Source organism: Anomaloglossus baeobatrachus, chromosome 8, assembly GCF_048569485.1.
Source record: "Anomaloglossus baeobatrachus isolate aAnoBae1 chromosome 8, aAnoBae1.hap1, whole genome shotgun sequence".
Lineage (NCBI taxonomy): Eukaryota > Metazoa > Chordata > Amphibia > Anura > Aromobatidae > Anomaloglossus > Anomaloglossus baeobatrachus.
In genome coordinates, this window is record NC_134360.1 from 155,332,665 (window position 1) to 155,454,560 (window position 121,896).

At 45.5% G+C, this 121,896-nt stretch overlaps 1 protein-coding gene across 1 annotated transcript; it reads right to left on the reverse strand.

Moving 5' to 3' along the window:
• Positions 1–51,645: 51,645 nt before the first annotated feature.
• FNDC7 (fibronectin type III domain containing 7) lies at positions 51,646–121,681 on the reverse strand. Its single transcript, XM_075322118.1, has 15 exons — positions 121,552–121,681; positions 109,232–109,843; positions 108,705–108,878; positions 75,470–75,508; positions 70,234–70,491; positions 69,899–70,153; positions 68,525–68,785; positions 67,939–68,205; positions 65,240–65,494; positions 60,872–61,129; positions 59,518–59,769; positions 59,157–59,411; positions 55,516–55,776; positions 53,073–53,102; positions 51,646–51,677 (listed from the first exon to the last, which is right to left on the reverse strand). Exons 1-15 carry the CDS (start codon positions 121,679–121,681, stop codon positions 51,646–51,648), a joined length of 3,339 nt encoding a protein of 1,112 aa, XP_075178233.1.
• Positions 121,682–121,896: the final 215 nt, after the last annotated feature.

Below are 121,896 nucleotides of genomic sequence, written 5' to 3' on the forward strand. Positions count from 1 at the left end.
AACAGGCTAATTAAGGTCTGAAACCTTGGTCAAAATTATCACACACATCTCTAAGACCCGCAACACACATCCGTGTAATTTGTACGTGTGCGGTACGTATTTGCACGTACCGGAGAGACGTACACACGGAGACCCATGTTATTCAATGGTAGATGGCACACACACGTAAAATCACACGGAACGTGTGACCGTGTGGTAAGTACGTGTGTGCGCTTTTCTACACGGACGACATGTCCGTTTTTGGCCGGCAGCACGCAGGCACGGACCCGCTTTAGTCTATGGGTCCGTGCCTGCACGTACCGCACACGGAGTATGTCTGTGTTCAGCACCTTTCGTGCGTGTCCGTTTTTACACTAGCGATCTTATTTTTTGGTTTTTTTAAATTAAAGTCAGTATACTTACCTTTTTTTTCTGCTGTTCTCAGTCATACTTACATTGGCGCTCGGTTTGTTTCTTCCCCCGGCTCATACCGCTCCCCGATCACCAGCGCGGCGAGGAACAGCTGTACAGAGAGTACGCGTCAACAATTACTTTGAATATGCCGGCCGCTCATTAATCAATCTCGTATTCCCTGCTTTCCCCACCCACAGACGCCTGTGATTGGTTGCAGTCAGACACGCCCCCACGCTGAGTGACAGCTGTCTCACTGCACCCAATCACAGCAGCCGGTGGGCGTGTCTATACTGTGCAGTAAAATAAATAAATAAATAATTAAAAAAAACAGCGTGCGGTCCCCCCCAATTTTAATACCAGCCAGATAAAGCCATGCGGCTGAAGGCTGGTATTCTCAGGATGGGGAGCCCCACGTTATGGGGAGCCCCCCAGCCTAACAATATCAGTCAGCAGCCGCCCAGAATTGCCGCATACATTATATGCGACAGTTCTGGGACTGTACCCGGCTCTTCCTGATTTGCCCTGGTGCGTTGGCAAATCGGGGTAATAAGGAGTTATTGGCAGCCCATAGCTGCCAATAAGTCCTAGATTAATCATGTCAGGCGTCTACCCGAGATGCCTTCCATGATTAATCTGTAAATTACAGTAAATAAACACACACACACAAAAAAATCCTTTATTAGAAAAAAAAACCTAACAAATTGCCTTGTTCACCAATTTAATAAGCCCGAAAAAGCCCTCCATGTCCAGCGTACTCCAGGATGGTCCAGCGTCGCATCCAGCTCTGCTGCATGAAGGTGACCGGAGCTGCAGAAGACACCGCCGCTCCTGTCACCTCCACGCAGCTAATGAAGGGAATAGCGCGATCAGCTGTATTCAGCGTTGGCCGCGAGTAACCTCAGTGACAGCTCAGCTGATCGCGCTATTCCCTTCATTAGCTGCGTGGAGGTGACAGGAGCGGCGGTGTCTTCTGCAGCTCCAGTGACCTTCATGCAGCAGAGCTGGATGTAACGCTGGACCATCCTGGAGTACGCCGGACATGGAGGGCTTTTTCGGGCTTATTAAATTGGTGAACAAGGCAATTTGTTAGTTTTTTTTTCTAATAAAGGATTTTTTCGGGTGTGTGTGTTTATTTACTGTAATTTACAGATAAATCATGGAAGGCATCTCGGGGAGACGCCTGACATGATTAATCTAGGACTTATTGGCAGCTATGGGCTTCCAATAACTCCTTATTACCCCGATTTGCCAACACACCAGGGCAAATCGGGAAGAGCCGGGTACAGTCCCAGAACTGTCGCATATAATGTATGCGGCAATTCTGGGCGGCTGCTGACTGATATTGTTAGGCTGGGGGGGCTCCCCATAACGTGGGGCTCCCCATCCTGAGAATACCAGCCTTCAGCCGTATGGCTTTATCTGGCTGGTATTAAAATTGGGGGGGACCGCACGCCGGTTTTTAAAATTATTTATTTATTTTACTGCAGAGTATAGACACGCCCACCGGTTGCTGTGATTGGGTGCAGTGAGACAGCTGTCACTCAGAGTGGGGGGCGTGTCTGACTGCAACCAATCACAGGTGTCTGTGGGCGGGGAAAGCAGGGAATACGAGATTGATTAATGAGCGGCCAGCATATTCAAAGTAATTGTTGCCGCGTATTCTCTGCACAGCTGTTCCTCGCCGCGCTGGTGATCGGGGAGCGGTAAGTATGAGAGAGGGCTGCGCACTTCAGTCACTCGGGGGATTAGCGGTCACTGGTGAATCCTTCACAGGTGACCGCTAATCAGTACGCGGCACACAGACAGAGCCGCGGCATGACAATGAAGTTGGGTGAAGTTCACCCGAGTTCATTCTCATCGCGCAACTCTGTCTGCTGTCAGCCGACATGTATCAACGACATTGTGCAACACACAAACGGACATTCCACACGGACATTCCACATATACATACACGGGCATTTTACACACAAACACGGACATTTTACACGTACACACGGCTCGCATACGCCATCACACGGATGCCATACGTACTGGAGAAACGCCCCAAAAAAACGGAACACGGACGCGAAAAACGGACCGTGTCACACGGACGTTTTTTTTGCGGAAGTGTGTTTTAGGCCTAAGGGTCTCAAAACTTTAGCATTGGTCCTTTTTGGAATTTTTCAAATGTAAAAGATGAAAACATTTTTTTTTGCCTAAACTACAAAGGAAATGTGTCATCTTTATGTTTATGCCTTTTAGAGATAATTTCATCTTCAACTTGCTTAACTATTCACAATAACATTCATTTTGACCAGGGGTGCAAAACTTTTGCATGCCACTGTAAGTATTGCAGCTTCATACTGTAGAGTCTCAGTATATTCCTTTTGATGCAGCTTCATGCTACAGAGTCTAGATGTATTCTTTGTGATGTATCTTTATAGTACCTAGTCTAAGTTTATTCCTTCTCATACTGCTTTCATACTGCAGAGTATCAGTGTATCCTATGATATATCTTTATACTACAGTATCAGCAAAGCTTTATACTGTAGTCTTCATGGGGTTCTCCCCATATTGATGACCTATCTATAGGCCACATTGAGGATCTACAGTGAGTCAAAGAACGACAGTTTTACGGTGGTGATGCTAAGGACATGTTGTAACTGTGTGGTCACTTTTACACCTGCTGTTTACCGGAAAAATATTTTTAAAGGTTGTTACCAATAAACTGGATTTTAATTCATCCTGAGGAACTGCGCTGGATTTTTCTTTCTTTGGATCTACAAGGCAGCCCTACCTTTATGTGCACAGGATCCTAGCAGGAATCGGTGAACAGCTGATCGGTGAGCTGAACTTTTTTTTTCCCCTTTATGTGATTATACAATTTATTTATCCATATTGACACATGCAGTTTCCCTTTCTATATTTTAGAGCCTGCCTTGCTCCACTACCTTTATATTGCTGACCTCTCCTGAGTATAGATCATCAATATCAGACCATGGATGTCTGACACTCGGCACTCCACTGATCAGCTGTGCTCTGTGCCGGCAGTGGACGAATGTTAGCAGCTGTGGATCTGAACAATACATCTCTGTCATCTTTCTACTGGTTGCATTCTGACACCGCACATCCACCCATATTCAAATGAATAGGAGTGGACCAGCAGTACCCAGTCTTGGCCACTACACCATTGAAAAATTGAAAAAGGTGTGTAGTTCTGCTCAACAACTACTAACAGCCTGTTGCCGCTGGCATTGAAAACAGCTGATAGGTGGGGATTCTGGTGGGTTGCACCTCCGCTGATATGATATTGATGACCTATCCTTAGTTTGGGTCATCAATAGTAAAGTAGTGGAGCAACCGTTTAACATGAGAAAATCCACATCAATTTCCCTTTGTCTTTCTCCCTTTAAGAGCTTACATCTTACACTGTCTTAGCTTGTCCTATCTTAATCTTATAGGGGTAGGCACACCATAACAACTTACAGTTAGGTCCAGAAATATTTGGACAGTGACACAAGTTTTGTTATTTTAGCTGTTTACAAAAACATGTTCAGAAATACAATTATATATATAATATGGGTTGAAAGTGCACACTCCCAGCTGCAATATGAGAGTTTTCACATCCAAATCGGAGAAAGGGTTTAGGAATCATAGCTCTGTAATGCATAGCCTCCTCTTTTTCAAGGGACCAAAAGTAATTGGACAAGGGACTCTAAGGGCTGCAATTAACTCTAAAGGCGTCTCCCTCGTTAACCTGTAATCAATGAAGTAGTTAAAAGGTCTGGGGTTGATTACAGGTGTGTGGTTTTGCATTTGGAAGCTGTTGCTGTGACCAGACAACATGCGGTCTAAGGAACTCTCAATTGAGGTGAAGCAGAACATCCGGAGGCTGAAAAAAAGAAAAAATCCATCAGAGAGATAGCAGACATGCTTGGAGTAGCAAAATCAACAGTCGGGTACATTCTGAGAATAAAGGAATTGACTGGTGAGCTTGGGAACTCAAAAAGGCCTGGGCGTCCACGGATGACAACAGTGGTGGATGATCACCGCATACTTTCTTTGGTGAAGAAGAACACGTTCACAACATCAACTGAAGTCCAGAACACTCTCAGTGAAGTAGGTGTATCTGTCTCTAAGTCAACAGTAAAGAGAAGACTCCATGAAAGTAAATACAAAGGCTTCACATCTAGATGCAAACCATTCATCAATTCCAAAAATAGACAGGCCAGAGTTAAATTTGCTGAAAAACACCTCATGAAGCCAGCTCAGTTCTGGAAAAGTATTCTATGGACAGATGAGACAAAGATCAACCTGTACCAGAATGATGGGAAGAAAAAAGTTTGGAGAAGAAAGGGAACGGCACATGATCCAAGGCACACCACATCCTCTGTAAAACATGGTGGAGGCAACGTGATGGCATGGGCATGCATGGCTTTCAATGGCACTGGGTCACTTGTGTTTATTGATGACATAACAGCAGACAAGAGTAGCCAGATGAATTCTGAAGTGTACCGGGATATACTTTCAGCCCAGATTCAGCCAAATGCCGCAAAGTTGATCGGACGGCGCTTCATAGTACAGATGGACAATGACCCCAAGCATACAGCCAAAGCTACCCAGGAGTTCATGAGTGCAAAAAAGTGGAACATTCTGCAATGGCCAAGTCAATCACCAGATCTTAACCCAATTGAGCATGCATTTCACTTGCTCAAATCCAGACTTAAGACGGAAAGACCCACAAACAAGCAAGACCTGAAGGCTGCGGCTGTAAAGGCCTGGCAAAGCATTAAGAAGGAGGAAACCCAGCGTTTGGTGATGTCCATGGGTTCCAGACTTAAGGCAGTGATTGCCTCCAAAGGATTCGCAACAAAATATTGAAAATAAAAATATTTTGTTTGGGTTTGGTTTATTTGTCCAATTACTTTTGACCTCCTAAAATGTGGAGTGTTTGTAAAGAAATGTGTACAATTCCTACAATTTCTATCAGATATTTTTGTTCAAACCTTCAAATTAAACGTTACAATCTGCACTTGAATTCTGTTGTAGAGATTTCATTTCAAATCTAATGTGGTGGCATGCAGAGCCCAACTCGCGAAAATTGTGTCACTGTCCAAATATTTCTGGACCTAACTGTATATCCCATTCCCAGGACAGTTGATATATTTCTGAATGATCAGGGTCCAACCACTAGTCCAAACTAATCCTAAAAAAGGGGCACTGATGTCCTCCATGAAAAAGGAGTAAAGGGTGCTTTACACGCTGCAACATCGCTAGCGATCTCGTTAGCGATGTAAAACGCCAGATCGCACATACAATTTGCTGAGATCGCACATGTGACCGGCGCTAAAAAAAAAAAAAAAATGACTTATGTGCAATCTCGGCAAATCTTATCTGCTATCTGGTGTGTCACATCGCTAACAAGATCGCTAGCAATGTCGTAGCGTGTAAAGCACCCTTAATTGTCACCTGTTTGACTGACAAGTTGTTATGATGGGTCAACCCTATTCATAAATATCTTTGAAACTAAAAAGAGAAAATTTAAATAAAGTATGTTTCAATAGATAAACTTTATTACCTCGTCCAGATGAAAACTAGAAAAGAAAAATACAGAATTTATTAGAAAAATGATCACTCACCCAAAGTAATGTTACAATGCTAAGAAATGGAACATGAACAGCAAAACTAGTAATAGTACTTTTCTCATTGTTATGATGTGCAAGCCTCGAGACCAATCAGCATCTGGCATCTGTCTCACTGCCTTCCGACATTTGAGCAGGATGTGAGCTCTGCGCTGACTTCCTGCTGAAACATCCAAAGGCGGGGCGAAGGCAGCCGGCACTGATTGGTCACATGAGCCCCGGGAACGCAGCTTAAGACATCGCTGGAACTGCAGCGGAACCGTAGGAGAGTTTAGGCTTATTTATTTTTACGAGGGTGAACAAGGGGAAGGAGAAGGGATTGTCCAGGTAGTGGACTGATGAAAAGGTAATGGTGGAGACTTCTGTGTGTTATAAAACATTTAATTGTCCTTTTGGCAATTTGGCAATTTGTACTTCTCTGTAGCAAAAGTACATTCTGCCCTGCTTGCCACATACTGTATCTCACCAATCTGAAAACATCAGATATGGAGAAACATTTTTTAATAATCAGGTATGATGATAGTTAATACCAAGTATTTTTCTTCATAATGGAACAAAAGGCACAATATGCAGCACTTTTTGTTAGTTGTAAAAACAGCCACATAGTTATTGAGATCATCTGTGTTGGATATGGTTTCCATTTTATTTTCCCTAACATGGAATAGAGTATAGGAGATCAAAAAACGCTGGTGTGAATGCAGCCTAATCCTCCATTTATTATATCATTGTGCTGGTTTTACAACTCTGTGTTACTTTTTAAAATGCTGTTCTCTTAGGCCACGTTCACATGTAGTGTGTGTTGAGTTTTTTACCTCAGTATTTGTAGCCAAAACCAAGAGTGGAACAATCAGAGGAAAACTATAATAGAAACACGGGCACCATTTCTGGATTTATTACCCATGCCTGGTTTTGTCTTACAAATAAAGAGGTAAAAAACTCACCAAATACTCAATGTGTGAATGTGGCCTTATGCGTCCAAGAGATTTTCTGCACCTCATTAATCAGGACGTAGGGGCAAATTTACCCTCTTCAGTACTCATAGTGTGAAGCCCCACAGGTGCGGTGTCGCGGTGCATTACCTTTAGGGACTCCACGTGATGGGATGGTCTGGTCACAGGTAGGGAACCTTCGTTTTGGGATTGTCGTGACGCCACTCTCAGAATTGCAGTCAGTGGAGACCGCTACTGCAGGTTAAGGGATGCCTGGGGCTGATGGTGGGTGCAGTCAGTTGTAATAGCCTCCTGAGAGTGAGGCAAGCCCCAGGGCCCTGGTTAGGTGTGTGGAACCACAGGTCGCAGAATGACTCAAACACAGTCCAAGAAGTCTTTTAACGTGTTTACTCACTGTTTGGTGGTCACTGTGAGATGCCCGGGTGACACTGCGATAACCAGGTGGAACCAGGAATTCCAGAAGGCCGTTCTGAGGGTAGCTGTCCACTCGCCCTCCTTGTACTCTTTTTGTTTGGGAGGATCCCTTACTTGATGTGTGGTAGGATTCCTCCAGGGAAGCTGTTTCTAAACCCCGCTCCCCTCTCTGGCCCGTCTGCCGGCAGCGTGACCTTGGTGGGATGGCTTCTGGCCCTGTTCCCTTATGGGCCTGGTGATTGCTGCTTGGCTCGGACTCTGTGTGGTGGTGGTGAGGGCATGAAGTACCCCCACCTGAAGGTTGAGCAGCTCTGGATGATTTGCTGCCTGCTCTGGGGACCTGTCTCCCCTTGCGTGCTGGAATACCAGGGATCTCCTTACTCAGCCACCCCTCTCTCTGGGTGTCTTTCAGGCCGACCCACAGGTACCCTTTCTCCTCCGTGTTCAGCTACTGCACTCCACAGGGCCTGGCTGAGCTGAGAGCCCCTCTGCTCCCTTCCACACTCCTGGACACTCTGCTTCTGACTGCTTGCTCCTCCTTCTCTTCCTGTCTGCCCTGCTTCCTAGCAACCAGCCTCTGAGCAAACCCCTTGATGGGAATTGAAAGTTAACCCCTTCTGGCTACCCAAGGATCCCTTCTAATGGTGTGCAAAACCTGGTCACTATGTGTTTGTGTGTGCACCTCATCCTGGCCTTTGGAGATTACCTGGAAGCACTGCCCCAGCACGGGTGCAATACTCTGTGGTGCCTGACCAGGTCAGGGGCACCACAATAGGTGTCCCTGATACTTTCATGGACTTGTTCTCTTTCAGAAAATACCCTTCCCCATTACTCACCTTCCCTGGGTTTATCACTGAGTCTCCACCATTGCTCCTGGCATTGACTGCAAAGCTGACGTCACATTGATAGTGCTGCAGTCAATAAGTGAGCTCAATGGTTCTATAAGAGCCATTCTGTCTACATTGTAGTGTGGCGCCCTGGACTAGCCAGGTAGCCACAGACAAAACACACACACACCCTCCACCCCCGAGACAGTTACATTACTCAGACAAAAACCCTTGTTGCCTCCCTCCAGGGTCTGATATCCACACCAGGTGGGGCGGAGCCAGGCGGTTGGCCCCACCCACCGAGGAGTTCACAGACCTGGAGGCGGGAAAAGTGGCAGTTGAGTCTAGGAGGTGAAAGTGAGAGGTCACGTACTGCGAGTGTCTGGGTTGGAGCCCAGGCACTGACAGCAAGGTTGGCAGATGGTGGTGGCCGTCTGCAGGAGTTGGTGGAACTCTGCAAAGCCGTAAGGACCGGGGCTGGGTGGTGGCCTACCGATACCGAACCAGGGAGCGGAGTGAAGCTAAGCACACCCAGGCAGGGCCATCGGACCCCGACCAGGCTTGGAGCCGCCGACAATAGTCAAATCCGAATGTGACAGGAACCCCAGGGGTTTCCTAACAACCAAGTCCCGATTGAAGGCAACCGTCCGCACCGTGAGGATATACAGCCACCACCACTGGCTAGAGATCCAAGGGTCAGTGCCTGCGGGCAAAACAGTCTCCTCCGGCACCTATACGCCGGGGAGCGGACTACCGTTGGGAAGCCAGCGGAGTCAACACAGTACACAAAGGTGCAGGGAAAGACAGCCACCTTCACTTGTCCGGGGAGAGACACTGCAGCCGGCTTCGGGACCCATCCATCCAGCCGTTTGGTTTACCGGAGACTTTGTGCATTTGTTGCTGAGTGAGTACACCAGTGCCGTCCGGCACCGCGCCGCGCTGTCCCTGCAACCCTGCACCTCACCAACCCTGCCTCCCCGTCACACCACCGGGCCCCGGGACGACCAACCCCTACCCTCGGAGGGGGAAAACAACATCCCAGCTGCTCCCTACCATCGCTCCCGGGATCCCCGTCACCAGCAGCGGTGGTGCCCATCTTCACCCCAACCCGTGGGTGGCATCACGGACTAAATCCCCAAACAAACCACCCCCCTTTTCACTCACGGGCGAGGAGCGCCGCTCGAGTCCCCGGATCCGGACCACCGCTCGAGCCACCGAGCAGCAGCGCCGGACCCGAGCGTTAGCGAGCGCAGCGCCCCGCCGCCCGCGACAGTAGGAGCTGCTGTGTTTAAGTATTGGCTGCTGTCACCTCTCTGCCTCCTTCGCCACCCAACGCTGAATTTCGGCTCAGTGCGAATGTGGCGCCCCTGACTCAGTCAGGCACCACTGAGTACTGCACCAATGCTGGGACAGTACTTCCAGGTAATCCTAAGGGCCAGAACGAGGTGTGTACGCACAGACACATAGCAACCAGCTAGCTTTCAAATCTTTTCAAGAGGTGGAGTGGAGGGGCTGGGAGCTAAAGTGCAGTGGTTGTCAGGAAGGGAGGAGAGCCAGTCTGGTAGTGAAGCGTGGCGGTCGCGAGGTGATACGCACGCGGCCACTAGTCAGACCCTGCGCTGTGTAGTGACAGTTGGCGGGGGAGAACGGTCACCTGGTAGTCAGAGTGAAGTGTCCGGGGAGACTAGGCACTTACGGGGACAGGTCCCTAGAGCAGACTCCAGTTTAACTATCTGCTAAACCTGCCAGTGAGGGAAACTACAAGTACCTCACCAACCACACAGAGTCCAAGCCTCAGCAGCAACGCAGGGACCCATAAGGAGACAGAGCTTGAAGCCATCTCACCTGGTCCACGCTGCCAGCAAACGGGCCAAACACAGGGGAGAAAAGGCAGTTGCGACTCCCTGGATAGACTCCCATGGTACTTCAAGTCAGGGGGTTATCCGAACACAGAAGTGCTAGGAAGGTGAGCTAACTGGTTACCCTCAGACTGGCCCAAAGGAGCCCCTGGTCCTACCTGGTTCATCACAGCAACGCCCGTGTTAGCTCAAAGAACATCAAAAGTGAGTAAAAAACAGTTAAAAGACTTTTGGACTCAGCCTGTGTTATTATGGACCCGCTTCTCTGCTCACCCGAGCCCCTGGGGCCTGCCTCACTCACGGGAGGCTACATCATCTGGCTGCAAACCCCACCAGCCCCACATGCTCGTAAAAACCTGCAGCGGCGGTCACTCACATCCCTGACCTCAAGCCGTGAGTGGCGTCACGACATATACAAAACTAACAGTACCTGTTGCCATATTGAAGAAACCCTGTGGCATCCCTGAAGAGGCTCAGCATCCCTGGGGTGACACACGCATGACTCCGGAGTTTGGGTCATGCACACTATGAAGCCGGGTGTACACATCCTGGCTTCAAACTGAAGTAGTGCGCATGACCCAAACTCCGGGGTCATGAGCACTGAGCCGAAATCCAGCGATGGTGGTGGAGAGGTGAGCGAGTTCATCCTGTGACGCTGCGTATTCATTAGCATGATAGCACGCCCACAGGGGTGTACTAACATGCTAATGAGGGGCGACTAACGCCTAGGGGACTAGTGGCCTCGCTCATTAGCATATGGTAAAAGATCTTTAGAAATACTTTTTCTAAAGATCTCTTTATCTATGCTAGTGTATACAGGGACAGTTAGGCAGGGATTAGCAATATACACCCAGAACTGCTCGTGGTCCTGGGTGCATATTGCACCTGACAGGTTCACTTTAAATATTTTGATCGGTAGAGAGTATAATATAATTTACATAATTTGTAAAAAAAAATAAAATTGAAAATTTGTTACTGTGAGATGCCTCAAATCTGTACAAACAATACACACTAAATATATTACATTGACCTGATGACATAGATATGATTAGTGATGAGCAAATAGCAACTATTCGGGTACGGATTATTCATATTGAACCCCAAAGTACTATTCCGGTATGCGCCACGAATAATGAACCTAATGTAAGTCAATGGGGAACCCAAGCATTTTTCTGAGAAATCTTCAAGAAAAATACTTGAGTTCTCCATTGAATTGGCATTAGGTTCGTTATTCATGATGAATACTGGAACAATACTTTGGGATTTGTTAAGATTATGAATAATCCAAACTCGAATATTTTAATATTCGCTCATCACTAGATATTATATGAAATAACTATCCTCAGAGACCTGAGATGTGGGTTTTGTTATATTGCTTAGGTATTTAAAAAGCAAAATCAATGGAACAGAGACCAAGTATAATAAAAACGGGCACCACTCCTGCATTTTTAACCCACTAGTGATTGTCTCTTAAAAATACTGATGGGAAATATTGATCGACAGGGACATGTGAATGTGGCCTTATAGAGATGACACACATAGAGCTGAAAATATACATAAAGAAGAACACATTCCGAATAATATTCAGATTAAAAAAAATGAGACATACTAAAAAACAAGATACAATTTATTGAGATCAGAACTATAATTACTTCAATGTTATTTATTTTATTTTTTAAAAAAGTAATTCCCTAAAATTATTGTACATTTTTCTTCAATTGCACATTCCATTAGTCCAGAACTGTAGAAATAAATATCTGGCTCTATATTATACTTAGTAATCCATTGCCTTGATTTTTCAATGTAAAAATAATGGAGATAAGTCCCTGTTCTACCATGTACATGAAATATCCATATTGATTTTAATTAATTGCTAAGTCCACTGAAAATAAGAAGTGATTCTGTAAGATTTAATCATTTAATTTCTTGATTCACCCTTATATAAACATTTATATTTCAATAAAATAACCCAAATATTCAATATAATTTCTAGTTAAAGAACTGGTATTGAACATCCCTTTAGTAAAGGTTAAAAAAAATCTGTAATATGAATAATAAACAATTTTTATATACTTCATCTTGAATATTGAAAATTAAAATAAAATTTCCAAATTTTGAAATCAACATACCTGAATTAAAGATGAAAATAGGACCAAAGTACATAGAGTCCACAAGTTAGTCATTTCATGTATTCTTCAAATATTGCTTGAACGTTCTCTAAGTGACACATCAGTAGTTGTTTTCAGACCGGAGGAATTCTTTTAGGAAAGTTTTGTGTTTATTGGTGGACATGGGCCAATCCGGAATGATAGGACACTGTAAGAAGATATCGGGTGGAGGACACCATCCCTCCCAATAATGAAAATCTATCTGACTTTTTTGTTTCTAGAGAAAGCAAAGTCATAAGAGGGGGTAGAATTGTCATTGTCCGCAGGGGTATTGTAAGGAGAGGAATATGAAAGATTAATAACTGTCATATACAAAGGGATATTGAAGAATAAGGAAGAAATTCACAAGTGCAGTACAAGAGGGCAGAGGTGAGAGAAGAGGAGCCGATTCCCAGCGGTGGCACATACTGAACAACAGGAAGTGAAATAAAAACTTTTTGTTTTGAGATGTTGACAGGGATCTAATTTTTACAGAGGAATGATGAGAATGACGCGGGTAATTTACAGCATGTGGGACATGATCTGATTTACTCAATTTGTCTTCGAGAAATGAATTTCATTATGCTATGACAATCGAAGTACATGAAATATATCGCTTCACACCTTTTTTGCTCAATTGATATGTTTAAGGATCTCTTTTCTTTTTTATGAAATGTAATGTGTTTCTTATTGTAACATAGGAAAACAGAGATGAGCAACATGTGCCCAGGAAACTCCACTTATTTTCTTCAAGCATATCTCTACACTACAGTCTACAAGAAAAGAAGACCTGGGCAAAGATACAAGATCATTTAATGTCATTATGTATTTTTAGAAACTGCAATGTGAATGTTTTTTAATTGTGGCATCTTACCATGCATTGATTGGTGTGATATTGTGGGCGATACTATTCAAACCTGGCTAGTTGCCTTTTGTATTTACTTGACAAACACCTGGCATAGGTCAAAATATTGTGTCCCTTGAATATGGCAAAATAAAAGAAATGATTGTAATATCTCCTGTTTGGATGATGTCTGCTACTTTTTGGATCAATATTTATAGCATTTCCAACTGGGTTCCTTGTTTCTCTGAGTCCCTCAAAGGGAAAGTGCTGGAAGCCAAATTTCTACAATGTTAACCATGATATTATTATCATCATTTCAGAATAGGAGATCTGTGTGTTGACCAGTTATGAATCCACACTTTACATACTGAATCAATAATACAGTGGGAAAAATAAGTATTTGCCAATTTTGCAAGTTTTCCCACCTACAAAGAATGGAGAAGTCTGTAATTTTTACCATAGGTACACTTCAACTGTGACAGACAGAATATAAAAATCCACAAAATCACATTGTATGATTCTTAAATAAGTAATTTGCATGAAATATATATTTGATCACCTACCAGCAAGAATTCTGGCTCTAACAGAGCTTTTAATTTAAGAAGCCTCACTACTCTGCACTCATTACCTGTAATAATTGCACCTGTTTGAATGCATCACCTGTATAAAAGACACCTGTCCACATACTGAATCAATCACACTCCAACCTCTCCACCATGGCCAAGACAAAGAGCTGTCTAAGCACACTGGGGACAAAACTGTAGACCTGCACAAGGGTGGGATAGGCTACAGGACAATAGGTAAGGAGCTTGGTGAGAAGGCAACAACTGTTGGGGCAGTTATTAGAAAATGGAAGAAACACAAGATTACTATCAATCTTACTCAGTCTGGGGCTCCATGCAGGATGTCGCCACGTGGGGCAAGGATGAGCCTGAGAAAGGTCAGGAATCAGCCAAGAACTACACGAGAGGACCCAGTCAATGATCTGAAGAGAGCTGGGACCACAGTCTCAAAGATTACCGTTAGTACCACACTACGCCATCAATGATTAAAATTCTGAAGGGCATGCAAGATCCCCCTTCTCACGCCAACACATGTTGAGGCCCATTATGAGTTCTTCAATGATCATCTGGATGATCCAGAGGAGATATAGGAGAAGGTCATGTGGTCAGATTACACCAAATTTGAACTTTTTGGTATCAACTTCACTTGCCGTGTTTGGTGGCAGAAGGATGAATGCAACCCCAAGTACACTGTGCCAATCGTGAAGCATGGGGGAGTAAGGGAACATCATACTTTGGTGTTATTTTTCTGCAAAGGAGACAGCATGATTGCACCATATTGAAGGCAGAATGGATGGTGTCATGTATCATGAAATTTTGGCCAACAACCTCCTTTGCTCAGAAAGAGCAATGAAGAAGGGTTGTGGCTGGGTCTTCCCATCTTGACCCGAAACACACAGCCAGGGCAACTGAGTGGCTCCGTAAGAACCATTTCAAGGTCCTGGAGTGGCCGAAGCCAGTCTTCAGACCTGAACTTGATAGAAAATCTTTGGAGGGCGCTGAAACTCAGTGTTAGGCTTCTTTCACACTTGCGTTGAACGGTATCCATTGCATTGCGTTGTGTGACGGATACAACGGATGTGTTGCATATAGTGGCACAACGGATGCAACGGATGGTGCAAAACAACGCAATCCGTTTTGGGTTTTGTACAGTTTTACCGTCGGCAGACTATTGTGAACAATCAGCTGATCGCTAACAGTAGTCGGCCGCTGGGTGATCAGCCAATCACTCACAGTAGCTGGCCGCCGGGCGATCAGCTGATCATTCACAGTACCCGGCCGCCGGGTGATCAGCTGATCGTTCGGTCGCCGACAATGTGTGCGGGGGGGCGGGAGCGGGAGGCGGAGTGCAAAGTGGGTGGAGCCGAGCGGGGCCATGGCTGAGGACGTCAGTGCCGCGGGGACTGCATCACTGGGGGACAGGTGAGTGAGTGTGAGAGTGTGTGCGATTGTGTGTGTGTGTGTATACATACGGAGTGAGGGAGGGGGCGGAGCCGATCGGGGAAGTGTCGGGCTCCCGGCACACGTAACCAGGGTTCCTTGGTTATCCGATGTGTACCCTGGTTACGGGTGCACGGAGCCAGAGAGAGCATGCGCAGTGAAATCCAAAGGATTCCGCTGCTCAAAAAAACGTTACATGCTGCGTTCCTTCCGCCTGACGCAGCGTCAAAATAACGACGCTGCATCGTCCGGCGGATGCAACGCTGACACTTGCGTTACAATGCGTCGTCCATACAAGTCTATGGAGAATAGCGCAGTGCGTTAACGGACTGCGCTATTCTCCATAGTGACGGACTCCACTGAACGCAAGTGTGAAAGTACCCTTACTCAGAGACAGAACTGAAACTTGAAAGATCTGAAGAAGATCTGTATGGAGGAGTGGGCCAAAATACCTGCTGCAGTGCATGTGAACTTGGTCAAGAACTACAGGAAACGTCTGACCTCTATAATTGCAGACAAAGGTTTCTGTATCCAATATTAAGTTCTGTTTTTCTATTGTATTAAATACTTATTTCATGCACTAAAATGCAAATTAATTATTTAATAATCATACAGTGTGATTTTCTGGATTTTTTTGTGCATTCTGTCTGTCACAGTTGAAGTGTATCTATGATAAAAATTACAGACCTCTCCATTCTTTGTAGGTGGGAGAACTTGTAATAACAGCAGTGTGTCAAATACTTATTTTCCCCACTGTATGTACTGTATGATACAATTAGAAATATATGTGCTATTCAGCTGTCTAGAAAGCTAAGTGATAAATCCAGGGACTGTCATGGACTAGAAATAAAAGTTAAAAAGCTTATAGGGGTTTCTACAATAATTATGAAAAATAATTAAAATAGTAAATTGTAAAAACAATACAACTTTGCAAGTTACTTGTTATTAAAAATTCTCACCTTTCTCAAGAGCATAGGGATTTTTTTGTCGTATTGTTTACTGGTCATTGCCTTTATCAGCCTATCAGTATTGGTCATTCTCTTAGTCAAGGAGCGCAGTGTTTACAAACTCTTTCCAGTACAGTTTATGAAGGGGATATAATAATTCTACATGTTTATGTGGCATCCAAGGGGCAGGGGTATCAATCCTTTATTCGTCGCCAGGCTGGTGAGGGTTAGGGGATGTCACAGGTGGCCCTGCCCGGTTTCGTACTCCGAGGTGTCCACAATAAAAGGGGCATTAGAGGTGGTTATTTGTCCTGACACCACCTGCGGTACACAGCCAGGGAATTAGCCGCCGCTGCTGTCGTTGTCCTCCAGGGTGGGTGGTAATAGCAGCCGGGATGGTATCGCTCCCCACAGGTGGAGTGGGCCCCGTGGAGGATGATGAGGGAGTAGTAGTAGTGGTGATGGCCGTTGGTGCCGAGGCGGCGACGCCGGTAATAAGAGTCTGAGTCAGCCGTTGCGGTTCCAGGTGTCTTTACTCACAGTTCTTTAAGTAACCCGGTCACTGCTGCAGTAGCACTGGTCACTGCTGTGATGGGTCCCATCGACCTCGGATAAGTTGGAAGAAGCCACCGGTGATTGGAAAATGTTCTTTGTAAGCGTTGTCCTTCCAGCAATCAGAGCCCGGGCTGAGCGTTCCGCTCCAAGCCTAGGGTCTGTTAAAGAAAAAGATGAAGAGAAGATGAAGGTGTCATGTCCCAGTACTGATGTCCCAGGTAGATCGACTGAAGATTGTGTGAGTTGCTCCTACTTCTTCCGCAAGTGGAACCTGCCCCCCCAGGTGGCTGGCTTTAGTGACCGGGGAAGTCCCATGCATCGTGATAGCCACCCCCCTATCTACCCTGAGCCATCCCCCCAGTGAGAACGCTCCTGAACTGTATGTAAAGTGTGAATGTGGAACACCGGTGATTAACCCCCTCCTTACCCGAAGCGAATATCGCACCTTAAATAAGGTGCAATACTCTGTGATGACTGGAGCTGCAGGGGTGCCACATGTACATGTCATGTAAAAAAATCTTACCAAGAAGAACTATTTCAGAACTTTTTCCAGCTTTAACCTCTCCATGACATATGGCATATAGTTACGTCATATGTCGTGCCCCTCCCTTTGATGAGGGTAAGAGGTGCACGCACGGCTAACCACTGCGATGGCGCAGTGGGACTTATATATCTTATGGACTCAGGTCTGTTCTGGACAATACGACTGAAGTACAAACTTGTGAAGAACAATATAAGTATGTGATATTTGTTCAAGTTGTTATACTCTGTTTCTGATGGGTGCCAAAAGAATCGTAATGACTGATTTTAACCCATTAGCGCACCTGGGGAATACCAAACTAGGAGCTGTAGAACAGAGGTGGATGGCTCATCTTTCCAAGTACCAATACCACATACAGTTTCGGTCAGGAAGGGAGAGCAGCAATGGTAATGTACTCTCCCGAGTTTCTGTAGGATTGCTGACCCAGAGTGTTGATGAAGAGCTAGACGACACTGAAACACTGAAAATCAGTCAATTGCCCCTATTCCAGAACTTGGCACATTCAAGTGGGGTGGCATCTGTGATGTTGTTGGTGTTGAAGAAGACTTTTGGCTGAATGGGGGAGAGTACAGGATGGCTGCCTGGACCTACAGAGAGTTAAAGAGTGGGTCTGGACCACAACCAGAAGAGAAAGCCTGTCTGACCAAGGGCCACAAGTTGCTGAGGCTCTGGGATAAGCTAAGTGATACCCAGGGGCTCCTGTGCTGGACTGTATACTTAAAGTCTGCGTTGCAGTACTGGCAACAAATTGTTATCCTCATGTCTTTGGGAGAGAGGCACCCAGTTCCCAGAGCGATAAGATGTACAAGCGGCTCCAATGGGTGGTATATTGACATGGTATGACATGGAGACAAGGTAGCCAAAGCTTGTCTGAAGTGCCGAAATTGCAGGCTGAGTAAGATCATCTAGCAACGGGCTCCTGTGCAGGCAATCCAGACATCTGCGCACCTAGAGATCTTGATTATTGACTATGTACAGATTGGGTATTCTGCCTCAGGATACTCGTACTATCTGGTTATGACAGACTATTTCACAAAATATGCAGTGACTGTGCCCACCAGAGACCAGACAGCAGAGCCAGCTGCTGAGGTGGTCTATAAACACTTTATAGCGGTGTATGGATGTCCACAGAGGATTCATTCAGAGAAGGGGATTAAAAATTTCAGGTCTGGTTGAGCGCTAATGAAAGGGCTGCCAGTCTTGTAAGGTGATTTGCTTTATTATTAATAGTAATAAAAAAGCTCCTGTTTTACACAACGCGTTTCAGCAAAATCTCTGTTGCTTTCCTCAGGTATAGTATACCTGAGGAAAGCAACAGAGATTTTGCTAAAACGTGTTGTGTAAAACAGGAGCTTTTTTATTACTATTAATAATAAAGCAAATCACCTTATAAGACTGGCAGCCTTTTCATTAGCGCTCAACCAGACCGGAAATTTTTAATCCACTATATGCACACTCCCAACAAGGGAATTCGGTTAGAGCTGCTTAGAGGAACAGGACCTGCCAAGTCTTAGGGGCACTTTGCACACTGCGACATCGCAGGTGCGATGTCGGTGGGGTCAAATTGAAAATGACGCACTTCCGGCATCGCATGCGACATCGCAGTGTGTAAAGGCTGGATGATACGATTAACGAGCGCAAAAGCGTCGTAATCGTATCATCGGTGCAGCGTCGGCGTAATCCATGATTACGCTGACGCGACGGTCCGATGTTGTTCCTCGCTCCTGCGGCTGCACACATCGCTGTGTGTGAAGTCGCAGGAGCGAGGAACGTCTCCTACCGGCCTCACTGCGGCTTCCGTAGGATATGCGGAAGGAAGGAGGTGGGCAGGATGTTGACATTCTGCTCATCTCCGCCCCTCCGCTCTGATTGGCCGCCTGCCGTGTGACGTCGCAGTGACGCCGCACGACCCGCCCCCTTAACAAGGAGGCGGGTCGCCGGCCACAGGGACGTCGCACGGCAGGTGAGTGTGTGTGTGAAGCTGGCGTAGCGATAACTTTCGCTACGCCAGCTATCACCACATATCGCTGCTGCGACGGGGGCGGGCACTATCGCACTCGGCATCGCAGCATCGGCCTGCGATGTCACAGTGTGCAAAGTGCCCCTTACTCGAATCATTTAGCTGAAGGACGGAGGATCGCACAGGTGCTCCAGGATCCAAGGTGCCGGTGAATCTCAGGATCCAGCAGCGATACCAAATCCGGATTCATTCAGCATAACAACGGTAACGTCAGCGGACACAGCCCCTTACTCCGAAGGAATTATCTATCTACCACCGGGATTGTGCGAGGGCGCACAACCTCATCAGGTGAGCAAACCCAATTTGTATTAATATAACTTTAGCCCACGGGTGCTTCTCATATGCGCTTCCTCTTCCTTTTCAGTGATCATTCAGAGAAGGGGGCATGCTTCCAGTGCACCCTGATGACTAAGCTGTACCAGCATCAAGCATTCCCGCATGACCCCATACCACCTCCAGGGGAACAGGGCATGCGGGCGGTTCAATCGCAGATTGCTCCAGATGTTGAAAACTGTAATGGATAGTCAAAAAGCTCAGTGGCCAGAATATGTATCCAAACTGATGTGGGCCTATAACAACAGGGTACCCAGTACCACTAGTTACTCACCACGTATGCTCATGTTCGGAAGAGGAAGCCGGGAGATTAAGGATCTCCACATGCCTGATCCAATGGAGCCCCTGCCGAGAAATACCACTGTATGGGCGGAAGAGCACTGCTGCCAGCTGAGAACAGTGCACAAGGTGTGGGGTAGCGCCTGAGACAAGTGGTACACCCCAACCTGAGATCTGTGCAGACGGATGAGTATACTCTGGGTGACTGGGTGATGGTCAAGGCCAAAAGGCCAACTGGGAAGTTGGATGGGCAGTGGGAGATGGTCCCATATGTGGTGAAAAGAAGGGTATACCCTGCCATCCCTGGCTATGAGGTGGAGCCAGTGGGGACTGAGGGACCCTCGAGGAACCTTCATCATAACATGTTGAGACACTGTACCTTTGAAGAGCCCAAGGCAGAGTACAATGGAAACCCCTTTAGTTTGAGGAATGGTGGGGTGTACCTGTCTCTGGACCAACAAAGATTTCAGCAGTGTTACGCTTGCCTCCCAGGAAGCAAGTTGCATAGCGGGCATCCCCTCCCCAATGAATGTACCCGAAGTCCCTGATCCTATGACTCTACGTAAGATGTCCAGGTCCAATGCTGGTGTACCTCAACATTGCTATGCACAAAATGAATTTGTATGGGGAGGTTTGCCAAGGATGTCAACCTCTAGTGCAGTGGCATGTGAGATGGTGAAACAGCCCCCATTGTTCATGGTCTGAGACATGTACCTGGTTTAAGATGCGGATGGCAAGCTCCTGTGTATCAGATCAGCATCCTTTTTTATATTTACAGTACATATTTGTGTTGCATAAGTTTTTAAATTGTACTTATTGTATGTAAGTTTACCACCTGTTTGCTGTCAGTAATGACGTGATAATGTTTTATAAGGGACTAAAATGTCATTATTCAGGCACAAGAGGCTGCTGTTTCCCAGCACACATGCAAGACTGCAAGAGATAGCTTGAGACAGGGGTGGAGCTACAAGCTGGGATAAACTGTACATCACAGGAAGTAAAGCGGCGGCCATCTTGGGAGCAGTTGTTAATTGGCAGTTACTGAACAAAGTGAGAGAGGACGTGCAGGATAGAGTCAATAATATCTGCGCATAGAAGTTCCTCACCTTTACCAGAGCCATGACAGAGGGGAGCTGACAATGTCTGTATCCAAACCCTTACCAGATGGGAGAATATTCCTGAGAGGAAGTCGTCGAGAGTCAAGCCACAATTACCAGCAGTATCACTCATCTGTTGGAGAGGCCTCTTATCCTTCTGCGTACTTCAGTCATATTGTCCTGAACAGACCTGGGACGATAAGATATCTAAAGCGTGCACTCACTTCACAGCAGTTTGGCACCAAAATACTTGACAGGCCGTAGTTATAAGTACATGCTATTTGCTCAAGTTTTTACACTCCGTTTCTGGCTAAGCAGCAGTTGCATACAATAATTTGTTTGGTAATTCCAGGTGAATCTGAAGAAGGACCTTCCATCAATGTTCACTGTACTTATATTAGGGCAGGATGGTATTTAGTTGAGTATTAGAATGAATATAGTAAGTTTGTAAACCGTTGTGCTGTACCGCAGGTGGCTTGTATAACACACCCATCCAATTAGTGGTTGGATTATCCAGGCACACCTGTAGGTAACGCATAGTGAACATACTGTAGTTGACACATATTTTAGGTCGCCTCACTGTACAGCACAATGGTCTCAGCCTCTTTGCTGAGTGTTAGTGGATTTTCCCCTGAGGATTTTCCCCTATTCTGGTTACATTCATACACAAATTGAAATAAAGTACTTTTGTTGGTTGATTTTGTGTTAAGCCGTTTATTTCCCATTGGTGACTGTATCCTAAAGAGCTTACACAGGATCGCTCGAAGAGCTCACATCTTTCCCTGCACATGACAGCTGATGTGATTATTCAATCTCTGACGGCAGGGTTTAATACTCGCCTGCTGGGGAGTGAGTCATTGCCCACTCCTATTGGCACGCGTATGATGTCATGACATGACAGCTGGTGGTCAGCTGATGACCCCTAAGTTTGTCAAGGCAAACTTCCTGTGAGCTGGCGTTCATAGGAAGTCATCATACCTGCAGTACAGAGTAGTGCTGAAGCACCGCTCTGTATAGCAGAAGTGATTGGAGAATCGCAGCTTCAAATTCTCTAGTAAATACAATAAAAATTTTAAAAAAAAAAAGTTTTAAAAAATATGAAAAAAGACACCCACAAGTGTTCAAATCACCCCCCTTTTGCCATATTGAAAATAAAAAAATAAAAAAAATACACATATTTGGTATTGCTGGGCTAGAAAAGTTCTGATCTTTGTAAATATAAACTAAATAAATCTGATCAGTAAACAGCGTAATGAAAAAAATTAAAAAAGCCAGAATTATGTTTTTTAGATCACCGCAAAATTGCAATAAAATGTAATAAGAAGTGATAAAAACATTGTATATACTTTGTATATCAGTAAAAATGTCCGCTCAGGGCACAAAATATAAGCCATTACTTAGGCCCAGATCCTCAAAAATTAGAATGTTACAGGTCTCGGAAAATGGCAACAAGGTGACTTTTCTTTTTTGGGGACAAATTTGTAAATTTTCTTTCACCAATTAAATAATAGAAAAAAAAATTTGCACTCCGCAGCCGCCCAGCATTGTTCGATCCATTAGCTGCGACAATCCCAGAACTTTACCTGGCTCATACCGATTTCCCTAGTGCGATGCAAGTCAGGGTAATCAGGGGTTAATAACAATTCACAACTGCCAATAAACTGTAGATTATAAATGTGAGGTTTCTATGAGATCCCCCCATTACTAATCTGTAAGTGCAAAGAAATAAACACAAACACGGAATAAATCCTTCATTTGAAATAAAATACAAAAAAACACTCTCACTCCTTTATTAATCCCAAAACACCCAGGTATGATGTAATCTCCATGAGGTCACTCAGTTCAATGAGATCACCTGAAGTCAGGTTACCTGCGATCACAGGTGGAGAACCATGGAAACCTCCAGCTGTGACTGCAAACAAACTGAATGAAGTCACAACTCATCGCTGCGACTCATTCTCTGCCTGAAACTCACAGCGGGCTGTCATATTCTATGCTCGTGCACTGTCACTTAGATGTAGCAGAGCTGGAATCGTTGTGGGACCTCGTGTGGATTATGTTAGACCTTTGTATTTTGTAGGTTCAGAAAGAGATTAAAGAAAGTGTTTTTTATTTTATGTCAAATAAAGTATTTTTTGGGGTATTTCTGTTTATTTCTTTTCACTTAAAGATTAGTAACGGGGGGATCTCATAGACGCCTCCCATTTCTAATATAGGGCTTAGTGGCAACTGTGAGCTGTTATTAATCACTTATTACCCTGATTTCCACTGTACTAGGGAAATCGGTATGAGCTGGGTAAAGTGCCAGGATTGTCGCATCTAATACAACAATCCTGGGTGCCTGCAGGCTGATATTTTTAAGCTGGGGGAGCCAATAAGCATCGGTCTCCACAGCCTGAGAATATCAGCTCCTAGCTTTTGGCTTTATCATGGCTGGGTATCAAAATTCGGGGGGACCGCACACCTGTTTTTTTAAATTATATATTTAAATAATTTAAAAAAAAAAAACAAAGCCGCATGTGGTTCTTCTTATTTTGATACACAGCCAAGATAAGCGCATGGCTGGGGGCTGCAGCCTGTAGACGTTTGCTTTATCTATGCTGGGTATTATAATATAAGGTGCCCTAGGCCAATTACAGCAATAGAGACACACACACAGCGTCACTGATTGAAAGCAGTCACAAGGTGTCATACAGGGTGGGGGCGCCCCACCTCTGACTCCAACTATTCAGAGACACGGGGACTGCCGTTGGGTGAGGGAAGGAGTGCATATGTGTGAAGGATAATGAGTGGCCCCGGAAGTAGCCATAGAGTCACACTGCGACTGGTAAGTATACTGCGCCTGGTCCAATCCCCCTATTCTACCACTATTTTTAAGCTCCCGATTCAGGTTCCCATACAGTTATATGGGGATCGGCGTCTGGCCAGAAATCCGGAATCAATTCTAGGCACGAACCGTGGGGAAGGGGGGGGGTGTAACCCGGTTGGACCCGCCGATCCCAGGTATCTGTAAGTCTGCCCATCACTAAACATAACATATTAATTAAGCAAGACAATATGTGCAACTTATAGATAATAATAGCTATATTGAGAGATCGTTAAAAGGGCTTTCCCATGAACAAAGTTAATTTTAAAGTTAATTTTAATCAATAGATCTTAGAATAATCATTTCCACAATTGCATGTGTTTAATCCTAGAACGCATACCTGGGGCCTTGCAGGCCTGCTAGGTCATTTGTTTTCTATGGTAGATTGAATTGCTTGCGCGTTCTAGGGTTAAAATAAATGTTCCTGTGCTGAGATAATCTCTATATATGTGCCCCAGCCATGTACTATGTAATGATCGTGACTGACCGCACAGGGACATGGTCTGATCATACCACAGTTCCTGGGCCGGGGAAGGAAGCAAAAGAAAGTATACAGATAGCACAGCATGGAATAATATCTGATCCTTTTTGTGAGGTAAAGCATTTCCCTGCCTGTTGCTATGATTTACCTCAAAGAAAGACTAGTTTGTGATCCAGTGCTGTAATATCTGTGTCCTTTCTTTTGCATCCTCCCTGGCCCAGGAGCTTTGTTATGATCAGACCATGTGCCTGGACACATTACATAGCAGGGGCACATATATAAGATTATCTCAGCACAGGAACATTTTTTTTTTTAAAAAAAACATCCAATTGTGGAAATTATTATTCCAAGATCTATTGATAAGAATGAACTTTGTTCATGGGACAACCCCGTTAGGCTTGGGGTCTGTCCATGTGGGAGGTTGCTGTTGTGATGCCCCTGCAGTAACCAGGTGTCACAAAAATAAGGTAACAACAAGGTAACAGCTCGGGTCCAACATGACTGTGCCAGTCATCACACACACACTGCACATCAAACTTAGATAATGGTATAATGCCTCAAGCATATGGAAAAATATTGGAATATACAATGAAAAATGCTACTTGCTAATTTGAACATGTGAATAATGAATTGCATACCTGCTATGAATATTAGGAAAAAGGAGATATTTAGCAATCGCATTGATCAATGTAACTGAGCCCCAAGGCCTCGTCAAGGCATATCTCTATATTGGGGTCCCTAGCTCTGTGACCCTAACTGTGTGTCATCTCATTGCAATTAAAAACTGCTATGGGTGGAGAGGGGTAACTAAGGACTTTCTTATATAGGAGATGGAAAAAACATGGCCGAAAGGGGCGGAGCTGTGTTCACATTCAGAAAAAACCCCACATATAACTGAATAGGATAACTGAAGTGAGCACTAATATATATATATGAGTGCAAGCCAAAAATACATACTATATATAAGAATAAGGCTGCACATCAAACTTAGATAATGGTATAATGCCTCAAGCATATGGAAAAATATTGGAATATACAATGAAAAATGCTACTTGCTAATTTGAACATGTGAATAATGAATTGCATACCTGCTATGAATATTAGGAAAAAGGAGATATTTAGCAATCGCATTGATCAATGTAACTGAGCCCCAAGGCCTCGTCAAGGCATATCTCTATATTGGGGTCCCTAGCTCTGTGACCCTAACTGTGTGTCATCTCATTGCAATTAAAAACTGCTATGGGTGGAGAGGGGTAACTAAGGACTTTCTTATATAGGAGATGGAAAAAACATGGCCGAAAGGGGCGGAGCTGTGTTCACATTCAGAAAAAAACCCACATATAACTGAATAGGATAACTGAAGTGAGCACTAATATATATATATGAGTGCAAGCCAAAAATACATACTATATATAAGAATAAGGCTGCACATCAAACTTAGATAATGGTATAATGCCTCAAGCATATGGAAAAATATTGGAATATACAATGAAAAATGCTACTTGCTAATTTGAACATGTGAATAATGAATTGCATACCTGCTATGAATATTAGGAAAAAGGAGATATTTAGCAATCGCATTGATCAATGTAACTGAGCCCCAAGGCCTCGTCAAGGCATATCTCTATATTGGGGTCCCTAGCTCTGTGACCCTAACTGTGTGTCATCTCATTGCAATTAAAAACTGCTATGGGTGGAGAGGGGTAACTAAGGACTTTCTTATATAGGAGATGGAAAAAACATGGCCGAAAGGGGCGGAGCTGTGTTCACATTCAGAAAAAAAACCACATATAACTGAATAGGATAACTGAAGTGAGCACTAATATATATATATGAGTGCAAGCCAAAAATACATACTATATATAAGAATAAGGCTGCACATCAAACTTAGATAATGGTATAATGCCTCAAGCATATGGAAAAATATTGGAATATACAATGAAAAATATTGGAATATACAATGAAAAATGCTACTTGCTAATTTGAACATGTGAATAATGAATTGCATACCTGCTATGAATATTAGGAAAAAGGAGATATTTAGCAATCGCATTGATCAATGTAACTGAGCCCCAAGGCCTCGTCAAGGCATATCTCTATATTGGGGTCCCTAGCTCTGTGACCCTAACTGTGTGTCATCTCATTGCAATTAAAAACTGCTAAGTCCTTAGTTACCCCTCTCCACCCATAGCAGTTTTTAATTGCAATGAGATGACACACAGTTAGGGTCACAGAGCTAGGGACCCCAATATAGAGATATGCCTTGACGAGGCCTTGGGGCTCAGTTACATTGATCAATGCGATTGCTAAATATCTCCTTTTTCCTAATATTCATAGCAGGTATGCAATTCATTATTCACATGTTCAAATTAGCAAGTAGCATTTTTCATTGTATATTCCAATATTTTTCCATATGCTTGAGGCATTATACCATTATCTAAGTTTGATGTGCAGCCTTATTCTTATATATAGTATGTATTTTTGGCTTGCACTCATATATATATATTAGTGCTCACTTCAGTTATCCTATTCAGTTATATGTGGTTTTTTTTCTGAATGTGAACACAGCTCCGCCCCTTTCGGCCATGTTTTTTCCATCTCCTATATAAGAAAGTCCTTAGTTACCCCTCTCCACCCATAGCAGTTTTTAATTGCAATGAGATGACACACAGTTAGGGTCACAGAGCTAGGGACCCCAATATAGAGATATGCCTTGACGAGGCCTTGGGGCTCAGTTACATTGATCAATGCGATTGCTAAATATCTCCTTTTTCCTAATATTCATAGCAGGTATGCAATTCATTATTCACATGTTCAAATTAGCAAGTAGCATTTTTCATTGTATATTCCAATATTTTTCCATATGCTTGAGGCATTATACCATTATCTAAGTTTGATGTGCAGCCTTATTCTTATATATAGTATGTATTTTTGGCTTGCACTCATATATATATATTAGTGCTCACTTCAGTTATCCTATTCAGTTATATGTGGGTTTTTTTCTGAATGTGAACACAGCTCCGCCCCTTTCGGCCATGTTTTTTCCATCTCCTATATAAGAAAGTCCTTAGTTACCCCTCTCCACCCATAGCAGTTTTTAATTGCAATGAGATGACACACAGTTAGGGTCACAGAGCTAGGGACCCCAATATAGAGATATGCCTTGACGAGGCCTTGGGGCTCAGTTACATTGATCAATGCGATTGCTAAATATCTCCTTTTTCCTAATATTCATAGCAGGTATGCAATTCATTATTCACATGTTCAAATTAGCAAGTAGCATTTTTCATTGTATATTCCAATATTTTTCCATATGCTTGAGGCATTATACCATTATCTAAGTTTGATGTGCAGCCTTATTCTTATATATAGTATGTATTTTTGGCTTGCACTCATATATATATATTAGTGCTCACTTCAGTTATCCTATTCAATCACACACACACTAACTAGCACACCAGGAAATTTACACTCACAACCAGGGCGGGAGACCCCCCCTTAGAGCTAGGTGACAGGGCTGGGTACTGTGAGCTAAAAGGCAGCCACCTGGGAAGGGAGGGACCAGACCTGGGGGAGGAGAGATTGACCTGGGAAGTGTGGGTAGACAGCGGGAGGAGTTAGTGAGTGAGAGAGTCAGAGAAAGGAAGTGAAAGAGGAAGGAGTTGAGGAGAGAAGTGTGCGGTAGTAAAAGAGACAGGTGTCAAGACAGACAAAGGAATCTTGAAAGCAGCAAAGACTCTGCAAAGACCTGAGTAGAAAGAAAAGCCACTCAGAGGAGGAAAGTAGATGGAGAGCGAGAGAGCAAGCTTCAAGGACAGAGGGATCATGTGGGGTGGACATCCAGGGCTCACAGTACTTTGCACACACGGGGTGCAGATCCCAGAACAGACCAGGACTTCAAGCCATCTGTTAACTCTGCCAGGCGGGTGGGTTTCTAGGACTCATTTGCCACCACTAACGTCCAAGGCATCAGCAGCAAAGGGAGGAGCGGGGGGGGCGGGTCCCGGACATGGAGGAGTGAGGACGCTCGTTGCTGGAGCTCCTGAGCCCAAAGCATTATACCCTCTCCTCCTCTGACCGCATGGAAGAGCAATGTCCTCAAAGAAACATCCACCCACAGCACCCAACCCAGCACCTGGCAGAAGACTCTCTGGGGGCCTGACAAGATTCCTCTCCTCTCCTGCAGCGGCTCCCCCCAGCGCGGGCAGAAGCAAGATGGCGGCGGCTGGAGCAGGGAGCACGGTGGAGGGGAAGTTCCCGCAGACGGCGCGGCTGCAGCACCAGATAAGTGAGAGGGAGAAGAGGGAGGAAGCTGTGAGAGACACTGCCGCTCACAGAGGGAGCCCAGCCACGGTTACACTGGTGGGGCCCCCACAGAGAGAAGGTGGGGAGCAGACCCCGGGGGGCACCCTTGTACTGGAGCTGCCGGCTGTTTCCAGGCCTTCTAGTACCCCCAGCCTTGGGGAAAGTGACTCTGGGAGCCTAGATGCCCCCCTGATGCCCCCCTCCGATATGCAGGACATTCGGGCCCTGGGGGAGCTCATCCTAGCCCTCCCAAGTAAAAAGGATCTGGAGGAGGTGGTCTCAATAATTGAGCAGGCCCAGCTGTCAGCGCTGACCTCAGTGAGGGAGGAGATGGGGGTCCTGGAGGACAGGATCACAGCCACTGAGCAAGCCCAGGGATCACTGGAGGGCAGGTTGGAGCGTCTGGAGAAGGGCTGTGAATCCTCTAACCTACGCATCAGAGATATGGCCCTGCTTCTGGATTACCAGGAGAACAGAAGCAGGAGAAATAATGTTCGGCTGAGGGGCATACCTGAGAACTGGCCGCCAGATCTCCTGCGATCTAACGCCCTGGCTATCTTTAATGCAGTCACAGGTAGACCTCTGGATGCAACCTACCTCTTTGACAGGATCCATAGGGTGGCTCGCCCGAATACCAAGGCACCCTCCAATAGGAGAGATGTTTTATGCCGTCTCCGCTATTATGGGGATAAGGAGCGGATCCTTCAAGAGGCATGGGCACACGGCCCAGTGGAGATGGACAGGGCATTCGTGTCACTGTTCCCAGATGTCTCCAGCCGCACCTTATACATGAGGAGACTACTACACCCACTCTTACTTCCGGGTTAAGGAGGTGGGCGCTTCCTATCGCTGGGATCACCCCTTCCATCTTATCGTCCGCAAAGGAGCTGCTGTCTATAGGCTGAAAAGACCGTCAGATATCCCGGGACTGTTCGCATTCCTGGGGATCACTGAGATGTCGGTCCCGGACTGGCTCACTTGGGATCCCTTGACCCCTGTGATGCGGAGAGAGAAGAGGAGAGAGGGTGGTCCTTCTACCTCGGCAGATGAGCGGGGATGATCCCGTCTGATTTCTGAGACTTTCAGTATCTCTTTATTGCTGAATGTTGACATGTGCATAATGTTTACCTTGCAGGTGCTTTTAGGGTTAAAGTTTAAGGTCGTTGCTTTTCCATATGTAATAACTTCTGTACTGTGTGCGGTAGGAGGGGGGGGAATTTTACCTAGCCCCAGACGAGTTGTTGGGTAGTAAAGCCCGGCCTTTCCAAAGCTGGGCTTGGACACTGGCCCCTCCGTGGTTCCGTACTCGTCCCCGATTTTCTATTTACCCAGTGGACCGCTGGCTGGTCCTAAGGTCTGCGAGCTTCATGTGAGCTTTCTATACCCTGTGTGTGCTTATTTCCCCTATTTCTCCTTTTCTTCTTTCTCTTTTGTGTCACTGTTCGTGCCTGCTCCCAGGCTTTTTACTTGTCTCTGAATTTCCCCTCAGTATGGCAGACACTCTCCTCTCTTACCACCCTCCTTCTCACCACTCCCCCCTCTCACCACCCCCTCCCCAACCTCCGTTCACTCTCTTTTCCTCCTAAAGTTTCAACTCCTCTCTCCCTCTCCTCCCTCTCCCCCCCTCTGGTTTTTTTTTCTCCTTTTTTTCTTCTTTGTTTCTCCCAGGGGTCAAGGCCAATCCATAATGAAGAAAACGTGTTCCGCGCTGCGTATCGGGTCACTAAATGTGAGGGGATTGCACGGTCCCGGGAAGCGCTCAATCCTTTTGAACCTTCTGTGGAAGAGCCGTATACAGGTTGCCTTCCTGCAGGAGACCCACTACAGCCTGGGGAAACCATACAAGCTGTCGGACACAAGGTACTCGGGTGGTGTTTCATTCTCCCTCTCCCGACCCCAGATCCAGGGAACCAGTATACTAATAGCAGGTTCACTACAGTGGGAGACATTGGAGTCAAAGTCTGAGGGGGAGGGGAGACTTTTACTGGTGAAGGGGCACATTGCTTCTCAAGTATACACATTTGCGGACATCTACTTGCCAAATACTGGACAATACTCAACGCTCTTACGTTTCCTTGAAATAATAGATGACACTTTAGTGATCGGGGGGGACTTCAATTTCACCTTAGACCCTAATATTGACAACTCCAGAGGAGCTTCATGCCTGCCACAGCGGACACTATGACGCATTAAGCGGGGGTTGCTTGAATTCCACTTGATAGATACTTGGAGGCTACTTCACCCTTCAGACAAGGACTATTCATTCTACTCTGCAGTTCATGACAGTTATTCTCACCTTGACCACTTTTTCGTTCGCCACAAGGATCTTCATGGTCTGCTAGCGGCGACAATTGAAATTATTTAATTCTCTGACCATGTGTTGATTATGGTCTCGCTCGTCCTTGACTACCCCGTCGACAGACGGTGTCAATGGACTTTGAACAACTCTTTGCTAAATGATCCGACAGTAATGGGAGAGATCCAATCGGCTCTGATGGAATACTTTGGGAAAATACGTCTGGAGAGGTGTCACCTAACATGGTTTGGGAGGCCCATAAGTGCGTCGCGCGGGGGCTCTTTATCAAGCATGGTTCACGGTTGAAAAAGGAGCAGGTGGCGGAGGTGGCTGCTCTTCTTTCTGAAATTCACCAACTAGAGATTCTTCACAAGGGGTCCTGTGACCTTGGGTCCAGATCTCGCCTGATCAAAACGAGGGAAGAACTACGCACCCTATTGACTCATAAGGCAAAGAGTGCCATGGTTAAATGCAGGAGACATTTTTATGAGTTTGGGAATAAGAGCAGCAGAACCTTGGCCAGAGCGCTACGAATACAAAGAACGCGGGGATATGTTGAGCGGGTACGGTCCCCGGGTGGGAGGCTAGCTACACTGCCCAGTGATATCGCTGCGGCCTTTGGAAACTTCTACGCCTCTCTTTACTCTATCGATGGTGTGAGATCCGATCAGGCCCAAGCAGACTTTCGCCTGTGGATCCGAAAGTATATCCGTAATTTGGGTATGAATAGGCTCCGCGCAGAGGACGCAGCTGGCCTGGAGAGACCCATCACAGAGCCAGAATTACTTGCGGCTATTAAAAACTCCCCGACGGGAAAGGCCCCGGGCCCTGATGGTTTCCCCCTAGCCTACTATAAAAAGATGGGATCAATACTATACACCCCCTTTCTTCAGGCCTTCAACAACATAGCAGTTTGTGGGCTGTCCCCCATTCCTAGAGACACTTTGTCGGCCAACATAGTTGTCATTCCTAAAGAGGGCAAAGACCTCACTCAGTGTGCTAGCTACCGCCCCATCTCCCTGTTGAATACGGATTTGAAACTTTTTGCAAAATTCCTGGGGGACAGATTTTCTCCTCTGATGGGAGGGCTCATCCATCCAGATCAGGTCGGATTCCTGGGGGGAGAGAAGCCAGGGACAATACGACCAAAGCCTTAAACCTGATCCATAAAGCCTGCCTTGAGAAGCTGCCGATGATGCTTCTTTCCACGGACACCAAAAAGGCCTTTGATCGTTTCAATTGGCATTTCATGACAGAGGCCTTGAGGGCAGTTGGGCTGGGCAGATCTATGCTGAGATGGATTGGCTCCCTCTACAGCAACCCCACTGCAGCGGTCAGGGTGAATGGCCTTCTCTCCTACAAGTTCCTGATAACTAATGGGACTAGGCAGGGGTGTCCCCTCTCTCCCTGATATTTGTTTTGACCCTGGAGCCCTTATTGTGTTATATTAGAAGAAATCGTGACATCGCTGGTCCTCAGATCAAGGCAAATTAATTCAAAATTGCGGCCTACGCAGACGATCTGTTATTTTTTCTTACTAATTCCCAGGTCTCTCTGCCCAACCTGCTTCGGGAATTTGAGATTTACTCTGGCTTGTCCAATTTTAGAATAAACATGACCAAGTCTGAGGCCCTGAATGTGAACCTGTCCCCGGGCACAGTTGCCTCACTCCAATCATCTTTTAGCTTCAAATGGGCCACTAGATTTCTTGGGTACCTGGGGGTTCAGTTGGCGGCGGATATTAATTCGCTCTTCAAGCTGAACTTCCTCCCCCTCCTTGGGACCATCAGGGAGGACTGTACGAGATGGGCTAAAGGCTGGTTCACCTGGTTTGGAAGATGTGACATATTTAAAATTAATGTCCTCCCTCGCATCCTTTACCTCCTCCAGGCCCTCCCAATACGGATTCCCAGCTCCTTTTTTAAGGAATTGGCTGCTCTGCAAACCAAGTTCATCTGGGATAACAAGCCAGCTCGAAACCCTCGCTCCTTACTGAGCAGACCCAAGAGGGGGGGGGGATGGGAATCCCAGACCTGAAGGTTTACTACTGGGCCTCGCACATGGTCAGAGTTATTGACTGGTGTCACCATTCCAGGGTGAAGCCCTGGGTGGCCCTGGAGCAGAGTTTCTCTGAGGTCAGTCTTTCTGCAGCTCCTTGGATATTGAGCCTTCTCCCCACTAACCTGAGATATCACCCTACAATTGGCGCCACCCTGGAGTGCTGCTCTCTGAGACAGGTCCGTAGATTGTTACTCCCAGTGCCCTCTCCGCTCTCGCCCATAATTGGCTCCCCAGATTTTTGTCCAAGTCTGTCAGACCCAGTCTTTTGTCGTTGGATAGAGGAGGGGCGCTTCCGGGCGTGTCACTTAGAGACAGTTGGGGGCTTGCCTTCGCTCAGGGCACTTACAGAATGTGAGACACCGAGACAGTTGGGAATTTGGAGGTCTATGCAACTCAGACATTACATTAGCTCTCTCCCTGACTACTCACTCTACACGGCCCGTCCCACGGAGTTTGAAAAGCTATGCATTCGGGAAGGGGTGCTACGACACTTTCTTTCCCTGGTATATGGGATGTTAGTAGACCCTAGCGACCTCACCCCCCCCCATATATCTTGTACACTGGGAACGCGACCTGGGACTTTCCCTGACAGCTACGCAAAGGACTAAAATCTTGTCGCTCGCACACAAGACCTCAATAAGTTCCAGACTTCAGGAGTGCAATTATAAACTCCTGGCGAGGTGGTATAGGGTCCCATCCAGATTACACAAGATGTTCCCGGGAGTAGACCCCCCAATGTTGGAGATGTGGGACGGATGAGGGGGACTTTGTGCACATATTCTGGTCATGTCCAGCTCTCCGAGGGTTCTGGGACGTAGTGGGGGAGGTGGTCAAACACGTGACTGGAACGACGCAGACTTTGGGTCCGGAGCTGTTCTTGCTTTAATTGACTGAGACATCGGTCTCTTCATACAAACATTCGCTTCTGCACTTTCTGGTGATGGCGGCTAGGTCGTGCATCCCCTTGAAGTGGAAGTCGGACGCTCCCCCCACTCTGTCCCTCTGGGCCTCCAGGGTCAATGACCTTTTACAGATGGAGGAACTGACCTCCTCGTTGTATGACCGGTACGAGCGCTTCTGCGGGACCTGGCTCCCCTGGTTGGAATTTAAGCTTTCTAATGTATACGACCTCCTTTTATGCGATGCGTAGGAGGCGCAAACACTCCTTTGTTGCTGGCCTTTCCCCCCTGGTAAACTTTCCCCCCTTTTTTTTTTCTTTCTCTTTTTTCTTCTTTCCTTTCCCTTCTCTTCCCCCACCTCTCCCCTGCCCTGCCTTGTCCTTTCCCCCTTCTACCCTTCTCCTACATCCCCTTCTTCCCAATTTGTGTGAACCTTCCCCTGCTGAGAGGTGTTCGATTGTTCTTTAGGCTCTTTTGCCTTTCCTTACGACACTTTTCTCCCTTGTTCCTGTTAAAAATTTGAAAAGGATCGGACCCGTTCGACGATTTGTGGGGTTTGCTCAGATGCTCATAATTTTGTACTGAAATGTATACTACCAAACTCCCCTCAAATGTTGTTTATTTTTTCAGCTGACTGCTGTATGGCTTGTAAGGGTCTGTTGCATAAATAAAGAATTAAAAAAAAAACACAAAAATGGAGGACCGGGACATATTCCCTTAAACAGTCCAAGCTGCCTGCGGCAGGACCCAGACACTAGGAGGACCTCCAAGTACTCCACACCAGGGAGGACCCACATACACCAGAGTGCAAAGGTGGAGAGTGGCACCAGGTTGGCGAGCACAGCCATCAGGATCCAGTACGTCCCCAGGGCGTGAAGCCAGTAAGTAAAGACAATCAAACTGCATTCTCTGTACCGCCCCAGCAGCGGTTGAACTGTTCGGATCTGGATGTCACTGCTCGTGGCTCGAGGGTCTCCGGACCCGGGGACTCAGGGTCACACTTAAATGAAGAAGGAGGGGTATTTACAGGGGAGAAAAATAGTTTGTGCGGTAATAGGGAGTACTGCCGCTGCCGTTGGGAGTAACCGGGGTGATGGAGTGGGGCAGCTAGATGACGATACCCTCCAGGGGCAGGGAAAAGGCCCCGGGACCCCGGATGGTGGTGTGGAGTGCAGGTGGAGCGCAGGCTCGCTGGTTGCAGGGGTTAATCAGGTACTCACTCAGCAAGAAAGCAGACGCTGATGCGACGCCCCTGGACTATCAGGTTGTCACAGGGTACTGCACACTCTTGTCCCTTAGTGCAGTATTCAAATCTCTCATGGTTCTGGGTCCCCATCTTACAGTTCTGCCTCCAACAGCAAATCAAATCCTAGGAACACCCTGCACCACACCCACCAGACACACCAGTGGGCGGCTTAAGCGGAATACGGTCGCCCATCTAGGGGTCAGGATGGGAGGGTCAGGAGAGTGTCAGTGAAGTGAAGTGGAGTGAAGTGGAGGAGAGTGAAGTGGAGGAAGCAGGGAGCTGTCTAGGTTGCAGACGGTGGTCTGGACCTAGAGGAGTCGGACCCCCAGTCGCAGGGGATTGAGGCAAAGTGCCTGGACCTGTTGTGTGAACGGTCGCCAGCCTTGTGCTATCACCAGTCCGGGACCGAAGGCACTGCAGGGTACACAGACCCTAGGTCGGGTAGAAGCTTCAGGCAACCCAGCAATTAACCTGCGGACAGAGGAGCCTTTTTGGACTGTTCCCACTAGCTCCAGAATCGGGCAATAGCACAACGAGGGGGATAGGGCCTTCCATATACGCAGCCCACTGAAATCCCAAGCATGAGCCCTGAGAGCAGGCTCCCACACTTAGCAACAGTGGGCAGCGGGGCCCGGCAAGTTCCAGACTACCGGGCCACTACAGTGAATCTAAACTTTGTGCCAGGAGGCAGGTCACGAATCACCATACAGCACTGCAAGGGATGGAACTTGGACGAGTTGCCCCTGAGAGGCAGCGGCACCTAGAGACTTGGTTTACCCAGTTGTCAGCGTCTGCTTATTGGCTGAGTGAGTACATGAGTGATCTCCCCGTCATGGCACCCAGTATCATCTTCCAGAGCCCCGGGGCATACCCCTACCCGTGGAGGGTAACAACACCTTGCTGCCCCATTCCATCATCCCGGGTACTCCCAACAATGGCAGCGGCGGTACTCCTAATTACCGCACACCATGGGTAGCGTCACGAACTATCATCTCCCTGTAAATATCTCCTTTTACTTTAGAATGTGGCCCCAAGCCCCCAGGTTTGGAGACCCTCGAGCCACGAACGGACATTGCCCGCAGATCTGAGCGGTTCGATCAGCTGCTGGGGCGGCACACTGACAACGTAGTAAACCAAGTCTCTGGATGCCCCTGCCCTCTTGGGGAGCTTTCCGGGCCCCGCTCCCTGCTAAGAGTAGCAGAAGAGCTTGCTCTCAGGAGCTCACGCTTGGGATTTCAGTGAGCTGCTTTGCTTGGAAAGCCCTATCCCCCTTGTTGTGCTAGTGCCCCCGATCTCTGAGCTTCATGGGAACAGTCCATATAGGTTCTGTCATCCGCAGGTTAATTGCCGGGTTGCTTGAAGCTTCTCCCCGACCTAGGGTCCATGAACCCTGACGTGCCTTCGGTCCCAGCCTGGCTATTGAACTGCGGCTGCTGGCTATCCTCCAAGACTAGCCAAGCACCCAGTCCCAATCTCCCGCGACCGGGTCTCCGACTCCTCCTGGTCCAGACCACTGTTTGCGATCTAGTCTGCTTTTTCCCTGGGAGCTCCAACTCCCAGCTTCCTCGAGCTCCTCACTGCTCGAGGACTACCACTGTTCTGACTTGTCACCTCACACCTCCCTGCCTGACCCCTAGGTGAACGTCCTTATTCCAGCTTAGCAGCCCACTGGTGTGCCTGACAGGGTTTGGTGCGAGGTGTAACTAGGATTTGTGGATGCTGGTGGAGGCAGTACCGCAAGGTGGGGACCCAGAACCATAGGGGGTTGAGCCCTGCACAGGGAGAGAAAGATTGTGCAGAACCCTGTGATGACCTGACTAGTCCAGGGCGTCACATTAACCCTTCACCTACCCCTGGGGAAAAGCCCTGCTCGCGTACGGCTCCAACATCCACTCTGCCCCCAGCCATCATCCCCAGTGGGAACCCACAGTGGCGGCCCTACTATTCCTGGCCATAAACCGAGTGTGGCAGAGTGGCATATTCGGACTTTATTTTTATTTTCATTTAAAACTGGTCAAAGGTGCCCCCGGATCCGAAACCCCTCGAGCCACGAACCGTTCGGATCCGAGCAGCCCGGCTGCCCCGGGACGCGACACTGTAAGCTGGAGTCTGGTGAAGGGTAGATCATTGTGGGACTCATTAGTGGACTGGAGGCCAGGATCAGATTTTTCCCATCGTAATGACAGTCAAAACGCTGGTGACCCAGGGGCATGACAAGGGGCCTGAAGTCTGATGTGTAAATTATTATGTGGTTTCACAGGGCCAATCTCTAAGTGAGTAGTTTGGCTCCTTCTCTGTGCAATGCTTGGAAGGTTGATGGGAGCAGAAGGTAACCTAACACATTAGAGCTTGTGAGTCTATAGAGGCCAGCCGTTGAGGAGGGCGGTTTACAGGGTGAATGTTGCGGGCGGGGGCCGCTGCCGCTTCTTTGGGCCCGCTCGGATCTGGGGTTCGCTGCTGCGGCTCGAGTGGTGACCGGACCCGGGCTCGCACGGCCGTCCATCCTCACAACCGTCGTAAAGGGGGATATTTACAGGGGATTTGTTGTGTCGGTGATGCCACCCGTGGGTTGCGGTGAGGGATGGTGACACCGCCGCTGCCTGGTTATGGGGCGCCCGGGGCTGATGGAGCGGGGCAGCAAGATGGGATGGTGTAGTCCCGGGGCCCGCGGTCTGAACACGGGAGTGACGGCTGCTTGAGGTGGCGCGCCGGGTTGGACCGGGGATCAATGGTGTACTCACAGTTCAGTAATTTCACACAAGTCCAGTGGTAAATCAAGTTGCCAGTGACTAGCTGCCGTTGGAGGGTGTATTCGGGTCCCACATCCGAGGTAGTGAACAGGTGTCCCTTTCTCCTGCACGCTATGTTTATCTATCCTGTTGGACGACTTTGCATGGAACGGAGAAGTCCACTCCCGGTTCTGTGTGTATTTGGGAGCTGTGGCCCACGAAATCTGACCCTTGGGAACTCTGTGGGTTCTGACGGACACCCTATCCCTCAGCGTTGGGCTTCCGTTTCGCTCTCTGGGCTTCGGGAGAAAAAAGCCTGAAACCTCGTCCTCTGCTGGTTAATTAACAAGGGGGCATGCAATCTTCCTCGTCCTAGGGTCCAGGCACCCCATCTGTGCACGGCCTCCGGACCGGAGTCCCGCTGTCGGCACCGGCGGGCTACGAACCTGCCCCGGTCCACTTAAGGTTTCCAGCGACCGGATCTCTGTTGCCTGTGGCACTGTTCACTGTCTGCCACCTAGCCGGGTAGTCCAGGGGCCCCTACACCTGACTCCGCTGTCAGACTAGAACTCCACTCAACTCTTCTATGTTTGACTGTTGTCAAAACTGTTCTCCAAACTTGACTTGACTGTCATGTTCCTGCCCCTGACACCTCAGGACCCCTAGCTGGGCGTTCTCATCTGCCTGATCCCACCCACTGGTGTGTCCTAATGATCATGAGTGGGTGGCTAGGCTTTAATGGCTGTGTGTTGTACCTGGGTGTGGGTTTTGGTGGTAACAAGGAGGGTGAACAACTTTTGTGACTACGTGGTTTTGCCAGGGCGTCACATGAATTTAGAGTACTAAGGTACATTTATCACAAACGTGTAAGCCCATCTGCCATTGACAAGCAAGGTTGTATATATTTGATTGTATGCTATTGTCGCGGGCGGGGAGGAGGGTGTCAGCACACTACGCTCGCCCCCTTCTGCTCGGGTCTGGCGGCCGCTGCTCAGTGGTGGCTCGAGCCGTAGGCCGGATCCCGGGGGTTTCTCGAGCGGCACTCCTCGCCCGTGAGTGAAAGGGGTTTGTTGGGTGCGGGGATTGTTATAGTTCGTGACGCCACCCACGGTTGTGGTGATTTCACCACCGCTGCTCAATGCGGGGGTCCCGGGGATGGTGAGGCGGAGCAGCCAGGTGTTGTGTTGCCCCTCCGTGGGCAGGGGTTGGTGATCCCAGGGCCCGGTGATGGTTTGTGAGGTGCGGGGCCTGGTGGGCGCAGGGACGCGGGGGCAGCGCTGTGCCTTGCGGCACTGTGGTACTCACTCAGCCTGAGACACGGACACAGTTTGTACGGTAAACCAAACGGCTGGTAGGACGGTCCCACAGACGGCTGCACCTGCACTCCCGGTAGGTGACGGTGATGTCCCTCTTCCTTGCACCTATGGTTGACTTGTGGTAGCGGTGGATTCCCTCCGGTTACCCGCTCCCCGACTACAATCTGGGCCGGAGGAGCTCTACACTTTGCCCGCAGGCGCTGGCCCTGAGAAACTGGTGCCTTGGCGGTGGCGGTGTCTCTCTGCTTCAGGTTGAGCTGTTGCCTTCAATCGGGACTTGTTTGCTGGGGGATCTACGTCCCCTTCACTGACGGATTCGGCAAATTTGGCGACTCCTAGCCTTGCCGGGGTCCGAGAGGCCCCTGCCCTGGTGCTGACTGTCCTTCGGAACACTGCTCCAGACCACCGGGCACACAGCCAACGGGGTCCTTCCAGGAACTTCCAAACGGTCCCACTCCAGACAGTCACCGCCGTCGCTGACCTTGCTGTTCTGGCCCTACACAAAGCTGGACCCTTCAGGCTTTCCTTCCTTCTTGTCACCTCACTTGCTTTCCTCCTTTACCACTTTTCTACTTTCACTACTTGGTTACTCCTTTCTAGCCCTCAGCTAGACTTCACTCTTGCCCTGCCTGGGCTACTCTGCCTGGTCCTTCCTGCCTCCAGAGCTGTGATCTCCTTGGTGGGCGGAGCCAACCGCCTGGCCCACCCCCTGGTGTGAATCATCAGCCTCTGGAGGAAGGCAACAAGGATTTGTAGTTTAGCTGTGATGTGCCTACCTGGAGTGTGGGGTGTGGTGGTGTTGTGACCTGTGACCCCTGGCTTGCCCAGGGCGTCACATTCCCCCTTAGCAAAATGCAGACCGTCCGCGGGCTGCCGTCCTACACCGGTTTTATTTTTCTGAAAAAGATAACATTTGGAAAATCAACATATATACATTTTTAATAACTCTTCCCAAGACGGGAGGCACATTTCTTTAACGTTGCAACGGTTTACGGTTACGGTTTCCGCTCTCTCCCACCCAAGCAACCTGGCCCTGATGCTGCCCCTAAAACCCAGGCAGCACCCCTTGACCCACAGTCCAGCACAAGTTACCCGAGCGGGATCTGTCCTTCCCCTCCAGAGGGTATCCACCGGTTCCTTTGGTGGCTGGGTTCCTTTGCTCTGCTGAGGGCCCTCCCTCCAACCTGCCTCTCCGGAGGCGGCATTGCGGAAAACGGTAACGGTAACCAACATATTTACAAGCCACTAACGTCTGTGGTTGCCCTGCAAGTTCACGGGCTTGTCCATGGATAGTTCCCATGCATTTTTAAACGGTCCCCACGGGGACAACGGTGCCGGCTCCGGCCGGTTCAATCACTAAGCAAATCAGGTAACTGTTCGGTAATTATCATTTTCATCATTTTTCAAACTTTCAACAAACTTTTCCAACAACAAACAGGTGGTCCCCACGGGGACGGTGCAACGGGCATCCGCTGCCCTACTCCGGTCCTTCTGCTGCTTCATCCGAGGGAGGGGGTGCAGAGCTCACCCTGCTCTCGTTGCTGCCCCTGAGCTTCACATCCAGGGCAAACCACCCCCTCTCTCCGCAGTGCCGGGTATACCGCACCATGTCTCCCGGTATGAGGTTACGGCCAGGATGCTCCTCGGGCAGATGGGCATTCACATCCCGCCGGGCCACAAACACTTCGGCCTCCAGGCCCGGTTCATATATAAACCCGTAGCCCCGGCGGACATCAAACCGCCTCACCTGCCCTTCATACAACTGGCCCCGGACACGGAAGGTCGCTTGCCGAAGATTTTCTTTTTCCCGAATGGCTCGGGCCACCAGCTCAGCTTTCCTTCTCTCCCTCTCCGCGATCTCCAGGCCCAGCTTTGTCGGCTCCCTATCCCAGTATGGCGCTGCTGCCAGCGCCGGCGCATGGGTCGGGCCCCGCGGGACATCCAGAACGTTACCCACTGTCAGGAAGGTGGGCGGCGTATCCCGCGGTGTCATGGCCTTGGGCGCTGCCTTGCAGCAACAACCCGGCGCCACCTCAGCCGAGGTGTGGGGGATGGGCACAGGGGCTTTCCGCAGCTGGGCCTTCGGCTCGGAGCGGGTCATCGGCTCCGGCTTGGGAAACTGCTCGGGGACTGTCTCTGGCACAATCTTCGGGGCCTTCCATGGCAACACCTCCGGTTTGCTACGGGCTCCGGCTACAGGTCGGTCCGCTGGGGCGGACGGGCTGGGTATCGCTACCGGTTGCGGTGGTAGCGGGCCTAGTGGCGGGGTCACGGCCCCCGAGACGGGTGGCGAGGGAGGCAACGGGGGGAGAGGGCTTGGACCGGGTCCCTCAGCCGCAGCGACCGGTCCCTCCGGGACATAGGGGCGTGGGTCACTCACCCTCCCTTCCTCCGCTTCCTCCTCGCGTCTCCGCACGGTGGCTATAACGTCCGCCATGTCGGTCTCCCACTCCTCCAAGAGGAGCTGCATCTTGACCTGCAGCCTTAGGTGGAGCTGCGCGGTCCGGATTTCCACCCACGCTGCGGTTCCCGGCGCGGGGGCCACGGTGTTTCGGGACGGCATCCACATGGTGACTTTCTCTTTTCTTTCCAGGAACGGTATGCTTGCAGGGTCCTGGCGTCCCTGCTTTTATAGCCGCAGCTACATGCAGCCAGCCGCCATCGCGTCCCCCTTAGCTTTTTCCGGCCACTCCTCTCTCGGGGCGGGGTCCTGGCCTTCGCGCCTCTACTGCTCGAGAAGATGCTCGAGCGGGAACTTTTCGCGCCAAAGATGGCGGCTTCTGCAATTTTTCTGCCGGATACCTCCGGCGGTAACAAGGCGCACCTCTACCAGACGGCAGAGCGGTAAGATCCTGTTCGTGACGCCAAGTTGTCGCGGGCGGGGAGGAGGGTGTCAGCACACTACGCTCGCCCCCTTCTGCTCGGGTCCGGCGGCCGCTGCTCAGTGGTGGCTCGAGCCGTAGGCCGGATCCCGGGGGTTTCTCGAGCGGCACTCCTCGCCCGTGAGTGAAAGGGGTTTGTTGGGTGCGGGGATTGTTATAGTTCGTGACGCCACCCACGGTTGTGGTGATTTCACCACCGCTGCTCAATGCGGGGGTCCCGGGGATGGTGAGGCGGAGCAGCCAGGTGTTGTGTTGCCCCTCCGTGGGCAGGGGTTGGTGATCCCGGGGCCCGGTGATGGTTTGTGAGGTGCGGGGCCTGGTGGGCGCAGGGACGCGGGGGGCAGCGCTGTGCCTTGCGGCACTGTAGTACTCACTCAGCCTGAGACACGGACACAGTTTGTACGGTAAACCAAACGGCTGGTAGGACGGTCCCACAGACGGCTGCACCTGCACTCCCGGTAGGTGACGGTGATGTCCCTCTTCCTTGCACCTATGGTTGACTTGTGGTAGCGGTGGATTCCCTCCGGTTACCCGCTCCCCGACTACAATCTGGGCCGGAGGAGCTCTACACTTTGCCCGCAGGCGCTGGCCCTGAGAAACTGGTGCCTTGGCGGTGGCGGTGTCTCTCTGCTTCAGGTTGAGCTGTTGCCTTCAATCGGGACTTGGTTGCTGGGGGATCTACGTCCCCTTCACTGACGGATTCGGCAAATTTGGCGACTCCTAGCCTTGCCGGGGTCCGAGAGGCCCCTGCCCTGGTGCTGACTGTCCTTCGGAACACTGCTCCAGACCACCGGGCACACAGCCAACGGGGTCCTTCCAGGAACTTCCAAACGGTCCCACTCCAGACAGTCACCGCCGTCGCTGACCTTGCTGTTCTGGCCCTACACAAAGCTGGACCCTTCAGGCTTTCCTTCCTTCTTGTCACCTCACTTGCTTTCCTCCTTTACCACTTTTCTACTTTCACTACTTGGTTACTCCTTTCTAGCCCTCAGCTAGACTTCACTCTTGCCCTGCCTGGGCTACTCTGCCTGGTCCTTCCTGCCTCCAGAGCTGTGATCTCCTTGGTGGGCGGAGCCAACCGCCTGGCCCAGCCCCTGGTGTGAATCATCAGCCTCTGGAGGAAGGCAACAAGGATTTATGGTTTAGCTGTGATGTGCCTACCTGGAGTGTGGGGTGTGGTGGTGTTGTGACCTGTGACCCCTGGCTTGCCCAGGGCGTCACACTATAGCACCACAGTCATCGCGGCCTGCATTTGTACATTTATTTCATATTGCTAGGATGTGCTTTTTTGTTTATTTTTTATGTACATTATTTCAGTACTGCTTCAGTAAAGTGATGCTTTTATCTATGCCGCCCTTTAATAGTGAGAGGATATCAGAATACAGTTGGGAAATAACTGAGGCTTGTGTTATGTTGGAAATGACCCCAGGTGCTTCCTGTAGTTCGAGCATACATAGAATCGTGTCATTGTTTAGAAGCGTTATAGATAAAAAAATGATTGCTTTTGTGTCGTGTATATATATAACGTCAAACTTCCCAGAAATGTCCCTTCCTTTAGAAAACAAATGTAAAGGGAGCAGTAAAACTAAAGCACCTGAAATAAGATATTCCACATCTCCTTCCCTATTACTTTGTATAATATCTGGAATTTGGTTAAAAATACCCAACGTTCAATATAAGGACAAAGGCAACACAAATGTGACATCACGCAACTAGATTTATTTCTACAAGATACAAAACATTTCTAGACATTTCCAATACAACTCTGAACTGACACGACGAGATGTTCTTTGGATCTTCATGGTTTGCGGAGGATGAATTAGGTATAAATGTGCATTAACAACATATTAAAACAAGCGCCTGGTAATAAAGCAGAGGGGGTGCAGGCCAAGTGATACAGATGAGAATCAGTGTCCTGGCTGTAGGAGGTGCTGAGGCTGTAGTCATCTCCAAGTTTAAAGAACCTTAGAGGGAACCTGTCCTTAGTAAGCCACCAAAAATGCATTGTTTGTATGTTAAATTAATTTTGTTTTTTGCATTTTTAATATTTTTTTTTATAATTTTCAATAATGATTTATCTACAGTGAGTATAAAAAGTTGACACACTCTTGTTAAAATGACAGATTCTTATTAAAATCATATCAAGAAGAATAATTTCAAAACTTTTTCCACTTTTACTTTCACCCATAATTTGTAAAATTTTATTAAAAATAAACTAAAATGATTTCAGGTTGAAAAATATAAACTATAAAACTAAAATAATGTGGTTACATATATATTTGCACACCCTTAAACTAATGTTTTGTTGAAGTACCCTTTGAATTTAGGGCAGCATTCCTTTTTTTGGGTAGGAGTCAATCAGCATGGCACATGTAGGAATGGTAATCTTTGCCCACTCTTCCTTGCAGTAGCGCTCCATATCTGTCAGATTGCTGGGTCATCTCCTGTGTACACTGCCCCCTTCAGATCATTAGCAATTGTATTCAGGTCTGTTCTCTGACGTTATTTTCACTCTGGACACAAAGTCCAACACTAGACTTACGGGTGCTTTACACACTGCGACATCGCTAGTCATTCTTGCGATATGTGGTGATCGCTGCCGTAGCGAACATTATCGCTACGGCAGCATCACACGCACATACCTTGTCAACGACGTCGCTGTGACCGCCGAACAATCCCTCCCCCAAGGGGGGGGGTGCGTTCGGCATCATAGCGATGTCACTGCGGCGTCACTAAGCGATGTGTGCTGCCGCAGGAACGCAGAACAACATCGTACCTGCAGCAGCGATATTAAGGAAATGAACGACGTGTCAACGAGCAACGATTTTTCACGTTTTTGCGCTCGTTGATCGTCGCTCATTTCTGTCACACGCTGTGATGTCGCTAACGGTGTCGGATGTGCGTCACTAACGACGTGACCCCGACGATATATTGTTAACGATGTCGCAGTGTGTAAAGTACCCTTTATACTTTTTCATCATTTTCAGTAGTCATCTCATTTTCGAGAAAAGAAACCATTAGTAGGTATCCAGAGATGTAAAGAAACCAGAATTGCAGACATAAAACAGCTTTAATAGATCAAAGTAAATATATCCAGACAGACCGTAGCAGCGTTTCAGCGATGTCTTTTGACTGTGTCTTAATCAGGGTTGTCATCTCATTATCAGTAGAGGCAAGAGGATAATGAAAGGTAACAATTATACAGTATATAGATGACATTGATGATAAGTGATGGTCACAGCTCACCTCCCCCCTCCCTGCACAATGACCTCTGCACAGCTCATGTCTACATCTCTCCTACATAAGTCTGCTTATTGCTATGGTCCAAGCAGCTGATCTAAAGCATATTTCTAAATGCTGGTATATGCAGCTAAATTAAGATGAATGGCCCAGATATTCATGTATAGAAAATTAAATACAAATATTTATAGTCAAAAATCAGAAAAAAAGAATATGTATAATTATCTGAACCTAATTCGTAAAATATTATAGTTAATACATTCCTTTTAAGTCTATCTGCTAGAAACACAAGATGGATGAGGATCCAGATGCAGATTTTGCATTTCCTCCTTGATGGCTCCAGTTAGGAATATAGAAGCAGATAAAGACTCTTATGGCAGTAACTGTGTGGCATGTGTGACCAATGTTATCCAGCATTCATCTAGTGGAGTACCTCACATTGAATTTGGAACCATCTACAATGATATAAACATTATCTAGGCCAATATAATGTTGCACCAGTTTTTGTTGTGCCGTCTTTGCACATTTATCCATATTGTTGTGTATGTGTCTTTGTGTCGCTCTTTGTTCATAAGTTCTATAATGGAAATAGCATGACGATCTGAAAAGAACAAAAGAAAGTCAGTAAACTGATCACAATTATGGTGTTTATACAATAAAAGCATTAACAAGAATGCAGTGTCCTCCGCCATTTTAGGCTGCATTACAACTTTTTCATTCTACCATGCTTTTCTTTGCTTTGGTGGTACCATTGTCAATGGTTCTGATCTGGCATAAATCCTAAGTCATATGGTCAAGGCTCATTAAAGGGTCACTTTTGACTTTTAGGATTGCTACCTCCAATAGGTGGCACTAGAGTTTGTCTACTTCCTCACTGAAGAGACAATTTGCATATTTCCCAGAGGAGCACCACTGGCATGCTAGAATGGTGTGTCAGTCTCTGCAAGGAGAATAGCTTCCTATTTAGACACCTTCTTAGCCTCTCATACAGCCAGATCAGATCTCATACTTTGCACTGACGAGGGGCAATCACCCCAAAACACCATGTTTGCAAATTGAGATTCTGTTCCGGCATACAACCTAAGTCATATGACAAGGCTCATTAAAGGGTCACTTTTGACTTTTATGATTGCTATCTTCAATAGGTGGCACTAGAGTTTGTCTCCTTTCTCACTGAAGAGACAATTTGCACCAATGTCAATGATATTGTTAAAATGACCCAACCAATCTAGCCACAATATTAAACACTTGTGATGGTGCAAAACCAATTTACAGCACCTGGTTTGCTGCCAGACAGGAATCCTGGCTCCTCTTTTGATTAGCTGGCTTGGCATAATATTACCGCTGTGATGTAATGCACATGCCAAGCTGGCTAAATAATAGAAAAGGCACCAATGCTGGCAGATCAGAGGGGGTATCCAATGGCCTCAGAATACTGGTATGACCGCTGCATGGGGTCCTGCTCTTCAGATTGTACATCTTTATTAAACCCCCTTGCCTGAGTCAATTCTGTATACAGTGTGTCCACCCATATACTGTTCACAGCCATTAACTTGAGAATGGCGGCAGCTATAGGCATAGAAGTGGTGTCTAGGTATAGTAAAGTATCCATACGCTACACAATGAAACCACCTATAGCGCCATCTGGTGGAAAACAACAGAGTTAGCATTTTTTCTTAAAAACGGAACGAGATAGAGAAAAAAAGTGAATTTTAAAATTTTAGGTCATCATCAATTCAATACGAATTGACACCTTGCATACAGAAATGCTATGATATGAAACCCGTGACCCCCCCCCCCCCAAAACATTGAATGCTGGTCACGCATATGGCGCTCATTTAACTTGGTGCTCAAAGTGGCCACTGTCAGCTGCAATGCACATCTGGACTCTGGACAGCATACTGTATCTTGCTGCAAGTTGTGCAATATGGTAGGTGACACGTTTGCACAAGTATTTGTGATTTGTAGTCGTAGGTCCTGCAATGTTGGTGGAGGGGTCGCATACACCTGCTGTTTGATGTGACTTCACAGAAAGAAGTCCAATGGGGTAGGGTCAGGTGAGCGTGGAGGCCACTCCACGCAGCCACCATACCCAATGACTTGTAGGAAGGTCTCCATGAGGTATCACTTCACGTCCGCAGCCTTGTGAGTTTTACACATTCTAATCATAGCATTTCTGTATGCAAGGTGTCGATTCGTATTGCATTGATGATGCCCTACAACTTTGTAATTCACTTTTTTTCTCTATCTCGTTCCGTTTTCGAGATAAATATGCTAACTCCGTTTTTTTCCACCAGATGGCGCTATAGGTGATTTCATTGCGTAGTGCATGGCTTCTTTACTATACCTAGACACCACTTCTATTCCCATAGCTGCAGCTGTTCTCAAGTTAATGGCGGTGGACAGGATATGGGTGGACACACTGTATATAATCATCATCTATATATATAATTGCCCTATTCTGTCTCTCTGTCTGTCTGTCCAAGAAATGACATCATACGCTGAAACCGCCTAAACCACGCCCACACAGCTCCAACAGGCCGAACACCCCCCCACACACCCACCCCTCATTCCACCCTCACCCAATCAGCAGTGGCCCTGCATCACACCCCCCACACAACCACACCTTTCTCTACCCACACCCAATCAGCAGCGACGACCGCTCAATTAGGACATGCCCACTCGCCGAAATCCTGACAATGCCATGACGCAGCCGGCAGACAGGTACAAGAGACACCGCCATGGAAGCTACCTACATGCGACGCGACAGAGCACAGGTAGGGCGCTTTCACACTTACCACCCCTATCATCACTGCACACAACCCGGCACTACCGCTCCCATCATCATCACTGCACACACCCCTGCACTACCGCACTCATCATCACAGCACACACCCCAGCACTACTGCACCCATCATCACTGCACACAACCCGGCACTACCGCTCCCATCATCATCACCGCACACACCCCTGTACTACCGCACTCATCATCATCGCACACGCAAAGACACTACCGCCCCGATCACTGCACACACGCAGGCACTACCACCCCTATCATCACCGCACACACCGCACTACCACACCCATCATCACTGCGCTCATGCAGGCATTACCTCAGTGACATCCCCGCTGACAGTGCGACTCACTTCAGTTGCTGAGTGTAACTGACAGAGAGCGGCGGTGTTCTACTGCCGCTCCTGTCAGCTTCATGTAGCAGAGCTGAAAGCGTCATGGGACCTCTGTGGATTACGTCGGACTGGCAGGTGTATTTGGGGGTTTAATAAAGTGGTGAAAGAGGGTTTTTTTGTCTTTTATTCCAAATAAAGGATTTTTTCGGGTGTATGTGTTTATTTTTTTTAACTTACAGGTTAATCATGGAAGGTATCTCGGGGAGACGCCTTCTATGATTAACCTAGGACTTAGTGACAGCTATGGGCTGCCATTAACTCCTTATTACCCCAAATGCCACCGCACCAGGGCAATTCCGGATGAGCCGGGTAAAGTCCCAGGACTGTCGCATCTAATGTCGCATCTGCTGGCTGATATTTTTAGGCTGGGTGGCTCCCCATAACGTGAGGCTCCCTATCCTGAGAACACCAGCCTTCAGCCGTGTGGCTTTATCTTGGCTGGTATCAAAATTCAGAGGAACCGCACGCCGTTTTTTTTCCAATTAATTATTTAGACCCACCCACCGGTGGCTGTGATTGCTTGCAGTGAGACAGCTGTCACTCAGCGTGGGGGCGTATCTGACTGCAACCAATCATAGGCGCCGGTGGGCAGGGGAAGCAGGGAATACGAGATGGAATAATGAGCGGCCGGTATTTTCAAAAGCAGGAGAAGCCGCCAGAGCAGTGTGACAGCCGTGCAGCGCCTCGCCCGTAATCGGTGAGTATGGGAGAGGGCAGAGAGAGACCAGGAGTGATTTTAAATGATTTAGATAGTTCTGCTGGACATGCTGAGCATGCGCAGTAGAACGTGACGGAATCCGTCGGTGGATTCTGCCACTTAGTTCATTGCAGCAGAATCCACCCCATAGACAATCATTAGACACCAAAAACGGTAAAGGTGCGTTATTTTAACGACCCAAAAAACGCTGCATGCAGCGTTCCCTCCGCCCGATGCTGCGTCTAAATACCGACTCAGCGCTGTTCAGCGGATGCAACGCAGACACTTGCGTTAGGGTGCGTCGTCAATACAAGTCTATGGAGAATAGCGCAGTGCGTTAACGGACTTCGCTATTCTCCATAGCGATGGATTGCGCTGAACGCAAGTGTGAAAGCCCTAAGCCCCGACCCACAGGAGGCCCCAAAGCACAGCTCAGTGACCCAACTACGCCACAGAGACACAGAGGTACGGGGACTGAAGGAGACGCAGCTGCTGCATCGCAGGGCTTCCCCGCGCCACAGAGACACAGAGGATGGACGGGGACTGGAGGAGACGCAACTGCGGCATCGCAGGGCTTCCCTGCACCACAGAGACACAGAGGATGGACAGGGACCGGAGGAGACGCAACTGCGGCATCGCAGGGCTTCCCCGCGCCACAGAGACACAGAGGATGGACGGGGACCGGAGAAGATGCAGCTGCGGCATTGCAGGGCTTCCCCATGCCACAGAGACACATAGAGGAACGGGAATGTGAATGTTAAGGAACCGCTCATTACTATTCATGAGCTGCTCATTACTATTCATGAAGGGTTACTTAACATTCACTGCAGTGTTAATATTTAAGTAGCTATGTGCTTCCCCTGCATTCATCGGTGGTTAGTGGGAGAGCTGTGTCCCAGAGTGCCCATGAGCCAATCATTACTATTCATGGCCAGCGGGAAATGAAGACACACACACACACACATCACGACTCCCACACAGGCCAACACAAACACACACACACACCGGCACACACAAACCACCACGCACACACATCGCCGCGCACACACACACACACACACACACACACAACAACCCTGCTCATATCAAATGTGCCCCCCACACACACACAACCACCCACACATGGGCGCACACACACACAGCCGTACACAAACACCCCCGCACAAACACATCGCCCCAAAATCACACGCCCCCACTCACACACACATCACCCCACATATGCACCGCAACACACACACAACGCAATACACACACCGTGCAACACAAATACCGCTCTACACAGACACCCACATACCAGGATGGGGGCCATACAAGGGTGGAGACTATACCAGGATGGGACACAGACCAGGATGCTGCATACACAAGGATCCTGCCTATACCACGATGGGGCCACATACCAGCATCAACCCACATACCAGGATGGGGGCCATACAAGGATGGAGACTATACCCGGATGGGTATTTACATCTTCATGTTAAACATTCACAATTTTTAAACAATAAAATGTATCTTTGACAAAAAATATATTGTGTCTTCCTTCCATTATTAGTCAAAAATCATACATTAACTACACAATAAATTCTAGAATACCCGATACGTTAGAATCGGGCCACCATCTAGTGTGTAGATAAACACAAAGAAGAGTCAAGGTCTCTGCAGAAGAACAGAGCCAGAGTCGACAAGGGCAGATAACAGGTCTCACTGGGCATTGTAGGTCGAGCAATGTGGCCCCCAAATCATGAAGTATTTATGCCAGAGTTTTGTCATAAAACACCTTGAAAAGTTGCAAAATTGAAGCTTTTTGTGTTTACACACCACTTACAGCCAGCTCCACCAAAGCTAGTGGAGCAGGGGAGGAGTGAGGTCAGGATGGGATGTGACAAAGCCCACCTGACAAATTCATCAAAAGTGGTGGAGTACATTATGCCAGAAATGTTATTACAGCCCCTGATGGAAACTGGAGATTACATCCAGTTTTGGTCCAACATGTGCTCAGGGCTGGTCTCTGGTCTCACTTCTTGCTATGTTCTCTATTTTTCAATGCACACTGATAGTGTGCTCCCTTGCCAGCTCATCATTTCTCTTTAGACCCAGTGAAGGAGCGTGTCAGTGTGCATTCAAGGGAATATAGCATTACGAGCGCATACTGAGCATGTGTCGAAATTGAAGACCAGCACATGCCCAGGAACTCAGGGACTGGCCCAGCCCTTGAATAGATGTCACTGATGCTTTATTTCAGGGTGGTGACAGTAGTTGAGACAGTGACCGAACCACCAGCCCCCTCATGACATCCCATTCAGGAATCTCCAAGTGCATGCTGGGATACTCGAACAAAACCTCATCGGAAGTTAAAAATAAACAGGACGTTTGAGTAGAGAGGAGACGGTAAGGAATTTTGAACTAAGGAATATTAGAAAAGCAGTCAGATTATTAAATTAAATACATATAAATTTAGTATGAAATTCACCATTGGTTTCAGACATTCTCTTTAACTTTAGATCTGGAGGGTTGGTGTGGTGTGGTAGATTCAGAAAAAGTGTAATGACTACTACTAATTATAATGTAGTTGGCATGTGATTTACTTACCTATATGGAGAATGTCCATTATTTTATGTGATGCTTCTCTTTCCTCTATAGATCACTGATAAAAATCATGAAACATATAATTATTAAGTAATTATAAAATTATATGCACACAGTACTAACAGATGAAAGATTAGCCCACAGTGGTCAATTTTAAATTTTGTGTTCTCCTTCCCTTCTTCCAAGGGTCATAACTTTACTATTTTTATATCAACAAAAGTGGATATGGGATGTTTTTTGCAGGACGAATTGTATTCATTTTATCATATAATGTACTGAGACAAAAAAAAGTGCGATGAAACGGTGTAAAAACTAATTTCGCGTACATGATTTTCCATGTCAGTGTGGCTATAGCAATACTGAAAATATATCTTTTTTTTTTTACTTAAATTATGAAAAAAAATTATAACTTTATAATAAATAATGTTTGTCACCATTATATGAGACTCTTAACTTTTTATTTTTCTCTGAGTGGACTTGTCTTTTGAGTGTTGAGATGACATTTTTATTGGCACCAATTTGGGGTAAATGCCACCTTTTGATCGCTTAATACTCCATATTTTGGGTGCAACCATGTGACCAAAGAACTGCAATTCTGAAGTTATTTTTTTCATTATTATATGTACTGTATTAGATAAATCATTTTCTATGTTAACTGATCATACTTTTTGTGGACATGGCAATACAAAATGTGTTGACTTTATTTTTTTTTTTTTTTTTTACTTTTAAATGGAAAAATAAATATGATTTGAATGTTTGCTTGTTTTAACGTTACACTTTATTTTTTTTAGTTCCATAGAGGGCTTGAACCTGTGTCCGGGCTTCTCAAAGTATCAAGATGGCAGCTATGGGGGTCTTCAGCAAGCCCCAAACTGCCTGTGATCAAAAGGCGATGAACCACAGAACAGGGACAGTGTGACTTAAATACCATTGTCAGAGATTGACTGTGACATTATGGTAGTTAAACAACATTTTTAAGTGCTAACTCCATTCACTACTCTTAGAGGCAGGTGCTGGCTGTAATACGCAGCCAGCACCTGCCCAAAATAAAGCTGGCTCAGCAACTGAGCCTGCAAAGTCCACTCATATGTCACATGTCAGGAATTGATTAAATAAAGCATTTCAGGCTTCCTACAGTATGTTTACTTGTGCAGATTTTTGAAAAGCTGTTGAAATATGTGATACTGTGTAATGTCTATATTGTCTCAATATGTTGGTGCTCTATAAATAAAATTATTATTGTTTTTATTATTATTATTATTATTATTATTATTATTATTACAAACTTATTTCCCTGAATGTTTCTGACATCTAAGGATTGTAAAATTATAGACATTTTAAACTAAAAAAAAATCATATGTATGACATTGATTTCCAGCCATAGAAACTGATGCAGAATACATCTATTCAGCTGATGATAAATAACCTATAAGATTAAAATAAGGTGCCTTACCCATTCCAAGAGAGTTGCCCGAGCATGTGACTAAAATAAAAAATGAAAAAATAAATGCACATTTCTATTTAAATATGTCTAAAAATATTTAGTATATATATCTCCGCTGCCTTTTAGATAACATAGAATGTTTCCCATAACTAATCATTATTGTTAATGGGTGCAATGCACAAAGGAAACTGGCTCTCATATAGATATTTGTTACAGATCTAATAAGGGTATTTTGAATCTACAAAAACTATTTTCTATCCACTGGATAGGTGATAATAGGTAGATGGGTCGAGGTCCTCTGTTTCGACAGTGGCCAGGAGTAGTTGAATATAGTTGTACAATCGTCCTTCTGTTCCACTCACTGCCAGGGGAGCAGCCAGTAGAGGAACTCTCACCAATCTAATAACCATCACATATCCAGTAACGGATATTTCTGAAGACAGGAATGGCCCTTAGAGAAGTTGGATCCTGCAGAGCACTAAGGCCTTCTTCTGTAATAAATCGACATGTCTGATATTTCTGTTTTCTCTGAGATAAGCCGCCGGCAGAGATGTCTGGCAGCAGCTCTCTCGTAGCAAGCGCTCTGTGTATGTGTCACAATGAGGTTTTTGCAAACATCGGTAACTGTCATGGCAGCATCAGTATCTGTAGAGACAAAAGATTCTGGCACTCTGCCTGCTAACGTCTCTGATGTCTGTGATCAAAGCAGGCAAACTCGAGTGTCAACCCACAGACTTCTAGTTCATAGGCAGGCTAGCAAGAGTTAATCTCTGTCCTTTGATCACATGGTGTCAGAGAGCCAGTCACATTTGCTCCCCTCTTATATATGCTGGCTGGGCAACTCCATTAATGCCACCTGTAGCTAGTCTATACTGGTCTGGGGAGGTTGGAGGAACAAGACTTACTGGTAATTGTAGTACTTTATTGCTGTGAGCAGTTGGGGTGTTTACCCTTGTTGTCCTTTTGTTGCTATCTTCATGCTCTTACTGTTCTCCTTAGTCTCTTACTGTTTGTTCCTGGAAGTTTGCAGTTTGTCTGAGTTTTGTTTTTTCCCTGTCTGTCTTTTTCCTTGTTCCCATCACACACCTGCCCCTTCCTTCCCTGGGTGAAGGCGGTGAGCTGTTTAGCTCTGGTCAGGAGAATAGTAAGGCATGGGACTCAGGCATCTCCACCATTAGAACTAAACATGGGGTTAGGGATAGCCTAAGGCTCCCTAGCGTGAGGGACAGTATAGGAACCCCTTGTCCCTTGTTATCCTTCAGTCACATTGTGACAGTATGGGACAGTCGGCCAAGATAGCTGCTGGCTTAACGATTGGCCATTCTTTGACTGACAGTCATCTAAGGTGTATGTGTGACGCCCTAGCAGCAGTCGGACTGCTCGGCAGACACTTTGATGAAAAACAAAAAGGTTTTTTTACGGGGGAGAATATTTGTGACGCCACCTGCGGTGTGCGGTAATAAGGAATACCGCCGCTGCTGTATGGGAGTGCCGGGGCTGATGGTGTTGGGGCAGCCTGGTGGTGATTCCCTCCGCAGGTAGGGGCCCCGGGACTCAGGGTAGGGAATAGGTAGGAACAGCCTATATTGATATAGGGCCGGCAGGGCGCTGGGGAGCCAGGGTACTCACTCAGGTGTGATGACGCATTCAGTGGACACAGACTCTGAGGTAAACAAAGTCTCTTGGTACTGCTGCACTCGGTGACTGCACGTGCGGTGGTCCCTTTTAGTGATTCTGTGGTGGACTGGAGCCTTCCTCCATACACTGTATACTGTGTGTGTCCCTGGCCCCGTTGGCTTGAAACCTTCGGGTCCCGTCCCTCTTTTTAATTGGGACCTGCTCTTAGCAGCTGGCACGTGGGATTTTCTGTGACTGCTCTGTGTGGGAAGTCCTATCCCTCCGCTGTGCTGACGCCGCTAATCTCTGAGCCGTCAAGTACAGGCCACTGTCTGCGACCCAGCCAGGCTCTCCTCAGGGAGCTCTTAATCCCCAGGTCCTCTCTCTTTTTCAGTTACTACCAACTGTCTAACTGACTCCTCCCACCAGCCTGTCTGACTCATAGGTGGGCGGTTCCTTTCCCAGCTGGAACCACGCCCCTGGTGTGCCTGACAAGTGTAGTGTTTGGGTGACTAGGATTTGTGCTGTTAGTACAGAATCACTGTTGCGGACCCCGGAACCAAGGAGGGTGGGCCCTGCACCAAGGATAGAGAATAGTGCAGTTCCCTGTGACACCCTGGACTAGTCCAGGGGCGTCACATATGGGGGGGGCTTAAGTTACTTAGAGCATAATTTACATGTGCTGACTTCCATAACCAACCCTGTTTATAATATCAGTTGCTCGACAATAATAAACCATGGTTGTACCAGGTCCTTCACTATTTAAACAGACCATACTGGGATATTTCTGTGGCAGTGGAATGTTACTGAAATATATGCACATACTGTATATTACCAGAATATATTTTTTGAGGACAGAATAAAATGTGGTTGTTGTCATCGCTGACAGGGGAAACCACCACAGTGTATACATCTCCACAAGGTATTTCGGTGACGTCACAGTAACTGAAGCTGCTGTTTGGACTACAGGTAAAATTTCCTTTTGTTCCATAGATGTTGACTGTGTAGTTATCTGGAGCGGCTGATGCTCGCCAAGTAACCCGGATGCCAGTGTTAGACAGTCTATATAGCTTCACTCCTGATGGACAGCAAGCACCTGGGCAATACAAAGAGATTGGATTCCGGCAGTGACTCATCTGTCTTATCAAATACTAAAGCAATTAGATATTACACTGCCACGCAATAAACACATTATGTATTACATAGGAATAATGATTAAAGCCATTGCATCCAATCATTAGCTGGATAAAAAAATGTTTGTGATTTAGTGAAAAAAGACAAATAGTTTACACAAAGTTAAAGCCTAGTCATAGGATGGGTAATCATAACTTGTACATTGTGAGGTCTGACGGCTAAAACCCCAACAATCTCCAGAATGGGGCATTCTGTTAGTTTTTGGATTACATATTTATGGCCTTGACTGTGCAATAACATTGACATATTCAGGTTATTCTGTGAAATTAAAACAAAAATTATATAGTTTCATGTTTTCTTACTGTTTTTTTTAACAACAAAAAAAATGTATAGCTATATTGTGAGAACCATAATTATTTTTTCATTACGGATCTGTGTGAGGAATTGATTTTTGCCGGATGAACTGTGATTTTTATTGGACATTATGTTGTTTTGGTCATTATTTATTTCATAATTTTTTTTTTTTCAGAAGGCAAAGTGACCCAAATGCAGCAATTCTGGCATTGTTATTTTTGTTTATTTACAGAGGTTCCCATGTGGGATAAATACAATAATATTAATAACACAAATATTCAGCAATATTTTCACAGACAGATTATTATAGTTGCAGCAATACCAAATATGTTTTTTTATTGTTTATGTAACAAATAGGAAATGAGAAATTAGGCTTTTAAAGGGGTGGTGCACTACTCAGCATTAGTAGCATCAAATTATCATATTTTCAAATATCCTGTTGGGACTGAAAAAATGTGTAAATTGTTTTTACCTGTTTTTTTAAATATATAAAAAAATGTCCTTAAAGAGGTGGTTCACTACTCAGCATTAGTGGCCACATCCATGTAAAACTCATAGGGAAGACTTTTCTCAAATACTTTGTGAATTAAATTCTGCCTCTGAGCTGCGCTATTGCGGTCCGCTCATCCCATCATGTGATCCCCGGGGCTCCATAACCTCTGAGATCCGGTGATGTCACGTCAACTTCTAGTTGACCCGACATCACCGAGGCCGGCCCCAGTCTCCCTGAGTATAGACAAAAAGACTGAGGTGTGAACAGGTGCATAAGTGAACATGACACAAAATACAAAAAAAGACAGTTTGCACTCTGATAATGCTAAAGTATGGAAACCATGAATGTGTGAACCTGCATTACTGCTAAGGAAAATCTAAGAAAAATGAGATATTTAGCATATATAAATGGCCATTTGTATATCTGCCCAGTTCAGCATAGTGTAGGTACCCAGTTACGAGATATGCCATGAAGGGGCAACTGGGCAGATATACAAATGGCCATTTATATATGCTAAATATCTCATTTTTCTTAGATTTTCCTTAGCAGTAATGCAGGTCCATGTTCACACATTCATGGTTTCCATACTTTAGCATTATTAGAGTGCAAACTGTCTTCTTTTGTACCAGTCTTCCTGAGTGACTGGGTTGTAGCTGGAGTTTCACAGCCCAGCATCGTTCCTGCTTGCGGCGCTCTGCAGCGAAAGAGAGAGCTCTGCAAGATGCTGGGCTGTGATGAGCGGTGAAACACCGCTCACAGCCCAGTCACTCAGGAAGACTGGGGCCCGCCGCAGTGATGTGAAGTCAACGGGAAGATGACGTGACATCACCGGATCTCAGAGGTCACGGAGCCTGGAGGTCACGTGATGGAGATGAGCGGACCGCAATAGCGCCACTCAGAGGCAGTATTTACTTCACAAGGTATTTGACAAAAATGTTTTCCCTATGAGTTTTACATTGATGCGGCCACTAATGCTGTGTAGTGAACCATTTCTTTAAGGATATTTTTTATACATTTAAAATAACGGGGTAAAAACAATTTACACATTTTTTCAGTCCTAACAGGATATTTTAAAATATGATAATTTGATCAATAATAAAATAAATGATGTAAACACAGTAGTACTTCAGACTTCTATTGTCCAGTCAGCATTTTCCTATTATCCCCTCCAGAACTTAATAGTATTGCTAAGATTGTCGACTGCGGGACCTTCATGTGGCCTCCACCTGCCATGACAATCTATCCGCACCCTGTGATCACACTGTGGGTCAACAATAATGGTGACAATGTCTAAACGCTTAGATGCCATAATCGTTATAAGGTGCAGCATCTTTCGAAGTTTAAAGGGGAATTCTCCAAGATCCTATCCCAATATGTAGTAGGTGAACTAGGAATAATGTTAGGAAATACCTCCAATTAGAAATGCAGTTGTGATGCTACCACTAAGGAGCGCCGGAACACAGAGAGGATGCAATGCTCCTAAGTGCAGTTTAGCGCCAGCCCACTAGAGGTCACTAGCACTAGTGCAGGGATGTAACAGAGTGGTTGACAAGCCAAAGGTCAGTGCCTGGATGTCACGTCTGTACAGAGGAGCAAGCAAAGCAGGAGCCAGGTGAGAGCTGAGTGTCAGAAGCCAGGAGATCACATCAAGAGCCGAAAGGAATCAGAGCACAAACCGGGGTCAGAAGCCAAAGAGACAAGTAAGTATAGAGGAGGGAGCAGAGAGGGGATAACAAGCGGTGAGAGGGTAGGGATACAGGGATGTCAGACAAGAAGGGACGGACAGAGGTCAGGGGAACGAGTACTGGGTAGCGGGACAAGATCAGACTAAACTCACGGGAGCTAGGAAGCCCACACTGCAAAGCAGGAACTATTACTGGCGGCATTCAGAGAGAAACAACTCCAAGATAAACTAGCGTGACCCCCAAAACGAGGCAGAACAGAATAGGTTCCTCCCAAATGACCTAACCCTCGGAGTATACCAACAGCTGGAAAACAAACACATAAAGTGGCTATGCAGGGACTCATGACAGTAGTATAGTTCTCAGTTCTTCTGATATAGTCATGACTCTTACCTCATGTGCAGGATATTGCAGTTAAGTTATCCATGGTTACGACTACAAGCAACTAACTATCACTATATGAGTGGTCGTAACCATGGATACCTAAGCTTCAATGCCGTGCAATTAAGGGAAGAGACATGGCAATAATAGGAGAGCTATACTACATTTCTAATTGGAGGTATGTGTTAATATTATTACGCGTACCACATATTAGGATTGGATCTTGGAGATGGGAACACTCCTTTTACTGTCTATATTGGAGTTACTGCCGACTCTAGCACCAAGCTTGCCGTCAAAATGTCCTGGAAGCTAATGGACTCCATTATTAATAGGATCCATTGATAGTAATTGTGGCTGCCAAAGCAAAGTTTTACAAAACTACAAAGTTTTACAAACAAGTTTTACAAACGAAATCCAAATGTAGTGACTTACTGGATGAGTACCCATGATAAGTGCAGTGTGACCCAAGGCCTGTCTCACTCACTGCTTCCAGGGATACCGAGTAGCTTGTTCCACACGTAATACATCCCAGCAGGCAGTGCTCCTCCAGGGTATGGCACTTGGCCTGTCCTCTTGGTGATTCCAGCGCTGTGGTATATGTCTGTGCTCCTGTGGCTCGGGACCAGCTGACGTTGGTCACAGACTGGGTGACTTGGACAACACTAAGATTGGTTGGACAGCAGGGAGCTTCAAGACAAAGAGATGAACATTGTAAAGCACTGCGGATCATACACTGAAGCAAACATTGACACGCTCATAGTATAGAGTACACCTGCAGAGCGCAGTACATTACCTGTTTCCAAAGGCACGCTGTAGCTGGGCAGGCTTATACCCTCAGCTGTAGATGCCACAGCACTGACCATATACATTGCGCCACATGGAAGGCTTTCCAGAGTACAAGATGTGCCATCGCTGGTACAGTTCCATGACCTATTCTTCCCTCTGACAGTCACGGAGTACACGGCATTATAGTTAGTGGAATCCCAATGTATGCTATACGTGCTTGCATCAGCTGTGATATTTGTGATTTCAGGACTACATGGAGCTGGAAGTAGACAAGATGTTAGCCGGCATTTTATAATTATAACAGACCGTGCATTATTCCATGTGGAAAAAATGCAGCGTTTTACAATAACAGGAAAATGAATCAGTTTTCTAAAATCTCTTTCACACAATGCTTTTTATTCTATTTTTTTCAACCTATGGTGCATTTAAAAACAAAAAAAAAAACCACAGCATGTACATTTTTTCAGTGTTTTTACTGCAGTTTTTCCCAGTTGAGATAAAATGGCTTAAAGGGAATCTGCCACCAGGTTTTTGCTATTTAATCTGACAGCAGGATAATGTAGGGGCAAAGACTCTGATTCTAGTGATATGTTACTTACTGGGCTGCTTGTTTCAGTTTTGATAAAATGAATGTTTTCTGTTCTGCAGTTACACCAGTTCTCAAAAAGATCAGCTCTGCATGACCCCACCCACACCCCTGATTGGCAGACTTCTGGGTACACTGTGCATAAGCAGAAAGTTGCCAATCAGTGGCAGGGGTGGGGTTACACAGAACTCATGAATATTTAGATTTACATGGCAGTCCCCTGCTGATAAAATAGTAATTATGTCAAAACTGCACCAAGCAGCCCAGTAAGTGATAAATTGCTGTAATCAGGGTCTCTGCCCCTTTATTATGCTGCGCTTAGATTAGGTGGCAAAAACCTGTTGACAAATTCCAAGTAATTTAACACAGACAAATAAGTTAAAAACATAAAAAAGGAATTAAAAAGAGTGTATTTTACTCTGCGGATTTCTGGTCATAGCCTGCAAAAATGCATCGTAAACATTACTTGTGAATATAATATATATATATATATATTTATATATATATAATCATTGTTTTATTTAAACAGTATACGAAGCATGAAGATTAATTCATGACATTACATAGATGTCTACACACAAACTACCGTAATAGACTATAAATGTATGCCGCCATCTGTAGATATACTGTAAATGTAACATGAAAAGGGTTCTTATTCTAGAAACTTCTAACAATGACTAATGGAGGACTTATCTCTATAATGAAGACTTTATTGGCTAGAGCAGAGATCATCTAGGGAGGAGCACGTAATCTATATACTGTCACCTCTACATACCGGTCTTCATGTACTTTGATGAACATGAGGTGTTGCTGCCTCTATTCTCACTGTATGAATACACGGTGACATTGTACTGCCGATTACACTGCAGACCGGACAGTGCACACACTGTAGCTGTGTCGTTACAGAGGATCACATTGGTCCCATCATCAGCCTTGGTCTCGTACATTTCCGCACCTCGCACGGCAGACCAGACAATCTCCAGAGTATCACTCGACACATACGCTGTGCTGAAATCGCTTGGGCAGCAGGGTGCTGTAGACAAAACATGAACAATGAAACTCAATACATTACTGTTCAGAGGACACAGGCCTGGATAGAGGGCGACAGTATAAATGTCACGACATAAGTCATTTATGTTTAGTATAAAACTATATACTAAATTTGTTTAATTCTCAAATAAACTATAAGCAAATCTGCAAAACCTAAGGGTATTTAAACAGCAGACAAAATTTGCCCAGAGTTTCGCTAACCTTAGAATTTATAGCGGGCTTCTTTTGGAAGACATTTATACAACAATCGCTTTGCCAAAAATAAATTACCCATGCACAACTTATCAATGTATCAGAGCAAAGATAAATCCTCACATTAGCCAAAAAAATAAAGTAGAACATTTTTGTTAAATGATTAAGAATTGTAAGAAAAGTGACTATACTTTCTTACGTAAGGTCACACTACCTGGTGTCCTCGTTTTGCTCCTGCTGCCTCCTCTACTCAGATTTGTGTTCCTTTCCTCCTGCTTCCAAGATAGACCTCCACCGAGGCATGAGAGGTGCAGTTATAAGACTAAACCACTCCTCCCCTGCTTCTCCTATCACATGGCGCAGGAAAGGAAGGGATGGCATGGTTTAGACAAGTGGTCCCCAACCTCTTTTACCTTGAAAACCACATTCAGCTCTGACAAATAGTTGGGAGCCAAATTCAGAAGGACCCCTCCCATTTACGCCATATTAACACCAAGAACCCCACAGTCCTCATATGACAACCAAAGCATACCCTCAGAAAGTACATCGAAAACTTGTACCCCCTCTGATATAGGCAATATGGGTTCCCACTTTTCTCTCTTTCAGTATTCTTGTATCCAGCATATGTGTAAGGGGTGGGCAGACCCCTTACAAAGAGGTGCAGTGTTTCCCCCTGAAGATACCCCCGTTGGGGTAGACAAAGCTGTTGATGTTTTATGTTGATGTTTTATTGTAATTGCACTGTATAGCTGGGTTTCCCCTACACCGTCCAAAGAGGGGAGGTGCTGGCCCTAAGATGTTACTGAAAACATGTGGAGAGGGTGGCAGTACAGAGAAAAAGAAGAGTCGCCTATGCTGGGTCGATTTAATGTGTGAGACTGGGGGTGGAGCGTATACAAGAGCGGGAAAAGAAGGCCCGCCTCCACCTTCCCCAGCATCTCCACCGTCCCCGGCGCCATTACAGGAAGGTCTGCAAGAGATTGGATGGGAAGAGTGTCAGTACCGGAGACGTACACAGCAGAGACCGGTGCTGGCTGAGATTTCCCGGCCGAGAAACACGCTGGTGGTATCGCCAGAAGTCATGCCAGGACTGAGTGCTGACCCAGAGAAGGGGACACCGGCGGTGTTGGCAATTCATCAGAGTCTGGTCACACACCCGGTGATCGTCGTGGGCAGTCCACAGCCGTCCCGTTCAGCGACCCCGTCACCCCCGTCGGGGGGTTGAGGAGGCAAAACCCTAAACAGAGGCGCCAGAACCACCCGTCAACTACGAACCGTTCCGGAGGCTGCGCCGCTTGCCAGGTCAGTCCCTTTCCGATTATGTGAGGGCTCAGCGGGCCGAATGGCAGCGCGCTTATCATCCCGAGTGACCCGTAATGACCGGAGGTAATGGACATGTTCGTGTTGAATACCGGTGTTGTTAAAGAGCCGGAAAAGTTCCACAGTTTGCAACCATGTTTAAGTTACCGTGCCCGGAAGGAGCCTGATGCTGGACTGAGCCAGGGGCTCCCTCCGTGATGTTAAGGAAGACTTTATTGTTTGTCCTCCTGCCTACAAAGACCGGGAGCTCCCAGGAGGGACTCCGGGCGCAGAACTTGGGCGCTCAGTGGTTGACTTTGTTTATGAAGGTTTTAAAGTTTGCCTTGCTGCTAAATTGTGTTTTCAGGTTCGAGCCTTGCCGGGAGGCTTAGGCTTAAAGAGGGGAGGAATGTAAGGGGTGGGCAGACCCCTTACAAAGAGGTGCAGTGTTTCCCCCTGAAGATAACCCCGCTGGGGTAGACAAAGCTGTTGATGTTTTATGTTGATGTTTTATTGTAATTGCACTGTATAGCTGGGTTTCCCCTAGTGGCCGAGTGGGACGGCTGTCCCCATAGAAACTGTGCAGGAGGGAGGAGGAGCCGGCAGCTTAGGGGGAAAGAGTGTGTGTGTGTGTGTAAAAGTCAGTTGATTCCGGGAAGGGGGAGAAGGAACAGCCAGGGGCAGAGTGTGGAGCTGAGTGGGCAGAAAGAAAGAAAGAAAGAAGGGAAGAAGAGAAGAAGTGTCCTCAAGGGTGAAGCAGAGTTGGTGTGGGTCCAGTCTGTGTTAGCCGGAGTGGGAGCCTAGGTGAAGTGGAGTAGCCGGGCACATCCCCACTAGAGGAGACAACAAGGAAAGATTTCCCCGGACAGGAATTGTGACCGTGCGCTACAAAATCCGTGCATTGAGCTGTCTGTGAAACTCTGTGCAATAAAGATGTCGTTTGGTTTATCTGATCCCTGCTTGAAGAGTCTTCCTGCATCTGAAAGTATGCTCTTTTCCACCACACTCTGCCCCACAGAACAATCCCCTGTCCCAATAGTGACGGCGGAGCCGGGGGTTGGCCTGAAAGAAAAAGGGGCCACGACTACAAGCCCCGAGGCACCCCTAGCACCCCGTTACATATGCACCACACTATCTCACCGAGCTTCAATCACCCATCTAAAGGCCCAGTCACACACAACGACTTACCAGCGATCCCGAAAACGATGCGACCTGATAGGGATCGCAGGTAAGTCGCTGGGAGGTCGCACCTGAGATGTCACACAGTCAGATCTTACTAGCGATGCAGGAACGATACAGGTCGCAGTAGCGACCTGTATAACGATCTCAGCAGTCACTGTGACCCTGTCACACAGTGTCAAACACAGCGATGTGTCCTGCCCAGCAGGACGTCGCCTTTGAAGAAAATGACCTGGACCATTCAGCAACGACTAGAGATCTCACAGCAGGGGCCTGATCGCTGGTAAGTGTCACACATAACGAGATCGCTAACAGAATCACTACTGCGTCACAAAAAACGTGACTCAGCTGCGATCTCGCTAGCGATCTCGTTATGTGTGACAGTACCTTAACTGGCTGTACCTTCCCCTCCCCACCAGTATAAACTTATCCAGTTGTGCACTTCTGTCTGGGACTACTCACAAAAGTCACCATTTGAGGTCTTCTCTTCATACTTCTTTGCTAACCACATTGCTCATGCATCAAGCTGAAAGACAGTCGCAAGCCACACAACATAGGCCCATGAGCCACATGTGGCGCCCGAGATACAGGTTGGATATTCCTGTTTTAGACATAGCACTGAACTCCCCATGCCACTGTGAAGCCATCTTGGCAGCTAGAGGAACATAACACTGATCTCAGGAGAGAGCACCATGTAGGGGCACTATGCATGAGAAATGCATAGTCATTTTTTAAATCTAGGATAGACAGTCGCTTTAACTTTATCAAATTTGAAGACAAATCTAGTGCAATAACAGCAATTAATTTCAAGATTTGTGACTCCTTATAGACAATAGCCACTAAATAGGTGATAACACGTAATATCACGCTGGGACGACACCAATCACCGGAACTAAGGACTTGTGCCCCTTGTTCTTACCTGGTTGCAAGTCCAATGGCAGGAGAAGATGAATGAAGTGCAACAAGTTGCACATGTGCCCTTCTGCTCTATTCAAGAGAATGGCAATTACTAAGATAACCTAAAGCAGAGCGGTTCTTGGCTATCTACATATCTTAGTTTCTGGAGATAAGTGTTGGGATGGACCTAATCATCACAACAGTAGACATCTGTACCCCATTTTCTTCTGGCTGCAAGGTCATAGGAAGATTTGAAAGAAGCGGCAAATGACACATGCGCCCTGCTGCTCTACACAGTTCTATCATGAAGTTAGCAGAGCGCAGCATTCAACAGTCTTTGTTTAGTCAGCATCATAGGCTTAAATTTCATCACTATGGGACCCACTGTCTCCTGCTACTCTAACAGTTATAGCCTACCCACCAGATGGGTGGTTTCTTGCTTATACCGGAATACCCCTTCAATTATATTTTCCTTTCTAAACTGGGAATCATTTGACTTGATGTCTATGTTGTGACAATTACTTACCTGTGGTGTAATTAAGAAGCTCAACCAGAGGGCTTTGTCCGGCCTTATTATATGCAAAGACACTCATGAAGTAGATAAATCCACACTCAGCTGGGAAGTAGCATGGGGACTGGGTTGTGTTGCAGTGAACTTCAAAGCCATCATCACTTTTCATAAATACAACGTAATAGTCGGAGAGATTTCCACCAGACCACAAAACTGTGAGGTTGCCAGGGTGTTCTTCCACAAAAGATATTCCACTTGGTGCACAGGGAACTAAGTTGATCAGATACGATAATGAGATATTTGCAACAGAGACCAGCAATAAAATAAAGGTCAGTTTGGTTGCGTACAAATGGGCTGATTCATCAAAGATTTGATGGCAGTTTTGAAAATGTTTGCAACTTTTGGGGTTTTCATTGCAGTATAAATGAGCTCAACCAAAATGGTTGAAGCTGGAGAGCAGTCGGGGTGTAGCCATATCCACCCATCACATTCATCAATTGTTGGTGTTTTGTAGACCAGAAATGATACTCCTGCTCCTGAATGGAAAAACATTTCTGGTGCAGCACACAGCGATATAACACGATTCAGAAGAGGCACAAAATTAATTAAGCGGAAAGTGCCTCTTAATGAATTTGGCACCTTGTACTTCAGCAAAACTGGCAAGGCACAAGCGTGTGCAACGTCAGTCATGATGAATGTGATGCAATGTGTGTAGCGCCAAGGAAGACTGAGTATGAGGGAGATGTATAAAGATTGCTGCTTTAAACAACAGTCTTAAACTGATTTTCACAAGAGTAAGATGTGCCTCATAAAGGGAATCTGACAGCTGATTCAAGCTGCTCTAACCACGGGCAGCATGAATCTGACAGTGGCTTCATCATGTCATCCAGATAAAGTATACTTTACTCCTAAACACTGCAACTTTTCAGACAGAACATTCATTCATAAAAGCCGGCCAGGGACTATGCCGCTCAGGTGATTAGTCCAAGAGGTGGGTCCTGGGAGGTTTCACCCAACCTTCTCTCCTTGAGTGACAGATCTTTCCCTACATGTCTGTATAAGGGATGGCCTGTCATCTATGGGGAACAAGGTGGGGAGAAACCACCAGGTACTGGCATGTAGGACTAGCAGCATGGTCACAGCATTGCACTTCAGAGTGAAACATTCATGCTGTCTGTGGTTCGGGCAGTTTGAATCAGCTATCAGGTCTCCTTTAACAAATTGAGTACATTTTAGTCAGTTCTTATGAAAGACACAATTATATATACATGTATGATTTACTGTGTGTGGGCCTCACATCAAGGGAGTTGCGTTGCGATCCCAGTGTGTTCGTGGTATTAACAGAGTCAGAGTAAGTTCAAGGGGTGGTGACAGGAAGCTCCTATTAGCAGAACTGGAGTGGAAAATTTGTCATTATACTCTCAGCAGTACTGATCATAGAAGACCTCTTGGATTAACTAATTATTCATGATGCTATGTTTATTAATAATATCATGTTTTATTCACATTGATTGTATATATTTTTTTGTATTTATTTTTTTTTGGTATTTTTTGACATTCTTATTGCTGTCTTGCACTTTATTTATATTTTTATACCATTTACATGCACCTATATGGCATTCAGCATCTTTTACATATATTAAATCAGTTTGACCGTTCTTTAGAAATGGTGCCCACTTCCTGCACATGCGCACTGCTGTCTGTTCGGTCTGTTCCTCGCTGAAGAAAAACCAGTGGTGGTGCGTGCAGGTCTAATTGCTGTTACCAGGGAACTTTCCCTGACCCATCGCGTCACCTTGATGCCTAAAGTGATGTGCACAGACCGCAGGATGCAGCGCACATGCGCAAATAGCACTTTTACCATAACTACACTCACATGATGTCTAGCTATTTATAGCCATGTATACACAGTCTGTAAATGGCCCCTCGAGGAAGCCCAAGGCGAAATGTGTGTCAGGGCCGGTGGTATCTTATATCACAGTACAGGGCACCATGGGTGAGCAAGATCTTTTTGTAAATCTACAGCATGTCTAGATTTGTCATACTGTGGCTTCTGTGCTGCTTCATTGCAGTTTGTGCATTTTTTATATAAATTTCACACAGCAATTGTGCATATAGCCATTATGGATATAGTGCCTATATTCATATATAGTACCTTCCATGCACCATATTTGAGCTTAGTACATACTCATGATTAGCACATTTGGTGTGTGGCTAGCATTCTTAAAGGGTTAGAAACATTTTTTCACATGGTACATACATTTTTTCTTTATACTGGTAGTGTTATTTTTATTTATTTTTTTTTTTTTTACTACATCTACTACACACCAGTTCAGTACCTTTTCTTTGCTATTTATTAGTTCGTATTTAATCTTAATTAATCCTTTAAAAATTCATTGTTGATTTTTGTATATACCCCTTACCCTTACGATGTACTTTGGTATTTTTTGATCCATCATGCTGATCACTATGGTGAATATGGTGGATGCGTAAGTGCTTTTATACTTACCCCATGTAAGTTCTGAGAATAATTATAACAAAAGTTTGGCTTCAAGAGAAGACGTCTGTAAACTGCCTTATTTGTATTGAAAGTTTGTAGCAGTTCTGTGAACATTTGCATTTTGATGAATTCTCATAGGGGTAAAGTGACCAAATTGAATGTTTGGAGGTCTGATTTTTTTGTAATTACCTGTATTCTGGAAACAAATACATACCTGACATAAGATTCCAGGTCTTAGCAGAGGGAGTGGATCCAGCTTCATTGCTTGCTACTAATGACACTGTATAGTCTACGCCACAATGCAAAGAGGAGATTGTACATGGAGACACTGACATTGTGCAGTTAGGACCGGCCTCGGTAGTGGCCCCACTGGAAAGAAGCACTGTGTAGTTGGTTGTGGCATCAGCTCCGGGTACAGAGAATGTGGCTTCCAAAGACCCACTGTTGAATGTAATCTGAATATCAGATGGAGCGAGTGGACCTAACAAAAAATACCATAGAAACATAACCTTCAAATGCAAAATATATTATTAGCAAAGGTGCAGCTTGAAGCCTTACTTACGGTATAGGGCAGGCCATGGGAGGGCTAGCGTTTAGCAACTAAAGACATACCGAGCACAACTAATGTCTAGCAATGAGTTGGACGCATAGTATATCTTACTATAGAAAAATAATCAAATTATTGGCTAACACAGTACAAACAGATATTTTCCGGCACTCTTCAGAAGAGTAAATTAGGATGTGTAAGTTACCTACAGCAAAATGTCTGATTTCAAAAATGTCAATAAGATTGTGCTCACGTGTTATCTGGTTGTAGGTGATATCATCTCCTGGAATCCCGCTGGCATCCCACGCATGAACTTTGATAGTATATATAGTGCCAGGATCCAAAGAGGTGAAGTTGAGGGACAGAGCTGTGGAGTTTTGGTTCCATCTGCTGCCAGATCCGTCCGATCTCATCACAGAAACCGAGTACAATACAGCAGATGGCACTGGGAGCCAGCTCACACCGATCGACTCACTGCTCGAAGACTCCAAGGTGACAGATGGAGCCGCTAACACTGGATTATTGGAGAAACAGTGAGTAATGTCAAATATGGCTTATGTACACAACTGTCCAACAATCGTGGCTATGAAATCGCTAAGGAGGTACAGATTGTACACTATCACAGTAGTCACCCGGGTATTAAGGCAGTACAATGCTTTACTTATGCAGCGCAAATACTACAATATATGGGTTAGACTTCCTTAGCTATAGTATACTGTATTTTAAAGACAGGCTGTGACCTCTTCACTATATGGATCCCACGAAAAAAATACCCCTGCTTCCTGTAGCCCTACATAATGTCATAAGAATAATGCGGTATTGGTAATACATATAGTAACTTATACACAACTAGAATTTCAGGCTTTAAAGGGAAGCTATCATCAGAAAATAACATTGCTTAAAGCAACTTTTTGCTTTAAATGTACTTTTTAAATATTTTTGGATTTTTTGCAGATCACAATTTGTATTAAAAATAAAACAAAATAAATTTTGCAATTTTCACATTGTCCACTTGGGCTTTTTTAGACGTTCTGTGATTTAGTTTTTTTTGTTTGTTTGTTTTTCAGTAAAAGACATATGCATTAGCAACAATGATCAGACTCCAATGCCATCTTTTGCTATTTTAACTTGGCCACTCAGGATTTTTAGACTTTCATTTCCTGTTGTTTCAAGAAACAACACATGTACATTATACATATTGGTCAGACTTAGATCACATCTTTTGTATTGAAGCATCTAATGAGCATATTATAAGTCATTATGAAGGCAGAGGGAGACACCACTGATTGTCATTGTTGGATTCCTTGTTATCAGCTATGTATAGGGGTGATGCCTCTCATTGTAATCTTGGCTCTGGTGATAAGTAGACTGCTGAAAACGGCATAGTTGCATGTGATTACACAGCAGAGCTGAACTTTGTCTCATTTCAAACACATTTGCTGTACTCCCCCCCCCCCCCCCCCCACACTGACTGCCTGTGAGATGGAGGCTGAAGAACTATGCAGAAGTATTGATAATGCTGTGCTGTATTTGTTCTAATAACATACAGCTCTGCAGTGGGATCAGGAGAGTGACTGTCAGCTATTGTTACTAGCATTTTGTTACTATCCTCACAGTCATGAATTACCTGTAGTTGCCCACTTAGGAGGAGAAGGTTGACTCTTTCCAGCTAAGTTGATGGATCTCACAGTGATTTTGTAGGATGTAGCAGCTTGTAAACCAGTGACCGTTCCTGGGGAACTGCTGACAAATGACTCAAAGAACACCTGCCCAGCCTGAGTGATGACCTGGTAAGCAGTAGCTCCAGACACGTCTGCCCATTCCACTGTGATACTATTACTCAGCTTTGAATACGCTTGATCAATAATTGGGACGTCTGGAGCTGCATGAAAAGGGACCAAAAACAGGTATGAAGTCAATACGTAGAAGTGTGGTAAGAAGGAACACTGGACAGTCACTAACCTGTAAGCTGCAGAGTCTGAGCATGAGCGAGAGTATTGCCATCTTTGTCCATGGCTTCTACAATCACTGTATAATTAGTGTTAGGAAGCAAAGTGTTTACGGTTCCCATAATAGTTGAGGGATTGAATACCGCGAACGAAGACTGTGAAGCTGACATCAAAGGGGATGCGGTAATGCCATACGATGTGGCACCAGAAACCTTCGTCCATTTAACATATATACTTCTTGATGTGACATCGTATGTGGATATTGAAAAGTCTGCAAAACAAATGATGATGAAACAGACATGGTGAGGATGATGAAGGAGGTCCTAAGCAGAGAGGCAACGTTCTAGTTCCAGTAATGGCCAGGAAGGTTTGGGGCAGGATACCACGAGCTGAAAGGATCTCAAAAACCCAAGGGACAAGTGTCTTGTTTCTACTGTATACCTTGCAAAACTCCCCATTTTTGCATATCCACTAGTCAGTGACTGACTTGGCTCGCCTCCCAAAATTACTGTTTATACAATGTATCAATGGAAAGAAGGAGAATAAAAAGAAACATTTATAAAAGTTGCAATTTTTCCCCTGCAATAAAAATTGCAAAATAATTAGAGAACACACAAACTGCACACGGATGACACTCATGTGCTGCCCATGACTTTCACTAACCCATAGACTGGCATGGGTGATTTTGATATGTGACTCACATAAAAAACTGGACCAGTTTCCAAGACACAGACTTTTAAAGGGAATCTGTCACCAGGTTTTTGCTCCTGCATCTGAGAGCAGCATAATGTGGAGACAAAGACCATGATTCCAGCGATGTGTCACTTACTGAGATGTTTGCTGTCATTTTGATAAAATCAGTGTTTTCTCTGCTGCAGATCTAGCAGTTATACAGAGCTCATGAATATGATGGACAGCCTGACAGCTCGCCAGGCAGTCCTGTAATGATAATCTACTGCTGATTAAACAGTGATTTATCAAAATTACACTAAGCAGCCAGTAAGTGACATATCGCCTACTATCAGGATCTCTGCCCCTATGTTATGCTGCTCTTAGATTAGGAGGCAAACACCTGGTGACAGATTCCCTTTAAGCCTCGATTCATCAAAACAAATTCACCAGAATTCTGGCATAGATTGCTTTGAAAAGTCATAAAAGAATTGCGCAAACATTTTGTGACTTTTGGCATTTTGGGGCCAGATAGATAGATATAGATAGATAGATAAATAGATATAGATAGATAGATAAATAGAGATAGATAGATAATAGATAGATAGATACACAGATGATAGATAGACAGTTAGATTGATTGATTGATTTACCTGTGCCAACAGAAGCCATCTGAAAAATAAAAGAATATTAAACAATCAGTAGACCATAACCAGAGAATGCCAAGTCTATGGCAGTATCTTCAGCTCTTTACATCACGGCTGCATTAACAGTTAACTGCAATGGCGGACACTGATAGAAAGAGGCCCCTGTGCAAGAACAGTCTATGTGCCCTTTCCAGTCCAATAGTTCTGCTATGACAGAAGCCCCTTGCTGTTTTACTGTAGAAGTGGTAATGGGCACACTTACCGACACATTAGTGATGGGCAGTCCTGCTCTTTTTGGTGATCCGGTTTCCATGGCTCCATTCACCAAAAAGAGCCGGATCTTTCAGCTCGTTCTCGGCTCCTTATTAAATATGTGTTCACCCCAAGTGAACATATATTTAAGATTATAGTGACGCCGCCAAAGCCCCGCCCACCCGCGGCTAAACCCCGCCCGCTTACAAGCGGCCAATTCGATTGCTGAGTAGGCAGAGTTTAGCCACGGGTGGACGGGGTTTGACGGCGAAAAGAGCCGTTTAGATATTTTTAGTGGCTCACACTAGTGATCCGGCTCCTGTCAGTCACAGCAGGGAGCCGGAACTTTGTGTCGGATCGTTCACGACCGACACATCACTACGACACATGCTGCGCCAATAATATGTCTGCCATTGGTGAGCTGAGCTATAATTTTATGTATATTATGTATACTTCACCTTTACATCATACAAGCGAACATTAAAAAACTTAATTTGTACATTACAGAATATACAGCTAAGAGGATGTCTCACCTTCTATCTTCGGGAGTGCCCCGCACCTCAGCATCTCGGCTTCCTTCTTGCCAGGGGTGGTGCACTCCTGTTGATTGGCAGCCTGGAACAGCATGGCTGCATTGCTGGCCTGTATACTATGCTTCCCCAATCCCCCAAGCTGCAGCAGAACGTAGGGGCACTGATGATAGCAATCTGGCTAGCTTCAGAGCAGCGCTTTCAAGCTCTTTAAATAAGATTTATTTCCTAAAAGACAAGCTAATTCCAGAGGTATTTGACAAAACCCAAGGGTTACAAGGAGGTTTTTACAAACAGCGCCAACTGTCATGGCGGCATCAGGATCTGTGGAGACTACAGATTCTGGTACTCTGCCAGCTTACTTCTCTGATGTCTGTGATCAGCGCATACAGACTTGGTCATTGATCCACACACTTGTAGTTCATAGGTAGTCTAGCAGGAGTAAATCTCTGCTGGGCTGCTTGTTAGTCTCCTTTGATCACATGCTGTGGGGGAGCCAGTGACTTTCGCTACCCTCCTATATATGCTTGTTGGATGTTATACCCGGGTAACCGAATGATTAGGAAGTGGGTCCACTGATCCGATATACCAATCACTGAGGAGCGGACCTGAGTGGCTTCCAAGACTTCACCACAACTCCAGGAAGTGGAAGCAGTTAGAATGCTGGTAAGTAACCTCCAGGAGGCAGCCCCAGAGCATCCCAAATACTTCGGCAGCTAGCACCACAGAATAAAGACCAGGAGCCGGAGTTGACAAGGCAGACATTGGTGCAGACTGCTGCAGGGCGGTTCTGGAAGCCACTGGAGTACAGAAGGTGCAGACAGAGTCTGGAGGACACAGGATGACACAGGTGGGTACATAGACAATACAAGGCAGGAACAAAGACAAGGTCAAAGGACAGTACAGAGTGTGGGTACAATCACAGGGGCTTGACAATTAACACAGGCAGACTAGCTATGGGGACATGTTGAACAGACACCTCCCAATGGGGGAGGATGCCTTACAGTATATACACAGTACCAAAACGGGGGGTTGGGAAGCATTTCTGGGTTAAGTCATGCTGGCCCTTTAAGAAAAAGGGAGAGCAGCATGGCCATGCCCTAAGTGCACTCCTGAGAGCCTTACTACACATGCGCTGGTGTTGGGAGCCAGGAGAAGAACCATGAAATGTCGAGCAGGAGGAATGTCTGCACCCTTGACACACAGGGGGTAGGAACGCCGATGGAGGGATCGGGGAGAACCAGGGGACCAGACAGAGGCTGGGGGAGCAGTGGAGGTGAGCAGGGAAGAACGTCAGTGCTCCTCAGCTGGGAGCGCTGATGATGTGACACTGGACACTTCCTTTAATGCTAGATATAGCTTCTCTATACTGGTCTGGTGTGGTGTTGTGATCCAGACTTACTGGCGATTGTAGTACTTCATTGCTCTTAGCGGTTGTGTGTCAACCCTTTTTGTCCTTTTGTTGCTGCCTCACTTCTCTTGCTTTTCTCCTTAGTTTCTTACGTTTTTTTCCTCTAAGTTTTCAGTCTGTTTGAGTTTTTGTTATTCCCTGTCTGTCTTTATCTGTGTTGCCATCACACTACTGCCCTTTCCTTCCCTGGATAGAGGGGAACAATTTAGTTCTGGTCAGGAGAATAGTAAGACACGGGACTCTGGCATCTCCATTGTCAGGGGTAATCTGCAGGTTAGGGATAGCTTAGGGTCCCCTAGCGTGAAGGACAGTATAGGAGCCCTCTGTCCCTCACTAACCTACAGTCACATTGTGACACCCATACGGCAAGCATTCAACTATAGAATTAAAAATTCCTCCGTTCTTGAAAATACAGAGGATTTTTAATAAGTAAATTGTAAAGATGCTTGTTTTACCACTGTAAGAAAATTAGTCAACCCCTTTAATGGTAAAACTAAAATAATAGATGTTATTGTTATCTTTTTTTAAAATTCACCATTACCAGGCAAGATGGATTTTAGATAGATTTTTTTTATAGGCTTTTCACAATCATTCTTAGGATAGGTCATCAACATAGACCAGGGTCTAAATAGGGGGCCGAGCTGCAGTACTCAGGAACGGTCACTACACATTAAGTGGAGCTGTGATGTTGGGCTCACTTTACTGTGTACATCCTGCTGTCCCGAAGCGGAGACCTGCTGCTCGGTGGTGGTGCAGGGGTCTGAACGCCAGGGATCTGATACTGATGGCCTATCTCATAAGCCTGTAAAAGAAACTAGGATATAATGCTAAAATAGAAGAGGCAGCTTCACAAGTGGCTGGTCAGAGGTTTTGGGAAGTAGCTTGTCAAATATGTCTTTACTTTTTTTGCACCTGCCCAATCTTTCAGCAGAGTCTTGTTCTAAGGGATTGAGCTCATTCACTCATTGTCAGACACATTGGGGCCCATTTGATCTGAAATTTAATACAATTGAAATATTTTGATTCCTAATACATTTTTATCTCACTGCAAAACCAAATATGCTTGGATTAGGCTCCTTCTTATTATGTTTTTTTTTTCCTTTTAAACTAAAGTGATAATGATACTAGTGTGTATGTGTGTATTCTACATTGCGGTATCCTGATAGACATGCAACTGTGTGGCAGCAGTACTACTGCCAGGAATGGTAAATCTCGGCTGCCTGACCAAGATGTAGACAAGGTATTGAATAAATATTTCCGCTGCACAGTCACTTTCTGAATCTGCTCATTCATAAAAATAAGAAAGTTCCTATCTGGTGACAGAGCAGATAATGCAGATTTGGCTCAGTATTAGCAAATGACCTTTCGACCTTCCTACTGTAATTTGTAACAAACGAAGCCTTGATATCCACTAATACTTCCACTAATGGCAGCTTTTATCAGTGGAGGTCTAACATAGGGCACAGTATCTCTCCCCTCCACATATATATACAGTCATGGCCAAAACTATTGGCACACTTGAAATTTTTCCAGAAAATGAAGTATTTCTCCCAGAATATTACTTCAATTACACATGTTTTTGTTACACACATGTTTATTTCCTTTATGCTTATTGGAATAACAACAAAACAAAAGAGAAAAAAGGCAAATTGGACATGATTTTAAGAATGGGCTGGACAAAATTGTTGGCACCTTTCAAAATTGTAGGTAAACAACTTTGTTTCAAGCATTCAAACTCACCTGTGGCATTAACAGATTTGGGCAATATGAAAATCACATCTGAAAACACATAAAAAGGGAGAAGTTGATGCAATCTTTGCATTGCGTGTCTGTGTGTGCCATACTAATACACTGAGCATGGAGAATAGAATGAGGAGAAGAGAAATGTCTCAGGACTTGAGAATCAAAATTGTTGAAAAATATTAACAATCTCAAGGTTACAAGTCCATCTCTAGAGATCTTGAGATTCCTTTGTCAATGATGCGCAAACTACTCAAGAAGTGTACAACCCATGATACTATAACTAATCTCCCTGGACATGGACGACACAGAAAAATGGATAAGAGATTGAAATGTAGGATAGTCTGGATAATAGATAAGCAGCCCAAAGAAGTTCAAGCTGTCATGCAGGCTCAGGGTGCATCAGTGCAAAATATCCGGCAAAGTTGAATGAAATTAAACGCTATGGCAGGAGACAGAGGAAAACCCTACTGCTGACACAGAGACATAAAAAAGCTAGACCGCAGTTTGTCAAAATGTATGCAAGTCAGCCAAAATCCTTTTGGGAAAGCATCTTGTGAATAGATGAGACCAAGGTTGAGCTTTTTGGTAAAGCACATAATTCTACTGTTTACTGAAAATGGAATGAAGCCTACAAAGAAAAGAACACAGTACCTACAGTCAAGTATGGTGGAGGTGCAAAGATGTTTTGAGGTTGTTTTGCTGCTTCTGGCAATGGATGTCTTGACTGTGTGCAACGTGTTATGGCAGCAGGGGTGGGCATGTAACAGAATGGGTGACCATGCATTGGACCATGCAGCCCAGGTTGGAGTCGGAATCGGAAGATTATCAAAGGATTTTGTGTCTCAATGTAGTGCCCAGTGTCAGAAAGCTGGGTTTGTGTCCTAGGTCATGGGTCTTCCAGGACAATGACCCCAAACATACTACAAGAATCCCCCAGAAATGGCTGGAAATAAAGTGATGGAGAGTTCAGAAGTGGCCCACAATGAATTTGTATCTAAATCCCATTGAACACATGTGGTCTTAAGACACCTTCAAATATGAGAGATCTGGACCAGTTTGCAAAAGAAGTCCAAAATTCCAGGTGAGAGGTGTAAGAAGCTTGTTCATAGTTATAGGAAACGATTGATTGCATTCATTTATTCCAAAGGGTGTGCCATAATTTTGGCCGGTCCATTATTGAAGTTTTATAGGATATTATTTCCAATTTGCCTTTTTTTCCTGGGATTTTTGTGTTGTTTTAATGAACACAAAGTAAATAAACATGTGTAAAACAAAATGTGTAATTGCAATAATTTTATAGGAGAAATACTTGATTTTCGGGACCAATTTCAAGGGTGCCAACACTTTCAGCCATGACTGTAAGTATAAATTCTTAGAAGCAATTGTCTGCCCCTTATATTACATTGGCTAGAGACCATACAGTGTTTCTCATCTTTCCATTTCTTGGGAAGCATAGATACCTTTCTCTTAGGATAAGTGGAATTCCTGGCAACTCTTTCTCCACCTTTTTCATTCAGTAAATTTATCATTAATGAAATTCTGCCAACAAATGAGACACTTATAAGGATAGTATTGTGGACATGCTGATTCCTTGATTATAGTATATAAACAGGGTCTGTGACATGCACATGAACTCTATGTAAAGTGTTTAATAGACTCTATTAAAGGGGTTGTCCAAGATAGATAAAATGCTGCAAATAACCAGCAATAGTACTAAAGCAATTATATAATTCTTATTCACGCTCTGTTCTAACACTGTGTATACTGTTTATATTGGCTGAAGACATTACTATCCATATACCCCATGCATCATCTGCAAACAATAAATGGCAACAGTGTTAGGGCGGCGTTACACGGTAGGATATATATCGTGCGGAATTCGTGACGCACATCTGGCATTGTTAGAGATGTCGTAGCATGTGACAGCTCCGAACGACTGTTAACGAGCAAAAATACTCACCTTATCGTTGCTCGTTGACACGTCGTTCATTTTCATAATGTCGTTCCTCCTTCTGCATGCCAGTTGTTCGTCGTTCCTGTGGCAGCACACATCGCTGTGTGTGACACCCCAGGAACGACGAACACAGCTTATCTGCGTCCCGCCAGCAATGAGGAAGGAAGGAGGTGGGCGGGATGTTACGTCCCGCTTATCTCCGCCCCTCCGTTTCTATTGGGCGGCCGCTGTGTGACGTCGCTGTGACACTGAACGTCCCTCCCCCTTCAGGAAGAGGATGTTCGCCGCCCACAGCGACGTCATTAGGGAAGTAAGTATGTGTGACGGAGGTTTAATGACTTTGTGTGACACGGGCAATGAATTGCTCGTGACGCACAAACGACGGGGGCGGGTGCGATCGCTCATGCGATCACACGATAAATCGTCTCGTGTAACACCGCCCTTATACAATCCAAGAATTATAGTTCAGCTGTCAGTCTATGGCCAGTTTAACTGCTTGTAGACCACCCAACAACTTAAAATGTCAGGTTGGTCCATATATATCGCTGTAAAGAAATTTTAGAACATCATTGCAGAATCAGCAATTGCAGGGGCAAGGAGCCAGCTACAGAGTCAGACAGAATATCCACAAAAAAGGCAGAGGTGGTTATTTACAATCTCTGCCTTCCTAATTGTTGTATACCCAGCGCTGAACGGACACTGTGCATACAATATAAGAAGCACTAACAGCCCCACCTTCTCCCACCTAGTAATCATGTGATTGCTGGATACCTGGAGTAATCAGTAGTTGCTGGGTCTTAAAGCCAGATCATCTCAGCAATGTACTCAGGAGGCCAAATTTGGCCCATAACATTGGCTAAATTTCTACCCCAGTCATAAGGATTAGTAATAAAAGTGCATTTAAATATTGAAATGTCCCTAAAGGTCTTTGATGACTTTATGGCAGAAAAAATGTGCAAACTAAATGGAAAAAGAAAAGAAAAGCAGGAAAAAAAATAATCTATTTTAAAAGCCACCACCAATCTAAATCACTGTTTTTGGGTTGTCTCAAAAAGCTGACATGTCTGCTACATAAAAATATTTATTACAAAACACTGTAATATACAATATACAAAATTAGGCATATATCTCCTTTTTTTACAGTTTTCCCAATATCGTTAAAAAAATATGGAAATGACATAAAAATTACCGTAGGTCCCACAGGTCAAAGAAAAGAGACAACATTCTTTTTTAATATCCAAATGAGAAAATTATTTAGTCCTCTTAAAATTTCATGTAGAGAAAAAAAAAAAAAGTGTCATAAACAGGGAGAAATAGCCAGGAATTTATTATATATAAGATGGAATATCAACAAACCCGCAATGATTGCTAAAATTGTTCCTACTATTTAGGCTGGAGTCACACTTGCGAGTGTCTCGCGTGAGTGTCGCATCGCATCACCCGGCACAGCCGCACACTCTCCGGACAGGAGGCTCTCAGCTGCATAGAAATACATGCAGCCGACCCGCTCCTGTACAGAGAATGTGCAGCCGTGTCGGGTGATGCGATGCGACACTCACGCGAGACACTCGCAAGTGTGACTCCAGCCTTAGGAGCAATTGCAGGTACTGCGGGAAAGCGGCACTATACAGAGCTCAGTGACTGGTGGTGTGAACATGGCAACATCCCATCACATATTAATATGGAAAAATATTAATGAGTGTGGAAAAGTGTCTCCCTGTTCTAGAGAAATTTCAGTTGAATTGTCGGTACCAATGAAAAAACTAATGGCACATATACACTACCACAAGACCAACTTCTAATGTTATTCCTATACTTCTACCTATATTAGTATAAAGAATAATATGTAGATTTAAATGAAAGAAAATCACCAGATGAGAATCCCTACAACCAACAGACTTCACTCCTAATTTTGGTTTTCATGGCAACTTTATCTGTGACATGCGAAGAGCGACAAAATTTCGCTAAATGACAGCACAATACAATTGAAGGGGTCGAACTGCGAGCCCGAGGGTACTGCAACCACAACAAGCAAATTACTAAAAATTGTACCCAGTTGAATTTTTTGTGACCCTTGGGGTCACAATGTGACCCTGTCACTTCTATGGTGCGGCGATGTAACATGTACACACAGAAATCTTTTGGCTACGCGACTTGTGTAATGTCCAAAGTCGCCATGTAGGCCTCACTGCCATGACAGGTGGAGGAATAGGATACGTTCCACCTCCCTTATTGTTATTGTCTGCATGAGTACTTACAAGATTAATGGGGTCCAGTGATAATATGTAGCTAATTCTTTATGTTTTAACTGTCATGGTTCCACCTCCCCGTCCACATGGCTAGGGGGCGGAGCCTTCTCTCGGGCCTCACTTCCGGAGCTTGGATGCTTTAAATTCTGTCATCTCTGGTGTACCAGCAGCGGCTATAAGCTTAGCACTGCTTTGCCTGTGATTGCTGGTCCCTGTAAGTGTTTCCTGATCCTTCCCCTGTACTCTGTCTGTGTTCCGTCCCACCTCCTTCCTTCCCACAATAGACCCAGTCGTTCCCCCTTCTCCTACCTCCCCACTCGGTTGCTTCCTCTAGTACTGACCTCGGCCTGACCTCGACCACGCCTTTGCTTGTTCCTCCAGTCTTCTTTCTTACCGTACTGTGTATGACCTGGCCTGCCTGACCATCCCCTGCACGCCCCGTGGCCTCTGTATTCTGGCTGACTCTGCAGGGCAGTGCTCCAGCAAGCACACACTGTGTGTCCACCTCCATGCTGATTCAGCTCTGTGTAGTGTCTTTTCCTGCAGGGCTCCAGCTCCCCCTGGTGGTAGCCTGACATTATATATAGGGTTCGTTCACACAAGTACATAAAAAATAGGTGCCATTCTCATTCAGAAAAGTTTGACGTATGTATATCATTCCGTATGTCATGTGAGTATGTAATTTCTTTTCTCTCCAATGCTATCCATATGCAATTGTTTTTTTTCTCAGCCACTATTATTGTACAATCAGTTACAGGACCATTTACAGAGTTCTGTGCCACAGAATGGTATTAAATTTGTAAAAAGCGGACCCTTAGGCTATGTGCGCACGTTGCGTACAGTTCACCGCAGAAATTTCTGCAGCGATCTGAAGAGCACATGTGCGCTTTAAATCGCTGCAAAAATGTCCGTAGTGAAGCCGATTCCATGCGCTCTTCCTGCAGCTCCTCCCATAGACAGAGCAGGGGCTGCCAGCAAAGCGCACGGAAGAAGTGACATGTCACTTCTTTTTACGCAGCGCTTCGGCAGTAGCCGAAGCGCTGCGCTCTAAAACGCCACGTGCGCACGGCCCCTGCACAATCTCCATAGACTGTGCAGGGGACGCAGGACGCATGCAGTTACGCTGCGCTACAAAGCGCAGCGTAACTGCATGTATTTACGCAACGTGCGCACATAGCCTTAAGGTCTTTTACACAGTTCAATTATTGTGTAAAAAAAATCTTAGATCGAGCAATTATCGTTCAATATAAACACATGCAGCCATTGCATGATCATTGAGAATTAGCTCACTTATTTCTTATGCTTCCAAAGACGCAGGGCCATGTACTTGGGGTCATTGGTGATCCAAGCAGTCACCCCCCTCCCTCCAGTGATTAGCAGGTTATCCCCTATCTTATGAATAGGTGATAATCCTTTAAAGGGCTTTGACCCAATATTAAAAGTTAAGTATACAATATCTTTCACATAGAGGTTTTTATACATTTAATGTTTTCTAATTTCTACGTGGTTTGTACCATCATTGAAAATGATCAGATATATTAATCTTTATGACAAAGTTTAATGATATTAGCAAAATGGTACCATACAAAGGAAACATTGGCACTGATCTTAGAATGTAACTCAACACTGTACAACTTGAAAAGGCGAAAGAACAAGTCTTGGGTCTCACTTTGCCCAATGGACCTCTAGAGATCTCCTCTACATTATGAAATGACTGAGCAGAACATGGGTGTACGTGTAAGTAGGTTATCATAGTTACATAGTTGCATAGGTTGAAAAAAGACCTAGGTCCATCTAGTTCAACCTTCCTCCACCAATTATATATTTTGTCCCTAAGTTATTTATAACCAATCTGATCAATTTAGAAAAAAATATATTTTTGTTACTGATGGCCCCTCTCGGTAAAAGTTGACTTGGGAAAGCTGCAACTGTTCCATAGACAATGCATTTTTTTCTAGATAAAACAGATTGTTGTCAGTTAGGGCTCCTAGATTTATGTTTGATCCAAGAATCAGTTAGGAATTGTTAATATTTTACAAAGGATATTAAAATTGTCGAAAATCCACTTGTGACTTTTAGGATCGCTACTTCCAATAGGTGGCGCTGTGCTAGAGTTTGTCTCCTTTACTGGAGAGACAATTTGAATATTTCCCAGAGGGGCATTGCAGCTATAAGTCCCCTTACCTGGCAGCCAGACTGGCTTGCAAAGTCTCCTTAAGGAGAATAGTGTTCCCCCGTGGAATTTTAGGGGCATTGCAGCTATAAGTCCCCTTACCTGGCAGCCAGACTGGCTTGCAAAGTCTCCTTAAGGAGAATAGTGTTCCCCCGTGGTCCCCACATAGCTTTCTCATGAGCCAGATCAGACACCCCCATACTTTGCACTGACGAGGGGCAAGCACCCCGAAACACCGTGTCTGCAAATTGGGATTCTGATCTGGCTTATATATCCTGAGTCATATTGCAAAGGATTGTCGAAAATCCACTTGTGACTTTTAGGATCGCTACTTCCAATAGGTGGCGCTGTGCTAGAGTTTGTCTCCTTTACTGGAGAGACAATTTGAATATTTCCCAGAGGGGCATTGCAGCTATAAGTCCCCTTACCTGGCAGCCAGACTGGCTTGCAAAGTCTCCTTAAGGAGAATAGTGTTCCCCCGTGGAATTTTAGGGGCATTGCAGCTATAAGTCCCCTTACCTGGCAGCCAGACTGGCTTGCAAAGTCTCCTTAAGGAGAATAGTGTTCCCCCGTGGTCCCCACATAGCTTTCTCATGAGCCAGATCAGACACCCCCATACTTTGCACTGACGAGGGGCAAGCACCCCGAAACACCGTGTCTGCAAATTGGGATTCTGATCTGGCTTATATATCCTGAGTCATATTGCAAAGGATTGTCGAAAATCCACTTGTGACTTTTAGGATCGCTACTTCCAATAGGTGGCGCTGTGCTAGAGTTTGTCTCCTTTACTGGAGAGACAATTTGAATATTTCCCAGAGGGGCATTGCAGCTATAAGTCCCCTTACCTGGCAGCCAGACTGGCTTGCAAAGTCTCCTTAAGGAGAATAGTGTTCCCCCGTGGAATTTTAGGGGCATTGCAGCTATAAGTCCCCTTACCTGGCAGCCAGACTGGCTTGCAAAGTCTCCTTAAGGAGAATAGTGTTCCCCCGTGGTCCCCACATAGCTTTCTCATGAGCCAGATCAGACACCCCCATACTTTGCACTGACGAGGGGCAAGCACCCCGAAACACCGTGTCTGCAAATTGGGATTCTGATCTGGCTTATATATCCTGAGTCATATTGCAAAGGATTGTCGAAAATCCACTTGTGACTTTTAGGATCGCTACTTCCAATAGGTGGCGCTGTGCTAGAGTTTGTCTCCTTTACTGGAGAGACAATTTGAATATTTCCCAGAGGGGCATTGCAGCTATAAGTCCCCTTACCTGGCAGCCAGACTGGCTTGCAAAGTCTCCTTAAGGAGAATAGTGTTCCCCCGTGGAATTTTAGGGGCATTGCAGCTATAAGTCCCCTTACCTGGCAGCCAGACTGGCTTGCAAAGTCTCCTTAAGGAGAATAGTGTTCCCCCGTGGTCCCCACATAGCTTTCTCATGAGCCAGATCAGACACCCCCATACTTTGCACTGACGAGGGGCAAGCACCCCGAAACACCGTGTCTGCAAATTGGGATTCTGATCTGGCTTATATATCCTGAGTCATATTGCAAAGGATTGTCGAAAATCCACTTGTGACTTTTAGGATCGCTACTTCCAATAGGTGGCGCTGTGCTAGAGTTTGTCTCCTTTACTGGAGAGACAATTTGAATATTTCCCAGAGGGGCATTGCAGCTATAAGTCCCCTTACCTGGCAGCCAGACTGGCTTGCAAAGTCTCCTTAAGGAGAATAGTGTTCCCCCGTGGAATTTTAGGGGCATTGCAGCTATAAGTCCCCTTACCTGGCAGCCAGACTGGCTTGCAAAGTCTCCTTAAGGAGAATAGTGTTCCCCCGTGGTCCCCACATAGCTTTCTCATGAGCCAGATCAGACACCCCCATACTTTGCACTGACGAGGGGCAAGCACCCCGAAACACCGTGTCTGCAAATTGGGATTCTGATCTGGCTTATATATCCTGAGTCATATTGCAAAGGATTGTCGAAAATCCACTTGTGACTTTTAGGATCGCTACTTCCAATAGGTGGCGCTGTGCTAGAGTTTGTCTCCTTTACTGGAGAGACAATTTGAATATTTCCCAGAGGGGCATTGCAGCTATAAGTCCCCTTACCTGGCAGCCAGACTGGCTTGCAAAGTCTCCTTAAGGAGAATAGTGTTCCCCCGTGGAATTTTAGGGGCATTGCAGCTATAAGTCCCCTTACCTGGCAGCCAGACTGGCTTGCAAAGTCTCCTTAAGGAGAATAGTGTTCCCCCGTGGTCCCCACATAGCTTTCTCATGAGCCAGATCAGACACCCCCATACTTTGCACTGACGAGGGGCAAGCACCCCGAAACACCGTGTCTGCAAATTGGGATTCTGATCTGGCTTATATATCCTGAGTCATATTGCAAAGGATTGTCGAAAATCCACTTGTGACTTTTAGGATCGCTACTTCCAATAGGTGGCGCTGTGCTAGAGTTTGTCTCCTTTACTGGAGAGACAATTTGAATATTTCCCAGAGGGGCATTGCAGCTATAAGTCCCCTTACCTGGCAGCCAGACTGGCTTGCAAAGTCTCCTTAAGGAGAATAGTGTTCCCCCGTGGAATTTTAGGGGCATTGCAGCTATAAGTCCCCTTACCTGGCAGCCAGACTGGCTTGCAAAGTCTCCTTAAGGAGAATAGTGTTCCCCCGTGGTCCCCACATAGCTTTCTCATGAGCCAGATCAGACACCCCCATACTTTGCACTGACGAGGGGCAAGCACCCCGAAACACCGTGTCTGCAAATTGGGATTCTGATCTGGCTTATATATCCTGAGTCATATTGCAAAGGATTGTCGAAAATCCACTTGTGACTTTTAGGATCGCTACTTCCAATAGGTGGCGCTGTGCTAGAGTTTGTCTCCTTTACTGGAGAGACAATTTGAATATTTCCCAGAGGGGCATTGCAGCTATAAGTCCCCTTACCTGGCAGCCAGACTGGCTTGCAAAGTCTCCTTAAGGAGAATAGTGTTCCCCCGTGGAATTTTAGGGGCATTGCAGCTATAAGTCCCCTTACCTGGCAGCCAGACTGGCTTGCAAAGTCTCCTTAAGGAGAATAGTGTTCCCCCGTGGTCCCCACATAGCTTTCTCATGAGCCAGATCAGACACCCCCATACTTTGCACTGACGAGGGGCAAGCACCCCGAAACACCGTGTCTGCAAATTGGGATTCTGATCTGGCTTATATATCCTGAGTCATATTGCAAAGGATTGTCGAAAATCCACTTGTGACTTTTAGGATCGCTACTTCCAATAGGTGGCGCTGTGCTAGAGTTTGTCTCCTTTACTGGAGAGACAATTTGAATATTTCCCAGAGGGGCATTGCAGCTATAAGTCCCCTTACCTGGCAGCCAGACTGGCTTGCAAAGTCTCCTTAAGGAGAATAGTGTTCCCCCGTGGAATTTTAGGGGCATTGCAGCTATAAGTCCCCTTACCTGGCAGCCAGACTGGCTTGCAAAGTCTCCTTAAGGAGAATAGTGTTCCCCCGTGGTCCCCACATAGCTTTCTCATGAGCCAGATCAGACACCCCCATACTTTGCACTGACGAGGGGCAAGCACCCCGAAACACCGTGTCTGCAAATTGGGATTCTGATCTGGCTTATATATCCTGAGTCATATTGCAAAGGATTGTCGAAAATCCACTTGTGACTTTTAGGATCGCTACTTCCAATAGGTGGCGCTGTGCTAGAGTTTGTCTCCTTTACTGGAGAGACAATTTGAATATTTCCCAGAGGGGCATTGCAGCTATAAGTCCCCTTACCTGGCAGCCAGACTGGCTTGCAAAGTCTCCTTAAGGAGAATAGTGTTCCCCCGTGGAATTTTAGGGGCATTGCAGCTATAAGTCCCCTTACCTGGCAGCCAGACTGGCTTGCAAAGTCTCCTTAAGGAGAATAGTGTTCCCCCGTGGTCCCCACATAGCTTTCTCATGAGCCAGATCAGACACCCCCATACTTTGCACTGACGAGGGGCAAGCACCCCGAAACACCGTGTCTGCAAATTGGGATTCTGATCTGGCTTATATATCCTGAGTCATATTGCAAAGGATTGTCGAAAATCCACTTGTGACTTTTAGGATCGCTACTTCCAATAGGTGGCGCTGTGCTAGAGTTTGTCTCCTTTACTGGAGAGACAATTTGAATATTTCCCAGAGGGGCATTGCAGCTATAAGTCCCCTTACCTGGCAGCCAGACTGGCTTGCAAAGTCTCCTTAAGGAGAATAGTGTTCCCCCGTGGAATTTTAGGGGCATTGCAGCTATAAGTCCCCTTACCTGGCAGCCAGACTGGCTTGCAAAGTCTCCTTAAGGAGAATAGTGTTCCCCCGTGGTCCCCACATAGCTTTCTCATGAGCCAGATCAGACACCCCCATACTTTGCACTGACGAGGGGCAAGCACCCCGAAACACCGTGTCTGCAAATTGGGATTCTGATCTGGCTTATATATCCTGAGTCATATTGCAAAGGATTGTCGAAAATCCACTTGTGACTTTTAGGATCGCTACTTCCAATAGGTGGCGCTGTGCTAGAGTTTGTCTCCTTTACTGGAGAGACAATTTGAATATTTCCCAGAGGGGCATTGCAGCTATAAGTCCCCTTACCTGGCAGCCAGACTGGCTTGCAAAGTCTCCTTAAGGAGAATAGTGTTCCCCCGTGGAATTTTAGGGGCATTGCAGCTATAAGTCCCCTTACCTGGCAGCCAGACTGGCTTGCAAAGTCTCCTTAAGGAGAATAGTGTTCCCCCGTGGTCCCCACATAGCTTTCTCATGAGCCAGATCAGACACCCCCATACTTTGCACTGACGAGGGGCAAGCACCCCGAAACACCGTGTCTGCAAATTGGGATTCTGATCTGGCTTATATATCCTGAGTCATATTGCAAAGGATTGTCGAAAATCCACTTGTGACTTTTAGGATCGCTACTTCCAATAGGTGGCGCTGTGCTAGAGTTTGTCTCCTTTACTGGAGAGACAATTTGAATATTTCCCAGAGGGGCATTGCAGCTATAAGTCCCCTTACCTGGCAGCCAGACTGGCTTGCAAAGTCTCCTTAAGGAGAATAGTGTTCCCCCGTGGAATTTTAGGGGCATTGCAGCTATAAGTCCCCTTACCTGGCAGCCAGACTGGCTTGCAAAGTCTCCTTAAGGAGAATAGTGTTCCCCCGTGGTCCCCACATAGCTTTCTCATGAGCCAGATCAGACACCCCCATACTTTGCACTGACGAGGGGCAAGCACCCCGAAACACCGTGTCTGCAAATTGGGATTCTGATCTGGCTTATATATCCTGAGTCATATTGCAAAGGATTGTCGAAAATCCACTTGTGACTTTTAGGATCGCTACTTCCAATAGGTGGCGCTGTGCTAGAGTTTGTCTCCTTTACTGGAGAGACAATTTGAATATTTCCCAGAGGGGCATTGCAGCTATAAGTCCCCTTACCTGGCAGCCAGACTGGCTTGCAAAGTCTCCTTAAGGAGAATAGTGTTCCCCCGTGGAATTTTAGGGGCATTGCAGCTATAAGTCCCCTTACCTGGCAGCCAGACTGGCTTGCAAAGTCTCCTTAAGGAGAATAGTGTTCCCCCGTGGTCCCCACATAGCTTTCTCATGAGCCAGATCAGACACCCCCATACTTTGCACTGACGAGGGGCAAGCACCCCGAAACACCGTGTCTGCAAATTGGGATTCTGATCTGGCTTATATATCCTGAGTCATATTGCAAAGGATTGTCGAAAATCCACTTGTGACTTTTAGGATCGCTACTTCCAATAGGTGGCGCTGTGCTAGAGTTTGTCTCCTTTACTGGAGAGACAATTTGAATATTTCCCAGAGGGGCATTGCAGCTATAAGTCCCCTTACCTGGCAGCCAGACTGGCTTGCAAAGTCTCCTTAAGGAGAATAGTGTTCCCCCGTGGAATTTTAGGGGCATTGCAGCTATAAGTCCCCTTACCTGGCAGCCAGACTGGCTTGCAAAGTCTCCTTAAGGAGAATAGTGTTCCCCCGTGGTCCCCACATAGCTTTCTCATGAGCCAGATCAGACACCCCCATACTTTGCACTGACGAGGGGCAAGCACCCCGAAACACCGTGTCTGCAAATTGGGATTCTGATCTGGCTTATATATCCTGAGTCATATTGCAAAGGATTGTCGAAAATCCACTTGTGACTTTTAGGATCGCTACTTCCAATAGGTGGCGCTGTGCTAGAGTTTGTCTCCTTTACTGGAGAGACAATTTGAATATTTCCCAGAGGGGCATTGCAGCTATAAGTCCCCTTACCTGGCAGCCAGACTGGCTTGCAAAGTCTCCTTAAGGAGAATAGTGTTCCCCCGTGGAATTTTAGGGGCATTGCAGCTATAAGTCCCCTTACCTGGCAGCCAGACTGGCTTGCAAAGTCTCCTTAAGGAGAATAGTGTTCCCCCGTGGTCCCCACATAGCTTTCTCATGAGCCAGATCAGACACCCCCATACTTTGCACTGACGAGGGGCAAGCACCCCGAAACACCGTGTCTGCAAATTGGGATTCTGATCTGGCTTATATATCCTGAGTCATATTGCAAAGGATTGTCGAAAATCCACTTGTGACTTTTAGGATCGCTACTTCCAATAGGTGGCGCTGTGCTAGAGTTTGTCTCCTTTACTGGAGAGACAATTTGAATATTTCCCAGAGGGGCATTGCAGCTATAAGTCCCCTTACCTGGCAGCCAGACTGGCTTGCAAAGTCTCCTTAAGGAGAATAGTGTTCCCCCGTGGAATTTTAGGGGCATTGCAGCTATAAGTCCCCTTACCTGGCAGCCAGACTGGCTTGCAAAGTCTCCTTAAGGAGAATAGTGTTCCCCCGTGGTCCCCACATAGCTTTCTCATGAGCCAGATCAGACACCCCCATACTTTGCACTGACGAGGGGCAAGCACCCCGAAACACCGTGTCTGCAAATTGGGATTCTGATCTGGCTTATATATCCTGAGTCATATTGCAAAGGATTGTCGAAAATCCACTTGTGACTTTTAGGATCGCTACTTCCAATAGGTGGCGCTGTGCTAGAGTTTGTCTCCTTTACTGGAGACAATTTGAATATTTCCCAGAGGGGCATTGCAGCTATAAGTCCCCTTACCTGGCAGCCAGACTGGCTTGCAAAGTCTCCTTAAGGAGAATAGTGTTCCCCCGTGGAATTTTAGGGGCATTGCAGCTATAAGTCCCCTTACCTGGCAGCCAGACTGGCTTGCAAAGTCTCCTTAAGGAGAATAGTGTTCCCCCGTGGTCCCCACATAGCTTTCTCATGAGCCAGATCAGACACCCCCATACTTTGCACTGACGAGGGGCAAGCACCCCGAAACACCGTGTCTGCAAATTGGGATTCTGATCTGGCTTATATATCCTGAGTCATATTGCAAAGGATTGTCGAAAATCCACTTGTGACTTTTAGGATCGCTACTTCCAATAGGTGGCGCTGTGCTAGAGTTTGTCTCCTTTACTGGAGAGACAATTTGAATATTTCCCAGAGGGGCATTGCAGCTATAAGTCCCCTTACCTGGCAGCCAGACTGGCTTGCAAAGTCTCCTTAAGGAGAATAGTGTTCCCCCGTGGAATTTTAGGGGCATTGCAGCTATAAGTCCCCTTACCTGGCAGCCAGACTGGCTTGCAAAGTCTCCTTAAGGAGAATAGTGTTCCCCCGTGGTCCCCACATAGCTTTCTCATGAGCCAGATCAGACACCCCCATACTTTGCACTGACGAGGGGCAAGCACCCCGAAACACCGTGTCTGCAAATTGGGATTCTGATCTGGCTTATATATCCTGAGTCATATTGCAAAGGATTGTCGAAAATCCACTTGTGACTTTTAGGATCGCTACTTCCAATAGGTGGCGCTGTGCTAGAGTTTGTCTCCTTTACTGGAGAGACAATTTGAATATTTCCCAGAGGGGCATTGCAGCTATAAGTCCCCTTACCTGGCAGCCAGACTGGCTTGCAAAGTCTCCTTAAGGAGAATAGTGTTCCCCCGTGGAATTTTAGGGGCATTGCAGCTATAAGTCCCCTTACCTGGCAGCCAGACTGGCTTGCAAAGTCTCCTTAAGGAGAATAGTGTTCCCCCGTGGTCCCCACATAGCTTTCTCATGAGCCAGATCAGACACCCCCATACTTTGCACTGACGAGGGGCAAGCACCCCGAAACACCGTGTCTGCAAATTGGGATTCTGATCTGGCTTATATATCCTGAGTCATATTGCAAAGGATTGTCGAAAATCCACTTGTGACTTTTAGGATCGCTACTTCCAATAGGTGGCGCTGTGCTAGAGTTTGTCTCCTTTACTGGAGAGACAATTTGAATATTTCCCAGAGGGGCATTGCAGCTATAAGTCCCCTTACCTGGCAGCCAGACTGGCTTGCAAAGTCTCCTTAAGGAGAATAGTGTTCCCCCGTGGAATTTTAGGGGCATTGCAGCTATAAGTCCCCTTACCTGGCAGCCAGACTGGCTTGCAAAGTCTCCTTAAGGAGAATAGTGTTCCCCCGTGGTCCCCACATAGCTTTCTCATGAGCCAGATCAGACACCCCCATACTTTGCACTGACGAGGGGCAAGCACCCCGAAACACCGTGTCTGCAAATTGGGATTCTGATCTGGCTTATATATCCTGAGTCATATTGCAAAGGATTGTCGAAAATCCACTTGTGACTTTTAGGATCGCTACTTCCAATAGGTGGCGCTGTGCTAGAGTTTGTCTCCTTTACTGGAGAGACAATTTGAATATTTCCCAGAGGGGCATTGCAGCTATAAGTCCCCTTACCTGGCAGCCAGACTGGCTTGCAAAGTCTCCTTAAGGAGAATAGTGTTCCCCCGTGGAATTTTAGGGGCATTGCAGCTATAAGTCCCCTTACCTGGCAGCCAGACTGGCTTGCAAAGTCTCCTTAAGGAGAATAGTGTTCCCCCGTGGTCCCCACATAGCTTTCTCATGAGCCAGATCAGACACCCCCATACTTTGCACTGACGAGGGGCAAGCACCCCGAAACACCGTGTCTGCAAATTGGGATTCTGATCTGGCTTATATATCCTGAGTCATATTGCAAAGGATTGTCGAAAATCCACTTGTGACTTTTAGGATCGCTACTTCCAATAGGTGGCGCTGTGCTAGAGTTTGTCTCCTTTACTGGAGAGACAATTTGAATATTTCCCAGAGGGGCATTGCAGCTATAAGTCCCCTTACCTGGCAGCCAGACTGGCTTGCAAAGTCTCCTTAAGGAGAATAGTGTTCCCCCGTGGAATTTTAGGGGCATTGCAGCTATAAGTCCCCTTACCTGGCAGCCAGACTGGCTTGCAAAGTCTCCTTAAGGAGAATAGTGTTCCCCCGTGGTCCCCACATAGCTTTCTCATGAGCCAGATCAGACACCCCCATACTTTGCACTGACGAGGGGCAAGCACCCCGAAACACCGTGTCTGCAAATTGGGATTCTGATCTGGCTTATATATCCTGAGTCATATTGCAAAGGATTGTCGAAAATCCACTTGTGACTTTTAGGATCGCTACTTCCAATAGGTGGCGCTGTGCTAGAGTTTGTCTCCTTTACTGGAGAGACAATTTGAATATTTCCCAGAGGGGCATTGCAGCTATAAGTCCCCTTACCTGGCAGCCAGACTGGCTTGCAAAGTCTCCTTAAGGAGAATAGTGTTCCCCCGTGGAATTTTAGGGGCATTGCAGCTATAAGTCCCCTTACCTGGCAGCCAGACTGGCTCGCAAAGTCTCCTTAAGGAGAATAGTGTTCCCCCGTGGTCCCCACATAGCTTTCTCATGAGCCAGATCAGACACCCCCATACTTTGCACTGACGAGGGGCAAGCACCCCGAAACACCGTGTCTGCAAATTGGGATTCTGATCTGGCTTATATATCCTGAGTCATATTGCAAAGGATTGTCGAAAATCCACTTGTGACTTTTAGGATCGCTACTTCCAATAGGTGGCGCTGTGCTAGAGTTTGTCTCCTTTACTGGAGAGACAATTTGAATATTTCCCAGAGGGGCATTGCAGCTATAAGTCCCCTTACCTGGCAGCCAGACTGGCTTGCAAAGTCTCCTTAAGGAGAATAGTGTTCCCCCGTGGAATTTTAGGGGCATTGCAGCTATAAGTCCCCTTACCTGGCAGCCAGACTGGCTTGCAAAGTCTCCTTAAGGAGAATAGTGTTCCCCCGTGGTCCCCACATAGCTTTCTCATGAGCCAGATCAGACACCCCCATACTTTGCACTGACGAGGGGCAAGCACCCCGAAACACCGTGTCTGCAAATTGGGATTCTGATCTGGCTTATATATCCTGAGTCATATTGCAAAGGATTGTCGAAAATCCACTTGTGACTTTTAGGATCGCTACTTCCAATAGGTGGCGCTGTGCTAGAGTTTGTCTCCTTTACTGGAGAGACAATTTAAAATTATCCGGTGATTAATACTTTCAAATGATCAATATAATATGCAAGGTGCAACAGGTTGTACGAAAGGAAACAAAGAAAAGTTATAATACGGTGTCCAAAGTTAATAGTATAAGACCTTGTAATGTTTAAAGATATATTTTGTGAACAAACCACAATGCAAAAACATAGACTGAGGTTGGTTTATAAAATGTCATACAGTCATGCACTGTTTAAATATTTAATCCTCGCCTATAGATAGTTATTAGACAATTACTACATACTGCACAGATTATATATACAAGTGTATAAAGGTGGTTCACTAATCACTTCCTATGTATTAGGGGACAATTTTGCTGACTTTCAATGAACCTCTGCAATATTTTGAAGTAAATGAAATGTAAAATTAAATATTATGGCCGCACAAATATAAAAGGTATTACTTACTGCTGTAGATATAAGAAGCAGAAGATGAAGCAGGGGGAGATAAGGTGAGGGTCTGGTTACCATTTTCATCTATTCCCTCATATAACACGGCTCACAGCTGCTATAAAGAATGCTCTCCAAGTCTCAGATCCTGCTCTAAGGTTGTTGATAGAATGTGGGTGGAGGCAGAAAAGGTATATACTGTGGGATACTGTATCCTAAGGGGAACAAACCTCTTTTGAAGAGAAAATCAAGCTATTGTGTGAGCAAAAAACGAGACCGGTGCAAATGTCCACATTCAAGTGATCAACATCATGCACATAAAAGTCTTATATTGTAGTCAATTCAGAATGTACATACAGTAAAACCAATCCTTCCAACATTATTGATTTTTTTTGGTCATGATAATTTTTCATTATATTAGTTTTTGGGGGGGTTTTCTTTACAATTGTGAAGGAAACATTCTCACACAAATTGTTGGAAAGTGTTATCGATATTTGCATCAAAGTTGTTCTGTAATGTTGCATTGCAATGTTATGACATATATACAGTGCCCTGCATAAGTATTAACCCCCTTGGCATTTTCCACATCTGCTTCCTCACAAATTGTAATTTCACAGTTTTTTTGAGGGTTTGAGGGTTCATGTAAGGAACAGGTCTACAACTGTGAACATTTGTTTCTGTTTTTATTGCGAAGCAAGCAACAAATTGGACAAAATAGTTGAAAACATCAGTGTGCAAAACTATTCACCCCCCCAAAGTCAACTTGGATAAGTCTCTATGAGCCTTCCACCTCTTGCCACTGGCATTTTGGCCATTGCTCAAGACAAAACTACTCCAGTTCATTCAGGTTAGATGCCTTCCCATGGTGAACAGCAATCTTCAAGTCTGACCACAGATTCTCAATTGGTTTAAGGTCTGGGATGTGACTCAGCCACTCCAATAAATTTACACATTTCTCTTTAGACTACTCAAGTGCTGCTTTAGCAGTATGCTTTGGGGTATTGTCTTGTTGGAAGGTGAATCTCCGTCCCAGTCTCAAATTATTGACAGACTGAAACAGGTTTTGCTCAAGAATATCCCTGTATTACACACCATCCATCTTCCCCTTGACATGGACCATTTCCCCTGACCCTGTTGCCGAAACACATACCCACAGCATGATGCTGACATCACCACCATGCTTCACAGTGGGGATGGTGTTCTTGGGGAGATGGTCTGTGTTGGTTTGGCACCGTAGTGTTTACCTTGGTGGCAAAAAGTTCAATTTTGGTCTCATCTGACCACACCACCTTCCTCCATAGATTTAGAGTGTCTCCCTTATATCTTTTAGCAAAATCAAAACCAAAACGAGCCTTCCAATTATTGACTGTAAGTAAAGTTTTTTTCTGGCCACTCTTCCATAAAGGCCAGCTCTATGGCTTATTGTGGTTCTATGGGCAGATACTCCAGTCTCTGCTTGCGATCTCAGCAGCTCCTTCAGGGTTATCTTAGGTCTCTGTTCAGCCTCTCTGATTAATATCCTCCTTGCCCAGGTTGAGAGCTTTAGTAGGCAACCCTCGTTTGGCAGATTTGCTGTGGTTCCATGTTCTTTCTATGTGATGATAATGGATTGGATGGTGCTCTGGGGATGATCAAAGATTGCGATATTTTTTTAGAATCCAACCCTGACTTGTAATTATCAGCAAGTTTGTCTCTGACTTGTATGGACGAGATCTCCTTGGTCTTAGATTGCACACAGGTGGACTTTCTGTCACTAAGTATGTGACCTATGAAGGTAATTGCTTGCAAAAGGGGTGACTACATAAGCACATCGTCTAAAAACTGAAGAGACAAGAAAGGGGGGGGCACTAATGATGTCTTATCCAGCGGTATCGGACAAAAATTATTTTAGGTGCACTAACCTGGTACAGTTGTGTGAAGACTGCTATCAACACGTATTGTAATCGACTGCTGAAGAACCCATGGAAACAGCAATAGACGTGGGTGGAAGAAAACGGTTAATCCGCACTGCCAGAAGAAGATCACTGAAGATCAATGGAGATAAATGTATCTAATTTTATTGTTGTACACGTTTTAGCTTCATGCGAACCCTTCTTCAGGAACAAAATCAATAATGTACATTACACAATCCATAGGGCTAATCCCTTAAATAGAACGCTGACATTCAAAAAAAGGCGTCAGGGTGATCATCTTCTGGCAGCGCGGATTAACCCTTTTCTTCCACCCACTTCTATTACATAAGCACATGGCAATTTTTATTTATTTTATTCCATAAATATAAGTTTTACCTATATTTTTTTCACTTCACCTCCCACACTTAGACTATTAAGTGTTTGATCCATCACACACAAATGAGATTACAAAAACATTTAAACACAGGTTGTAATGTAACAAAACAGTTAAAAAGCCAAGGGGGTGAATACTTTCACAAGGCCCTGTATTTCTGCATGCATATCTCAAATTAACCCAGTCTGTAAATAGTTGTATCCTTTGATATAGTGGGAAAAATAAGTATCTTTTGTAGATTTTGCAACTTTTTCACCTACAAAGAATGGAAAGGTTTGCCATTTTTATCATAGGTACAATTCAACTGTGACAGACAGTATTAAAAAAAATCCAGAAGATCACATTATATGATTTTTAAATAATTAATTAGCATTTTATTGCATGATATTAGTATTTGATACAATAGAAAAAAACAGAACTTAATATGTGGCACAGAAACCTTTGTTTGCAATTACAGAGGTCAGACGTTTCCTGTAGTTCTTGACCAGGTTTGCACACACTGCAGCAGGGATTTTGGCCCACTCCTCCATACAGATCTTTCAGGTCTGTCACTGGCAAACATTGAGTTTCAGCTCTCTCCAGAGATTTTCTATTGGATTCAAGTCTGGAGATTGGTTAGGCCACTCAAGGACCTTGAATTGTTTCTTACAGAGCCACTCCTTAGTTGCCATTGCTGTATGTTTTGGGTCATTGTCATGTTGGAAGACATGACCAATCTTTAATGCTCTAACTGAGGGAAGTTGTTTTAACTATATTTTTTTATTCAAATTTTTCAATAACATATAACACTGGCATAAACTAATTCAGCATTGAAAATTCAATTAAAAAACATTACATTGTCCTGTTTGATCATCACAAATTCCATACCAATTTTTAGAATCAATAACCGTAACATGGCAAGGTAAAGCAAAGGAAGGCAGCGAACCCTTAACTCAACATAGTTATCATTCCCCCTATTTAACCCTTATGAACATGGTAATGACATAGAATAAAGAAGTCCCACTCAAAATCGGTCATTTCCTCCTCGCCCAACTTGATTCCTTTTAGTCACCTTTCGGCCTTTCCTCTCCCACCTCCAAGCCCTCCAATGTATCCTTCAATTTTTCGGTATAATACCAGACTGTGTCCTTGAAAGGTGACATAATCCTATCTCCTCCCAAGTACAATAGGCCAATATGAATTTCTTCCATTTGTTAAAGTGCTGTTGTATTCTATCCGCCCTCCTTTCTGCATCCAATCCTTCTATTTCAAGAAGATGCATGAGCTGACCCAAGATCTCTTCAATCGCGGGGACCCTAGACTCCAACCATTTATTAAGGATCGCTCTCTTGGCTGCCAGAAGTATCACATGTATAAGTCTGGGTGGGTTAGTCATCTTCCCTTTAATATCGTTCAACTCCTCCAAATGGTGAAAAAGAGCGAACTCAGGTGAGAGCCGAACATCAAGACCCCACACCTTTTGTATAAAACTTGTGATCTGTGACCATAATGTACTCAAATGGGGGCAGGACTACAACCCGTGAAGAAGGTCAGTTCCACTACTTTTACATTTAGGGCAAAACGTAAGCCTGTCTGGCTTTGTTGCTGATGGAGGGAGATTGAAACCATAAATTGCCTTATGCATAATTCTAAATTGGGTTTCTCGCCAATGCTCATTTAAAATTGATTTACGAAGAGCATTCCACCCTCCCCTAATTTTTACCCCCATAGATGGGTCCTCAAATTGTTTCTCCCAAGATTTAAAAAAACCTTCCGGGTGCTGTCCTATTAGTAGATCACGCATGGCTCCATAAAAAAAATAGATGATGAAGTTATTGAGTTCTTTACCAAACAATCAAAAGAGTTAAATACTACCTCCTGCGTCACATCATGCAACTAAGTCATAATACTATATCTCACTTGGTCATATTGGATTAGCTGGTTAGGCCCCAAACCATACTGCGTTATAATTTCGTCTCTACTCAACCATCTAGGTTATGAGGTGTGCAAGAGATGAGCAACAGTCCTTATACCCCTCGCCTTTCACTCTTCAAACAGCTTATTGCTTGTCCCTTGCACAAACTCTGGATTCTCCCATATAGGCAAGTATTTGGATATTTTATGGGGAAGTTTGTAATTTTTCCTCAACGCCTTCCACGTTGCAATCGTGTCTTTAATAAGGAAGAGTGCTTGATTTTCACTGGGAGATTAGCCTGCCTAGTATGAAGTAACGCCACCAGATCCCAAGGTTGTGCATAGTCTCTCTCAAGCTCCAACGCTGAATAATGCCTAGAGCCTTTAATCCAATCCAATATATATCTAGTCAAACAGGCTATATTGTAACCCCGAATGTTCGGCAAATTCAGACCTCCTTCTTAAGCCCTATACAAGGGTGTTTCCCCCTTCAGGGAAGGACGTTGTTGGGCAAAATCTCATGATATATGACCCCATCCATCCTCCCGTCAATACGGTGCAGTTGTCCTGTCCCCTTTGCAGAAAAGCACCCCCAAAGTATAATTCCACACCCATACTTCACGTTTGGTACAGTGTTCTTGGGGTTGTACTCATCCTTCTTCCTCCAAACATGGTGAGTGGAGTTGGCTTTATATGATCACCTGACCTTCTCCTCATATCTCCTCTGGATCATCCAGATGGTCACTGGGGAACTTCAATTGGCCTGGACATGTGCTGGCTTGAGCAGGGGGACCTTCCATAATGGTGTAGTGTGTTACTATTGGTAATCTTTGAGATTTTGGTCCCAGTTCTCTTCAGGTCATTGACTAAGTCCTCCCATGTTCTACAATGCCGAATCTTGACCTTTCTCAGAATCATCCTTACCCTACGAGAAGAGATTTTGCATGGAGCTCCAGACCGAGTAAGATTGATAGTCATCTTATGTTCTTCCATTTTCTAATAATCGAGACAACAGTTGTTGCCTTGTCTTGTAGCCCACCCTAGCCTTGTGCAGATTTACAATTTTGTTCTTGATGTCCTGGATTTTTTGTGTGTATTTTGTCTGTCACAGTAGAAGTGTACCTACGATAGACCTCTCCATTCTTTGCAGGTGGGAAGAGTTGTAAAATTAATTAGTGTATCAAATAATTATTTTCCTCACTGCATGTCTATGTGCACATTGCTGTGTATAAGCAAAATGGTTTGATTGATAGAATCAGGATGTGCAATCGAGACCTTTAACCCTTTGTGTTATTGATATCATAAAAAGACCCTCACTCTAGTGACTCTGTTCCATCTAAGAGGTTTTTGGTACGTTATTAATTTGGACGATCGTCATGTGATTAAACCATTATTAACCTTCATTCATGGGGGTTTCTGAGGTCAGACCCCCAGAGATAAGCTGGCTACAAAACAGCTTGTTAGACTCGGTTTCCAGAATTTGGTGTGTTTTTGACACTGTATGTTTTCACTGTACAAAAAGCACAATCCTAAAGGGGGCTTTACATGCTACGACATCGCTAATGCGAACTCGTTCTGGGGTCACGGAATTGGTGACGCACATCCGGCCGCATTAGCGATGCCGTTGCGTGTGACACCTATGAGCGATTTTGCATCGTTGCAAAAACGTGCAAAATCGCTCATCGGTGACATGGGGGTCCATTCTCAAAAATCGTTACTGCAGCAGTAACGAGGTTGTTCCTCGTTCCTGCGGCAGCACACATCGCTCCGTGTGACACCGCAGGAACAAGGAAGCTCTCCTTACCTGCCTCCCGGCCACAATGCGGAAGGAAGGAGGTGGGTGGGATGTTACGTCCCGCTCATCTCCGCCCCTCCGCTTCTATTGGGCGGCCGCTCAGTGACGTCGCTGTGACGCCGCACGGGCCGCCCCCTTAGAAAGGAGGCGGTTCGCCGGTCACAGCGACGTCGCCGGGCAGGTAAGTATGTGTGACGGGTCTGGGCGATGTTGTGCGGCACGGGCACCGATTTGCCCGTGTCGCACAACAGATGGGGCGGGTACCCACACTAGCGATATCGGGACAGATATCGCAGTGTGTAAAGCCCGCTTAATTCTATAACCCAACGTCGATGGGTTTATAGAAATATCATGCCCCCCCAATAAATATGCATGTAAATGAACACACTAAAAAACACAATGAACAGACACAAGTAACCTAATAAAGCTGATAGGTGCAGAAATGGTGCAGAAAATCTGCAACGTCAAGATTGCCTCAAATACTTATTGTGGGAATTTATAGTGAGGAAACCCTTGGAAAGTTGACACCTGAGATATCGTCTAAAGTTTCCTGTATGAGAACAAATTCTTAGCTATCAACATATCTTGCCTTTTGTAACAGAACCTTCTAGCAAATCTCGAAGATACTTTAAAAGGATTTTCACAGCACAGCCCTACTCACGATTCAAGCGATGTTCCAATTCCAAGTTAGTTGCCAGGAGCGTCTTTGTGCAGGGAAAAACTGTGGAGGGGCCGCATTTCTAAACTGACACTACAGCGCTCACCTTTTTTTATGGTCAATATTCTTCCAGAAAACCCAAAAAAGTCTTAAGGGGGCTTTAGTAAAAACTTATGAAGTGCAGCTAAATGCCTCATCAGTGCCCCCACACAGTATGATGCCCCCACAGTACAATCCACTTCACAAAGTGTGATGAACAAAATTTATACACACACACACACACACACACAGTGTGATGACCCCATAGTACATTCCACTTCACAAAGTATAATACCCAAAAGTATATTCTAACAAACAGAGCATGATGCCCCCAGAGTACATTCTCACACACAGTATAATGCCCTTTCAGTATATTCTCCCACACAGGAAGATGCCCGCGCAGTACATTGAACCCCACACATCATGATCTCCCAACAATACATTTTTTTCTATCCCACACAATATGATGTCCCCATAGTAAAAGTCCCCTCACACAGTACGATGTCCCACCCAAACACACAGTATGATGTCCCCACAGTTCACCCCTCTCCAAACACACACAGCACAATGTCCCCACAGTACACCCCTCCCCAAACACACACAGTACGATATCCCCACAGTACACCCCTCCCCAAACACACACAGTACGATGTCCCCACAGTTCACCCCTCTCCAACACACAGAGCACAATGTACCCACAGTACACCCCTCCCCAAACACACAGTATGATGTCCCCACAGTATACCCCTCCCCAAACACACACACAGTACGATGTCCCCATAGTACACCCCTCCCCAAACACACAGTATAATGTTCCCACAGTACACCCCCCCAAACACATACAATAGGATGTCCCCAAAGTACACCATTCCCCAAATAAATACAGTATGATGTCCCCACAGTACATTCCCTCACATATACTGTAGTATAATGATGCTACAGTACATTTCACCAGAGGGCAGAGCACAGTGCAAATTACCTACAGAAGGAAAGGTGTGCTGAAGTAGAAAGTGATCGCACAGTAAGAAAAACAAAATACAAGACATTGTGTACATTGCTAAAGAATATGCCGCCTACTTAATGAGAAAAAACTTACTTAGAATAGGAGCAGAATGAAGAACATAAACAATAAAGAGAGGTATACTAGCTGGTCTTCCACTGACTGGCACAAACTAACAACAATATGGCTGGACTTTAACCCCTTCACTCCCGAGCCGGTTTTCACCTTCATGACCGGGTCATTTTTTGAAATTCTGACCAGTGTCACTTTGACAGATAACTCCAGAACACTTTAACGGGTCCTAGTAGTTCTGAGAGAGTTTTTTCATGACATATTTTACTTCATGATAGTTCTAAATTTAAGACTGCAGTTTTTGTGTTTGTTTGTGAAAATATTGGAAATTTGTCTAACATTTTGAAAATGTCGCAATTTTCAAACTTTGAATTTTTATGCTTCTAAATTCAAGAGTTATGTCACACAAAAGAGTTACTAAATAACATTTCCCCATGTCTACTTTACATTAGCACAATTTTTTTTGAAACATAATTTTTTTTGTTAGGAAGTTAGAAGGGTTCAAAGTTCATCAGCAATTTCCAATTTTTCCACCCAAATTTACAAAACTATCTTTTTAGGGACCACATCACATCTGAAGTGACTTTGAGGTGCCTAGGTGACAGAAAATACCTAAAAGTGACAGCACTCTTATAACTGCACCCCTCACACTGCTCAAAACCACATGCATGAAGTTTATTAACCCTTTAGGCACTTCACATGAACTAACGAACGAAAAAATGAAATTGTAACCTTTATCCACAAAAATGTAATTTTAGCCATAAGAGTTTGCATTTTCACAAGGGTAGTAAGAGAAAATGCACCATACAATTTCTTGTCTAACTTCTTCTGAGTACACAGATAAACCACATGTAGTGGATATCTACTATTTGGGTGCACAGCAGGGCTCGGAAGGGAAGGAGTCCAAATGACTTTTCGAAAGCAAAATTAGCTGGAATCAGCTGATGCCATGTCGCGTTTGGAAAGCCCCTAAAGTACCTAATCAATGGAGCTCCCCCACAAGTGACCCCATTTTGGAAACTAGACTCCTCAAGGAATTTATTCATATGTATGATGAGCACCTTCGGGTGCTTCAAGCGCCTAGCTTTTTTCACAAGGGTAACAGGAGAAAATAGACCATCTAATATATAAAGCTGAGTGAATGTGTGTGTGTGTGTATCTGTGTGTGTGTGTGTCCATCAAAGGAATCTGCACCGTCACATTTACAATCCCGAAATTTTGCACAGACGCTTCATGTGACCCAGGGAACGTCGTGGACTATGTTTTGACAGGAAAATTTAACCCCGTGCTTTAGTTACTCTCTAAAAAACATGCCTCCATTAAAGTAAATGGAGCCTTGAACTACTGGTTTTAATAGCAGCTGTGATTGGTTGCTATAGGAACAATAGACATTGTTAGTATAAGAAGGTTATGAGTGAGGTAATATGATGTCGGTGGGGAGAAGGATAGAGACAAAGACAGACAGAGACAGAAAGGGAAAGAGACAGAGATAGAGACAGACAGACGGTGAAAGACAGAGACAGACAGACAGAGACAGACGGTGAAAGAGACAGACAGAGACAGACGGGGAAAAAGACAGACAGACAGGAAAAGAGACAGACAAAGAGATAGGAAAACACAGACAGGGAAAGAGACGGAGAGACAGACCTGGGAAAGAGACACTATGGGGAGATAAAGTATGCACACCAGTGACTATGTAAGGGGAATACATGGAATTGCAGAAACTGCTGTGTGAATACTGACTTGAAAAATCCAATAGCTATATGCAAGAGTGAAAATGTGAAAAATGGAATCTGCATTACTGCTATGAATATATTAATCAAGAGAAATTTAGCTACTGAATTGATCAATGCAATAGAGCCCCAACTCTACGCCAAAGTATTTCTCTACGTTGGGGTCCCTAGCTTGTGTGTGTCCTCTCATGCAGTTAAAAAACTTACCGTGTATGGGAAGCTGAGACCCAGGCTATTTATGCGTATGATATGGATTGGCAATAGGTGTGGTTGGGGGAGGGTTCACAAACGAAAAACAACTAACAAATAAGGAATAACGTTTGGAACACCATTCTAAGTCTGAACTGGGTGCAAAAACCTAAAAAAACATCACTATGGGGAGATAAGGTATGCACACCAGTGACTATGTAAGGGGAATACATGGAATAGCAGAAACTGCTGTGTGAATACTGACTTGAAAAATCCAATAGCTATATGCAAGAGTGAATATGTGAAAAATGGAATCTGCATTACTGCTATGAATATATGCATTGATCAATTCAGTAGCTAAATTTCTCTTGATTCATATGTTCATAGCAGTAATGCAGATTCCATTTTTCACATATTCACTCTTGCATATAGCTATTGGATTTTTCAAGTCAGTATTCACACAGCAGTTTCTGCTATTCCATGTATTCCCCTTACATAGTCACTGGTGTGCATACCTTATCTCCCCATAGTGATGTTTTTTTAGGTTTTTGCACCCAGTTCAGACTTAGAATGGTGTTCTAAACGTTATTCCTTATTTGTTAGTTGTTTTTCGTTTGTGAACCCTCCCCCAACCACACCTATTGCCAATCCATATCATACGCATAAATAGCCTGGGTCTCAGCTTCCCATACACGGTAAGTTTTTTAACTGCATGAGAGGACACACACAAGCTAGGGACCCCAACGTAGAGAAATACTTTGGCGTAGTGTTGGGGCTCTATTGCATTGATCAATTCAGTAGCTAAATTTCTCTTGATTCATATATTCATAGCAGTAATGCAGATTCCATTTTTCACATATTCACTCTTGCATATAGCTATTGGATTTTTCAAGTCAGTATTCACACAGCAGTTTCTGCTATTCCATGTATTCCCCTTACATAGTCACTGGTGTGCATACCTTATCTCCCCATAGTGATGTTTTTTTAGGTTTTTGCACCCAGTTCAGACTTAGAATGGTGTTCCAAACGTTATTCCTTATCTGGGAAAGAGACAGACCTGGGAAAGCGACAGACAGGGAAAGAGACAGATGGGGAAAGAGACAGACAAAAACAGACAGGGCAAGAGACAGATGGGGCAAGAGACAGACGGGGAAAGAGACAGACGGGGAAAGAGACAGACAGAGACAGACAGAGAGACAGACAAACACAGAGATAGACTGATACAAAGACAAATAGATAGAAACAGACAGACAGAGACATAGAAACAGACAAGGAAAGAAACAGACAGACAGCGACACACAGACAGAGACTGGGAGAGAGACAGAGAGACAGTTACTATCCCAGGCAACGCCCGGGTACTACAGCTAGAAAAATATATTTTGCAATATGTGGTGATCAACTGTTTGCATGCACGACAGGGAAAGAGCACCATTTCACCTTTTGAATGCTAATATAGTGGCAATCGTTCGTGGGTGCCATGTCGCTTTTGGACAGCCACTGAATTACCTAAGCAGAGGAGCTTCCCCACAAGTGACCCCTTTTTGGAAACTAGACCGCTCAAGGAATCTATCTAGAAGTTTGGTGAGCACCTGGAACCCCCGGGGGTTTCACAGAATTTTATAATGTTGACCTGTGAAAAAAAAAATAAATACATTTTTAACAACAAAAATATTGCGTTAACACCAATTTTTTTCAAATTCACTAGGGTAACAGGAGATAATGAGCCATACAATTTGTTGTGCAATTTCTCCTGAGTATGCCAGTACCCCATATGTGTTCGAAAACTACTTTTCAGGCACAGTACAAAAGAAGGATTTTTGTGTACTCATCGTAAAATCTCTTTCTATGAGTCTTTATTGGGAGACACAGGACCATGGGACCATGGGTGTATGCTGCTGTGACTAGGAAGCTGACACTAAGTAAACAGAAAAACAGTTAGCTCCTCCCTAGCAGTGTACACCCTGAGCCGGAGGCGGATCTATGCCAGTTTAGTGTACAACCAGTAGTAGGAGAAACCTGAGCAACCATAACTAATCAAGGTAATAACAATAACATGTGTTGAACACAATATATATATATAAGCAGAGTGCAAACACGCGGTCCCGTAAAACCAGGATCATCCGGCAAAGTGAGAACAACCCAATATCAAAACAGGGCGGGTGCTGTGTCCCCCAATGAAGACTCAGGGAAAGATTTTACGATGAGTACACAAAAATCCTTCTTTCTCTATCGTTTCATTGGGGAACACAGGACCATGGGACGTCCAAAAGCAGTCCCTGGGTGGGTAGAGGAGCAAATCACACAGATCAAGACAAAAATCTCTGTGAGAATGCGCTGTCGAAATGTGCACCACCCTTTCATAAGTGTGCGACAGCCGCCTGAAACAATTTTCTCCCAAGGCAGGCATCCGCTGACGCCTGGGTGTGTACCTGGTAAAACCTGGCAAAGATATGTAGGCTGAACCACGTGGCGGCTCTGCAGACTTGTTCGGCCGACGCCTGATGTCTGATTGCCCAAGACACCCCTACTGCACGGGTGGAATGTGCCTTTACTCCCCTCAGAGGAGGCTTGTCCCTAGACCTGTAGGCTTCGGATATGGCCAACCTGATCCATCTTGCAATCGGGGCCTTGGACGCTGGCATGGTCCTCTTGGGACCAGTAGGCAGGACGAACAGACTGTCTGACTTGTGGAAAGGTGCCGTTCTCGGGACGTAAATCAGGAGAGCTTGCACTAGGTCTAGTGTGTGCAAAGACCTTTCCAAGCTGTGAACGGGGGCCGGACAGAAAGATGGAAGAACGATCTCCTCGTTCAAATGAAAAGGAGATACTACCTTTGGCACAAAACCGATGGAGACAGACGTAGGACAACTTTGTCCTGGTGGAAAACTAGAAATGGCGACCGGCCTGAGAGGGCTGCCAGCTTGGGCTAGTACCCAGGATTCAACAGCCATGCTGTCAAATTGAGAATCCTGAATCTTGATGGAAGAGAGGACCTTGAGCCAGCAGGTCTGGATGGTCTGAAAGCCGCCATGGGGTGTCTGCGATGGGGTGCGTGAGTTCTGCAAACCACGCTCGCCTGGGCCACTCTGGGGTACGAGAATCCCTGGGATGCCTTCAGCTTTGATTTTCTTGAGGACTCTTGGGATCAGTGGAAGCGGTGGAAAGATGAATGGTAGCTTGAACTGATTCCACGGAACGATGAGAGCGTCGACTCCTAACGCCCGGTGGTCGTGATAACGGGAGATGAACTGTGGAACTTGATTGTTGAACCAAGAGGCCATCAGGTCTACATCCGGAGTCCCTCATCTGTGGTAGATCTGTTTGAAAACCTCCCGGTTGAGGGACCATTCGCCCGACGCTATGCCTTGTCTGCCGGGGAAGTCGGCTGCCCAAATTTCGACGCCGGGGATGTGTACTGCGGAAATCGTGGAGTGGTGAAACTCTGCCCACTGGATGATCTTCTTCACCTCCCTCAACACCATGACACTCCTTGTGCCATCCCTGGTGATTGATGTACGCCACCGCTGTGGCGTTGTCCGACTGGAATCTGATTGGAAATCCTTTTATGAAGCGTTGGAAATGGCTCTGATCTCCAAGATGTTGATAGAGAGCCGGCTCTCTTGGACCACCAACCATGAGCCGTGTGTTGATGAAAAAAACGCTCCCCAGCCCAGAAGACTGGCCTCAGTGGTGACTGTCTGCCAGTGCAATGGTAGGAATGACCTTCCTCTGGATAGCTTGGGGCCGCTGGTCCGCCACAGAAGCGAGCGACGGGTTTCCGGAGAAAGATGGATCCTGCGAACCAGGGTAAGTAGAGATTTGTTTCTCACGAAAAAAGTAATACAAGGAGAGCTCAAAACTGGTTCACAGACTAAAAACTCCTTAATATAAAAATTATCAATTTTATTAACAGAAGCAATTAAAAACACTTCCACATTATATAGAAAATATTCATTGGTGCCATACAAAAATTTCAAACATATATCCCCCTTATTTTTATAGTCCTATGTGTTACCCCAATTTAGGAGCAAGAACAAATGTCAGTAAGGCGCAATATAAAAATATATCCCTAAACAGTCCAATAGTCAAGGGTCCTACAGTCAAGATCACTAAAGGCAGCACTTTTTACCCTAAATTAGTTGGTTCTGCACTGAGATATAATTCCATATATACTGCCACTTCCTATATTAGTGAGGAGGCTGTCAACCTTCTACCCCTAATCGACCCGACGCGTTTCCCCTTCTAATAGAAGGTTCTTCAGGGGTCATCAAAAAGTAGTATAGAAAAATACAATTAATTTATACATTATCCTCCAATCATACAGTGAATACAGACATAGTTTTTGTAATCTCCCCAAACAGAGTACATCAAACAGATGATCTTCAGATTGTACATATGACTATTACAGTCTCCTCTGGTGCTGTCGTATCTTTAGACTCCAAAAATTTCCAGGTAACACAGAGTTCCACAAAATATTAGCGTGGATATTACCGAACAAAGAATTCCCGTTATAGAAATATTTTTCAGATTTTTGTCATCTCATTCGGGACAAGGCTGTATGTTCTAGGTGAATGATGGTGTCACCTATTAAAAACATGCCCATTCATAATTCCCCTTCAGCAAGCTTTTTCCTTTTCTGTGTCTGTGTAGATGAATGGACTAGAGTCCCCTCAGGTTGCAATTGGCATGTCCTGGTCCAAATGTCTCCATGTGGATTTTGCAGAGGCTGGGAACGCTCTGAACAGTGCAGGGAGCCCCAACTACATGCTGGTATATAGTTTTAATTTTATTTGGACCAGGACATGCCAATTGCAACCTGAGGGGACTCTAGTCCATTCATCTACACAGACACAGAAAAGGAAAAAGCTTGCTGAAGGGGAATTATGAATGGGCATGTTTTTAATAGGTGACACCATCATTCACCTAGAACATACAGCCTTGTCCCGAATGAGATGACAAAAATCTGAAAAATATTTCTATAACGGGAATTCTTTGTTCGGTAATATCCACGCTAATATTTTGTGGAACTCTGTGTTACCTGGAAATTTTTGGAGACTAAAGATACGACAGCACCAGAGGAGACTATAATAGTCATATGTACAATCTGAAGATCATCTGTTTGATGTACTCTGTTTGGGGAGATTACAAAAACTATGTCTGTATTCACTGTATGATTGGAGGATAATGTATAAATTAATTGTATTTTTCTATACTACTTTTTGATGACCCCTGAAGAACCTTCTATTAGAAGGGGAAACGCGTCGGGTCGATTAGGGGTAGAAGGTTGACAGCCTCCTCACTAATATAGGAAGTGGCAGTATATATGGAATTATATCTCAGTGCAGAACCGACTAATTTAGGGTAAAAAGTGCTGCCTTTAGGGATCTTGACTGTAGGACCCTTGACTATTGGACTGTTTAGGGATACATTTTTATATTGCGCCTTACTGACATTTGTTCTTGCTCCTAAATTGGGGTAACACATAGGACTATAAAAATAAGGGGGATATATGTTTGAAATTTTTGTATGGCACCAATGAATATTTTCTATATAATGTGGAAGTGTTTTTAATTGCTTCTGTTAATAAAATTGATAATTTTTATATTAAGGAGTTTTTAATCTGTGAATAAGTAGAGATTTGTCCCATTTGTTCAGCAGGGTTAGCTGAAAGGGACGAAGGTGGAAGTGGGCAAGCCGAACCGCCTCTATTGCCGCCACCATCCGACCGAGACTCATGCCAAAACATATGGACACCGCACCCAAGTGGTGGAGGATCTTGAGGTCTCTTCAGAGGGAGACATTTTTTTTGTTTGTTTTTTTTTGTTTTACTGTGGGAGGAAAACGCGCCCTTGGATGGCATCGAACACCATGCGTAGGAAGGTAATCTGGCGGGCCCAGGTCAGAGAGGACTTCTTCTGATTGATGATTCAGACTAATCGAGACAGAGTATCGATGGTGACCTGAAGACTCAGGAGACAGTCGTCGAACGATGACCCCTTAATGGAAAAAACGACTTGGTGGAATTGATGAGACTCTATTTTGTATCCTGAGTCTAAAATTACTCTGACCCAGGCGTCCGTGATCCAAGGCAGCCAGACGTGTTGGAAGCGAGACAGGCGTCCCCCCCACCTGATCTGCGCTGGCGCGCAAAGACCTCGAGTTATTTAGCATGGAAATGCTGTGATCTTGATGTCGATTTGGATGGCTGGCGTGGCCTAGAATGCCGGGAAGTGCTTGTTTTGAAAGACTGACTCTTTCTGTTTCTCTGCGGAGATCTGTTTCTCTTAGGATGTGTAGGGGAACTGAAGCTGCGAAAGGACTGGAACCTAGGTGTTGGCTGGCGACGTGGGATACGTCTAGGTCTCAGCTGTGGAAGAGAGGTGCTCTTACCTCCTGTAGCCTCGGCGATAATCTGATCTAGCCTGTCCCCAAACAGACGACCTCCTACAAAGGAGAGGGCGGTAAGCGATTTCTTAGAAGCCACGTCCGCATTCCAGGCTCTGAGCCAGATCGCCCGACGGATGGCCACCGTGTTGCTAGCCTCTTGTGCTGCCCAGTTGGCCGCTGACAGGGATGCATTGATTATGTACTCACCTGCGAGAGCAATCTGTGCCGAAATGTTGACGAACTCTGGATCGCTAGAACCAGCGCCAAGACCCCTACGAAGAGTATCGGCCCAGGACACCATGGTTTTTGCGACCCAAACGGTGGCGAAAGGACCGCGCCCGCCGCCTCAAAGGCCGAACGGGTGAATCTTTCAATGTTTCGATCCGTGGCGTCTCGGAGAGATGCCCCATTCGGGAGAGATAGTACTGTGTGGGACAACAGGAGGGACACAGGAGGGTCAACTACAGGCGAGCCTGCCCATTCCTTCCTGAGTTCCTCAGGGAAAGCGTAGTGTAAATCAATCGACTTACCATTGGTGAACATCTTGTCCGGTTGTTGCCTGTGCTTGCGTAGTATTTCAGCAAATTCTGGATGGTCGCAGAATTGCCTGTGGGCATGCTTAACCCGTTTGAAGGATACATGCGAGCTCTGGGTGGAACCGGCGTCCGTTTGGAGCTTTAGTGTTTGATCTACTGCTTCCACCAGACTATCCACCATGCGCCTGATATCGGCTGTCTGATCTGAATCCAGCAGCGAGGCTGCATCCGACTCCTCTCCTGAGAGGTCGGACGGTTCCGGAGACGAGTGGTAATCGGGACCCGGAGGTGAGAGAGACATCTGGGAAGAATTTGAAGAGGAGGCCTGGCGGGTCTGCTTCTGCGCTGCAGTAGCAGGGTCTGGATCAGACCGACTGTCGTTATGAGCCGGCTGAACTTGAGGGACATGGCTGGACGTCGGTAGTGATTGCAACGCCTGCGCGATGGTCAGCGACGCTCTTGAAAGTGAGTCTACCGACTGGGACAGAGAGGTAAACCAGTCCAGGGGAGGGGGCACATTGGTGCTCGGGGCGTCGTCCACTGTTGCAGTAGCGACGGCGACGGAGGTGCTGGCGGCGTCTGGGGAAATCTGCGTGGGCTGTGGGTCTAGGACGCAAGCTGGCGGGGTAGCTCAAGAAATTGCAATTTTTTGCCAAAAATCTCAAAATTTTTATAATAAGTACAGTTTGGAATTTTTAGTGCTGAAGTGCACATTTAGTGCTGGCTTTTTGTTTTTTTCCTCATTATCAGGAGAGTACGATCTTTTCCGACCGCTATTACCTCTGCCTCTGAGGGCGGTCCTTGGAGGTTTTGAATCCATATTTTTGCTCCTACATTTGTAATATTAGAGGATCCAAAACCTTTAATACCCCGTATTGTTAATTCTGCTGGGGCAGTTCCTTCTCTTATTTCAGACAAGTTTATTGGAATTATCAACATCTGAGCCACCTTTCACCAAGATCAAAGGTTAATTTCCCAAATTTAGCATCAGTACCTTGATTTCTCCCTGATAATCTGCATCTATTACCCCTCCCACCACTATGGCTCCTTTTAACGCTAAACTAGAACAAGTGGCTATTTGACCATAATGAGCCTTTGGTGTATGGCAACCCAATCCTGTTGAAATTGGTTTTACCTTACCTGGGGTACCACGACAGTTTCCAATGTACTGAGGTCTAAACCTGCTGAATAAGGTGTCGCTCTTTCTGGTGTGCCCAAACAGCTGTACCTTGCCTTGTCAACTGTTGGACTGACTTGTCTGATGGTTGCTGCTTTATCTGCTTCTGAATTAAACAAACGTTCAAGTGAGTTAGTAGGGACATGAGCATCGACATGAAATACAGTGGTCTTGGTAGATTGAATAATCTCTTCAATGTCTTGCCACACTTCCCTGACCATCTCAAACACATTTTGCTGTTCCTCTCCCCAGTGGAAATCATATTTTTTCCTCGTTACTTTGTACAAATGAGATAATATAAAAAAGCAAAAAAGAAGAAAATATCATTACTTACAGCAAGATGGAATTACAGCTGTATATGGCTCAGGCCAAAAGACTACTACCTCTCCAGCAGGATACAGCTAAACCCCCACTAGGTGGAGGCAACACAGGTGCAGGTGGAGCCATTCACACGCACTTCCAAATATGGAGGAGGTGATGGCTGGATGGTAAAACTGCACACTGGTGGCTTGCATAGAGCACTGTTCACACTAGCAGACGCACAGTCACAAACCCGCAGCCTATTAGGTGACGCCCATACTATTAGATCAGGCGGGCTGCCAAGCCGTACCCCCACTGCGCGCTACGTAGGGACAGAAACGCTGATAGCAAGGCCTAACAATAAGGGGCCTGGCTGTATCCTGTACAAAAACGTTTTTGAGGTTTTTTGTTAGCGTTATGGCCATAAGACGTAAGCCTACAACCCTCGTCACGGGAACCTCATGCTTGTAGGTCCCTACACTACATATAATATAAAAAAGCAAAAAAGAAGAAAATATCATTACTTACAGCAAGATGGAATTACAGCTGTATATGGCTCAGGCCAAAAGACTACTACCTCTCCAGCAGGATACAGCTAAACCCCCACTAGGTGGAGGCAACACAGGTGCAGGTGGAGCCATTCACACGCACTTCCAAATATGGAGGAGGTGATGGCTGGATGGTAAAACTGCACACTGGTGGCTTGCATAGAGCACTGTTCACACTAGCAGACGCACAGTCACAAACCCGCAGCCTATTAGGTGACGCCCATACTATTAGATCAGGCGGGCTGCCAAGCCGTACCCCCACTGCGCGCTACGTAGGGACAGAAACGCTGATAGCAAGGCCTAACAATAAGGGGCCTGGCTGTATCCTGTACAAAAACGTTTTTGAGGTTTTTTGTTAGCGTTATGGCCATAAGACGTAAGCCTACAACCCTCGTCACGGGAACCTCATGCTTGTAGGTCCCTACACTACATATAATATAAAAAAGCAAAAAAGAAGAAAATATCATTACTTACAGCAAGATGGAATTACAGCTGTATATGGCTCAGGCCAAAAGACTACTACCTCTCCAGCAGGATACAGCTAAACCCCCACTAGGTGGAGGCAACACAGGTGCAGGTGGAGCCATTCACACGCACTTCCAAATATGGAGGAGGTGATGGCTGGATGGTAAAACTGCACACTGGTGGCTTGCATAGAGCACTGTTCACACTAGCAGACGCACAGTCACAAACCCGCAGCCTATTAGGTGACGCCCATACTATTAGATCAGGCGGGCTGCCAAGCCGTACCCCCACTGCGCGCTACGTAGGGACAGAAACTCTGATAGCAAGGCCTAACAATAAGGGGCCTGGCTGTATCCTGTACAAAAACGTTTTTGAGGTTTTTTGTTAGCGTTATGGCCATAAGACGTAAGCCTACAACCCTCGTCACGGGAACCTCATGCTTGTAGGTCCCTACACTACATATAATATAAAAAAGCAAAAAAGAAGAAAATATCATTACTTACAGCAAGATGGAATTACAGCTGTATATGGCTCAGGCCAAAAGACTACTACCTCTCCAGCAGGATACAGCTAAACCCCCACTAGGTGGAGGCAACACAGGTGCAGGTGGAGCCATTCACACGCACTTCCAAATATGGAGGAGGTGATGGCTGGATGGTAAAACTGCACACTGGTGGCTTGCATAGAGCACTGTTCACACTAGCAGACGCACAGTCACAAACCCGCAGCCTATTAGGTGACGCCCATACTATTAGATCAGGCGGGCTGCCAAGCCGTACCCCCACTGCGCGCTACGTAGGGACAGAAACTCTGATAGCAAGGCCTAACAATAAGGGGCCTGGCTGTATCCTGTACAAAAACGTTTTTGAGGTTTTTTGTTAGCGTTATGGCCATAAGACGTAAGCCTACAACCCTCGTCACGGGAACCTCATGCTTGTAGGTCCCTACACTACATATAATATAAAAAAGCAAAAAAGAAGAAAATATCATTACTTACAGCAAGATGGAATTACAGCTGTATATGGCTCAGGCCAAAAGACTACTACCTCTCCAGCAGGATACAGCTAAACCCCCACTAGGTGGAGGCAACACAGGTGCAGGTGGAGCCATTCACACGCACTTCCAAATATGGAGGAGGTGATGGCTGGATGGTAAAACTGCACACTGGTGGCTTGCATAGAGCACTGTTCACACTAGCAGACGCACAGTCACAAACCCGCAGCCTATTAGGTGACGCCCATACTATTAGATCAGGCGGGCTGCCAAGCCGTACCCCCACTGCGCGCTACGTAGGGACAGAAACTCTGATAGCAAGGCCTAACAATAAGGGGCCTGGCTGTATCCTGTACAAAAACGTTTTTGAGGTTTTTTGTTAGCGTTATGGCCATAAGACGTAAGCCTACAACCCTCGTCACGGGAACCTCATGCTTGTAGGTCCCTACACTACATATAATATAAAAAAGCAAAAAAGAAGAAAATATCATTACTTACAGCAAGATGGAATTACAGCTGTATATGGCTCAGGCCAAAAGACTACTACCTCTCCAGCAGGATACAGCTAAACCCCCACTAGGTGGAGGCAACACAGGTGCAGGTGGAGCCATTCACACGCACTTCCAAATATGGAGGAGGTGATGGCTGGATGGTAAAACTGCACACTGGTGGCTTGCATAGAGCACTGTTCACACTAGCAGACGCACAGTCACAAACCCGCAGCCTATTAGGTGACGCCCATACTATTAGATCAGGCGGGCTGCCAAGCCGTACCCCCACTGCGCGCTACGTAGGGACAGAAACTCTGATAGCAAGGCCTAACAATAAGGGGCCTGGCTGTATCCTGTACAAAAACGTTTTTGAGGTTTTTTGTTAGCGTTATGGCCATAAGACGTAAGCCTACAACCCTCGTCACGGGAACCTCATGCTTGTAGGTCCCTACACTACATATAATATAAAAAAGCAAAAAAGAAGAAAATATCATGTTGCCTCCACCTAGTGGGGGTTTAGCTGTATCCTGCTGGAGAGGTAGTAGTCTTTTGGCCTGAGCCATATACAGCTGTAATTCCATCTTGCTGTTTGTACAAATGAGACAACATTTGTCCCAAATGAGGGATATGTTGTCTCCAAAATTCAAACAATCCAATACAAGACTGAGTCTCCTGTTTGGATTTAGGGACCGGAAAATTAATAATTTTCTGTCTGGCATTGGGCAAGATCTCTCTGTGCCTCTTGTTCCACTGAATCCCTAGAAATTTTACCACCTGAGAAGATCCTTGAACCTTGGCATCATTGATTTCCCATCCTTTACGCCTCATATGAGCAATCAGTTTTGTAAATTGATCTTTCACACTTTGCTCATCTTGTCCTTGTATCATTATATCATTGATATAATGTGAGATCTGCATGTGATATAATGTGAGATCAAATCCATCCAAATGCTCTGCCACCGTCCGGTGACAGATTGTGGGGCTATGTAGCCATCCTTGGGGTAACCTGATAGAGGTATATTGTCTCCCTAACCAAGTGAATGCAAATTGATCTTGAGCCTTCTCTTCTATAGGTATAGAAAAGAAAGCATTTGCCAAATCAATTACTGCATACCAAGTTCCGGAGTGAGTGTGAATATTTTCCACAATCGTTATTGTATCCGGAACTGCAGCTGTCAAAGGAGGAGTATTCCTGTTTAACTCCCTATAATCAACTGTCATGCGCCAGGAGCCATCACTCTTTTTAACTGGCCAGACAGGATAATTCCATGCGGTAGTAGTAGGGCGCATTACCCCAGTTTCTACCAATTCTTTAATGGTTTCTCCTATCTCTCTGTGACCTCCTGGTATTCGATATTGTTTCATAGCTACCATTTTTTGTAGCTAGAGGTATATGTACAGGGGGCATTTTGACTTTGCCCACTACCACTGGTCGCATTTCCTTATGACAAGACTTAATCCCAAAGGAGAATTTTCCTTCTGTTAGATTAAGAATCATCCCTTTTATGACATCAATTCCCAAAATATATTCTGGTATAGGAACTACCAGCACCGTAAACTTCTTGATAGGTAAATTACCTATCTTCAAAGCTACCTGTGTCTGAACCCCGGTGATCACTTGACCACCTGGTCCAGCAATTTTTACTCGAGGTCCTTTTATTTTTTCTGGGTTTCCATGAATTAAAGTAGCCTCCGCCCCCGTGTCAATCAAAGCTGGGACTCTTTGAACATTTCCCCCTTTCCAATGTATGCTAAGATTGACGTAGGGACGTTTGTCCCTTTTTATCAATAGGGGGGCTTGGCTGGTTACCTATGGTAAATCACTTCCTTCTGAACTTTCATTTACACAGACTTCAGTCTGTGCATTAGCCCTTCCTTCCGTGACCTTTGTGGCCACGGATGCAGCCAGTTCTTCCCATGGATAAACTGACTGAAAATCTTTCCAAGACACTTTCTTTGGGGTTTTTTCCCCTTTTCCCTCTGATTTCTTTACCTTGGGGGGTTTTGAGCCCCCTTCCACATTTGTAGTGGTCCTTTTCTTTGCGGATAGAACTTTCTGTTTATACAACTTCCATAATTCTCCTGTCTCCTTTCCATCAATCCTTTCCTTATTGATCCCGGCTTTAAGCAAAGCTTGGAACATGTCTTTGCGAGACACCCGTGGGGCCTCCCCTACTGATTTCTCTTTCCAATCAGGATTGTTTGGCTTACTGTTACCAACATGGCCTCTAGGTGATGGTTTATCCCACTGTCCCCTATCCTGTAACTCCCTCATCCTCCCTAGAACTACACCGATTGATTCTCCAGTCAGCGCTACAGTTAAGGCTAAAATAACTGTTTTTTATGCTGGAGGAGCATGTTTAACCAGCCTATTTCTTATGCTGGCTGTCAATGGGTACTGGAGATAATCATCATCCATTCCCAAAAGAGGAAGAGCATTCCTCATTGCTTCTTCCTTCAGCCTTTCCATACCATCTTTTAAAGGTATACCAAGGTTTATCATTGATAGGAAAGTCTGCTTCTGATGGGTATTTGTCCAGAAAAGCATGGGCTAAGATCATGATTAAGTTTTGAGTACCATGCTCATTATGATCAACAAAATAATTTTTTATTGATCTCTGAATTACTGGGTCCCGAGACATGGTGACAAATTTTGCCACGTTTCCGGCGTCAAAGTGCACTCCACCTCCTCCGAGATCGTGCACCCTGACCAACCAGGGAATTTCTCCTTCTCCTGGTTATTGTCTAAACTGTGTTAAAATGCTATCAAAGTCTCCCTAACTCCTAAAAGAGTAATCTTCAATGGTTACTCGATTTTTTACATGAGGAATCGTTCTCTCATTTGTGATGGCATTACCATCTTCGTCATATTGCAGATTTCCCTGACCATCCCGGACATGTTCCCGGATGATCTCATTCTCTGTCCTCTCTAGGCGCCTCCTTACTGGGTTAGCCTGAATCTTCCCTTTATGGTAATCCTCCTCATCAGATGATGAAGATGAATCCCACACATCCCCATCCCAAGTGTCGGGATCCCAGTTTATAGAAGCTGAGACGATACTTTTATGTACTTTGATTTTATTTACCTTTCCTCTTCTTGTAATTATTTTGAGCAATTTTTATGGCAGCTTTTTCTGCCACATTCTGATAATGTTCAAATTTATCCTTCAACAGTCTGGTATTACATTCCAGAACTGTTTTCAGGCAACCTAATTATATCATCTTTTGTTCCATCTGGGAACTTTTCTTCTGCATCTTTAGATTACGCTCATGCATTACACTATATGCACTTGCCAAAATCCAGATGCGCCGTCCTAAAGACACTACATCACCTGCTTTCACAGGGACACTACCGAAAACATTCACAACATCAGTAGCTTCACTACCCTTAAGCTTATCCTGCCATTGTTCTGCCAATCCACAAAACACTACATCACCTGTCTTCACAGGGGCACTACTGAGTACATTCACAACATCAGTAGCTTCACTACCCTTAAGCTTGTCCTGCCAATCCACAAGACACTTCATCACCTGTTTTCACAGGGGCACTACTGAGTACATTCACAACATCAGTAGCTTCACAACCCTTGAGCTTATTCTGCCATTGTTCTGCCAATCCACAATTGACCAATTCATGTGCTATAAGATTGTAGGGAGCCTCAGTCCAGCTGGGGATCTCCACAACAACCTCCTTAACATTATATCCTTACGTTTTCTGAACATTTTGACACTATGCAAAAAGATTGAAAAAATATCTGTAAATTTGCCAAATATATGTTTTTAATTTCTAATTTACAAAAATGTGTTAATTACTTCTTATAGAAGTAATCCTGCCGACTACGCCAATTTATGTCTTGCTAAATTCTACTAAAAAGGGGGCTGAAAGCCCGTACTTACGAAGCGCTCACTGATATCCTAATCAGGCACGAATACTAATATTCTTTATAGCAAGATACTATTTATTTTAATAGCACGTGAATAGTCAATGGTACATAGGCATTAGAACTACTTTTTTAGTCATAGAATCTTATACAATAACAGAAATATGCATCAACATTACTGTATGTTGTAGCAATCCTTCTCATCGGAGGGACTCGATTAATGAGTAGGAAACAACATGGCATCTTGCATCACAGGAGCAGTGCATACACTTCAATGTCCTGGAAGGTTTCCCTAATCTCATTAAAAGAGTCCGATCCTTTTATAAGAAACTTTGTACATTGTGTTTTCTGAATGGTTAATTGGTGACCAGCATGTGACAGCTGAGTCATGTTCATGTAACTTGACCACAAGCTGCTGTGGGCACCAGCAGCTTCCTGCACGTTTCCTGCACATTTAGCCAGTTGACAACTGGTCGACCAGTTTCCTGGAGATATTGCAAGGAGACGTGAATTTTACAGGCCAGCTTCCTTGCACCTGTTGTTAAATAACCACGAATTTCCTGACTGTGGAACTGTAAACGTTACTTCTTCATTATCGTGGTTTTGCTTAAGATCTGATTGACACGTATTCTTCATCATGGTAAAATCGGTTATCCAGAGGACATCTCTCTTTGATACTGAATTATTGATAGGTCAAATAATATCTGGGATCACGCCTATCTTTTGATTATGATCCCTATCTAAATCACACTCATATCACATTCGTATCACAGGGAGATGTAGCACTGCTGAGCACTCCTGCGCTGCAGCGCCTGCGATCCTCTCCCTGGGCCCCGGATCTCTGTGGGGGACGCTGGGGAGATGTAGTACTGCTGAGCGCTCCTGCACTGCAGTGTCTGTGATCCTCTCCCTGGGCCCCAGATCTCTGTGGGCCTGGGCATCGGATGGGAAGGACTGGGGGTTGCAGAGAGCCCTTCCTGCCTCACCCAGAAACACCCCTGGGACGGTACCGTAGGGGAGGACGGGGAGTGTGCCCGTGAAAAAGACTCGACCCCAAGCCACCCTGGGACGGTACCGTAGGGATGGATAGGGGAGAGGGCCTGACGTCTCGAGCCTCAACACCCCTGGGGATGGTACCCGGAGGGATGGAGCAGGCGAGGGGTGCTCTCTGTTGCAGAGGCTTTAACCCTGCAGAGTAAGACAAAAAATAAAAGAAAATGAGAAGGCTGAGCGACGCTGTAGAAAAAAAGGTAGGAAAAAAGACAATTGGCTGAGGTTGGCCCAAATAGAAAAGGATATGGGCCTACTTCAGCCTCCTACGACACTAAGCAAAAAACTGGCATAGATCCGCCTCCTGCTCAGGGTGTACACTGCTAGGGAGGAGCTAACTGTTTTTCGGTTTACTTAGTGTCAGCCTCCTAGTCACAGCAGCACACACCCATGGTCCCATGGTCCTGTGTACCCCAATGAAACGATAGAGAAATGAAGAAGGGAATGAGCGGAATATTGAAGTTCAGATTTAATTGGAATGGTTTGAGGATGCCATGTCACCTTGACAGAGCATCAGAAACCCCCCAGCAGGTGATGCCATTTTACAAACTGCATGCCTCAATAAATCCATCCAGGAGTGGAATGAGCATATTGACACTACAGGTGTGTCACAAAATGTTATACTATTATGGGCCGTGAACAAAAAAATAATTGCATTTTTACCACTAAAATATTGTTTTAACCCCAGATTTCCAATATTCACAAAGGGAATAGGTAGAAAAGGCCCCATAATGTATTACACAATTTCTCCTGTACTATTTGGCGGCACCATAGGGCTCTGAGGGGGGACAGAGCACCATTTGATATTTGGAGCACAGATTTTCCTAGAATAGTTTGTGGACTCCATTTGCAGAGCCTCTAAGTGCCAGTACAGAAGAAATACCCCTCTAGTGACCAAATTTTGGAAGAAATTACATCCTTCTGGGAATTCATCTACGGGTGTGAATGTTGCAGGATTAAAAATTGCAAATAAGGCCTTGTTCCCAGTACATTGTGCCCAGCTCATGCTTCTGTGAACCTGCACCCCGTATATTTAAGTGACCTCTCCTCACTACAAGATTGCCAAACATGTGGATGTTAACTGTGGTTTAGGCACATTGTAGGCCTCAGTATGGAAAGGGGCATTTGGATTGGGAGCACAGATTTTTCTGGATTTCTTTTTTTGAGGGGGAAAGCCAGTGTTTTTCGTGAGTCTTTGTGCTACCAGTAATGTGGAAGCCCCCTATATTTATGTTAAGCGATGACAGACCTGAGTAGGGACTTGTGTTTTTGTGGGTTAAGTTGAATGCTACTTGGTGACAATTTTGGTACAGAACATTTTGGATCAGTTCACATTTATCTTGTGTTCTATGCTGAGCACTTACATTTGGGTTTCCATCTACATCTCCAAAATACATGATTCAGGTGAAACCAAAGATGTATCTATTCACTAATGAAGCTGCAGACACTCCCATCTCCGTAACATAAATTGGCATGCTGCATCTAGGAAAGCTGTGCTACATGTCAGTTTACACTGAGGAGAAATTAAGCACAGAGGGCATGGGATTTCTATCAATCTATCAACTGTGCTTCTACCGCACAACGCAGCAGTTTGGAAGCAGCCAAAAGACGCTGCGTTCAATATGCTGCTATTCCAGATTGTGGACACGTACCCTTACAAAAAATCCTGGTGCAAGCACTCAGCGTAGAGCGCAGGATAAATATGAGATTTTAGAGGCAGAATGGACAAATCAATGGCAGGTGAAGAATTGGCTTTATTTATTTTTTACGCCGTTTGGCTTGCGGGTATAGGTGATAAGGCGGCTTTTTGTCTCTAGTCAGAACGATTACAGCAATACCAGGTTTATATCGTTAATTTTAGGTTTGATGACCATCACACTAACAAACTCTTTTTACAAAATAAAGTTTTTGCATTATCAGATTTTTGAAGGCTGTAGGTTTTTTTTATTTTTCTGCCGACAGTCATGTGAGGGCTTGTTTTTTGCAAGATAAGTTGGAGTTTTAGTGTTACCAGTTTGGTCACATAAATTTTACAATATTTTTATATAGTTTTTGTTCTGTCGCTTTTACACCATAGAAAAATTTTATAGGGGACAAAAAAAAAACCAAACGGTTTTTGCATTGTTGCATTCTGAGAGCTACAACTTAATTTTTGGCTTACAGAGCTGCACAGTGGCTTGTTTTTTGCGGAAAAAGATGGTGTTTTCAGCGGTACCATTTGTATTGATATATGACTATCGCATTTTATTCCACTTTTTTTGCAGCTGTATGTTGAAAAGATAGTTTTTGCTGCGTTTTTCTTTATTTATACCGTGTTCACTGAAGGGGTTAACTAGTGTGACAGTTTTATAGCTCGGCTTGTTACGGCTGCAGCAATACCAAATATGTATTTTTTTTTTTTTACACAAATAACTATTGATTGGAATTTTTTTTCTTTTATTCTTTATTTTCTGATTATTTTTTTAATAGTTCCTTTTTTTTTTACTTTTTCATTTAGTCCCTTTATGGGACAGCACCTTTGTTCTGATCGCAGCTGCAATGTTCTGCAGTGCTCAATCACTGCAGAACATCGCAGCTTTCAGCGTTGCACTAAGAGTCCGTGAGATCATGCTGCAGGGATGATCATACTGACTCTCTGTAGGCTCTCAGTAGCCAGGTCACCCGGAGGTAGGCATGACGACCCGGGTCACCATGACAGCGATCGGGCCCTCGCTATTACATCACAGGGGTCCCGGTCCTCCCAATCGTCTAAGGCTATGTGCCCACGCTAGAATGTACCTGCGGATTTTTTTGCCTGAAAATCCGCGACTTTCGCGGCAAATCCGCACCCGCGGATTTGCCGCGGATTTACCGCAGATTTTATTTTTCTTTTTTTCCCCATTCAAAACCAAAAATCCGCACCAAATCTGCACCAAACAATTGACATGCTGCAGATTTTTCCGGATCAAAATCCGCGGCAAATCCGCAGCGGAAAAATCCGCAGCATGGGCACAGCATTTCCAAAATGCCATTGAAATGGCTTGGAAGTGCTGCTGCTGCAGATTTTCGGCAAATCCGCGGTAAATCCGCGGCAAAATCCGCGGCAAATCCGCGGCAAATCCTGTAGCGTGGGCACATAGCCTAAGTGTTGAGATCAATATTGACCGTGGCAATTGGGGATTAAGCAGCACTGCGGGGCAGAGGAGCGGATGTCGAGTAAGCCAAGTCATTGGCCACGATCACGAGTGCTCATCCCCCTGTGCCCCCCCTGCAATTTTTGGGGTATAGCAGTATGTCCCTTGCTCGTTAATTCACGTTAAAACAGGACGTAAAGGGGTTAAACTTCCATAGCTAGTAGTTATCGTTATTTAGTTTGGCCACTGTACATTTCAGCTCTGAATTGGCAGCCATTTTCACTTGGGTAGCTTACTTGTTTTTGAAGATTTGAACTGTTCTGAAAGACACCTTGTATTCACCAAGTCCTGTGCTCTTCTGTATCTGGGCCCATAATCTGTTGCAGATTTGTTTGACTTCAGCAGAAGTAACAAGCATTCAGACATTAGATTAGCTTAATCAAAGCGGCATATTTGGTAGGCTTGGCCCGATACGGGCTGCTTGTAGGGCCACGGCCTCCAAGACGGGTATCACACCCACCAGTTAAGCCGCAAGTATACCACTTTGATAATGCAAGGGGGGCTCTTCCCCCCCCCCAGACCCCCACTTTTATTATAAACTACTCCATGCCTACATGGACTTAAGAATTAATGTGAACTAA

What these genes read in the sequence shown, in the direction of transcription:
- FNDC7 (XM_075322118.1), bottom strand. Translation starts at nt 121,681, where the DNA reads ATGTCTGAATGCTTGTTACTTCTGCTGAAGTCAAACAAATCTGCAACA. An exon ending in ATCAAAGTACATGAAGACCG is followed by an intron (nt 59,770 to 60,871) that starts GTATGTAGAGGT and finishes GTCTACTTCCAG; the next exon opens with CTCCATGTAGTCCTGAAATC. An exon ending in GGGCAACTCTCTTGGAATGG is followed by an intron (nt 51,678 to 53,072) that starts GTAAGGCACCTT and finishes GATTTTTATCAG; the next exon opens with TGATCTATAGAGGAAAGAGA.